The 134,568-nt window shown below is 39.9% G+C and overlaps 13 protein-coding genes, 2 long non-coding RNA genes, 1 other non-coding gene and 4 pseudogenes across 26 annotated transcripts; 12 read left to right on the top strand and 8 right to left on the bottom strand.

Annotated features, from left to right (window-relative positions):
• The first annotated feature begins 14,884 nt into the window (after positions 1-14,884).
• LOC116919349 lies at positions 14,885-29,427 on the top strand. The gene is given in 4 exon segments (XM_045171249.1): positions 14,885-14,949; positions 14,951-15,026; positions 15,028-16,368; positions 28,393-29,427. Coding segments are annotated over 4 exon segments (2,517 nt in total).
• On the bottom strand, positions 23,586-24,980 carry LOC123470383. Of its 2 annotated transcripts, XR_006644054.1 has the most exons (3): positions 24,354-24,883; positions 24,065-24,293; positions 23,586-24,001 (listed from the first exon to the last, which is right to left on the bottom strand). It is a non-coding gene; the product is annotated as an uncharacterized LOC123470383 (long non-coding RNA). The 2 variants fall into 2 exon arrangements; XR_006644053.1 differs by having other exon boundaries at positions 24,065-24,980.
• A 972-nt stretch (positions 29,428-30,399) lies between the features above and the next one.
• LOC116919348 lies at positions 30,400-33,981 on the top strand (annotated as a pseudogene).
• A 948-nt stretch (positions 33,982-34,929) lies between these two features.
• Positions 34,930-36,588, top strand: LOC123470384. Its single transcript, XM_045170625.1, is given in 5 exon segments — positions 34,930-35,381; positions 35,445-36,154; positions 36,157-36,246; positions 36,310-36,420; positions 36,482-36,588. Coding segments are annotated over 5 exon segments (1,449 nt in total). The 5' UTR covers positions 34,930-34,944; the 3' UTR covers positions 36,583-36,588.
• On the bottom strand, positions 36,586-40,990 carry LOC123470693. Its single transcript, XM_045171248.1, has 3 exons — positions 40,985-40,990; positions 39,357-39,858; positions 36,586-36,785 (listed from the first exon to the last, which is right to left on the bottom strand). Exons 1-3 carry the CDS (start codon positions 40,988-40,990, stop codon positions 36,646-36,648), a joined length of 648 nt encoding a protein of 215 aa, XP_045027183.1. The 3' UTR covers positions 36,586-36,645.
• Positions 40,991-47,652: 6,662 nt separating this feature from the next.
• On the top strand, positions 47,653-62,302 carry LOC116919823. Its single transcript, XM_045171247.1, has 4 exons — positions 47,653-48,035; positions 48,097-48,216; positions 61,817-61,972; positions 62,031-62,302. The coding sequence occupies exons 1-4, from the start codon at positions 47,855-47,857 to the stop codon at positions 62,300-62,302; spliced, it is 729 nt and encodes a 242-aa protein (XP_045027182.1). The 5' UTR covers positions 47,653-47,854.
• Positions 48,964-51,744, bottom strand: LOC116919818 (endochitinase A1-like). The gene is given in 7 exon segments (XM_045170681.1): positions 48,964-49,005; positions 49,067-49,793; positions 49,992-50,115; positions 50,118-50,156; positions 50,221-50,315; positions 51,654-51,662; positions 51,701-51,744. Coding segments are annotated over 7 exon segments (1,080 nt in total).
• LOC116919345 lies at positions 53,433-56,368 on the bottom strand (annotated as a pseudogene).
• A 4,208-nt stretch (positions 62,303-66,510) lies between the features above and the next one.
• On the top strand, positions 66,511-67,108 carry LOC123470417 (annotated as a pseudogene).
• Positions 67,109-69,067: 1,959 nt separating this feature from the next.
• Positions 69,068-72,781, top strand: LOC116919344 (annotated as a pseudogene).
• On the top strand, positions 70,098-71,817 carry LOC116919819. Its single transcript, XM_032925873.2, has 7 exons — positions 70,098-70,282; positions 70,381-70,573; positions 70,637-70,915; positions 70,974-71,126; positions 71,194-71,323; positions 71,387-71,561; positions 71,633-71,817. The coding sequence occupies exons 1-5, from the start codon at positions 70,268-70,270 to the stop codon at positions 71,310-71,312; spliced, it is 759 nt and encodes a 252-aa protein (XP_032781764.2). The 5' UTR covers positions 70,098-70,267; the 3' UTR covers positions 71,313-71,323; positions 71,387-71,561; positions 71,633-71,817.
• Positions 72,782-77,328: 4,547 nt separating the features above from the next.
• Positions 77,329-79,482, bottom strand: LOC116918672. The gene is made up of 3 exons (XR_004391620.2): positions 79,102-79,482; positions 78,102-78,306; positions 77,329-77,896 (listed from the first exon to the last, which is right to left on the bottom strand). It is a non-coding gene; the product is annotated as an uncharacterized LOC116918672 (long non-coding RNA).
• A 109-nt stretch (positions 79,483-79,591) lies between these two features.
• Positions 79,592-84,747, top strand: LOC116919385 (mucolipin-3). Of its 3 annotated transcripts, XM_032925354.2 has the most exons (13): positions 79,592-79,746; positions 80,316-80,439; positions 80,533-80,686; positions 80,877-80,992; positions 81,053-81,154; positions 82,250-82,467; positions 82,538-82,729; positions 82,793-82,943; positions 83,005-83,408; positions 83,487-83,636; positions 83,740-83,970; positions 84,038-84,244; positions 84,330-84,747. In XM_032925354.2, the coding sequence occupies exons 2-13, from the start codon at positions 80,388-80,390 to the stop codon at positions 84,534-84,536; spliced, it is 2,184 nt and encodes a 727-aa protein (XP_032781245.2). In that variant the 5' UTR covers positions 79,592-79,746; positions 80,316-80,387; the 3' UTR covers positions 84,537-84,747. The 3 variants fall into 3 exon arrangements, with proteins under 3 accessions (XP_032781245.2, XP_032781246.2, XP_032781247.2); XM_032925355.2 differs by lacking the exons at positions 79,592-79,746; positions 80,316-80,439; positions 80,533-80,686; positions 80,877-80,992; positions 81,053-81,154 and adding an exon at positions 81,507-82,184; XM_032925356.2 differs by lacking the exons at positions 79,592-79,746; positions 80,316-80,439; positions 80,533-80,686; positions 80,877-80,992; positions 81,053-81,154 and adding an exon at positions 81,510-82,124.
• A 758-nt stretch (positions 84,748-85,505) lies between these two features.
• Positions 85,506-101,703, top strand: LOC116919384 (TBC1 domain family member 30). Of its 3 annotated transcripts, none has more exons than XM_032925352.2 (11): positions 85,506-86,984; positions 89,448-89,612; positions 94,518-94,729; positions 96,135-96,260; positions 96,417-96,473; positions 96,584-96,712; positions 97,271-97,617; positions 97,706-97,811; positions 97,940-98,001; positions 98,072-98,687; positions 98,951-99,798. In XM_032925352.2, the coding sequence occupies exons 1-11, from the start codon at positions 86,351-86,353 to the stop codon at positions 98,990-98,992; spliced, it is 2,496 nt and encodes an 831-aa protein (XP_032781243.1). In that variant the 5' UTR covers positions 85,506-86,350; the 3' UTR covers positions 98,993-99,798. The 3 variants fall into 3 exon arrangements, with proteins under 3 accessions (XP_032781243.1, XP_032781241.1, XP_032781244.1); XM_032925350.2 differs by lacking the exon at positions 98,951-99,798 and adding an exon at positions 100,925-101,703 and having other exon boundaries at positions 85,517-86,984; XM_032925353.2 differs by lacking the exons at positions 85,506-86,984; positions 89,448-89,612; positions 98,951-99,798 and adding exons at positions 89,696-91,912; positions 100,925-101,703.
• Positions 101,704-101,991: 288 nt separating this feature from the next.
• On the bottom strand, positions 101,992-106,389 carry LOC116919387. 4 transcript variants are annotated; one of them, XM_045171508.1, is made up of 4 exons: positions 104,569-104,793; positions 104,390-104,501; positions 103,442-103,716; positions 101,992-103,368 (listed from the first exon to the last, which is right to left on the bottom strand). In XM_045171508.1, exons 3-4 carry the CDS (start codon positions 103,679-103,681, stop codon positions 102,847-102,849), a joined length of 762 nt encoding a protein of 253 aa, XP_045027443.1. In that variant the 5' UTR covers positions 103,682-103,716; positions 104,390-104,501; positions 104,569-104,793; the 3' UTR covers positions 101,992-102,846. The 4 variants fall into 4 exon arrangements, with proteins under 4 accessions (XP_045027443.1, XP_032781251.1, XP_032781249.1 ...); XM_032925360.2 differs by having other exon boundaries at positions 103,442-103,713; positions 104,569-104,791; XM_032925358.2 differs by lacking the exons at positions 104,390-104,501; positions 104,569-104,793 and adding an exon at positions 105,937-106,389.
• A 2,942-nt stretch (positions 106,390-109,331) lies between these two features.
• Positions 109,332-111,271, top strand: LOC116919879 (protein aurora borealis). 2 transcript variants are annotated; one of them, XM_032925939.2, is made up of 5 exons: positions 109,332-109,783; positions 109,856-110,299; positions 110,371-110,456; positions 110,535-110,660; positions 110,733-111,271. In XM_032925939.2, exons 1-5 carry the CDS (start codon positions 109,633-109,635, stop codon positions 111,108-111,110), a joined length of 1,185 nt encoding a protein of 394 aa, XP_032781830.1. In that variant the 5' UTR covers positions 109,332-109,632; the 3' UTR covers positions 111,111-111,271. The 2 variants fall into 2 exon arrangements, with proteins under 2 accessions (XP_032781830.1, XP_032781829.1); XM_032925938.2 differs by having other exon boundaries at positions 109,359-109,783; positions 110,535-110,669.
• On the bottom strand, positions 111,155-112,740 carry LOC116919880 (frataxin, mitochondrial). 2 transcript variants are annotated; one of them, XM_045170565.1, is made up of 4 exons: positions 112,453-112,740; positions 112,267-112,387; positions 112,083-112,197; positions 111,155-111,499 (listed from the first exon to the last, which is right to left on the bottom strand). In XM_045170565.1, the coding sequence occupies exons 1-4, from the start codon at positions 112,508-112,510 to the stop codon at positions 111,272-111,274; spliced, it is 522 nt and encodes a 173-aa protein (XP_045026500.1). In that variant the 5' UTR covers positions 112,511-112,740; the 3' UTR covers positions 111,155-111,271. The 2 variants fall into 2 exon arrangements, with proteins under 2 accessions (XP_045026500.1, XP_045026499.1); XM_045170564.1 differs by having other exon boundaries at positions 112,267-112,734.
• A 710-nt stretch (positions 112,741-113,450) lies between these two features.
• Positions 113,451-114,271, top strand: LOC116919343 (salivary glue protein Sgs-3-like). Its single transcript, XM_045171246.1, has 2 exons — positions 113,451-114,191; positions 114,233-114,271. The coding sequence occupies exons 1-2, from the start codon at positions 113,451-113,453 to the stop codon at positions 114,269-114,271; spliced, it is 780 nt and encodes a 259-aa protein (XP_045027181.1).
• LOC123470352 (mucin-19-like) lies at positions 114,263-116,554 on the top strand. The gene has a single exon (XM_045170563.1). It carries the CDS (start codon positions 114,282-114,284, stop codon positions 116,148-116,150), a length of 1,869 nt encoding a protein of 622 aa, XP_045026498.1. The 5' UTR covers positions 114,263-114,281; the 3' UTR covers positions 116,151-116,554.
• A 3,648-nt stretch (positions 116,555-120,202) lies between these two features.
• LOC116919381 lies at positions 120,203-133,951 on the bottom strand. The gene is made up of 7 exons (XR_006644535.1): positions 133,230-133,951; positions 126,144-126,315; positions 123,019-123,131; positions 122,370-122,534; positions 122,152-122,286; positions 120,607-120,861; positions 120,203-120,500 (listed from the first exon to the last, which is right to left on the bottom strand). It is a non-coding gene; the product is annotated as an uncharacterized LOC116919381 (transcript).
• Positions 133,952-134,568: the final 617 nt, after the last annotated feature.

Below are 134,568 nucleotides of genomic sequence, written 5' to 3'. Positions count from 1 at the left end.
CCACCTTTTGACAATTCGTCGGAAAATGGTGGTGTCTATTGGACCAAAGTAATCTACACCAGTGTGCGTGAATGCGGGATATCCTGTCTTCAAGCGGAAACTGGGTAAACCGGCCATTTTTGGTCTCAAGCCCTTTGCAAACTTCCTCTTGCAAGGGCAGCACATGCTGAATACCCGTTGGGCAGTAATTCTACCTTTAGGGATCCAATATTGGCTTCGTGCTTCGTGATGTAGTTGCTCTGCCGACAAATGGGCGCGATCAAGGTGCATTTGGAAGAGAATTAGCTCTGTTAGACGTTGTTGACGCGGAAGAATGATCGGGTGGCGAGTGTCGATTGGAAGAGGCGCTTTGTCGATACGACCTCCCACGCACAACAGACCTCGATGATCCAAATACGGCGACAGTTTGATGAGGCTGGAGCTGCTTTCGATTTGACGGCCGGCCCGTAAATCATCCACCTCGTCACGGTAAACGTTGGACTGAGCGTATCGAAGGAGAACGTTGCGAGCTGAACTTATTTCTTCGGCAGAAAGACCATCCAGCTTCCGCTGCTCCGGGTTCTGGCGTGCGTTGGCAATGAACCGAAACATATAGGCGACAGTACGAACGATGATGTGGATCCTCGACTTCCTTTCAATTAATTTGTTGAGCTCGTTATCGACCAATTGGACTTGGCCAACCCACGTAGTCTCACGGATCTCCGGGTCATTTGACTCCAACGGTGGAAAACGACGGATTACATGGCCAGTCGGTAGAAATTTTGAGAAAGTCTGGTCCAGAGAACCAATGATGTTCCAAGTTGAATTCAACTGCGTCGAGTCCTCGACTTGCATCATCAGCAGGATTGGCGGTGCTCGGGACATAATTCCACTCGTTGGGTGAAGAAGTCTCGAGGATTTCTCCTATTCGGTTGCCGACATATGTGTGGAAGCGGCAAGAGCTGGATTTGATCCAGCTGAGGACGGTAGTCGAGTCGGACCAATAAGTGGTTGTTTCAAATATGAGATCGTGTTCTTCTCGCACCTGAGCAGCCAAGCGAGCAGCTAATACGGCTGCGTTCAACTCAAGACGCGGAATGGTCATGAATTTCAATGGTGCGACTCTCGATTTGGAGATGAGAAGGCGGGTATCTGCTGTTCCGTTACGGTAGACGAAACGGGCGTAACAGACGGCCCCATATCCCATCTCAGACGCGTCACCAAAGGCATGGAGTTCCGTCACCACGACATCGTTACTAGTCGGTGTAATACAGCGATCTAAAACGAGGCCATTGAGTGAAGGTAATGGGCGCGCCCACTGGATCCAGCGATCGATTAAATCTTGGTCCAATTCTTCGTCCCAATCGAATTTCCGTCGCCAAATATCTTGCATCAGGAACTTTGCCTGAAACACTATCGGAACTAAGAAACCGAGTGGGTCAAAGATGCTGAAGATGGCTTTCAGAAGATCACGTTTCGTCCGACCGTCAATGCTAACAGAAGCTCCTAAGATGAAGGCGTCGAGGCGGAAATTCCATACAAGGCCGAGAGTTCTCTCGATGGGTTCAGCGTCAAGATCCATGTTAATGACTGTCCCTTCGAGTTGTTGGCCTGGCAGAGATTTACGAACGATGGCATTGGATGTTGCCCATTGGGTGAGCGGGAAACCACCCTTTATCAACGTCTCGGTTAGACGATGAGCGGTAGAGATGGCTTCTGCCTCCGTAGGAAAGGACACCAACCAATTGTCCATGTAGAAGTGCCGAGTGATGTGCCGGAGGAGGTTATCGTTGCCGTAGTCCTTAACTGTTTGTTGTAAAGCGTTCGAGCAAACAGCTGGAGAGGAAACAGCGCCGAAAAGGTGCACATCCATCTGGTAAACATCTACTGGTTTGGTCGAACCAGGATCACGCCAGAGGAAACGGAACGCCGGCCCGTCGATAGGCCGCACTCTGACTTGATGAAACATTTTCTCTATGTCACCGACTACCGGAACCGCATATTGTCGAAAGCGGAGAAGTATTCCGACAAGGTTTGTGAGAAGATCCGGACCTCGCAGTAGAACGTCATTTAGACATGTTCCATGACACTTTGCGGATAGGTCGAATACAACACGGCACTTTCCTGGTTTGTTCGGATTGAATACCGGATGATGTGGGTTGTACCATGTCCGATTAGAAGGCCCAGCGTCGATTTCGGCCTTAGTTAATTTATGAGCATGCTTCAGCTGGACGTAAGTGTTTATGACACCTTTATAAGTTTCAGCCAGCTTGTTATCCCTCGAAAATTTCCTTTCGAGGCTGGAGAAACGTCGTTGGGCTGCGAAAAAGTTGTTGGGTAAAGCTGGGTCATCCAACTTCCACAATAGGCCGGACTCGTAGCGCTCGCCATTGTGTTTTGTAGTCTCCCTCAAGATTTTCCAGGCTTTCGCTTCGTCTTGGCTGATTGGCTTCGCGACGTTAGGTTTGGTGCCAAAGGTGTCGAATTCGATGAACTGTTGTAGTAAGGTGTCGCATCGGTTCTCGGCTAGGCTGAGATGGAAGCAGTTCCGACTCTTGTCCTCAGCTCGTGCAGCGGGACCGGCAACGCACCAACCAAATGCAGTGAGGTGAGCACGAGGCGCCCGTTGATCGTACGGATCTTTGCGGGTTTCAAAGATCTCGATCGCAGCAGGATGATCCTGTCCGATCAGGATAGCGACGTCTTCGTCAAGCACCGAGTGGATTGGCACATGAGCGAGGTGTGGCCATTTCTTTGAAAGACCCGTGAGATCAATGGAATTCTTGCTCAAACGGAAGGTATCCATCACGTGCACGTCCATGATATTGAAGGTGAAGCGACCGTCCAGAGAAGTAATGTCGAATTTAACTATCATGTGGGAGGTCGGTCGGCTTTCTCGATCAACTGTTCTTGTGACGACTTGTTCCACTCGACCTTCCAACCCGAGAAGCGTTGCTACACCTCGTTTGATGACCGATATTTCACTACCGCTATCGAGCAGAGCGAACAGTTGAGTCTCCTTCCCGTTGGCGCGCAGGATTACCGGAACGATAGGAAGAAGAGTACGCTTGGTCGATCCGGTGGCTACCGATCCGGAAAAACCAGATGTCTTCGGGTCTCCCTTTTTGGGGTATAGTCGCGGAGCCCCGTGTAGCAGAGGGTGGTGGACACCGTCGCAATTTTGCTGGTTACACCTCTCTGTTCGGCGGCATTCTTTGCTGAGATGGTCACGGCCTAGGCAACGAAGACAAGCGTTGCACTCCTTTACGATAGCGGCTCTTTTTTCAACTGGGACCGCTTTAAACTGCCTGCAATCCTTTAGGTGGTGGGAGTGTGTGGACTTACACCCCGGGCATCTTGATTGGTCAGATTTGTCGGTCTTGTCGGTGGTGGTGTTGAAGACGTTGTGGCTAGGAGTACCATGCTGTTTCCCGTCGGTAGGCTTCTTGAAAGGTTTCGGATGGGGTGTCTCTATGAATCCAGCGCGGATGGAATACTCGGCCATAGAGACTCCGTCTAGCCATTTGTCCAGGTCCTCTACCGTAGATAAGTGAGGCTGCATGGACCAGCTTTTCTCTCCCCACCGGCTTCGTAACGCGGGCGGAAGCTTGGAGACAAGTTGGGAAAGTGTTGCGTGGCTGTGGAGCTCCAATCCGTAACCGCCGAGCTGTAAAGTTGCCACAACGGAGTGGAGATCGGACGAGAAAGCCCGCAGAGCTTTGTAGTCGTTATCTCGGAAAGGCTGAAGTTTTAACAGAGATGACGTGCAAGCCTGAGAGACGATTTGGGCGTTCCCATATCGCTTGTGAAGTTCACTGAGGGCGTGCTGGTAAAGTCCCGGGTTCAGCAATGCTCCGCCAATGTCCTTCCGGATAGCAGGTGTGAGTGCATCATAGAGATGGGCGATGCGTTCGGCGTCGGAACCTACGGCGTCATGGACAAAGACTTTAAACATCTGGATGAACATGGGCCAATGCCGTGGATCCCCATCAAAACTTGGCGCCTTCATCCGTGGTGGTTTGACACCGGAACGTCCTAAGGTAGCATTTGATTCTTCAAGGGTATGGATCCATGCATCCGGCGTGTAAACCCGCGAGCGGTTGACGAATGTTTGCGGAGGGACCGAGTGACTCGATGGACCCGATGGAAAAGGCGGCGGTGCCATACCGTTACTAGGGAACGGTTCGGACGTAGGTAGCGGCGTGTCGTGATTTGGAGCAGGGATGAACGACGGCGGTGCGTTATTTGGGGGGCAGCTGGCGGAGGTGGCTCCCAGTGAGGAGCCTGCTGGTGATGGTATTGCGGGGGTGGCACGAAACCGCTCGCAAATGCCGGTGGCGGGGCTTGTTGTCGAGAGCCAGCGTGCGTTTGTTGATAGGCGGATTGCGGAGCACTAGATGTCGTAGTTGGTACGTAAGGAGCCGGATTTGGCGCTGGGTTCGAAACAGACTTAGGGGGTTGAACGGAGACTCCTCTCGTCGTCTGACTTATCGCTCCATTAACCGATTGTGTTGGAGGTGAAACGAAAGCTGGGTTCGGAGCAGGCGTCTGGGCAGAGGCCGCAGGTACGTTTCTTTGCCTGTCTGAGATTGGAACCGGATGATTTGAGGGTCTTCTTGGGGTAACAGCTTCGTATGCCCTCGAAGCGAACCCGAAAACTTGATTTAAAAATCCAGTGGAGCCTGTGGACGAAGCGATTGGTTTCGGCGTTGTAGTCGGTACCGAAACCGGCGGTGTGAAGAGCCTAGTGGGTGTCAACGACTTCGGATGATGTGATCCAATCGCTGGCGTCGCGCTCATCGACGCATCAGGATTGTTCGATGTTGTTGTCAATCTGATTGCGCTGGGTGTCGCGACTTGAATCGGGTTTTGTGTGTTGATCGCCTGATAACTGGAAGACGTTACGGTGGTTGTCGGTGGTAGACATGTACCCGACGATACGTTTGACGGAACACTCGTAGTGATCTGCGTCTGCTGAGGCGGTTCTGGATCGTCTCCGGTCATCTCGTTAATTTGCCTTTTTAAGATGGCGCCGGAAAGACGTTGGAGTTCTATTTGCGCTTTGAGCTCTCTCTGCTGACGATCGGCTGTTACTGCCCGTTGATAATCTTCGGCTTGGCGTAAGGCCGCATCTTCGGCTGCTCTACAGACCGCTTCGTCTTGAGCTTGTTGGAGCTTAAGTTCGGCTTCTTGCTGCAATCGTTCCGCTTCTTGAATCTTAACGCGGGCAGAAGATACGCTGGATGCGCGTGAGGAATGCCTGGATGAAATTGACTCCGACCTACGGTTTGTGAATTTGGTCAGATGATCGTCACAAACGGCTAAAACCGCTTTGTGCTCGTAGATAACCGCTTGTAACCAGTCTGTCTCACCTTTGATAGCTTTATCCGAAAGGTTTGGGGCGGAGAGTCGTACGAATCGGTCGTGTATTGCTTCTAGCTCATCGTAATCACGAACGTAAATGGCCCTTAACGGTCGGATGATGTCACAATCATCACCTACTCGGATTGCTCTCTGTAGCCTATTTCCCGATCTGGTATGAGCCGATTTACTAGTCGTTCGGGATCGTTTAAGACGTACAAGATCGTTAGTAGTTTTCCAATCATACTCTTCGTTATCTTCGATGATCGTAGGAAGCGGAAAAGGTGGTTGAGACATGATGAGGTTTATTTGTGAACGAAACGGTAGAGACAAACGATGATTTTTACAATGAACGGACGGGTTACGTTGCCCTCCTACAAAGGAGTGGACAGACTGAAACGGGGGAAGAGATTAATAGAATTTATGACGAACGATCCGGTCTTGAGGGCTCGGGCGGAAGAGTTCGCTAAGACCGACGAAGCGCGTTTCGTTAGTCTTGGTATTCCGCAACCGTACTAATCTCTTAGGTGGTGACGATGGCACCTGCCCAGGTGAAGGAGCTTCGTCTTCTGAAGAAGGACCGACTTCGTCCATGACTTCGCAATCGGACAGGTTTGGAATGAAGTCGCGTTCTTCAGGTTCCGGTGAACCAGGTGGAGTGGGTTGTTCAACCACCGTTGAACAAGGCCACGGTTCGTATGGATGGAAGGAATCCTTTCTGGGATTTGGCGGTGGCACGAAATCCGAAAGACGTGGCCGCGGTGTACGTTGTTGCTCTTGATCAGCGAATGTAACAGCAGAAGCGTCGGTGATAGCAACAGCGTTCCTTGCCGCTTGATGTGACTCGAAACGGTTAAGGGCTTCCGATTTCCTTCTCTCGCTGCGTAAAAGCTTGTCCGCCTTCTTCTTCTTAGCGCTGTTAAACTTGCGCGGAATGATGCCGGCTGGAGGAACTGGGCAGTGGAAGGTTAAGGATCTAGCGTACGGGACGGTAAGGCTAGAATAAACCGGATGGATGCTAGTTTACACTCCAGCTGACGGGACGGTAGAGCTGGGCAAACTAGAAGCGGAAAGGTCGGAAGATCCAGCTGACAAAGCCGTAAGGCTGGACAAACTGGATAGCTGCTGGAGTAAAAGTCCAGCTGACGAAACGGTAAGGCTGGACCAGCTGGGCAGCTTGCGTTGAAAAAGTCCAGCTGACAAAGCCGTAAGGCTGGACAAACTGGACAAAGACTGTTAGGGTGGAGTCAAGCTGATGGAACGGTAGGGCTTGACAGACCGGGCAGCTTTCGGTTGAAAGTCCAGCTGACAAAGCCGTAAGGCTGGACAAACTGGGTGGCTGCTAGTGTGAAAGTCCAGCTGACGGAACAATAAGGCTGGACAAACTGGGCAGCTTGTGCTGCAAGGTCCAGCTGACAAAGCCGTAAAGGCTGTACAAACTGGGCAGCTGGTAGAGTTGAAATCCAGCTGACAAAAGCCGTAAGGCTGGACAAACTGGACGCGTGACGGAAATGACTGAGCTAAGTAAACCACCTACCGAGGTTGGAATAACTTAGCTGTCTTGTCACGGTGCAAAATAAACCCACGAAAATGATTCGCGGACGCTCTCGCGAGAGCCGACCAACGTAATCAGCGGAAACGGAAGTGAACAAAAATAACGAAATGATTCGCGGACGCTCTCGCGAGAGCCGACCAACGTAATCAGCGGGAACGGAAGTGAACAAAAATAACGAAATGATTCGCGGACGCTCTCGCGAGAGCCGACCAACGTAATCAGCGGGGCGGAAATGAACCCGTGGACGCTCTCACGAGAGCCGACCAACGAGCTAGAGCGGGGGGGGGACACGGCAATTATGTTTTATATTACACACAAACAAAATTTTAAATGCAATGCAAATTAAACATAAATGAAACGAAATAAGTGTTCGGGTCGCTTGGTCTGCTGTGCTGGAATCAGGTCAGCTGGCCAAAATCTCGTTGAACCGGAACAATTTAGTGGTCGGGATCGGAATGCCTGCCACGCGGGACTTCGGAAATGGCTGGATGAAAATACAGCACAATAAGGGAATCCGAAAGCTGAGAGGAGGCCAGGTGAGTAGGATAAACTCGCTGCAGCTCCATGACGATTTCTGATAGCGTGCGTAATGGCCGCCGTGCCGGGTTTCGGCTTCCCGGTCGATGCACCAATTTTGTTGCCTTACGCACGTGAGCAGAAATGAAACGGGAAAGAAAAACGGGTTACACAAGTAAATTTATTTGTGGGACAAAAACGAGTGTGGCGTTGGAGTACCTACTCCACAACCACCAGTTTTACAAACCGAAAAGACAGACGGGATTTTTTGGGAAACACTGGTACGACTTGCCATGAGCACGTTGCCACACGTGCTCCTCAAGCCTCCAGTTAAACACGGGAAAAAAGATAATTTGTACGGGGTACGGGAGGAAAATACTGGTTGCCTGCCAGTATCGCGAAGAGAAAACACATGTAAATTCCGGAGGGACACTGTAGAAAAAACACTACGGGAAAAACGGACGGAAAAGAGCCGGAAAAAACTGGAGAGCAAAACTAGTGAGCTGCAACATGTGCTCCGGTGGGCTCGTTGTTCTGTAATGTCGGGTCGTCGGTAGCTCCGCCCTTCGTTACCGATTTCCCTGACCCTATTTCAGGCGTTGCCAGTTCGGGTTCGGTACTTTCGGCGAACTTAACGGTTTTGGCAACCGCTGAGTTGCCAACAGCTCCTTTGACTGCTTTCGAACACCCTTCAGAGACTGTTCCCTTTTACATCCCTCAAACAACCACAAATTCACTGTCTTCTCAACAGCTCCATTGACTGAGTTCCAACACCCTTAAGAGACCATTCTCTTTTGAATCCCTCAAACAACCACCAATTCATTCGGGTTTCAACAGCTCATTTGACTGCGTTCCAACACCATTGAGAGACCTTTTCCTTTTGCATCCCTCAAACAACCACCAATTCTTTGTCCTCAAGAGCTCCGTTGACTGCATTTCAACACCATTGAGAGACTGTTCCCTTTTGTATACCTCAAACAATAACCAATTCATTGGGTTTCCAACAGCCCCATTGGCTGCGTTCCAGAAGTTTTCAGAGACCGTTCCTTTTTTCATCCCTCAAACAACCACCAATTCATTGTGTTGTTCACAGCTCCTTTGACAGTGTTCCAACACCCTCAAGTGACCGTTCTCTTTTTCATCACTCAAACAATCACACATTCATTGTGGTCTTTACAGCTCCATTTTCTGAGTTCCAACACACTTAAGAGACCGGTCCCTTTTGCTTCCCTCACTCAACCACCAATTCATTGTGTTCTGGCCAACATTGTCTTTTCAACATTGGTATTTTTGTGCATAGGAGAACTGTTCTTTGAAAAATATTTAACAAACAAACAATTTCAATGTTGAAGATGGAACGGTGCCTAAAATTTGAAGTGCTTTCCTTTGCCAATTTCAGGACATAACAGAAGCAGAGACTGGAGCTAACACTGGGTTCTTTAAGGTATAGCCAACATTAATATTGTTATCTTATTTATTACTTCTTGCATGGTTTGACATATGTAAGTTATGTTAATTTTTTCCATTTTTAGTTTATTTCCCTCCTTTTTCTGTTTGCATTTTCTTTCTGCTCCACGTCTTCCTCCTCTTCCACTTCATTTTACACCTCTTCCTACACCTTTTCCTACACCTCTTCCTACACATCTTCCTTCACCTCTTCCTTCACCTCTTGCTTTACCTCTTCCTACACCTCTTCCTACACATCTTCCTACACATCTTCCTTCACCTCTTCCTATACCGCTTTTACAGTATGAAATATTATCAAACGGAATAAAGGAATTTTACTCGAGTTATCCAAATCAGTTGTTATTGTTTTAGGCAATACATTGAATGTCGAAGATAGTAAAAAGACTTGTGGTTACACTTTCTACAGTAGCCTTTTTCAATCTTCACATCTTGTTTTTCGATTTCAGTCCTCCTGCATTTGAGCAAATGGACGTGCTGCCGGAATGTACACACCGCATTTTCCATTGCTGACACCATTTTTCTCATTGCAGATGCATGCGCTTGGGCCCTTCAACATTGAGTAAAATTTCAAACGTATTTCATAGTGTATAAGCTTAAAAAAAAATTCTTTTGAATGTTTCAACATGTGCTTGAATAGATCTAAATTTGGAACGGACCCATCAAATTTTGGAAGGCAGTCAAGCCTCATGCTATCTAATGGTTTCAAATTTGGAACGGTTTCTGTAAAACCTTGGAACGCAGTCAATGCCTCTTTCAAAGATAGTTTTCTCAAAAAGACTGCATTCCAAGATTTAAGTAACTGCTCAACATTTGAAACATTAAATGTCATGCTCAAAAAGACTGCGTTCCAAGAATTTGAGAAATTGTTCAAAATTGATATTTCTAACCAACCTTTGAAGGTTAATGTGTTATTGAAATCTTGGAACGTCTTGGTAAAAAAAAATGAACATTCACAATTCATGGTAAGTAATCACAATTAATGGTAAAAAATATTTCAATTCCTGTGCAGCGTTGTTTTTGTCTCCAGCAATCTTTTTTCGAGGTCATGTAAAAGATTTATGGCCTGATTTTCAGGATATCTTCGGTACCTAATCAGCGCCGCAGCTTCTTTTTTCTTAATTCCTTCAAAGTTTCTATTTCTTTTCATTTCTTTTAGTTTCTCTTCTATTTCTCTTGCTTCCATTTCAATTCTTTTCTTTTTTTCAATTAACTCTATCTCTACTTGCTTTTCATCCTCTTTCTTTGTTTTCGTTTCATTTCCTTGTCCTCTATCTAAATTTTTTTCTCTTCCACCATCACTTTTCCCTTCTCTTTCCTCTTCCAATTATGTTTCATTTATCGAATCAACCACTTCGTAAATACCTTCTTCTCCAAATAGAGGCATTTGTGAAAGAATTTCATCGAACGGAAGATGTTCTTCTTGACATCCTGACGCCATCATTACAAGTGGTTTTACCAAATTGAAAATTACACGCCTACGTCGAAAATAGAGAATATATAAATGTGGATATATACAGTAGGTGCCAAAAGTATCCGAACACTTCGAGTTTTCGGACCATTTTAGCATGGGTTCAAATGACGGAGGGCGCTACGCGCGATTGCGAAAAAAAGGGATAAAAAACCCGTCTAAGTGCATGAAAATAATTTTGTGACCTAATAATAAACTAAGTTATCTAAAGAAATTTTTTTTTTATTTTTTTGACTTGTAGCCGCTAGCCGGCATATCAGTGCACAATTATCCGAACGCGGGGTTTTCCGCCGTGCTTCCTTATGGCACTACGTGTCTTCTTTATTATTTTTTTAAGTATACCAAATATAAGACTATCAAAGACTAACTAGGCTTATTATGTGTACAAATACGTAATCTACTCATTCCGGCCATTTGTTATACTTAAACTTAAATTTATTTTTGGTAATTAATTTTTCCGTGGCCGGTTATGTGTCATTTTCAAATTTTTTACCGTCAGAAAAATAGATATACATACTGCAACTAGGGGCGCGCGGGTATGCGCTCCTTTGTGGGATTTCGCGCATTCAAGAAAAAGCGGAAAGCAAAATTAAATGATAAAACAAGTGCGAAATGATATAAAACGTTTAATCAGATGTTTACATTTACAAAAATGGCGTCGTCAGTAGCGAGTATGGCCACCTTTTGCATCAATTACGGCCTGGCAACGTCTAGGCATACTAAATATATTTTTTAAATACATTATTTGTTATTCCATGCCATGCATTTTCAAGACTCTTGAAAACATTTGCGGCCGACGTTTTGGGATTTTTTGGCAGCATACAGTCCAAATGATCCCAGATTTGCTCTATTGGGTTTAGATCGGGGCTCTGGGGCGGCCATATCATTCGTTTTAAGATGCCAATAAGTATTAATTTTTTATACCCTGGTATTTTGCTAAATATTAAAACTTTAAGAAAAAACCTACCTTTCGATTCCTTACGCTCAAGATACCCCCTACATATCTTTGATGAATGCTTAGGATCGTTGTCCTCCTGATACACGAAACCCTCCCCCAATAGTGATAAGCCACCAGGAATAGCCTGGCGGACAAGGATATTATGATAAACTTTTTTATCCATAGTTCCTTCAATTCTTTTCAGGCTTGTTACGCCATTTGCAGAAATGCCGCCCCAGACCATCACTGACCCGCCACCGTGTTTTACGGTGGGAATGATACAATATTTTCGGTACCTTTCGCCGGGCATGCGGCGAAAAAAAACCCGGCGGTTATTACCGAATAAACAAAATTTGCTTTCATCAGTAAATAATACCTAAGAAAAACAAATTGTAATAATATCTTGGTAGTTAGATAATATAACGAAAATACCTTTGACCATTGCGCACTAGTCCATTTAATATGTTCCTTCGCAAAAGCTAAGCGCTTATCCATATTTATTTTTCTTAGTAGAGGTTTTTTTGCTCCTACTCTCCCATTCATGTTACACTCTTTAAGCGCTCTCCTAACAGTTGTTTTTCTTACAGTAATTTTTCGAGTAATATTAAATTCCTGGGCTATTACACCTGCTGTTTTTCGCCTATCCGTTTTCGAAATATTGCAAATATACAGTTTATCACGGTCGCTCAGTTTACTTTTCCGCCCACGACCTGATCGATTGGTATTACTTCCCGTTTCATTAAAGCGATCAATAGTATCTTTAACTGTACTCACTCCACAATTAACTAATAAAGCTATCGCCCTAAACGATGTTCCACTTTTACGCAACCTTCCAATTTCTTCTCTCTGATGCACACTTAATTCCCTTCGCTTAGGCATTTTAGGTTACGCGAACACAAAAGTTAGTGCCAGACTGACCTTTTTCCATGATTTAAAAAAACCTTTTTTGTTTTTCTACTTGAAAATCATGCAAATTTCGGTTGCATTTGTCTCCAAATGCGCGAAATCTGACAAACAATGACGCATACCCGCGCGCCCCTAGTTGCAGTATGTATAACTATTTTTCTGACGGTAAAAAATCAGAAAATGACACATAGCCGGCCACGCAAAAATTAATTACCAAAAATGGATTTAAGTTTAAGTATAACAAATGGCCGGAATAAGTAGATTACGTATTTGTTCACATAATAAGCCTAGTTAGTCTTTGATAGTCTTATATTTGGTATACTTAAAAAAATAATAAAGAAGACACGTAGTGCCACAAGGAAGCACGGAGGAAAACCCCGCGTTCGGATAATTGTGCACTGATATGCCGGCTAGCGGCTACAAGTAAAAAAAATAAAAAAAAAATTTCTTTAGATACTTAAGTTTATTATTAGGTCACAAAATTATTTTCATGCACTTAGACGGGTTTTTTATCCCTTTGTTTCGTAATCGCGCTAAGCGCCCTCCGTCATTTGAACCCATGCTAAAATGGTCCGAAAACTCGAAGTGTTCGGATACTTTTGGCACCTACTGTATAAATGTGAATAATGAATTGTAACAGTTGAGGACGTTTAAAAATGTACGCTGAGATTGCGGTTGACGACGGCCATGTTGGCGATGACGTGTAGATAAATTGCGGAGAATATTCTCTATTTTCCACGTAGCAAAACCCATCTAAAGATCATTTCAAATCAAACGTCTTTCATACGCTCTTTTAGCTACATAAATACACTACACTACCACCATTGTTTTCCGTGAACAACCCCAGCAAAAACTCATTAAAAGAAAGACATTGTTTGTTAAAAGTAAGTAAAGTTTCCAACAGATAATTTGGTGCATAAGAGATTTATTTTTGAATTATACAAAAATCGTATCAAAAAAGACCTTATTTCTTGCTTGCATATTATAATCGTTTATCTTTACCATATAAGGTACCATTTGTGGCTGGCATTATAATTTGAAAGACTGACTGCGTTCCAAGGTTATGAGAAAAGGTTACTATGTTCTAGCTTTGAACATGATTATTGAAGCGAGCAAAATTTGGGTTTATTCAGTTTTATTCTACATTCCCTCTTCAAAATTGGAATTAATGTAGATAAGATAACTGTTCTTTACATATCTAAAATAATCCACCAATTCCCATGTTGAAGAGGGAACGGTGCCTAAAATGATAAATATGCAGCCCCATAAAAATTGCAGGCAACAACACAAGCAAAGACTGTGTTAATTATATTTCACCCAACTTTTCCTCTTCAACATTGAAATTGATTGTGTATAATAATAGTTCTTTGAAAATCTGTTAAAAAAAAACAATTCTAATGTTGAAGAGGGAACGGTGCCTAAAATTGTGGAAACGCACCCCTTTGCCAGTTGCAGGCTATAACTGAAGCATACATTGTGTTTATTAAGTTTTAGCTAACATTCAACTCTTCAACATTAGAATTCATTGTGTATAGGAGAACTGTTCTTTCAAAATCTGTTAAAACCCACCAATACCAATCTTGAAAAGAGAACGGTTCTTAAAATTCAGAAAAAGCACTCCTTTGCCAACGCAGTTATTCTATGATTGTTATTTTTGACTGAGAGATTGCTTGCATTCCATGTTTCACCAATCTAATAATAAGTAAAGGTTTATTAAAAGAAATGATTGATTACAATCTTTTAAAGTAAACTATTTTGGGATAAGATTTGTAATTGAATGATTAACTGCGTTCCAACTTTTTGCTAGAACCTTTTATGTTTGATCTTTCAAATAATCAATTAAGATTTAAAAATAAAAAAAGATCACCATAACGTGGGAACGCAGTTTTATTTAGATTTGAATTAATTTTGTTAAAGAAATACTTATTGTATTAAGACTTCTCGAAATGGAATGTTATTTAAAATATTGGAACGCAGTCAATTCTAAAATACATTTATGGATAAGCATTTTGTAAAGCTGAAATGTAAAAGAAAAAAAACTATTGCTATGCTTATTTCAAAATTTTCACAACAGAAAGTTGTTACAATAAATTTGGTATTTGGTTTTTCTTCACATCTATATCTATTTTGACAGCAAATTTTCTTTTTTATGATAAATTTATAGTTCATAAAGGATTCCAGAGCAAGATTCTACCCGGACGCTTTAATTGCCACACCATCGCGGGAAATCACACTCCTGGTCTTCAGTTTTCAAGTAAAGTATTCCCCAACCTCATCCTTCCCTCACCAAAGAGTTGTTGGATCAAACCAGGCACTGAAAAACTAACTTCCTTTGAGGGTCCTTCTCAAGTCACTGTGGAACACAGGTTCCTGTGCGGGTGATGATTTGTTGTCAGGCACGCTCCGAGGCCAAAGACTATGGTAAGGCCGGGAGAATGCAGAGCTGGTGACTTGAGAACAGTCCTTTAATACCGGAGATATAGTGATAGGTGTTTTGGCCAGCAACTTTATAAGTTTTTAAGCACTCGGAAACCACATTGAGCAACTGCCTGGGACGGTGTCGATTGGTGGAAGGTTTAAACTCATTAATCATTGTAGCAATTGTTTGTACTTTTTTTTGTGTTGCAATCCAAAAACCCTTCAAAAACCCTCCCATCTCATCTTCACAAATCAACGAATTTTTGAGTGACTTGAGATGCCACCACGTCGTCAACTGACTAATGCCGAAAAAGAGGAGAAAAATCTGAAGCTAAGAGAAAAAAGCGAAAGAGGCTACAGAGGTTAAGGCAAAGCGCTTAGAAGAGAATAGATCCAGAGGTAAATACGTCCACGATGAAAAAAAAACGGCGACTCAATGAAGAACTCAAACAACAAACCAAAAATGACATAAATAAGCAATCGCGTCTAGACGTTGAGGCAGAGGGACGGAGGGTGAAGCGAGTGCAAGAGCAAGAAGAAACGAAGCAGAATAGGCTACGAGAGCAAGCACTACGGCAGCAAGCTCTGCGTGAGGAAGAGAATGAAGAAGAAAGACGTGTAAGGCTACAAGAGAAAGCAAGGCGACAGCAAGCTCTGTGCGCAGTAGAAACTTACGAAGAGAGGAGAGATAGACTTATGGAAGACAAAATGCGACATCCAACCCATTGCAAACAGGAGACGGTAGAAGGAAGGATGTCGCGTGCATCGGTGGATAGATTGCGTCATCAAATGTATCTCATTGTAGAAAATCACGAAGAGGCTGAGGTACGCCGGGAATTAAACAGAGAACAAATGACCACCAACAGAGCTGCAGAGATAAAAAAAGAGACAGAACAAAGAAGGGAAGAGAGTCAACTTCGAATGGAGCGACTGCGACAAGAGAGACAGCAGGACGAGGAATTACTTCGTGCCATGAATGCAATGGAACAAGCAGAAATTATACCTCTGGAAACCGAAAAAGATCGCACTTTCCGCGAAGAGTTGTTGGCTGCCCGCAACCGTGTGGGAGTGCCGAGAACTCATCGAGCGGCTTGCAAAGTCTTGGCTTCCGAAGACCACCTTGCAATGCTTGATTGCGGAGAAATGAACGTCACTTGCGGCGAACGTAATGCCAGGCATTTCAAGGGTGAGCGAGCAGCCGATAAGAAATTCACTCAATGCTGCGGAAAAGGCAAGGTGATTCTCCACCCTCCCAAGCAGTGCCCTCAACCACTAGCTAAAGTGTTGCAGAACAACCATTCAAAAGCAAAGGTGTTCATGACCATGATCCGCAACTATAACAGCGCTCACGATTTTGATTCTTTAAGAGCCAATATCTCTTCGCCACCAGGGCGTGGAACTTATTGCTTCAGGATCCACGGTCAAGTGTACCACAGCACTACACCTGTCGACGCAAACACAACCAATCCCAAGTACACAGATCTGTATTTCATGGACGCTGCACAGGCCAGCGAGTTTAGAGGCAATTTCTCTTCCAATGGAGGGTGTTACAGGAACTTGATGGAGGAATTGGACACAATGCTACAAGAAAAGAATCCCTACGCAGCCGTTTACAAGATGATGCGGCAAGTGCTTGAAGAAGAACACCACCGAGCCCAAGAGGAGAATCTACCGCACCAAACAGTGGGTATAATTATCAGCAGTGATCAAAGAAATCTCGACCAAAGACGGTACAACAGCCCAACGACAAACGAGATTGATGTGATTTTTAAAGCACCAACCCCGGGTACGAAACAATACTGACCATTCTTAATCCGATGTTGATTTTAGGTCGGTTCACGTCGTAAATGCGTTATAAGTTACATGAGATTGGTCCATGGTTGGAAAAATATTGGAATGTGGTTTTTCAAAAACCAACTCAATTCCATCCTGGGCCATTCTTAGAAAGTTGATTTTTAACGATGCATGTGTCCCCCTACTAAACCAATGTAGATACAATTTCGAACCTTTGCTGTTGTTCGATATCGACTAGCCAATAATAACCCAATGTCCAAAACACAAATTTCAACGATGTATATATCCCAATATTTATCCAATGTCAATACAATTTCGAATTTTTGCTGCTGTTCGATATCGAAATGCCAATAGTACCCCAAAAACAGAAACCCAAGTTTAAACGATACATATATCCATATACTAATCCAATGTTGGTACAATTTCGAATTTTTGCTGCTGTTTGATATCTAAATGCCACTAGTACCCCAAAGTTAGAAACTCAAGTTTAAACGATATATATATCCATATAGTAATCCAATGTTGGTACAATATCAAATTTTTGCTGCTGTTTGATATCGAAATGCCACTAGTACCCCAAAGTCAGAAACCGAAGCTTAAACGATACATATATCCATATACTAATCCAATGTTGGTACAATTTTGAAGTTTTGCTGCTGTTCGATATCAAAATGCCACTATTACCCCATAGTTAGAAACTCAAGTTTAAATGATATATATATCCATATACTAATCCAATGCTGGTACAATTTCGAATTTTTGCTGCTGTTCGATATCGAAATGCCACTAGTACCACAAAGTCAGAAACCGAAGTTTAAACGATTCATATATCCCTATACAAATCCAATGTTGGTACAATTTCAAATTTTTGCTCTTGTTCGATATCGAAATGCCAATATAGTATCCCAAAGTCAGAAACCGAAGTTTAAACGATTTATATATCCATATTGTAGCGTTCACGCATCGTTGTAAGAGAACTCTCGCCATCCGTTATAACTGTAACGGATAGACAAACGACCGACGGAAGTGTCATTCGAGTGTCATCCGATTGCTGATGCATTTGGATTCACCGACTGACCCTTTCCCACGCCTGTAAGACTATAAATGGGACTGTAGTGTGGACCCGCGTGGCCAGTAGTTAGATAGAACAGTTATGTTTACTTTGTGTAGTGCTTAAGTGTTGAAGTGACTGAATACACCGATATCGATTCACCGAACCCATCGGCGATAACTCGTTACATGGTGGAGATGCAGGGTAGACCTTCCTGGTAAAATAAGGTAAGATCATTGGGCTTGATTCTGAGTTGTTAGGGGACGAAGTGAGAGAGTAAGAAACTAGGAGGCAGGTGCTGTTGAGAGGTCCTTGGAAGGTGTGACCAGCGGGTATTGGTACCTTAAATTGCTTGGGTATAGGACCACAGGCCTGGCCGAGCTTCTTATTCGTTTGAGCGTCCACAACTCGGGTAAGAGAGCAGATCTTGTCTTGTTTTACGCGGGTTAAAATAGGTCTACCGGGGGGTTCGTCGATCCTGAATGATCGGGTGTAGATGAGTACTGGTCCACTGCGGCAAAGTAAACGGTTAAGGAGGATTGCAGCGTCACCCGAGGGCGAAGTAAGGGAACGTAGGGGGGCCAACGTAACGGAAGCTCAAACGGAAGTTACGACCAAAGTTTGTGTTAGTACTGGGACGCAAACCTCTCTAGCGATTAGTCAACCCGCCCCGAGCCTCGGAGCTGAATCAGGGAATCTGGTTGGGAGTTCTGGAGAGAGGTCGAATCGGGGGTGCAATTATCGGAAGTTCTTGCTACAGCGGAGACCGAGAGACAGCGGTCTAGGAGAACGGACGGTCGTAGATCCAGACGACTCAGGAGAAGAGGCGGGCGCAAGGGAGCGATCCGCTACCTATCCACCCCTGCCAGGAAGTAGGGCCGAGAGTAGGCTTAACTTGGTGGAAGCGGGGATAGAAGGGGCCTATTACACGGAGTCACTGCAGTGGGATTCCGGCGACCTACAAGAGGACGCGGTAGAGCTCAGAGCGACTTCCGAGCCGGAAGAGGGCACCAGTCAGGAGGGCTCGGATTGGCACGGTTGGAGAAGCCAACCCATATCCTCGAGAGAGTCATCACTTGCGAGTGAGTCGGTAGACGAAGAGGAGCTTGCGAGTGAGTCGTCAGGCAGTTCAGCCGGTTCTCGGGCCGCGTCACCAGTAGTCATGGCCCAACGACCACCTGCCCCCCAATTGAAGTACCGGGCTCCTCCGATCTTCTACGGGAGGAAGGATGAGGATGCAGTGGATTGGCTAGAGCGTTATGAGAGTACGGCTCTCTATAACCGTTGGGGAGCAGCTGAAATGGCCGAGAATTTTGGGATGCAGCTGGATGGAGCAGCTAGTAAATGGTTTCTCTGCTTGGGAGCGCCGGCGGTGTGGCGGGATACACCGGCAGTGGCAGCAGCACCGGGGGTGGTGGCTGTGCCTGGGGTGGACGGACTACGAACGAGATTTCTTCGCGCCTTTCAGCCACAACATTATGGCCGCTATCAAGAGGCAAAGTTACGACAGCGGAAGCAGGGGATAGACGAATCAGGGGTAGAATACTTCTACGACGTCATTGATTTGTGTCGGAGGGTAGACCCAGGGATGTTGGAAGAGGCAAAAGTGGATTATCTGTTTCGTGGTTTGAAGCCTACCCTTGTCGAGAAGATCTGGGTGACTAGCCCGAGAACTACGGCGGAATTCTTGACTGCGGTGCAGCTGCACACGGAAGCGTCGGAGTTAGCTATTCGACCAGAATGGGCTGTGAGCGTGTTAGGACCAATGAAGGGGTTACCTCCTCCAAAGGAGGAAGCTGGGACCGAATTGAGAGACCTGGTGTTAGAATTGAAAGCCGAGATCGCCGAGTTAAAGCGCGTGTCAAAATCTCCCAGGCCGGAGGGCGGACGGGGAAACTCGGGGCGACCTCAAAATAATGTGTCGTTCGCATCTCGGACTTCGGATGGGAAGCCTATCTGTCATAATTGTGCCAAAGCGGGGCACATTGCTCGTTTCTGTAGAGCGGAGAAGGGCCAAGACCAGAAAAGTACGGCCCCGAAAGAAGAGGGGAGGGGCGGTCAGCGGAGTGATCGTCGAGACGAGGGAGAGAACAGATGGAGAAACGATCGGCGCAAGGAAGAGGGAAGGGCTTTGCAGACTAGGCGACGGGACTCCGAAGAAGATGACCGGAATACCGTGGGCATGGTGTCGGCCGACGAAGACGACTCAGGAGAGACGGCTGTACTGCTTATCGACTCTTCCCGCCTGATAACTGAAGAGGTAGTGTGCCGAGGAATAAGGATCAAGGCCGTGATTGACACCGGAGCGGTGGTATCGGTGGCGTCTCCGAGCTTGCAAGGGAAATTAGGAGCTCGTCGAATGGGATGGGACGGACCGTCTGTTGTCATGGTAAACGGCCAGAGAGCTCCCCCGCTAGGAGCCCTCGAGCTAGAAATCGAGCATAGAGGAATGAAGGCCAGTGGAAAAGTAATTCTATTGGAAATGAGAGGGATCGAGTTACTGCTGGGCAACGATTTTTTGAGCCAGTTCAAGCGGCTTCAAATAAATTACGTCCCAAATGGCGCTGAATTATTACTCGGAGAGTTACCCGTGAACGTAATCGAAGAACAGGAGGCCGTGAAAGCACCTAGATTGGTCACAAAGACGGGTAGAATGCTTCCGCCCAGAGCCATTGTTCCGGTGGAGATAGAAGCCACGACTCTCAATGAAGCAACGTGGATGATTGAACCTTCGGAACATCTGGCTCAAACCAAGGGGTTGACGGCGGGTAAAGTGCTGGTGTCTTCGGATCAACCGTTAGGACAAGTGTTGATGGTTAATTTAACCAATCGGCGCGCCTATCTAAGAGAGGGAACCGTTTTGGGGCAGATGGAGGCTGTGGAACCATCCATTGTCGCAGTGGATGAGGGGGAAACGCCAGATTCACTGGGCGACGATGTTGGGGAGGACTCAGCTGAGTCAATAAGCGACTCAGATTCTATGCCGAGAATGACCTCTATTCCGAGTCAAGCTTTTCGGGCTCAAGTAGCATCGACGCTTCCCCCTGCTGATGTGGAGAAGATGGTTGAGCTACTCGAGGAATTTGACACTAGTTTTGTGTTGAAGGAGGGAGAACTGGGGGTGTGCAAGATTGCAGAGCATCGCATAAATACTGGTACTGCTACGCCGGTACATCAGTCTCCCTACAAGAGTGCTTGGAAAGAGAGGGCTATTGTGCAGAAACAAGTGGACGAAATGCTGAGCAGAAGTGTAATTGAACGTTCAACTAGCCCGTGGGCATCACCTGTGGTCTTAGTGAAGAAAAAGGATGGAAGTTGGCGTTTTTGTGTGGACTATCGCCGCCTCAACGCCATATCCGTAAAAGATGTTTACCCGTTGCCGAGGATCGAAGAGACGCTGTCTCGGATGGGGAACGCTAGCATCTTCTCGACGCTGGATCTGGAGAGTGGGTACTGGCAGGTACCACTAAACGAAGAGGATAAAGTCAAGACGGCGTTTGTCACCCCCGACGAACTTTATCAGTTTCTTGTTATGCCTTTCGGGTTGGCCTCCGCACCGGGGACATTCCAACGCATGATGGATTTGGTTTTAACTGGTCTGAGATGGACGATTTCTCTCGTTTACCTGGACGACATCATCATCTACGCGGCTGATGCAGAGGAACACTTGGTGCGAGTGCGACAAGTGTTGACCGCCCTGCGGAAGGCCGGGTTGAAAATTAAGTTGGTGAAGTGTCAGTTTGGAGCCAGCGAAGTAAAGGCTTTAGGCCACGTCATTAGTGGGGATGGAGTTAGGCCTGACCCAGAAAAACTTAATGCGGTCGCAAACTTCCCTTCTCCGTCGACCCTGTGTAAGCCAAGTGAACAGTTGAAGTGCGTACGTAGCTTTGTGGGGCTTTGCTCGTATTATCGCCGGTTCATTCCTCAGTTTGCACACACAGCCAAACCCCTGACGGACATGTTTAAAAAGGGTGGTTGCTTCGTGTGGGAAGAGTCTCAAGAAGTCAGCTTTGAGCTGATGAAGCAGGCGCTAGTGAGTGCGGCCACTTTGGCCTATCCCGATTTTACAAGGCCGTTCGAGATACACCCTGACGCCTGTGACTACGGTTTAGGAGCGGTGTTACTACAACGCGTAAATAACATTGAGAGGCCCCTGGCCTACGCGAGTCGCCTCTTGTCTCCAAGTGAGTCGAATTACTCGATCACGGAGAAAGAGTGTCTCGCTTTGGTTTGGGCCGTGAAGAAGTTTCGGTCTTACATATGGGGAATGGATACTTTGGTGGTGACTGATCATCACGCTCTGTGTTGGCTACTCACCAAGAAGGATCTAGCCGGACGTTTAGCTCGCTGGAGTCTACAGCTACAGGAATTCCTACTACGGATCATACACCGAAATGGAAGACTTCATACGGATGCAGATGCGTTTTCCCGCTATCCGGTCGACGCACCACAGGAGCTCGACGAACAGCTGTATTGTACTCTAGCTGTCTTCAGTATTGACACTGAAAGTAAGAGTGAGTTTCAGCAAGCGCAGCAAGTGGAGTGGGACCAAGTCTTCGCGGGTCTGGAGAAAGGAAGAAAATACAGCCAGTATCGCCTTAAGGACGGTCTGCTGTTCCAGACCAAGGTCGTTGACGACGGCCTCCTACTAAGGCTATGTGTGCCTCAATCCTTTAAAAACGAGGTAATGCGCTCTTGCCATCATGACATTACCGCCGGCCACCTAGGTGTCACTCGTACTCTTGACAAAGTGAGGGGTAGATACTACTGGTGGGCCTTGGCCGAGGATGTGCGTAATTTTGTGCGGGCGTGTCGGGAGTGCCAGTCCCGAAAACCAGTCTACCAGCGACCAGCGGGGTTTATGGAAATTCAAAGAAGTGAACGTCCATTCGAGAGACTGGGAATGGATATTCTGGGACCTTTTCCACTGTCCAAGAGTGGGAATAAAAGTATTGTGGTAGCCGTAGATTACGTCACCAAGTGGGCGGAGACTCGAGCTCTACCTTCAGCAGATGCGTCGGAGGTAGCAGATTTCTTGGTGAAATTTGTGTTGTTAAGACATGGAGCTCCACGCCAGTTGACGACCGACCAGGGACGTTGCTTCACCGCTGAGGTAACTCAAAAGGTATTGCAGGCCCTGGAGACGAACCATCGTACGACAACGGCTTATCGTCCCCAGGCAAATGGTTTGGTGGAAAGGTTGAACCACACCCTAGCTGACATGCTGTCCATGTATGTCAGCTCCGACCATAAGGATTGGGACGAGTCGTTACCTTTCGTAACGTTCGCTTACAACACCAGCCGTCATGAAAGTACGGGACGAACTCCATTCTACCTGGTGTACGGAAGAGAAGCTGTTCTCCCCATCGATGGCGCTCTGAACGCGGATCCGAATTTGGTACCTCCACCTAACCGGGATCCGTCCGAGTGGGCGGTGGAACGGCTTCAACAGGCCCGATTGGAAGTGCAGGCTCGCGCTGCTGCTGTGCAGCGGAAGCAGAAAAAGGTTTACGACGAGGGCCGGAGGGAGGCTACGACATATCTACCTGGAGAAGAGGTACTGATCTACAAGCCTATCAGAAAGGTAGGAAAATCTGAGAAGCTTTTGCATCGTTGGTTGGGACCGTACATGGTCGTACGACAGACCACTCCTAGTAACTACGAGCTGCGGCTGGGACGAACGGTTAAAACTGAAATCGTTCATGTGGAACGTATGAAACCGTTCGTCGATTGCGTTAGCATTCCGCCGCCGGAACGAGGAGCTGCCGTTGGGAGCTCATCAGGAGTCCGTGGACCTGAACCGAGAGGAGTAAACCGGAACTCTCCGGCTGACACTCCAGCTGCACGTGATGGGCCGTCACATGCTACAGCCATCGCGCCCGAATGCGTCGGCCTTCGACGCTCTACGAGAATACGGGCACCGAGGAAAACATTCTTACTTGCTTTCCCGTTGATGTTTTTGCTTACCGTAATGTCTGGTCCGGGTCCGGTAGCTGCCAGCGAGATCGTCGCCTATCAAGGGGTGATCTTCAAGTCGGAAGGAGACTTAGCCTTTTCCGACTCGGAGTGGGTCGTAGTGACAGATTTTACGTTTGATCCAGTGGACCAAGTGGTAAAATCGTTATACGAGTGGTTAGACATTCGAGTGAATACCATGTCCGATCACTACGCCGGAGTTAAATCACAGTTTAAACAGGCATTGCAACAACATGTGAAAGAACGGGCACAAGAAGAATTGTTGAAATTGCGGAAGGTTCATCAGCGCTGGAATGAACTAAAAACAGCCGTCGGTGTGCAAGACTCCAGAGTGAAACGTGGCCTAGTGGATGGAGGAGGTCGACTTCTTAACTGGCTTTTTGGGGTCTCTACCCAAGAAGATCTCGAACACGTGAACGGCCGGATCAATAAGCTTTCGACGGAGACAACATCCATTGTGCATGCCCTGGAAGTTCATGCTTCTCTCATTAACGAGACGCTGTGGGAGACTAAGGCAAGTGGCGACGCCGTAGCCGAGCTACAGATTGCTTTTGCAAAAATTGAACGAGAGGCCTGGAAAATGGACAACAAAATGGACGGGGTGGTGAAAGAGATCGAAAGGCAATGGATTGCTACCACGAAAGTTGGAGATGCGTTCCGTCAAATTGGGTCCGCCGTGGGATGGATCGAAGAGGTGTTGGATAACTTTGCCGTTGGATTGGCTGTTATGGCTATGGAACGTCTACCAGCTACCCTTTTTCTCCCGCTGCAAGTTCAAGCCGCCCTGAAAGAAATTAAATCTGTGCTGCCGTCAGGATGGTCCTTGAGTCCATCCATCCAGAAGGGCGATGTTGGAAAGTGTACACTGAAGCTAAAGTAGTCGTGGCTGCGGTTAATAATGGTCTTAGAATTTTTATTCATTTACCTGTTTTTGAGTTTCCTTTTCGTTTTACACTCTATAAAGTAATCAGTTTGCCGCGCCCTATAGAAAATGCCACACAAGGTGCACAATTTTATCCTCTTCCACCATTTCTTGTCGTAGCAACTGATAGACAAGCCTTTGTAGAGTTATCAGCAGACGATGCATTTCGTTGTTTAATGTCACCGGCTTTAATTTGTCCGATAAGTAGCGCTATTAATCGGAAACACAGGGAACCCGGGTGTGCAATGTCTTTGTTTGTTAAGGACGAGGCCCGTAGTCGCACCCAGTGCACGACTCATGTGTCACCTTGGCTTGGCCAACAAACTGTATATCTAGGCCATAGGAGGTGGGGTTATTCAACTACTGAAGATACAACAATAACAATAACTTGCCCGCAAAGTCGTGAAAAGGTTAACACTTTAATTAGAAGAAAACCTTTTGATGTCTTTGAAGTCCCAATGTCGTGTACTGCACACCTGGATAATTGGATTTTTCAGGCAAGCTTCAGGAAGAATGTCAAGTATACAGTGAACAACGCGTCACTGCCGTCACTCACTGAGCTTGAAAAAGTAGGGCAAGTTTTAAAAGCGCCCGAGGCTAGTGAGACTATACTAGAAAGGGAGGGGGGGACAAGAACCCAGAAAAGCCAGCCGATACTGACGCGCCGTGCGATGATTCAAGGTCGCGTAGCCCTCATGGGGGAGCATCTGCGTATCATTGAGGAAGAAGAGAAAGCTAGACGGGGCGCGGGGCAACCCGAAACAGTTCGGTACCCGTTTGAATTGGTAGCAGTTATAGCGATTTTATTCTTTGGTTTGGGAGCAAGTCTGTTCGTTTATTTGCGTCAAACCGGGGCAACCATAAAAGCCTTGACTCAACGCATAGTCGAATTGGAAGGTCGATTGACTATTCATGAGGCCGAGGTGGAAGAGCGTTTATAACCGTTACCCGACCCGTTGTATTTGTTTTTGTTTTTCTCTCTCTCTCTCCCCTATTCTGTTAGGAGTTATTCGAATTGCTGAAATTATTTTGGTGTTTCTTGTGTAACTTTTTTTTTTTTTTCCTCTCAATAGCTATTTGTAGCTGTTATTTTGTTTCATGCTTGTTTTCTTGGTAATTTGGTTTTTTTTTAATGTTTTGCATTAATGTCCATTGGTTCTACCAGTAACCCTTCTAGCATTTGTTGTGACATTTGTTTACATTGAATTTTGCATTCATTTGTTTTCATTAACTTTTGGCTAAAAATTGTTTCTTTGCACTGATTTTTTTTTTTTTTTGGCCGAAAATTGCTCGTGTCTCTTATGTTTTCGGGTTTATGTTTATTTTTCTCCTTGTTCTTCGTCGTCATAGTGCGATCGGGACGAGTCGCAGGCTGAAGGGGGGGATGTAGCGTTCACGCATCGTTGTAAGAGAACTCTCGCCATCCGTTATAACTGTAACGGATAGACAAACGACCGACGGAAGTGTCATTCGAGTGTCATCCGATTGCTGATGCATTTGGATTCACCGACTGACCCTTTCCCACGCCTGTAAGACTATAAATGGGACTGTAGTGTAGACCCGCGTGGCCAGTAGTTAGATAGAACAGTTATGTTTACTTTGTGTAGTGCTTAAGTGTTGAAGTGACTGAATACACCGATATCGATTCACCGAACCCATTGGCGATAACTCGTTACAATATACTAATCCAATGTTGGTATAATTTCAATTTTTTGCTCTTGATCGATATCGATTAGCCAATTATAAGCCAATATTGAACAAAAAAGATTAAACGATCTTTATACCACGATACCAACCAAATGTCGATGCGATACGAATTTTTGTTGTTGTTTAACGATAATATTATTGGTATGTATGTATATATGTATAGTTTTGGGGTAAAAGTCGGGGAACGGTAAACACCCTGTGTTTGGAACTGGTTTTTGGAACCGGGTTTAATTTTAGCGAGGAATTTTTAACATAGGTCCTACGATGTTACCTAGTCTCGTCATTCGATAACTGATATAAGTGCAGAATTCCATCATTGCCCGAGCATTGGCTTGCCAATAGAAAGTTTGTATTTTTGTGCATCAATCCAAGCCTATACGAACATCGGATTAGTTTTGGCGAATGTTGTTTCCTGCCCGGGTATATATCGAACAATAACATAAATTCGAAATTGTATCGACATTGGATTAGTATCGGAATATATAGATCATTTAATCTTTTTTTCCTAATTTTGGTTTAGTATTGTCAAATTGATATCGATCAACAGCAAAAATTCGAAATTGTTTCAACATTAGATTAGTATCGGGAGATAAACATCGATTTCTGACACTGGTTTACTGTTGGCTAATCAATATCGAACAAGAGCAAAAATTTGAAATTGTACCAAAATTGGATTAGTATATGGATATATAAATATCGTTTAAACTTGGGTTTCTGACTTTGGGGTACTATTGGCATTTCGATATCGAACAAGAGCAAAAATTTGAAATTGTACCAACATTGTATTTGTACATGGATATATATATCGTTTAACCTTGGGTTTCTGACTTTGGGGTACTATTGGCATTTCAATATCGAACAAGAGCAAAATTTTGAAATTGTACCAACATTGGATTAGTAGATAGATATATACATCGTTTGAACTTGGGTTTTTTACTTTGGGGTACTATTGGCATTTTGATATCGAACAGCAGCTAAAATTTGGAATGGTACCAATATTGGATTAGTATATGGATATATATATCGTTTAAACTTGAATTTCTGACTTTGGGGTACTATTGGCATTTCGATATCAAACAGCATAAAAAATTCGAAATTGTATTGACATTGGATAAATATTGGGATATATAAATCGTTGAAATTTGGGTTTTGGACATTGGATTATTATAGGCTAGTCGATATCGAACAACAGCAAAGGTTCGAAATTGTATCGACATTGGTTTAGTAGCGGGATACATGCATCGTTAAAACTCAACTTTCTAAGAATGGCCCAGGATGGAATTGATTTGGTTTTTGGAAAACCACATTCCAATATTTTTCCAACCATGGACCAATCTCATGTAACTGATAACGCATTTACGATGTGAACCGACCTAAAATCAACATCGGATGAAGAAAACAGAATGGTCAGTATTGTTTCCTACCCGGGTGTGCTTTTTAAATTTGTTATTTTTAATTACATTTTTTGTTGTATTTTTGAAATGTTTGGTCTAAATTAACGATTAAACATGAAAATCAAATGATTGTTGTGTAAATTAGTATCTATAATCAGTAAAAATAATAAAACTGTTACCACGTACTAAATTTAAACTAACTTTGGTTTTCACTGGGAAATTTTTTCTAAGTTTTTAAACAAATTCCGAAATTACTCCGGAAAACATATTATTTGACATGTAAAGAAATAGCTAAGTGAATAAAGCGTCTGAAAGATGAAGTTGTTGTACAATGGTCTAGGGTTCAAATCCGGCAAATACGGCTAGGTCTGTGTTTGCTTTATGTTACGATGAATAAAGCTATTGTTTTGTTTTAGGCTACTATTTAATTTTTGATGTTGGAATGTTGAATGTTGGTCCAATGTTGTTTTGCGCCATTATTGGCTGCATATCGAAATCGCACATCGGCCCGGGTCATTTCCAACTTGAGTCGCCAAACCTTGTCCATTTCTGTTATGCCACTACTGATAAAATTATCCCGGATAAATACTGCTCGCCAATGTTCTACCAAAATAAATTTATAACATTGGTTAGGTGTTCAATTTTTAACATTGATACAATGTTGTTTTGCGCCATTATTGGCTGCATATCGAAATCGCACATCGGTCCGGGTAATTTTCAACTTGAGTCGCCAAACCTTGTCCATTTCTGTTATGCCAATATTGATAAATTAATCCCGGATCAACACTGCTTGCCGGTGTTCTACCAAAATACATGTGTAATATTGGCATAGCAGAAATGGACAAGGTTTGGCGACTCAAGTTGGAAATGACCCGGGCCGATGTGCGATTCTGATCCTGAACCAATGGCCGATTCTGTATCGGCAACAACATTGGACCTAGATAAAATTCCTACCCGGGAACGGTGAGCCACCAGCTAAGAGAGATATCCGCGGCCATCTCTTCATCCCAGTCAGAGGGAGAAAATTCATTCAGATCGACACGCAACAACCCATGTGCGATCCCATGACCTACCCCCTGCTCTTCCCCAACGGCGACGATGGATGGCATGTAAACATGCCTTACACCATCAGTACACGGCGCGAAAGAGAGCAAGGAGCAGCGCGGGAAATGGATGTGGATGAAGAAAAAGAGATCACTATCACAAGGCGGAACGAAATACTGCGGCTGGAAAATCCACCAAAAGAAACCTTAGGTGGTGATGATGAGCCGGTAGAACAACCCGAACCGGAACCCGAGGAGCAATTTTATGACGACGAAAACTATCCACAGCGACTGAATCGTGGCGGAGGAAAAAGGAAGTGGGTAACGCAGTGCGAATTTTACAGCTTTCTCGTGTCAATTCGGGATTACTTTAACATCGTATTGGCCGGAGGACCACTCACTCAGCAATGGATTGTAGACTCTTACGTCGAGATGGAAGCCAACCGCGTCAAGTACATTCGCGAACATCAGGCGGAACTTCACGTGGCTCAATTGGACCGTCTCTTGGACTACATCAATAATCGTGCCGAAAGAGAAAACTTGATGTTCGGATCATTTCACGTCCTCCCCTCGAGTTTCATCGAAAGTCCAAGAGCGATGAAGCAAGCGTACCAAGATGCGATGGCCATCTGCGGAAAATTCGGCAAACCCGTCTTTTTCTTAACGTTCACCTGCAACCCCAAGTGGAGAGAAATCACAGCCAACACTCCCAGTCATCTCTCGGCGTCAGATCGACCCGATATAGTAGCAAGAGTCTTCCAACAAAAGAAAAATGAGTTAGTAAACGATATTGAAAAACGCCAGGTGCTTGGATTTGCAACTGCACGGATACACGTCATAGAATTTCAAAAGCGTGGATTGCGGAGATTGTGGAGCGTTGTGAGATTGTGGAGCGTGACGCTCCACGTACAGTGGAAGACGTGGATGCAATGATATGCGCTGAAATTCCATATAGAACAACGTATCCGAGACTGTACAAGATCGTCATGGCCCATATGATTCATGGTCCATGTCGGCTAATCAACAAAAAGTCCCCTTGCATGGACGGCGACAGGTGCTCAAAGTCTTTTTCGAAGCAATACAGCCAAGAAACCATCGTCAATGACAACGGCTACCCCACTTACAGACGAAGAGATAACGGAATTGTACATCGTTTGAAACGAGGACAAACGGATTTCCAAGTGGACAACAGGTGGGTTGTTCCTTATAACCCTTGGTTATCCCTCAAGTTTGATTCACACATCAACCTCGAATACTGAGCTTCAATCGTCAGCGTCAAGTACATCTTCAAGTACGTCTACAAAGGGAATGACTGCCTGAAAATGGATCAAAAAGTGGGAACATTTTAGCTTGAAGAAGGCGACGTACAGAGGGTGGAGTGGGACGAAATCACGTGCCATCTTGATGCGCGGTACGTCAGGGCGCAAGAAGCCTGTTGGAGAATCTTCAAGTTTCCTCTTTCCGACCGTTCACATGCCATCTATCGCCTTGCCGTCCATTTGCTGCGAGAACAGTTCGTCTTTTTCAAACCGGGAAACGAAATTCAAGCCGTCATCAATGTTGCCTCGAAAGACACTAACCTGATTGCTTATTTCAAGTTGAATCGGGTCGACGAAGATGCGCGTCATTTACTACAGAGAAATACCTCACCACTACTTTTTCGTTAAGAAAACCAATTCGTGGAAACATCGATTAAAAAGGGCAAAGATCATCGGTCGCCTTTACACGGTTGGCGTCCGGCAAGTGGAACGGAATCGCCTTCGATTGCTTCTCATCAACCTGAAGGGGGCGACGAGCTTCGAAGATCTCCGAATGGTCAACCAAGTTGTTCATCCCACTTTCAAAGCGGCAGCAATAGCACTGAATTTGCTGGAAGACGACACTGCCTAGGCGAGAGCTTTGGAAGAAGCGGCATCATTTGAAATGCCTCTTCAGCTTAGGCAGCTCTTTGTTGACATTTGTCTCTTCTGCAATCCCTCCGACTCTCTACATCTCTTTGAAGTCAACCTGAACCATCTGATGGAAGACTACATAAGAAGCGGACACGAAGCAAATGTGGCAAAGAATTTGACGTTGAAATGGATTCAGGACAAGCTACCAGACGATGGAAGATCTCTCCTTGCCGGTCCCTGATTTCTATTTGATAAACCAACTGGTTGAAGCTCAAATGGAAGAAAACAACGAATATACTCAAAGAGAAAAGAGGTTGATGGGTGAAATGATGCTGGCCCAACTCAACGTCGGTCAACGCGCAGCCTTCGATCAAATAATGGCTGCTGTCAACGTTACCAACAACTTACATCCGCGACAATACTTCCTGGATGGTCCTGGAGGAACGGGAAAGCCTTTTCTCTACAACACCCTCATCACCGTCCTCCAAGGCAAAGGCAAACAAGTCATCGCAGTGGCTTCCACGGGGATCGCGTCGACTTTCTTACTGGACGGCACGACTTACCATTCACAGTTCAAGATTTACCCTCCCATAACAGAGACGACAAGATCGAAAATCGAAGAATGAAGCTACAATGCGCATATCATCAGAAACGCCAGTCTCATCATTTCCGATGAAGCAACTATGAAGACGAACCACGCTCTGGATGCGATCAATCATCTCTTCCAAACCGTCATAAAAAACCGAGTCAATCCCTTCGGTGGCAAAGTGCTCTTGCTCGGCGGCGATTTGAGACAGTGCTTGCCCGTTGTGAGACACGGAAACAGGGTCAAAGTCATCGAAGCAACCATCACCAAAAACGCGACTCGGCCTCTTTTTCGACAGCTTCGATTGGTGCAAAACATGGCCGATGGTAGTCAAGATTTCGCCGATCGGCTCATTCAACTGGGAAACGGATCTTTGGCACCAACACCGCGACTCAATGACCCAGATCTTATCAAAATCCCACAAGACCTTCTCAACATTCGAACTAACTTAATTGAAAACGTCTTTGGCGATCCAACGGATCTCTTAAACGAAGGCGTCAAAGAACAAGTTTGTAACCGGACTATTCTATGTCCCAAGAATGAAGACTGTTAAAGGATCAACAACAAGATCATTGGCGAGATACCTAGCGCGTTGAAAGTCTGCAAAAGTATCGACACCATCGATTCAGAGGACCCAGAGGAAATTTCCAACTACCCTCCGGAAATTTTAAATACCTTCAACGTCTCCGGGCTACCTCCGCACCAACTCAAACTGAAAATAGGAGCCATCGTCATTCTTCTCAAGAACATTGACTCACGACAGGGACTTTGCAACGGCACGAGGCTCATCATCAAGGCGCTCAGCGGTAACCTGATTGTGGCAGAGATCACGGCCGGGAAACACAAAGGACACAACGTATTCCTTCCGAGGATGTCCATGCCTCCCACCGACTCTGACTTGCCCTTCAAACTCAAAAGATTGCAGTTTCCTGTGCTTGTGGCTTTCGCTATGACCATCAACAAGTCACATGGACAGACTTTTGAGCGAGTAGGCATCTACCTTCCGGAATCCGTTTTCAGCCACGGCCAACTATACGTCGCATTCTCGCGTGCAACATCAAGAGAAGGTGTCAAGGTTCAGTGCGAAGAAACAGAGAAACAAGTCAAGCTACTTAGGAATATTCCACAAATCACGGAACAAGATAAGAACAAGGTATTCACGAAAAACATTGTTTTCAGGGAAGTTCTCCTACAAGAACAGCTAGAGCCGAAGAAAAAACCCCTAAAAATCACAGCCCATGTGATAACTACAACCACAAAAAAAAGAGGAACTAAATTCCGCCTCGGTCTACGGACCAAATAAGGAGCACGGGCATGGCTTTGGGGGCAGTTCCCAAGTGCGCTCAACCGTGATTTGTTTTTCTTCCATTGTTTGTTAAGTGTAGGAGAGGTATGACTTGACAATACGTGGATTAAGGGGCTTTAAGTGGATTAATAAGTTGTAAGTAGATTAAGGGGCTTTACGTGGATTCAGCGGCTTAACATGGATTAAGAAGCTTAAGGTGGATTAAGGGTCTTTAAGTGGATTAAGGGTCTTTAAGTGGATTAAGGGGCTTAAGGACAGGTCCGACTAAAAACTAGACTTCACTTATTACCGTCCTGGGACGGGCCGCCGTATACTAGTCTATACTCGTGGGAAGTCTATAAATGTGGGAGGAGTTTTGAGTCTTTTGCAATGAACGCATCCTGTGATTGGTTGGCGTTGGAAGGAATTAGTGGGATAGGACTTTGGAAGACTAGATGCGTAAAAGGTGGATGAAACGGTGGAAATTGACCATTTTTCAGTCCATGGGCATTTAATAGGACGGGTGGACGAGACAGCCTGTGAGCCGACGGACAGGGGCAATAAATAGGTTGACGGCCAACTGAAACAGACATTTTGGTGGGCAGTAATTGGGTTGACGGGCAGAGACTGTGAGTGATTCGACGGGCAAATACAGCGGAAATTTTGGCCGGCAGTGATTGGGTCGACGGGTAGAGACTGAGTGAGTCTACGAGCAGTTACAGGGATTGGGTTGACGGGCACAGACTATGAGGGGCGGACGGGCAAACACAACGATAGGGTCAACGGGCAACTACAGCGGACGTTTTGTCGAACAGAGAGTGCGTCGACGGGCAGAGAGGGTGTTGACGGACAGAGGCTGTGAGTGATGTGACGGGAAAAGGCAGCAAGTGGATCGACGGGCAGAGGCAAAGAGTGAGTTGACGGACAACTACAGCGGGCAATTTGGCGGGCAGTAAGTGGGTCGACGGGCAGATACTCAGAGGGGAGAAATGAACAGAGGCAACAAAAGGATTGACGGGTCACTATACTGGGCGTTTTTGCGGATCCATTGTTGATTGACGGGCAGAGAGGAGCTTGACGGCCAGAGACTGTTAGGGAGCTGACGGGCAACTACAGTGGTTTTTTTGTTGGCAGCGAGTGGGTCGACGAGCAGAAACTGTGATGGAGAGGGTGGGCAAGGACAAGGACAGGGCAGACGGTCCACTACTACAGCGGGCGTTTTAGTGGACAGAGATTTGGCCGATGGGCAGAGACTGTGAGGTATTAGACGGGCAGATACAGGTAGCGATTTGACCGGCTGAGACTGTGAGGGTTTAAACGGGCAGGGCCCCCGATTGGGTCGACGGGCACCTTCAGCGGTCTTTTTGGCAGGCAAAATAGGTTGACGTGCAGACTATGAGGGAGAGGACGGGAAACTAGGTGGACACCTTGGCGGGTAGAGACAGGGAACGGGTCGGCGGGCCAAAAATGGGAACTCAGAAAGCTTAAAGAGTAGACGGGCAAAAATTTAACGTTAACAGTTTGGCAGAATTAAATGGCGAATAAAACGTTAAAAATACGCTAGCGCCACCTATCTCCCGGCCCTGGACGGGCCCAATATTACTAGTAATATGTATTAATAACTTAACGTTATCTATAAAAATATAAATATGGAATAGACAAATTTTACTGAAATGGATAGCCCTCATCAAAACGTATCCATTTATGTTAAATTATCGCTTTAAAAGGATCTACTTGAGCAGTAAACCGATTCGCTATTTTTTGTGTAGGTCGGTGTGGTTTGACGGGTCTCAGGGAAATTCCTGCCTCAATAAAAGTAATATTCTGGAAAACTATTAGTTAAATTTTTTAAAAAAATTGCGAAATGGATAGCTCTTGCTAATTTCTATCCAATTCTGTAAAAATATTGCTTAAAAGTAATTACTCGAATGGTAAAACGGTTTGCCAGTTTTAGGGCAGGTCGGTGCGGATTAACGGGTAGTGAGTAATCCCCTCCTCCCAGTCATATATGAAATTAAAATATTTATTATCGGGGAAACTAAAAGCCCGAAATAAATTAATTTTTCAGATATGGATAGCTCTGGGTGAGGGCTATCCACTTCTGTAAAAATGTACATTTTTAATTATTTAAGGGTAAATAGAGTTTTTTTGTAAGAAAGCATGAAAAACATGTTTTAAAATTAGATCTAAAAAATTGTCATCAAATTTAGCAAATCTGGAAAATATGAAAAAATATGAGAAAATATGAAAAATACGATAAAAATACGAAAGAATATGAAAATATGTTAAAATATGAAAAAATATATATATGTAAAAATATAAATTTTATTCATAAATTTGTACACCCAAATTACGAGTCGACAACCCCCCGATTTTTTTTTTGTATCTTTTGTGGCTCTGTCTTGCATTTCAAACTATTCTTTAAATAATAAATGAAATTTAGCCACAAGGCACACTTAAATTTTTTTTTATTAGTGCAGCCCAGAGATAAGGAGATGGCTCACTCCACGTAAAGCCCAGCAGTAGACATTTTCCCCCCTCCCCCTCTCCAGCAGACGAATTCGACTGCGCTGCTCCTTTCGGCCAGCTCCGGAATCATGGCCGTACTTGGCGGTAAGGATTTCCCAGTAGCGCTCCCCCTTCACGATTTAAACCATACCGTCCTTACCACCAAGTACAGCGAATGAATGAATGAAGATTTTAATCAGTGTAACGCAGAATTGGCTCTATTACCTTTTCTTCCTGTAACCTTGTCAACTATTGACCACTACGCTTCTTCTTTTACACCACCCACAGTGGCAAACAAAGTCCCAAAATATCTAACAACGTTTTTTTATTGCAACCTAGAGGGGAAACCTTTTAATGTAGTGGAAGAAGAATGCGAACGTGTGTTGCAATTAGTAACCCTAACTCGTGATGAGCAAGATGCAGTTGAACTGGTAACAAGAAATCAAAGTTCCTGCGAAGAATGGGGCAATCAACGAGGTGGACGTATAACAGGAACTAAGATCTTCCGTGTCACAAAATTCGATTTTTCAAAACAATTAACTCCTGGAAGCACACAATTCATTTTAGAAATATGCTACCCAGAGATTAGTAAGTTCAATGGTAACAAGTATACCAGGTAACTTAAAGCAAATTACTATTCAGAATTGGTACCGCTCAACTAATTCTTCTTTTTTTAAAGGTACGGAATCAAAAATGAGCCACTTGCAGCCAAAAAGTTTTCAAGTCATGTTAAAGAAAACAATCTACATTCTAATTTTGATTGCAAATGTGTTGGATTAATTATATCCATCACTCACCCTTTTCTGGCAGCGTCACCTGACCGTATCTGTCACTGCGAATGTCATGGGAAATTCGTACTGGAAATTAAATGCCCTTTCCGCGTAAGCGGTTTGAAGATCAAAGAATACTCTCTTAAAAACAAAGATTTCTTTCTAAAAGTGAATCATTCCACAGACAATATGTATCTAGAGAAAGATCACGAATACTATTACCAGATACAACTTCAAATATTCGTAGCAGAATGCAGAGAAGCGGTACTTGCTGTTTTCAACGGTTACCAGGATATGGAATATGTAACGATCAAACGTGATGAAGAATTAATTGAAAAGATGATTTCCAAAGGAAAGTTGTTTTTTCTTAGGTACTTACTGCCTGAGGCAAAAATTCTTCCAAACAGCGTTTTATCTTCAACTGCAAGCACACATCCAACTCTAAATCAGTTTATTTTCTCTTGCCAAGATAACACCAAAACTGATGAAACAGTTTCTTGTTCAAGTGAATTGTGCGTAATCAAAATTTACCACAAAAAATGTACGAAATCAATTAGGTTCCCAACAAACTGGATGTGTGTTTCTTGTAAAAAAGAAACTGCCAAATTGAAAAGATTGGAATTAAAAAAAACCGTGAAAAAGCTACATCTACTACTTCATTGAACAATGAAACTCAACAACCACTTCCTACTACAGTTGTTATTAGTAATGGTAAGCGTTACAGTTTTCCTCTTATTAAAAATTTCATACATAATGAAAATTTATTTTTAATAGCCAAAGATGACCAACAGCTGCAGAACACACCTGAACTAATAAACATTGATAAGCCTACCTCCGATGACTCAAACAAAGAGAATACTGATCCCTCCGCCTTAATTGTTTCCGGTAATAATTAGTAATATTCCTATTTCAGGGAATAAAAATATAATAAGAATATTGCTTTTAGGTAAAAAAACACGTGGCCGTCCAAAGAAAAAGCTCTCACAAACAACGTTAAATAATCCTGTAAATAAAACATTGAAAGTGTTGGGGACAATAAATATTTAATTATTCTGTGAAAGATTTTTGTATTGTCTCATTGGTCAATAGATGTAAGACTGTTAGCAATAGTTACCGTATCGGTACAACGCTGGGGTTTGCATTACTTAGGCAACAACAAACAAAAGCAATTTTATCAAAATGAGAAATGTTGTCTTCGTCGCGTGATATTAACGGAACTGGTACTCTATCTCTTAAAATTCTAAAAGTTTGTCGCAATTTTCCAATTACTCTCTCGACGTGAATTCGTACATTAGAAACTTTTCTTGAATAGACTACTTCATGACGTGTAAGGCGCGGTCTTTTACCGAGAAATGCAGGAGTACGCAAACTTGCACCTCTCTTTTTCACTTCTGATTCGATTAGGAAGCCTCGGTCAGCTAATACAACGTCACCTTTTTGAAGCTTATCAAGGAAATTCTCATCGTCAACCACAGCTACATTTTTTCTATCTAAAGTTATGTGAACATCAGAACATCTACCGCCATCCCAGCACGAGTGCTGGATCTCAAGGTAGCGAATAGACTTTTTAAACATTATATACTTTTATTCACTTTAATATTTTCTTTAATTAAGAGATATCATTCATTGTATTCATTTCAAATATTTAATTTGTTATACTTAATTCATTTGCCTTTTTTTTTATTCGATATAACAGGTGATTCTAATTTATCAAGTCGCAAACTTGATAACTCAAAATATGTCATGCCCACCAGCTTTGGTCTGGTTTTGGACGAAAAGCTTGCCAAGCGTCAAGCCTTTTCCTTTCAGGATTTAAGCCGTTTATCAAGAATTCTCACTCACTCACTCGAGGCTGTAGGAGCGGTAAGCGCCGACACTCAATCGCGTAAGGCCGTCGTTGAAAAGTTTTTCAACAAATATCCTCAAGTCTTGGCACAAGGAACAGATCCAGATGCTTTTATGGTAAGTTGTGTTTAAATATTTCCGCTGTTAATCTAATACAGTTAAATTTCTATTACAGATGTTGATGGTAGAAAAAATTGGAAACTGTCTCAGCCGACAACGAAGATCAGCTGGCAAGCAAATGTCCACAAAGGGAGGCCGGCCGCCTAAACTAAAAGACCCATTGGTTATTCTACGACCTGGCAACAAAAATGGAAGCGGAAAGGATTGGCCATTGAATGGTAAGTTTGCTTCTAATTTCAAATCCTTTTTTAAATTAAAATACTTTTTTTCTTATTATAGGTGATAAAGTGTCGTATGATGCCAACATAAAGAAGTTGTTTGAAGTTTATTCCAAAAGGACGTCATCGGCCAGCATCCGAACGCTATGGAGAGAAACCTACACTGGGAGACGTTTTGAAATTGAAAGCGGCCGGGTGACTTCAGTAGCTGCAATTTTGGAGAAAGTTTGCCCTGTATTAAATGAAGAATCATTTGTAAGTTAATTTTATCCGGTTATTTTCAGCCATTAGGTATAATGTTTTTTTTAGCTCAAAGAGGAGCTTGATTTAATCTTAGGCGAAAATGCTGGCCGTCGGATTCAAGAGAGATGGCTTCAAGCAGTCCCAGGAATCATCAAAGTGGCATTTGAGACTAACTCCAAGAATGTAAAAGCCATCCTTAGCAAATACAGTTCCGTGGATCAACTAGAAAATTTTGGTAAGTAACTTTCTATTACATCTATTACATTGCCTATCGTTCCTTTCTTAACTCGCTTTTTGCATATTATATAGAGCATATGTCTTGCGCTGCCATGGAACTCCTTCCGTTTTTGATTCCGGGTAAAAGGAAGTCAGCTGCTGCGTCCAAGTATCTGCTTGAAGTCTGTCAGGCAAGTTGTCTCCCCATCGTAATATTTTAATAAATATCTTTAAAACTTATTGACTTTGTTACAGGACTCAAGTGATCTCACTGCTGTCATTAGAGACCTTGAACGGCCAAGCCCGTTCCTTATTCAGTGCGGAACAACATACCATCTCGTTGTGGACGGACAGCCTCTAATTTCTCTGTCTGCCAATACATCATCGTCGATGGATGCACTGCTGACCCTTATAGCGGCGTATTATGTCTTTGACATACACTGGTGCCAGGACATTGCGCCTGCCTATTTGTTCATCCAGCACTACCTGATGGAGCGCGAATATGAAGAGAGTAAGAAATGCTCATCCCTTGTAGTGTTTTTAAATCTGTTAAAAGCTGCTATGGCAAATGGCCGCAAGGGCTCTGATTCTGAATAAGATTATAGCTTTACTCTTAAGTTCTGTGCCTGTTTCCATCGTTTCCCGCTTCAATTTTTCCAACCTGTTCTATCCTATTCGTACTATAGGTTATGCCTATTGCTTGCTTTTATGCTTTTTTGTCACTGTTTATTAAAAGGGAAAAACAAAGATTAAAAATACAGGCTGTTTGATCATTCGTAAAGAATGGAATTTAAATCAATTGTTTCCTTTTAATTATTTATTTTATTTAAATTTTAATTAGATTAAGAGTTTTTATTTGTGAATTATGAGGGTTTAAAACCAGAAATTTCGAGGGGTTTAATACCAGGAATTTCGAGGGTTTTAATCCTCGACCACCGTCAGCTTAATCAGCTGACATAATCGAGGGTTAAAAACCCTCGAAGTGGACGAATTGTTTTTCGAGGGTTTTTCCTCTCGAAAAACGATATCTTTTTTTAACAGTGCTTGGAGTAACTGAAATTAAAAATTTTACGGTGTTTTTTCCCTTGTAAAATGAAAAAGTTGAAGATCTAGCTAACAAGTTTTTGAAACGTTCTAACTGAATTTCGAAACAATCAATAATGCTTACACATCCAGGAATTTTTTTTTTGAAAAATGTTGGTGTTGATTTCAACAAAGCTTCCTTTGTGGGCCAAATCATAAAGTTCCGGGATAGACGAATATACATTACGTCAATCCATTTCACTAAATACGATGAAACTGACTTTTGAGAAATATGAAAGCGGTAAGCTAAATCTTGTTCACATAAATTTAGTCGCAACCTCATTAGAACTAGAAGGAATTGCTCTTTTGTTGGAAGTGATCGTTTAGTAAACGAACTTGAATCATGAATTCCAGGCAAAATTAATTGATAAATAATTTCAAAAAGTTTCCATGACTTCAGCCCAGTATAAAACTTAGTCATTCTATCATTATCTGTTAGCCTGTTAATTAACTTTTCTTTCTTGACTAACTCTCTTAAAGAAAAAATTGTTTCCTTCAGGTTTGTCGACTCTACCATCATTGCTTGAAGCTGTTCATCAACTGAATTCCTACCCAAGTTAATGACTTTAGGAGAAACTTGTGTCTGTGAATGTAACGCCTAATGTCTTTTCAAGATTAGAGGTCCAATACATGTCATATTTATAGCCAAATGAAAGCCCGTCCTTTTTTTATAACAAAAAAAAAATACATCCATAGAACATCCAAATCGGATATCAGGCTGTCCGGAGGATATTAAAAAAATGTACTCAGCATCCGACCCCGACATCTGTCGGACATCCGATGGACTGCATTGTGTTATGTGGGTAGGAATGTAATCTGTCATTAACTTTGAAGTTTCCATCAGGCAACGAGGCTGTACTAAACAGTAACCTTAATGTTCTGATACTAGGTTAAAGTCTATTTTACCCGACCAAAGTAACTGTTAGTTAAGTTAAGTTAAGTTTAAACATTACTTAACTTTCATTAACTTCAAATATACTGAATTGTATATACCGTATCGTTTTCTATTTATTGTCAAACGTATAAAAGTTGCTTTAGACTGACAATGTTGCCAAACGTATTAGTGAGGCGATGTTGCCGTCATTAAAGTGTAGTATTTACTAAATTGTTCGTTTAACATGAATATAATTATAATAAAAAAGTATGTCAGGTAGCTGAGTGGTAAAGCATTGGATTACTATGCAATATGTCATAGGTTCAAATCTTGCGTTTTCATTAAATTTTAATTTGGTTTACTGAACTAGCTTGTATGATGTAAATATTTAAATATTCGACATTCTGCTATGGGTTTTCTATATTGTTTATTGTTGTTTTGTTATATTTAGTACTAAATCTATTTAGTATAGTAAACTATACTGTACTAGTTTACTATACTTTAGTATACTACACACTATACATTGTAGTATATTTTCTTTATTTTACTTTACTTCACCTTACTTTACTATATTGTTGTATTTGATTGTTTATTATTGGTTTGTTATATTTAGTAATATATCTATATATAGTATAATAAACTGTACTTTACTATTCTACTATACTTTTGTATACTACACACTATACATTGTAGTAAATATACTTTACTATACTATACTGCATTAAAAAATCTAGTGTTAAATTGAATTTAAATATACAAATGCAGTAAATGAGGTAGGTTAATGGTAAAGCACTGGATTTCTGTGAGAGAGATCTTAGGTTCAAATCTAATATTATCATTTTTATCATACATCCATTTTTATTTAAGGTAAGTAAATACATTAATTAAGTAATTGAGTTTTCATTTGATGTTGTATACGTTCATAATAACAGTCTCTTTTCAAGTATGGATAGCAACGGATCTATTTTTCTATCTTCGTCAAGTGGAATTATCAAAAGTAATAGTGAAATGTTGGAAAAGTTTTATTTGAAATGTAAAAATAAAAAATCTAGTGTTAAAGCGCAAGTTCCTTTTGATGAACTAAGTTGGACATCTTTTACTATAACCATGATCTGTTCGGTGTTAACGTCAATGGATTTGTATAGTTACCTGGTTGAAATCGGTTTCATTAATAACAGTACGTGTATCTTCTTTTTGTCTGAAGTGTTCCAGTCAACTTACATTGGTAACTTTTTACATTACGATATTTGTAACGTTATGTATCTCATTGATTACAATATATGTAACATTAGGTTCCTTGCACTTCCGCTATTGACGGTTGTCAATTTAAATGCAATAATAGAATTGCAATTGATAGTAGCAATTTAAAAAAAATATATGTGGTCAAAAATATACCATAAGAAGATATTCATGGTTCCATAAGTCGCATTTAACTATTCATCAAATTTTAACTTTAACTTAGTATTGGTGGAATGAAATGCCACAGAAATATGTTGAAAATGATTTGGATTTAGGTATGTTTATACTTTTGTAACTATACTTTATTTTACCTTATTATATTATTATTTTATGTTTCAGTATAGTATTTAAAATTTTATTTAATTGTTGATGTTTTGTTTATATTTATTATTATTGTTTAGTGTGATATAGTAAACTTAACTATACTATACTGAAGTATGATACTTATACTATATCATACTCAGAGTTGGGGGGAGCGCGCTCTTTTCGAGAGCGATGAGCAAACTGGAAAAACGTGAGCGGGATCGCGAGTGAAGACCTGAGCGGAAGCTCAATGACTGCAACGCCATCTAGCGGTAAATATTTAAAACTAATTTGATGACGGAATATTTCCAAATGCATACTCTCACTCAGACGACGCTTCAATACTGGGCTCAGCAATTCAGCATGTGGCATTTTTTGTACGTGAGCGAAGAGCGCAAGCGCGAGCGAGAGCGCGCTCACTTTTTCTTTTGGCGAGCGAGAGCTGAGCTATGCTCACTTTTCAGCACTGAGCGGATAGCTCTGAGCGCACTCTCAAATTAGTGAGCTACTCCCAACTCTGATTCATACTATACTGAATTATATATTTTAATTGTTATTAAATAGCTCATGGTACACCAATAGATTGGTATAATTTTTGCCGAGAAGTATCAGAAGATATTGTAATAAATAATTCAGAAAAGATAGTTGGCTTTGGTATAACAGTAGAAATTGATGAATCCAAATTCGGAAAAAGTATTTAATTACGGTATATTTGTAGTCGAGTTATTTATTGGAATAGAAAATTTTACAGGGAAATACAATCGAGGAAAACGAGTAGATGGTGTATGGGTATTTGGTGGGGTTGAAAGAATATCAGGAAAAGGCTTCCTCGTTGCTGTCCCAGATAGATCTCCTGATACCCTACTGGATATAATCAAAGAATGGATATTGCCTGGATCTATAATAATATCGGATTGCTGGAAAGCATATGATAAGATAGAGTAATTAATCATTTTTTTTTTTTCATTTTAACCATTTCTGTGCAAAAAATTATTTTACGTAAGGAACATAATGAATATATCCATTTAAAAGTTAACCATAGTTTACATTTTAAGGATCCCGAAACTGGAGCGCATACTAATCAAATAAAGGGTAAATCACCTTAGTATATAATATTATTATTTTACTTAACTGCTTTTGTGATAGGATTGTGGAATTTAGCAAAAAAAAAGTCTTCCGAACACAAAAAGGAGTAAAAAATTTTTTGCGGGTAATTTAGCATCTTTTATGTTGCGCACGAAATGGAAGGGCAAAGATGGTTTTAAATTATTCATGCAATATGCGGCAAAACTATATTCTGAACATTCTGTTAGAGAAGAAACTGATGCAAAGCAAATGAAGGTAAGGTACTAGTTAGATTACTTTACTTTATATTATTTTACTTATATTTTTAAAACATTTCATTAATTTCTTATAATTCATCTATTGGGATAAAAATAGGATTTGGAATAGGAGTTTCATCTACTATCCATGTAGAATCGAAAAGATTTGGTGAATCAATTGTGAAGGTAAATTCAGCTTGCTATAATTTAATGGTGCTAAACTTAAAAATTTTGTATCGTAGAATAATTTAGTACCTCATTTTTTGCTGGGGTGGAATAAAGTGGATGATGTGATGGTATTTCAGTTGATACATTAGTTATTTCTGTACAGTTTACTATTGTGTTTGCTATCAGTTCCTTCAATTAGTTTAGATAAATTTTAGAGTATATGAATGTTAAAATAATACAATAGTTATATTTACACCGGTTAGATTAGAAACAAAAAGATTGGGTGAATCAATTATGAAGGTACATTCAACTTGCTATAATTTAATGGTGCTAAACTTAAAAATTGTGTATTGTAGAATAATTTAGTACCTCATTTTTTGCTGGTGTGGAATACAGTGGATGATGTAATGGTATTTCAGTTGATACATTAGTTGGTATTTCAGTTGATACATTAGTTATTTCTGTACAGTGTAATATTGTGTTTGCTATCTGTTCCTTAAATTAGTTTAGATAATATTTATTGTTAATGAATGTTAAAATAATACAATAGTTATATTTATATCGACAAGATTAGAATTGAAAAGATTTGGTGAATCAATTGTGAAGGTAAATTCAGCTTGCTATCATTTTATGATGTTAAACTTTAAAATTTTGTATCGTAGAATAGTTTAGTACCTAATTTTTTGTTGGGGTGGAATAAATTGGATGATGTGATGGTATTTCAGTTGATACATTAGTTATTTCTGTACAGTTTACTTTTGTGTTTTCTATGAATTCCTTCAATTAGTTTAGATTAATTTTACAGTTAATGAATGTTATTAATACAATAGTTATATTTACATCGGTCAATATAAATAGTTTCTCCATAGTTGTTTTGAGATAAAAAATAGATGTATTTGGTAGATTTTTGCCTAAAGCTAATATTATTTTCTATAATTCAAATTGCAAATCAAAAGATTTAAGTAAAAATTTATTTGGTTTGAAGAAAAGTTACCGTTTGTAGTTTTTCTTTTTCTTCTTCTACGTACTTTAGTTTAGAATTTGATTGTTCCAGAGATAAATTTAAGTTTTCATTTTCATTTTGTAATTTGCCTACATGGTTTTTCAATATTTTGGACCAGTGAATTTTTTTTTAGACATTTTTTAAAACGATTAATAGATGAAAACTATCAATGTTGCGAAATTGTTGTATTTTATGATATATATGTTGGCATGGTCATTAGGGCTCGGCCCCGATTACACACCGAACTACCTTAAAAATGGCCGTTTGGTTTCAACTCGGGTAGTTACTTTTCAAGCGGTTGGGAACGGTTGCGCGGGGCGCGGGGCAGATCCCAAATAGTCATAGACCCCTGGTTCATAATTATGGCTATTTTATTGTTATAAATTTGTATTCATTTATGTTTCTCATATAAGAGAAAGTAAAATATTTATTTATTTAATTTTCTTCCCATATTGTTTAAGAACTTGCCTAAGTTCTTCAAGATGGCCTTGCGCATTAGTTTCGGTGTGGTACCTTTAAGGTCCTTCCATGTTTGTGTAATGTAAACTAATCAAAATGTAAATATGTGAATTAATGATATTGATCAAAATCATAATTTTTTATTACTACCGACTATTTCTTCTATTATTTTAGGTTCCATGGGTTCCCGCTTTACCGTACCAGTTTTTCCACCTTTACCAGATTTCTTGTGTGCTAAATTGTGATTTTCATATTACATTGTTATGAGTTGATATTTTTATACATATATATATATTACTTTTAAGATATTTCTCAGTAAATGATGATGTCATCAATTCACTGAGAAATCTATATAATGTATATCCCGAATTTTTCAATGTATCTAATGTCCAATCTTCTGGTTTAATGTTTTTTACTTTTGTCTCCAGAAGAGTTTTAATTTCAGCTGGTATTTTAAATGGTGCTACGTTAGGAAACTTCTAAACAAACAAAATTATTATATGTATTTTATGAAATGTAAATTGTTATAAAGTTGTGTAATAAGTTAATATATATTTTAATCGTGAAGTGTATAGTTTTAATTTAATGTATATAGTTTAAAAATAGTTGATATAAAGAATTGTTTACATGTTATCTACTTCTTAGAACTTAAAAATAATTTGTGTATAGTATTTAACCCTTGGAGTTTTTGTTTTTTATATAGATTTACCTTTAAGTCATTGTTAACCATATTCATGTCATGCTCGTCCTCTAAATCCTCATTGTGTTGTTTTACTGTTTCAACTGTCACATTGTTGTTAATCTCTATATCAGAAATTATAATATTATCTATTTGTAGTTGTCGTTCTTTTCATTCTTTTATTTCTATAATGTCCAAAATAATTGTAAAAACTTTAGAAATTTATGTCGTACAAATTTTTTTACCTTTTTCCATTTTTTCTAATTTCTCGAGTAGAGTCAATTCACATCGCGGTTTCGCGTGTCAATTGTTTTGATGCCCGCCATTTTCTCTGGTTGTTTATGTCATGTTTTGCGTTGTCTGTATTGGCTGAAAGTGTTATTTTCCAATACAAAGTGGATTTTGTGAATCAGTGTTAAATTTTTTTTTTTGTGTGTCAGTTAATTGCTACGTATCTTGGTTAGAATGTGTAGCAATTTCTGTTTCCAGATTATATTTATTGTATTTTTTAAAAAATCTTTTCTGTAGGGCTGTCATGGGTTTTCAATATTGTTGTGCCCCGGGTTGCAAAAGATCAAGCAGGGATAAAAGTGTGCGTTTCTTTTCTATACCTTGCATTCGTAAAAATCAAGGGAAACTGGAATCGGATGTTGTGAAACGCAGAAGAGAAGTCTGGTTGAAAACACTTCATCTTGTTGTCCAAAAAATTACGAATAACATTAGAGTTTGTAATGCACATTTTGTTCTAGGTAAGTCTCGACAAATTTATTAATAGTGAATGTGTCGATCTAATTCTTCTATTTGAAATCACACAGGAAAACCTTTTTACTACACTGGAGAAACACACCCAGACTGGGACCCATCCCTGAATCTTGACAAAGTATATGTTAACGCTAAGTCAGACATGGATAGAGAGTCAAGAAGAGTAATTTTGTGTAGTGTTCAAAGAGGTAATACAAATTATGAAGTATAATTTATTCATATGTTATAACAACAAAAAGTTATATGTTATAGTAATGTTACAAATAAACAAATGAAGAGTAATAACCTTCGCTTTCATCAACAGATTTTTGTTTAAAAGACTGATTGCACACAATGATCCAATTCCCCCATCGATAAATCTCTTGTAGGCCTCAAGGCCCTTGTAAGCCTTTAAATCTTCATGCGTGTATGGAGACTTGGAACATAGCAGGTAATTTACCAAATCAAGATTGGTTAACAGTGGCATTTTTTCTGCGATGCTAAGTCCATTGTACCAATACTCTTCGTGAATTGTATAGGGGCAATCACAACCTACTATTAATAGTTTTGCTGCATACCTACGTTTATCTTCCTGATTTAATGTCGAAACATAAAGAGACAAGTAAAATAATTCTATAATTTGACCGTCACTAGTAACAGAAGAGTCTTGATCTGATAATGGCTACAGAATATCTATTTCAAATAGTACTGTGTAATCCATGACAGCCCTAAAGAAAAGATTTTTTTTTAAATACAAGAAATGTGATCTGGAAACAGAAATTGCTACACATACTAACCAAGATACGTAGCAATTAACTGACACAAAAAAATAAACAAAAATAAAACACTGATTCACAAAATCCACTTTGTATTGGAAAATAACCCTTTCAGCCAATACAGACAACGCAAAACATGACATAAACAACCAGAGAAAATGGCGGACATCGAAGCAATTGACACGCGAAACCGCGATGTGAATTGCCACTGTAGGACAATTTTTTCATTTTGTAACATTGTCATTTGTTCTATCTGTATTAAATATTATTAATTATGTAAATAATTGTAATATTGTATATGAACAAAAATAATAAGACTCCCAAATTAGTTTCAGTTTCCTCATATAAAGTTTTATACCGTACACTCTCATTCTGTAATCAGATGAATACATATAAATATATTTTCATGCAACTATAGTAATATATTACCTTATATTCTTCCTTGTACTCATTAGATTCGTTTAATTCATTTTGTAACTGAATTATTTTATCTACAAGGGTAGTTTTCAATTCAGTCATTAACGGTTTTTTTTGGACCGATGTCATTTTTGAATTTTTAAATGTACTCTTACTATACTTTTCTCATATGACTGAAATATAAATAGCAGAAGTAATTGAAATCAGCATTGTCATTTTTGTAAATAAATTTTAAAATAAATAGTAATATATATAAGAAGGATTTTCCACTCCATGGGACTGCCATCTAGCGATTTACAGGCCTGGAGGAAAACTACACACCCGCAAGAGGCTCTCCCATCGGGTGGGAAAAAACATCATGATTATAACAACTTGGTCTCCGTCACCTAGGCTAACCTTTTGGCTCTGAGAACTAGGTAAAAGGGTTGGCCTAGGACAACCCTTTTACAAGCCTGCTTTTACATGGGATCACGGAATACAACCGTCTTTTGTTTTCTCGTAGAGACTTTTAAGGTGCACTTTCATCGTCTAATTTGAAAGATCCATTTTTTAGCAGTTGATTTCCCTAGCTTATTGTTCACATTTCTGAATCAAAATCTGATCAAAATTCATTATGGAATTGAAAAAGAGTAGGAAAAAAACGATTGTGTGGAAGGAGGAGGAATCGGCTCCCAAAAGATCTAGGAAGAAAGCTCCGGAAAGTGTAATGTCTGAATCAACAAAAACTAGGGTTAAAAAGACAACTTATATTGATGGAATTCAGTCAAAACCCGCCTTAAAAAGCAACAAGTCAGGTTAGTATGGATTCTATACATCAAATTTATCTCAATTAAAACCATCTGCTACACATATTAGGTAACTTGGCTGAAGCTGTTGAAAACCTAAGCGACCAAAGCATCTCAAATTATCTTGAGCCCGTTGCTGGACCTTCATTGTCTGCTGAAGACCCATGCCATAATGCTCAGACTCAAGACTGTAAGTAGAAAGCTTCTTTAATGCTATCACTATATTGTTTCTTACATTGAACTAATCTTTATCGTATACATTTATTCAGATATTCCAATTCCTCTTTACGAGCCTCCCTGCTGCAATTCTTGTTTTTCTTTGGGTTCTATTAGGTTAAGCTGTGCTGGTCCTACAAATATTGGCCTGGATCGCAATTCTAACTTTATGGAAGAAGATTTGCTCAGTTTTTGGCATCAACTCAGGCCTAAAACACCAGGAACATGTGAACGAAAATTTGTTGAAACTCTAGAGTAAATCTCATTGGATAATGACAGGGTTAACTTAATATTCCTGAATTAAAAATAAAATAGTTTTCGTTTAATTTGAGTTTTCTTATCAGGTTAATATCCTAAACAGAACGCTTTTCAACCGTTCTTGGAGAGAATTTGAATTTTATCAGTTCCATACAGGAGCGATCATATAAACGAGTATTATCAATTCTATCAATATAGTGTTACTTTCATAGAACTAATCTTTACCAATCGTATATATTTATGCTGGTATTCCATCCACATTCCGTTATCTGCTTAGACATGGAGTTTGCTTTTTGCTTATCACTGTGTTCCCTGCTTTCTGTGCTTTTTGTTTACTGTTCCCTTCTTATTTCTTGTCGAGAATGATAATATCGTAATAATAAGTAATTCTTTAAAACGTTTCTGTATTGAAAAATCACAATTTAGTGAAGGAATAATTTTAAAACCCCATCCTTGTTTGAAACTACTTGAATGGCTCTTTCAAAATAGTAGTGATAGCAATCATCTAAAAAATGAGATTGATATTAATTTTGATTTTCACTTTAAAATCAAAATAATTCTGATACCTTTCCATCACTCATTTTCAAAAACATTCCTTCTGGACGTTTTACTATATTCCCCTTGAGTGGAGCTTTGACTACTTTCTCTTTGAGTTTCTGCGGAGTTGAAGGCGTGATAGGTGAACTTAGAATTGTGGGGCGAATATCTGGACTGAAAATGGCAGGATTCGCATTCACATTCAAAGTGGTTGGATTCTGACTTGACACACTCGATGAAGGACTGGTTGGATTAAAAGGGGCAGGAGTAATCGTCATGCTACTTGCAGATTGCATAACGGGACTTGAAATTTGAGTCGTTACCACACTCGAACGGGCTCGTTTTTGATTGGACGGACTCTGACTTGACTTTCTCGGTGTAGGAGTGATGGCTTGACTAATAGTGGCAGGAGGATTCGCCATGGTACTTGTTGCAGGTTGCATAACGGGACTTGAAATTGGAGTCGTTACCACACTCGAACCGGCTCGTTTTCGATTGGACGGACTCTGACTTGACTTTCTCGGTGTAGGAGTGATGGCTTGACTAATAGTGGCAGGAGGATTCGCCATGGTACTTGTTGCAGGTTGCATAACGGGACTTGAAATTGGAGTCGTTACCACACTCGAACCGGCTCGTTTTCGATTGGACGGACTCTGAATTGACTTTCTCGGTGTAGGAGTGATGGCTTGACTAATAGTGGCAGGAGGATTCGCCATGGTACTTGTTGCAGGTTGCATAACGGGACTTGAAATTGGAGTCGTTACCACACTCGAACCGGCTCTTTTTTTATTGGACGGACTCTAACTTGACGTACTCGGTGAAGGAGTGATGGCTTGACTAATAGTGGCAGGAGGATTCGCCATGGTACTTGTTGCAGGTTGCATAACGGGACTTGAAATTTGAGTCGTTACCACACTCGAACCGGCTCGTTTTCGATTGGACGGACTCTGACATGACTTTTTCGGTGTAGGAGTGATGGCTTGACTAATAGTGGCAGGAGGATTCGCCATGGTACTTGTTGCAGGTTGCATAACGGGACTTGAAATCGAATAAGACGTATCTGTAATCGAAGTGTTAGCTTTGAATTTGCTAGATCCTTACTAGGGCGCTTTATTCGCTCTGTAGAAATTAAGTCAAATATATGGTAATCAGAGGGATTTGATAGATTTTTTTTTATGATTACCTTTTTGTTTATCATCAAACAGGTGGTGCCAATGATCAGTCAAGCATTTGCCAGTTCTATTTTCCAAGAATTCTGAGGCTATGGATCCGTAAGCTCTAATTGTTGAAGACCAAACAGTATCGTTTGGGCTCGCTGCCAACAAGATATACTCCCCTTTGAATTCTTCTGTTAGGGAATTGAGTTGGATATGTTAAATATTTGAAACAATTATTGTTAAACACTGTAATTTTGTAAAAATTTCTAAATCCTATCTCACCTTGATATTTATTTGTTGAAACCTGTTGTTTTTTGTACGGTTGTGTACTGATGTTACTGGTTGTTTACTTTTCTTGATACGCTGACCAGGCCTGGGGTAGATAGCCTAATAAATGAGAAATGTTAAAGATCAGTTTAAAATTTTAGTTATACTTATTTACCTTTACAAATTCCAGTCTTTTGAAAGCTTTAGTTTGCATCGAATTTTTCGTTTGCAGGATTTTATTTGCGATTGCAGTTTCTGAAATCAACAAAACATTCTCTAATTCTGTGTTTGCTGTGTCATCCTCCTGTTCTGGAGATTCCTCTGTTATCTGTTCTACCATATCAAAATTGCAATCCAAATCAGCATTTTCTATATCTATATCAATATCCATTTCATCCATTACAAACTAACTTATTTCGAAAAAACTCTGTAGCAGACCGTCCACTGAGTCGGTTTGGTTTGGTTTGGTTCCGTTCGGTTCGTTGCAGGTGTTTGATCACGTGGTAGGCTTACGCCCCTCTCATTGGTCATCATGCGTCAAGTAGCCTTAGGCATTATCGAGGTACCATGAACAATTTCAGTTTGAAGCTTTCGTTTGATGCGCCATGTTTTCCTTTAATCGATGGATTTCTAGGAATATACATTCGTTAAAATTATGATCTATGCTTAAGAACCTTCACACATACAAGAGCTTTCACTATTTCGTAAAATAAATTATGTTTCTTTATGAGAAGTGGTCAAACATAAGGCCTAAGTATCGCTATTCATGAATTAAGCCGCCGTCATCAAAGCATTTCATTTTTAATATGATTATTTCGTCACGAATTCAAAATACCCGTAATAGTTAATGGAAAACAGCGTTTTTTTCTGGCGGGGAATTTGTTAACTGTATTCAAGAATATTTTTCCAGACCGTTCTTACGCTCTAACTTACCCCGGCTCTGAGAGCCCAGGCGCGCACGGACTCGGTCAGTTTGAGCGCGCCTCGGCTTTTAGGTTAGTGAACGCGAAAGACCGTCGGGTCCTATGCGCGTTTTGTCCGTTTGCTTCTACAACGCATTTTTTTTATGTCGGACAAAACGTGAACAACGACGATGTTTTAAGCAAAAATGGTCCGCATGCCATTATCGCTGTGCATCGTTTCTTGACATATTCATTCACTAGCCAGGATTAGCCAGGAAAATTGGAAATGCTGTTCCAATCTAATCCCAACAAAGAAAAATTTTTTTTCATTATTTACTTCATATTTCTTGTTCTTTCTCCTCCGTCATCGTTTCCGTACATTTTTCAAATGACTATTGTAATATGTAGAAAAATTCGATCGCTTTATTCTACAACTATAATAGAATAATTTTGAAACCAAGCAAGTGTCACCATCCCATATATGAACTCTACAAGTTTTTTTACTCCACCTTATTCACCTTATTCTTTTATTAGTATAGGATGATCGTATCGTATGAATGTTAAAAGCAGCTGCGTGTCACAAATATGTTGTCGTCAGTTAAGTAAGGGAATCAGTCACGTATTCGATCCCCGTTTTATCTTAAGAGAACAACAGGCGCACGGCACACAATTCAGCATTAAGAGTTTAAGACCCAGGCAGGGACTATTATGGCTTTTTTGTAATTCGGACGCAAGAAGAGATGAGCCCCGATGATGACAGATTAACGTACATAATAGAGAAAACAATCTGAGTATGATTGGGTGTTGTGGCTGCGCAGCTATTATAGACTTATTCGATTTGTTTTTTTGTTTTGTAAAGTCGAATGTTTTTGCTGGAAATAGAATCCACAGCAGTTGACGAGAGTTGCCAATTGATTGATTATTTAGTTTGATATCCTATTTTTAAAAAAATTAAAAATACAATTGTCTCGTTCGTTTTTTTTTTGTGAGATTTCTCTCGTCTGCCGTCGTCGTTCTGAGATGTAAGTCACATTACAATAAAAGAGAAAACGAATCAAAAATTCCTTTTTTTACGAGGCCATTACCAGAGTTTCTCTGTCATGAACCGTTGTCGTAGGCGGGGGATGATATCGACCACGACGATAGAGTATCTCTCTTTCTTCTATAAAGAGAAAGGATTGAGGGAGGAACCAATTTTATCCTATTGGGTAATGACATCCATTCGGATGATTTAGAAGGCCATCATTGGCATCAAAGCAGTGTAGACGTTCCGACGCTCTAACTTCTTCTTCCTTCCTCTTTTCCAACAACATTCATCGATTGTTGTTAAAAAATACGTAAAAAATTACAAAAATACGAATAGAAATACACTGACAAGAAAGCGGATTATTGAATGAATTCAAATAAAATTAACATCAGCAGATAACTTTATTTTTACGTTCTTTTTCCCAAATTTTACAAACATATTTGATTTGTGTAAAAAGAGAAACAATGCCTATTCTTTTTCAGATTCGTCACCGTCTTCCACTTCACTGTATGCATCACTTTCATCATCGGTCAGTTCTTGGAGAGCTTCTAAGAAATATTCCTCTTGTTCGACTCTTTCGAGAAAGTCGTCCGGCTCAATCTGCAGATCCTCCGAAAAGTTAAGGTTGAGAACGTCTGTGAATGCATGCACTGCTTTATCGATTACTTCCAAGATACGGGCAATTTCTGTCTTGGCCAAGACCGACCGGCTATAGTCAAGAAGGGTAACAGGCCTAATTTCTGTTGAAATAAAGTGCTGTAATGTAGTTAAGAGGGTTCACATAATAAGAAAGTTTACTCGTGTAGTTAGTAATATCGTTCTCAAGATCTTTGCATAGCGAGATGAGCGACCGGACGAATTCCCCCATTTCTTTTTTAGTTTGGACAATGGCTTCACTATAACGGAGCGAAAGCATCCATGTGTCGATGAGGTCATAGTCTTCTCCTACAGACACTACAAAGAACAATTGTAATAATTAATGGATTCAAAAAAATGAACATCATATAGAATCAAACATTGTTTAGTGTCATGCCACGGGAAGATTCCTGTATCCAAATTCTGCTGAGATACTTGTATTCCCTTTTTGCCTAATATATCAACGATTGTATCAAGTCTTTTCTTTTTTTTTTGACATTATTTTTCTGTTTGCAGTACGAGCTTTGCATGTATCTAAATATGTAAAAAAGGGGATGCTATAAGAAATGGAGAAAAAACGTTCTTGAAAGAATTTACCAAAAAAATTTGCATTGCGAGCGTGAAGCACTTTCAGCATGTGGCACTCTCCTTCAAGTTCTTTTTGCAGTAGTTGCTCGTCCCAGTCATTAGTAAGATTTTTGCTATTGACCAGTTTTGCCTGTTTCTTCAATCTTTCAAGAATAGAAGAGAGTTCCTCTTCCTTCACGTCACGATGTTCAAGAGTATTTTGCAGTTTTTTTCTATATAAAAGCGATCTTTTCTTGGCCTAAAAGTAAAACCATTCATTCAGTATGTAAAAAATAACTTTTACCTTAAATATCACCCTATTCATCCATAAACAGAGAGCAGTAACCATACGTTTAATTATAATAATCATAAACATAATAATAATAATAACCATAAAATTATAATAATCACATCAAACGTAATTAAAGGCGACCAACAACCAGTAACTTACTTGCTTTGCTTTGGTGTTTAGTAGTTGCCCCTAGGCGCGCCATGTAAGAAAAGACTTGTTCTTGCTCTTCTCCTAGCATATCAGCTCCACCCTTCTCCCAATGTCCATTGTACAGAACCTAAGGTAAACCCCATTGTATGTAACAGTTTACCGAACACAAAAATATAAATGTTTATATACCCTGCAAGCCCATGAAACCGAGAGAGAAATGGTGTCACGTCCTTTGTCAGTTGTTGGTATTCTGGGAACAGATGGCCAACTTTGATGGCAAAAGGCCAATACTTGCACACAACGTCATTGCAGAAAAATTTTGTCCCCATTTCTCTCGATTTAAGATGCTGGAGATGAGTGTGCTTAAAGGTTTCTCCTTTGAACAAATTGGCAGAATATACAACTGTGCCATGAGTACAACTCATCATTTCTAGGCCAGTAATATCAAGATTCCTTTTACTGGAAGTTTCACCCTTGGCCGCCTTCCATGTTGAAGAGCCGCACAGATCATCTCCTTTGGCCTTGTAGACAATGATAACATTATACGTAAGAACAATTTTCACAAATAAAGGTCCATTTACCTTTGGGATCTTCTTTTCGATTTTTGAGATGTGTTTCAGCTGTGTATCGTCGTAAGCCATTCTAACATCTCCATACAAGGATACTCCCAGACGACTGAAACGAGAAGATAAGATTTTAACAACCAGTTCATCAATTAGAAGGATCCTACTCACTCGGATGCTTCCGCAAAGCGATATAGTTTCCTGATGGCGTCTGCATGCATACCATGAGGATGAGGCCCACAAATTTTACATTTACCATGGCGTCGGAAAATCGTCTTTTCTAAAAGGTACTGATAAAATTCAAATTTTCTTCGAGAATGGTTGAAAAGCGTTCTATTTATGATATTCACCTGATAAGAAAAGTAAAATTAAACAAAAACTATTTAATTTTTAAGTCCGGAATATTAAGTTCACCCTGTCGTTATCCAATGAGATTTCCTCTAAAGTTTCAACATATTTTCGTTCAGATGTTCCTGGTGTTTTATGCCTGAGATGATGCCAAAAACTGAGCAAATCTTCTTCAATAAAGTAAGAATTGTGAGATAACGATCCAAGCCAATATCCGGAGAACATGTATTCTTCGTTAGTGGCCAAACGGGATTCCTTGCACACAGAGCACACAAATTGCGTGGAGGTCAAATCGAATCTCCCTTCTTTTGTTATGACAGCTACTTTTGTAGGACCATAGCTTAACCTCATAGAACCCGAAGAAAAACAAGAATTGCAGCAGGAAGGCTCGTAAAGAGGAATTGAAATATCTGAATAAATGTATACGATAAAGATTAGTTCAATGCAAGAAACAATAAAGTTATAGTATTGATATTACTAATTATAATGATCGCTCCTGCATGGTCTACGAACTCGCATGGCCCAAGAGTTAACAGTTGATCGTCAAGTACATAAGTTCTTTTATGCGCGAAAAGTGTGCGATGCTTTTCCAAGTCGCATTTCGCACACAAATGTTGTCGACATTTGCCACAACGAACAACATAGAGAGGTGATGAATGTCAAGAAGCACAACAGAAGGTGCCTCCACTGCAGATTTGCTCTTGGATTTTTTCAAAAAGAGAATCACGTTGCTGTCCGAATTCTTTCGTCTTCGTTTCCATTCGAGTTTTCCAAATCGTTTCAGATTCTTTATATTCTTTACTTGTTCTTGAGTAGCCTGATGTTTTTTTATGAGATTGTCTTGGAGTTCAGCTTCGGCTTCTTGTAGTATTTTGAGTAATTCTGAATCACCTAAATTTGGGGAAAAAAATATTCCGATTCAATGAAAGAAGAAACTCTTGATATTAAAGAAGCTTTCTACTTACAGTCTTGAGTCTGAGCATTATGGCATGGGTCTTCAGCAGACAATGAAGGTCCAGCAACGGGTTCAAGATAATTTGAGATGCTTTGGTCGCTTAGGTTTTCAACAGCTTCAGCCAAGTTACCTAATATGTGTACAGATGGTTTTAATTGAGATAAATTTGATGTATAGAATCCATACTAACCTGACTTGTTGCTTTTTAAGGAGGGTTTTGACTTAATTCCATCAATATAAGTTGTCTTTATCACCCTAGTTTTTGTTGATTCAGACATTACACTTTCGGGAGCTTTCTTCCTAGATCTTTTGGGAGCCGATTCTTCCTCCTTCCACACAATCGTTTTTTTCCTACTCTTTTTAAATTCCATAATGAATTTTGATCAGATTTTGATTCAGAAATGTGAACAATAAGCTAGGGAAATCAACTGCTAAGAAATGGATCTTTCAAATTAGACGACGAAAGTGAACCTTAAAAGTCTCTACGAGAAAACAAAAGACGGTTGTATTCCGTGATCCAATGTAAAAGCAGGCTTGTAAAAGGGTTGTCCTAAGCCAACCCTTTTACCTAGTTCTCAGAGCCAAAGGGTTGGCCTAGGTGACGGAGACCAAGTTGGATTATAACGCCCTGTCATTTGGTTGTTAGACTTTATGGTGTGTAGTTTTCATTTTTTAATACGGATAACTTTTATTGATAAATATTTTATTTTCACTGTACTTAATTTACCTAACCAAATTTCCTGTCTTCTTCGCTTCGCTTAGTTTCTTTAGTAGTTTAATTATAAATTTAGTATTTTAAGTTTAAGTTAACTTAAGTTAGTAAAGTAAAATTATTAAGTAAACTATATATACTTTCATTCACTGTACTTTACTAATTTATTATATTACTATACTATGATATACTTTACTTTACCAACCGAAATCCTTATTTTTCTCGATTTATTCGGGCTTCGTCCCCTTTAGTATCTTTTCTAGTAAAATTATAAGTTAAGTTTATTAAGTTTAAGTTAACATAGGTTAGTTAAATAATTTTATTATGTATAATTTATAGAAAATCATTCACTGTACCATTTATTTAATTACTTTATTATACTATACTTTACTTTACCCACCCAAATCCCCTATTTTCCTCGCTGTGCTCGGGCTTCGTCCCGTTTAGTTTCTTCAGTAGTATAATTATAAGTTAAGTTAATTAAGATTAAGTTTAGTTTAGTTAGTTAAGTTAAAATATTAAGTATACTTTGGTCGGTACTTTAACCATAATGTATAACAACAAAATTATAATATTCATAAATTTTCGTTTCGTCAGTTTTGAACCTGTCTTTAATTTTAATTTTAGAGTGCGTTGTGTTTAGGGATTCAAACGACGAACCAGGAAGGCCATACAGACAAGAGAAATTTGGTCGTTGAAAGCAAGGGTGCTTGTTCACGTGTTTGCTGACAACTGAAACTAATAGTATAACTATTACTGTTTGCTTTTTGTTTACATTAGCAAGTGCAATTCGATTTTCATCATAATTTACTGTGTGCGTTACTTTGTTTTCGTGTAGGGGAGAACGGGGTCAACTTTGACACGGGTCATATTGGACAAAGACCCTAAGTGCTACATGTTATGGAAAATTTTTTTTTTATATATTTTTGTATAGACTGCAATGTTTAACGTTCTAGAAAAAATATTGATTAAAATCGAATCATTATTGTTCTTGTTATGGCAGAATTAAAAAATGGCCCTGTTTGATGTAATATTCTTCCCTATTACTGTAAGCATTTTTAAAGTGAAAAACACTGCAAATGAATAAAATAATTATATGTGAAATAGCCAATTCATTTCTTTAATGATTGATAAAAAACTTAAATTTTAATGCTTTTCCAGTGTTCAGTTATTAACGAAATACTAAATAGCACCGGGTTGGGTCATTTAGGACACACAGTTTTGGGGTCATATCTAGCGCTTGGCCCCGCGCTAATCGGGGAGTTTTTTAGTCGATCCGGTGCGGGGATAATCTTAATCGCGGAAGAGATTTCGGTGCTCGGTGTGGTGATATCGGTGATCGGTGCCTTCCCCGATTATCAATGAATAGTGATCTAAATTGGCAGTTGCCCTACGGCCAACAAGAAAAAAATGTGACCCAAGTCACGTGATTCTCGTTGGCCTATCAGAACTCAAGGTCACTGGTAAGACTAACCCCCTATGGCTGTAGCGGTGCTATCGGTGCAGCACCGATTATAGCACCGTTCCGCACCGAAAAAAGAAATCCCCGCACCGAACTTCCCCGATTCATTTTAATCGGGGAAGCTTAGCGGTGTCCCCGATTAGAATGTGATCGGGGCCGAGCCCTAGTCATATCGGACAACGTCGATATTGGAATGGGAGGTGCTTGTGGAGAAGCCATATACGCCCTTTTGTTTATATAAAACGGTTGTTTAGTACTACCCTCTTTGTTTTCAAAACAAATGGCTGAGATTTGAATATTTTCCTGTGTAATCGTCGAATAGTCATTATGTAAGTTTGCCTTATTTAAGTTTGCCTTTATTTAAAAAATGCTGCGTTAATTGTTAGCTTGTCACACGTAAAAATTCTACACACTTCTAGACCGTAAATAGTGTTTTTCTAACAATATGGAACTTAATTTTTTTAGTAAAATTGGTTAAACTTTGATAAACTAAAAAATAGATTACCAGAGTTAGGTTCAATTGTGACGAAAGGAATTTCTCCCAAAAACTGTGCACTTGGAACGAAAAATGTGGGAACAGCATCGCCCATTTTATTCAACGAAACATTCTGCTAAAAATAAGATATCGATTACAAATCGATACTCGATACTCTGTTAAGCCCTCCCATTTTACTCTACCCGCCTACAAATTTTCCATTTCAGGTTTCAGCCCCCTATTTCGTAAAAATGACATAACTCTCTATTTTTCATTTCTATTGCAAATATTTCAATATGAATGAATAAAATATTGAATAAGCAGTCTACCCATATTTTTTTTTAATTTATTTTGTGTCTCCTTATAAGGAAAACTGGCAGTGTCCAATCTCACACCGTCCCTGTCCAGTTTCGCCCCGCCGTTTAAATAAAAACTAAAAAAACCCGACTTCATTAAAATCCTTATAACTCGTTTATTTTAAGACTTAAAAATTACAAAAAAATTTTGGAGTTACCCAAGAAGGTGCTGCACCATAACTAAAAATAAATATTAGAAAAATAACATAGAAGTCTAAATAAAGAGGAAAGAAATTTTTGGTCCAGTTTGACCCCGTTCTCCCCTACTGTGTGCTGATGCTTCCAAAGAATTACATTCTCAAACCAATTGCATGGCGAACTTTCAATGTTAGAATGTTTGAATTAACATGTACATAACTTGTATTGTAAATAACTTAACATTTTTCCTTCCTATTTCTATTCACAGGTTACCTTCTGTTGGTTTTTCAGAAACCATATTTAGCATATCCATGGCTTCTTCGACTGTGAGTATCACATCGCGATGCAATTTACTTTTTTATTTCTAATGTATTACATGTTTTCTTATTTCTTATTTAGGTTTCTGTATGGAAATTCTTGATGGTTGATTTGTTAACTTCCACTGGGCCTTACGTTGCAACAGTGCCTGATTCCTGGCTCGTTGAGGGAAACAAATGTTACTATCCTAGGTCAACTTGGTCTCCGTCACCTAGGCCAACCCTTTTGCTCTGAGAACTAGGTAAAAGGGTTGGCCTAAAAGTGGAAAAGCATCGCACACTTTTCGCGCATAAAAGAACTTATGTACTTGACGATCAACTGTTAACTCTTGGGCCATGCGAGTTCGTAGACCATGCAGGAGCGATCATTATAATTAGTAATATCAATACTATAACTTTATTGTTTCTTGCATTGAACTAATCTTTATCGTATACATTTATTCAGATATTTCAATTCCTCTTTACGAGCCTTCCTGCTGCAATTCTTGTTTTTCTTCGGGTTCTATGAGGTTAAGCTATGGTCCTACAAAAGTAGCTGTCATAACAAAAGAAGGGAGATTCGATTTGACCTCCACGCAATTTGTGTGCTCTGTGTGCAAGGAATCCCATTTGGCCACTAACGAAGAATACATGTTCTCCGGATATTGGCTTGGATCGTTATCTCACAATTCTTACTTTATTGAAGAAGATTTGCTCAGTTTTTGGCATCATCTCAGGCATAAAACACCAGGAACATCTGAACGAAAATATGTTGAAACTTTAGAGGAAATCTCATTGGATAACGACAGGGTGAACTTAATATTCCGGACTTAAAAATTAAATAGTTTTTGTTTAATTTTACTTTTCTTATCAGGTGAATATCATAAATAGAACGCTTTTCAACCATTCTCGAAGAAAATTTGAATTTTATCAGTACCTTTTAGAAAAGACGATTTTCCGACGCCATGGTAAATGTAAAATTTGTGGGCCTCATCCTCATGGTATGCATGCAGACGCCATCAGGAAACTATATCGCTTTGCGGAAGCATCCGAGTGAGTAGGATCCTTCTAATTGATGAACTGGTTGTTAAAATCTTATCTTCTCGTTTCAGTCGTCTGGGAGTATCCTTGTATGGAGATGTTAGAATGGCTTACGACGATACACAGCTGAAACACATCTCAAAAATCGAAAAGAAGATCCCAAAGGTAAATGGACCTTTATTTGTGAAAATTGTTCTTACGTATAATGTTATCATTGTCTACAAGGCCAAAGGAGATGATCTGTGCGGCTCTTCAACATGGAAGGCGGCCAAGGGTGAAACTTCCAGTAAAAGGAATCTTGATATTACTGGCCTAGAAATGATGAGTTGTACTCATGGCACAGTTGTATATTCTGCCAATTTGTTCAAAGGAGAAACCTTTAAGCACACTCATCTCCAGCATCTTAAATCGAGAGAAATGGGGACAAAATTTTTCTGCAATGACGTTGTGTGCAAGTATTGGCCTTTTGCCATCAAAGTTGGCCATCTGTTCCCAGAATACCAACAACTGACAAAGGACGTGACACCATTTCTCTCTCGGTTTCATGGGCTTGCAGGGTATATAAACATTTATATTTTTGTGTTCGGTAAACTGTTACATACAATGGGGTTTACCTTAGGTTCTGTACAATGGACATTGGGAGAAGGGTGGAGCTGATATGCTAGGAGAAGAGCAAGAACAAGTCTTTTCTTACATGGCGCGCCTAGGGGCAACTACTAAACACCAAAGCAAAGCAAGTAAGTTACTGGTTGTTGGTCGCCTTTAATTACGTTTGATGTGATTATTATAATTTTATGGTTATTATTATTATTATGTTTATGATTATTATAATTAAACGTATGGTTACTGCTCTCTGTTTATGGATGAATAGGGTGATATTTAAGGTAAAAGTTATTTTTTACATACTGAATGAATGGTTTTACTTTTAGGCCAAGAAAAGATCGCTTTTATATAGAAAAAAACTGCAAAATACTCTTGAACATCGTGACGTGAAGGAAGAGGAACTCTCTTCTATTCTTGAAAGATTGAAGAAACAGGCAAAACTGGTCAATAGCAAAAATCTTACTAATGACTGGGACGAGCAACTACTGCAAAAAGAACTTGAAGGAGAGTGCCACATGCTGAAAGTGCTTCACGCTCGCAATGCAAATTTTTTTGGTAAATTCTTTCAAGAACGTTTTTTCTCCATTTCTTATAGCATCCCCTTTTTACATATTTAGATACATGCAAAGCTCGTACTGCAAACAGAAAAATAATGTCAAAAAAAAAGAAAAGACTTGATACAATCGTTGATATATTAGGCAAAAAGGGAATACAAGTATCTCAGCAGAATTTGGATACAGGAATCTTCCCGTGGCATGACACTAAACAATGTTTGATTCTATATGATGTTCATTTTTTTGAATCCATTAATTATTACAATTGTTCTTTGTAGTGTCTGTAGGAGAAGACTATGACCTCATCGACACATGGATGCTTTCGCTCCGTTATAGTGAAGCCATTGTCCAAACTAAAAAAGAAATGGGGGAATTCGTCCGGTCGCTCATCTCGCTATGCAAAGATCTTGAGAACGATATTACTAACTACACGAGTAAACTTTCTTATTGTGTGAACCCTCTTAACTACATTACAGCACTTTATTTCAACAGAAATTAGGCCTGTTACCCTTCTTGACTATAGCCGGTCGGTCTTGGCCAAGACAGAAATTGCCCGTATCTTGGAAGTAATCGATAAAGCAGTGCATGCATTCACAGACGTTCTCAACCTTAACTTTTCGGAGGATCTGCAGATTGAGCCGGACGACTTTCTCGAAAGAGTCGAACAAGAGGAATATTTCTTAGAAGCTCTCCAAGAACTGACCGATGATGAAAGTGATGCATACAGGGAAGTGGAAGACGGTGACGAATCTGAAAAAGAATAGGCGTTGTTTCTCTTTTTACACAAATCAAATATGTTTGTAAAATTTGGGAAAAAGAACGTAAAAATAAAGTTATCTGCTGATGTTAATTTTATTTGAATTCATTCAATAATCCGCTTTCTTGTCAGTGTATTTCTATTCGTATTTTTGTAATTTTTTACGTATTTTTTAACAACCATCGATGAATGTTGTTGGAAAAGAGGAAGGAAGAAGAAGTTAGAGTGTCGGAACGTCTACACTGCTGTGAGGCCAATGATGGCCTTCTAAATCATTCGAATGGATGTCATTACCCAATAGGATAAAATTGGTTCCTCCCTCAATCCTTTCTCTTTATAGAAGAAAGAGAGATACTCTATCGTCGTTGTCGATATCGTCCCCCGCCTACGACAACGGTTCATGACAGAAGAACTCTGGTAATGGCCTCGTAAAAAAATGAATTTTTGATTCGTTTCCTCTTTTATTGTAGTGTGACTTACATCTCAGAACGACGACGGCAGAAGAGAGAAATCTCACAAAAAAAACGAACGAGACAATTGTATTTTTAATTTTTTTTTAAAATAGGATATCAAACTAAATAATCAATCCATTGGCAACTCTCGTCAATTGCTGTGGATTCTATTTCTAGCAAAAACATTCGACTTTACAAAACAAAAAAAAAAAAATCGAATAAGTCTATAATAGCTGCGCAGCCACAACACCCAATCATACTCAGATTGTTTTCTCTATTATGTACGTTAATCTGTCATCATCGGGGCTCGTCTCTTCTTGCGTCCGAATTACAAAAAAGCCATAATAGTCCCTGCCTGGGTCTTTAACTCTTAATGCTGAATTGTGTGCCGTGCGCCTGTTGTTCTCTTAAGATAAAATGGGGGTCGAATACGTGACTGATTCCCTTACTTAACTGACGACAACATATTTGTGACACGCAGCTGCTTTAAACATTCATACGATACGATCATCCTATACTAATAAAAGAATAAGGTGAATAAGGTGGAGTAAAAAAACTTGTAGAGTTCATATATGGGATGGAGACACTTGATTGGTTTCAAAATTATTCTATTATAGTTGTAGAATAAAGCGATCGAATTTTTCTACATATTACAATAGTCATTTGAAAAATGTACGGAAACGATGACGGAGGAGAAAGAACAAGAAATATGAAGTAAATAACGAAAAAAAATTTTCTTTGTTGGTATTAGATTGGAACAGCATTTCCAATTTTCCTGGCTAATCCTGGCTAGTGAATGAATATGTCAAGAAACGATGCACAGCGATAATGGCATGCGGACCATTTTTGCTTAAAACATCGTCGTTGTTCACGTTTTGTCCGACATAAAAAAAAAATGCGTTGTAGAAGCAAACAGACAAAACGCGCATAGGACCCGATGGTCTTTCGCGTTCCCTAACCTAAGAGCCGAGGCGCGCTCAAACTGACCGAGTCCGTGCGCGCCTGGGCTCTCAGAGCCGGGGTAAGTTAGAGCGTAAGAACGGTCTGGAAAAATATTCTTGAATACAGTTAACAAATTCCCCGCCAGAAAAAAACGCTGTTTTCCATTAACTATTACGGGTATTTTGAATTCGTGACGAAATAATCATATTAAAAATGAAATGCTTTGATGACGGTGGCTTAATTCATGAATAGCGATACTTAGGCCTTATGTTTGACCACTTCTCATAAAGATACATAATTTATTTTACGAAATAGTGAAAGCTCTTGTATGTGTGAAGGTTCTTAAGCATAGATCATAATTTTAACGGATGTATATTCCTAGAAATCTATCGATTAAAGGAAAACATTGCGCATCAAACGAAAGCTTCAAACTGAAATTGTTCATGGTAGGGGAGACTGGAGTATGCCGGGACACCGGGTCAAGAGGGACAGTAGGGGGAAAAATAGTAGATTTTAATAAAATTAAAAAATTTTTTAGTATGTTATTTAGATACATACAATCTACTTTGGCATGAAATTTGGTTGAGTTTTGTCAATAACTGTATCAGTTATTAACAAAACTAAAAAAACGGTTATTTTTTAGTTAATTTTGTCTCCGCAAAGAATGTTTCTAGAAAAAAATAATCGCAAATGGCATGTAAATTTAATATGGAAATGAAGCTTAATCATTTCTTTATTGTTAAAAACAAAAATTATAATTTTTTATCAATTACTGTAGATAATATTACCGTTTTAAAAAAATAGTCTTTATCGGGAAATCGGGACAGCTGTTTTTGACTAAAATGGGACATTAGTGGGCGGGTTTGGCCTTCAAGCCCATCAATCATCACCGAGCTCATGACGCCATTACTGTTCCTTACAATGATAACAAGCAATCGATTATTCAGTATAATAATCGATTACAATAAGCCCAACCCCCACCTATCTTGTAATAAGGGTTTTTTATCATATAAGAACAAATTTTTATTAACACAATAATCAAATTGAAACATTTATTAACTTATAGAGTCTATGCAGTGGGACGCTATTTCAATTTTTACAATTTTTTTAATGAATTTTAAGGCGAAAACGGAGGACGTCCCTCACCACCCACCCTAGTGTCCTCACTTACCCCTCAAAATAGGCTCCTCCCACAAATCTAAGAAAACTTTAAAGGTCTTATATGGGAAAATGGTTTATTATTAAATTATATAAAAAATATGGGGGGTACATTACCGTATGGAATACATAAAAACAAAATAATAAATTAATTTAAAGATTAGTTTGGGAGATATAGGGGGAAAACGAAAACCGTCCCGGCTTACTCCAGTCTCCCCTACCTCGATAATGCTTAAGGCTACTTGACGCATGATGACCAATGAGAGGGGCGTAAGCCTACCACGTGATCAAACACCTGCAACGAACCGAACTGAACCAAAACAAACCGAACCGACTCAGTGGACGGTCTGCTACAGAGTTTTTTCGAAATAAGTTAGTTTGTAATGGATGAAATGGATATTGATATAGATATAGAAAATGCTGATTTGAATTGCAATTTTGATATGGCAGAACAGATAACAGAGGAATCTCCAGAACAGGAGGATGACACAGCAAACACAGAATTAGAGAATGTTTTGTTGATTTCAGAAACTGCAATCGCAAATAAAATCCTGCAAACGAAAAATTCGATGCAAACTAAAGCTTTCAAAAGACTGGAATTTGTAAAGGTAAATAAGTATAACTAAAATTTTAAACTGATCTTTAACATTTCTCATTTATTAGGCTATCTACCCCAGGCCTGGTCAGCGTATCAAGAAAAGTAAACAACCAGTAACATCAGTACACAACCGTACAAAAAACAACAGGTTTCAACAAATAAATATCAAGGTGAGATAGGATTTAGAAATTTTTACAAAATTACAGTGTTTAACAATAATTGTTTCAAATATTTAACATATCCAACTCAATTCCCTAACAGAAGAATTCAAAGGGGAGTATATCTTGTTGGCAGCGAGCCCAAACGATACTGTTTGGTCTTCAACAATTAGAGCTTACGGATCCATAGCCTCAGAATTCTTGGAAAATAGATCTGGCAAATGCTTGACTGATCATTGGCACTACCTGTTTGATGATAAACAAAAAGGTAATCATTAAAAAAAATCTATCAAATCCCTCTGATTACCATATATTTGGCTTAATTTCTACAGAGCGAATAAAGCGCCCTAGTAAAGATCTAGCAAATTCAAAGCTAACTCATGCTCCATCTGAGGATCCAACGACTTCGATTAAAGATACGTCTTATTCGATTTCAAGTCCCGTTATGCAACCTGCAACAAGTACCATGGCGAATCCTCCTGCCACTATTAGTCAAGCCATCACTCCTACACCGAGTACGTCAAGTCAGAGTCCGCCCAATCAAAAAAGAGTCGGTTCGAGTGTGGTAACGACTCCAATTTCAAGTCCCGTTATGCAACCTGCAACAAGTACCATGGCGAATCCTCCTGCCACTATTAGTCAAGCCATCACTCCTACACCGAGAAAGTCAAGTCAGAGTCCGTCCAATCGAAAACGAGTCGGTTCGAGTGTGGTAACGACTCCAATTTCAAGTCCCGTTATGCAACCTACAACAAGTACCATGGCGAATCCTCCTGCCACAATTAGTCAAGCCATCACTCCTACACCGAGTACGTCAAGTCAGAGTCCGTCCAATCAAAAAAGAGCCGGTTCGAGTGTGGTAACGACTCCAATTTCAAGTCCCGTTATGCAACCTGCAACAAGTACCATGGCGAATCCTACTGCCACTATTAGTCAAGCCATCACTCCTACACCGAGAAAGTCAAGTCAGAGTCCGTCCAATCGAAAACGAGTTGGTTCGAGTGTGGTAACGACTCCAATTTCAAGTCCCGTTATGCAACCTGCAACAAGTACCATGGCGAATCCTCCTGCCACTATTAGTCAAGCCATCACTCCTACACCGAGAACTGGTAACGACTCCAATTTCAAGTCCCGTTATGCAATCTGCAAGTAGCATGGCGATTACTCCTGCCCCTTTTAATCCAATCAGTCCTTCATCGAGTGTGTCAAGTCAGAATCCAACCACTTTGAATGTGAATGCGAATCCTGCCATTTTCAGTCCAGATATTCGCCCCACAATTCTAAGTTCACCTATCACGCCTTCAATTCCGCAGAATCTCAAAGAGAAAGTAGTCAAAGCTCCACTCAAGGGGAATATAGTAAAACTCCAGAAGGAATGTTTTTGAAAATGAGTGATGGAAAGGTATCGGAATTATTTTGATTTTAAAGTGAAAATTAAAATTAATATCAATCTCATTTTTTAGATGATTGCTATCACTACTATTTTGAAAGAGCCATTCAAGTAGTTTCAAACAAGGATGGGGTTTTAAAATTATTCCTTCACTAAATTGTGATTTTTCAATACAGAAACTTTTTAAAGAATTACTTATTATTACGATATTATCATTCTCGACAAGAAATAAGAAGGGAACAGTAAACAAAAAGCACAGAAAGCAGGGAACACAGTGATAAGCAAAAAGCAAACTCCATGTCTAAGCAGATGACGGAATGTGGATGGAATACCTGCATAAATATATACGATTGGTAAAGATTAGTTCTATGAAAGTAACACTATATTGATAGAATTGATAATACACGTTTATATGATCGCTCCTGTATGGAACTGATAAAATTCCAAATTCTCTCCAAGAACGGTTGAAAAGCGTTCTGTTTAGGATATTAACCTGATAAGAAAACTAAAATTAAACGAAAACTATTTAATTTTTAATTCAGGAATATTAAGTTAACCCTGTCATTATCCAATGAGATTTACTCTAGAGTTTCAACAAATTTTCGTTCACATGTTCCTGGTGTTTTAGGCCTGAGTTGATGCCAAAAACTGAGCAAATCTTCATCCATCAAGTTAGAATTGCGATCCAGGCCAATATTTGTAGGACCAGCACAGCTTAACCTAATAGAACCCAAAGAAAAACAAGAATTGCAGCAAGGAGGCTCGTAAAGAGGAATTGGAATATCTGAATAAATGTATACGATAAAGATTAGTTCAATGTAAGAAACAATAAAGTGATAGCATTAAAGAAGCTTTCTATTACAGTCTTGAGTCTGAGCATTATGGCATGGGTCTTCAGCAGACAATGAAGGTCCAGCAACGGGCTCAAGATAATTTGAGATGCTTTGGTCGCTTAGGTTTTCAACAGCTTCATCCAAGTTACCTAATATGTGTAGCAGATGGTTTTAATTGAGATAAATTTGATGTATAGAATCCATACTAACCTGACTTGTTGCTTTTTAAGGATGGTTTTTACTGAATTGCATCAATATAAGTTGTCTTTTTCACCCTAGATTTTGTTGATTCAGACATTACACTTTCCGGAGCTTTCTTCCTAGATCTTTTGGGAGCCGATTCCTCCTCCTTCCACACAATCGTTTTTTTCCTACTCTTTTTAAATTCCATAATGAATTTTGATCAGATTTTGATTCAGAAATGTGAAGAATAAGCTAGGGAAATCAACTGCTAAAAAATGGATCTTTCAAATTAGACGACGAAAGTGCACCTTAAAAGTCTCTACGAGAAAACAAAAGACGGTTGTATTCCGTGATCCCATGTAAAAGCAGGCTTGTAAAAGCAGGCTTGTAAAAGGGTTGTCCTAGGCCAACCCTTTTACCTAGTTCTCAGGGCCAAAGGGTTGGCCTAGGTGACGGAGACCAAGTTGTCCTAGGTCGAGGGGTGATGTTGCTACGATGAAGAGAGAACCCATAAAACCAAATTGGGAGATTTATTCCTGTACAGTTCGCAAAGCTTTCAGTAAGTTGTTCAATTAAAATGTGTTTTCAGTTTGGTTTAGTAATTGATTTCTTTTGTTTTTCAGATTCTTATTCTTATTCGATCAAAGGAAAATCAGGCTACCCTGCAATCAGATATAAATTCTGAGTCTGATCAGCACGCAGTGATGGGAAGGGGCAAGAGAAACAAAAGGGCTCCTGGCAGATATTTGCTTACAGAGACCGTCCAAGATGCGCGTTGTTCAAGCGATGACAGTAATGAAAGTGTTGGAATGTATGGGCCCACTCAACCCTCAGTTCAGCAGGCAATAACTCCTGCAATTCCGCATGGGCTGGTTTCCAATGCTATTTCCCAACAAACAACTGATTTCGCTGCGTGGCATCAACCGTTTCCCTTTGAACAGACGCCTTCTCTGCAGCAAGGCAATCGTCGTTTCCTTTTCATCCAAATCGTGATGGGCAGGTTAATAAACCGTTTTCCGGTTCTTCCAATTTTGCTGGGCCATCAATTTTGAGTGCTAATGGTTCTCAGAATCAAACAAGGAGAATTGTGTCCTTCATCATCCCAATTTGATGGTGCCTTCGAACGGGTTCAACCCGTTCCAGTCATTACTGCTGGTCTAGCTGATCAAGCAAACGAATTACCTGAAGGTAAAAATGTAAATTATGTTGGTTAAAAAATATACATATTTATGAATTGAATGTTTAGGTTTAAAAGCAGTCTTAGCAAAACTAGTAAAAGAGGTGCTATAACTTCAAGAAAACATCTCAAACGTCATGGCAAAAATGATAGTCATCGAAGGCAAAATGGATATCATGGCGAACCCAATTGAAAATCAAGCCACTGAGCAACCCCTACTAGCACAAAAACAACAAACATCAAATAAACGTAAATGGCAACGTGAAATTGATGTCACCATTTGAAACCAATATAAAATATTAATTGGATATCATTTTTAAACCTACAGTTAACAAAGAAAAGTTGACATTCTATAAATGTTACTGTAAAATCCAAAGGTGTATGTCAGGTTTGAAACTAAGTTAATATGCTCATTGGATGTAAGTTTTCAAACGTTTATAGGAGGTTAGTTTATAGAAATCCTATTGATGATAATTCAAGATCCGGAGTAAATGTCTTTTTTGGAACCAAAGAGAGGAGGCCCAATGGATGTAAATGTCTAAACGTTTATGGGTGGTGGGTTTGTAGACATCCTATGGATGACAGCTCCAGATCCGGAGTTAATGTCTATTTTGGAACCAAGACAGGATGTCACATTGATTTGAGTTTTATAACGTCCTTATAACGTCCCAAAAGCAGACGATGTAAATATTTCAGGACAACATGAAATAACTGAATATCGACGAGGTAAGATAATCGATAATGATTCTTTTCAATACTTAACAGTGTCAAAATTAATACTCAAAGCCTAATAATGTCATTACTTTTAAGAAATTAAGGGAAACTTTGAATCACATCATTTTAAAAAATTTTAAAGCTTATTTACAATTGTCTAAGATGGTTATTAATTTTATTCTGATATATTGATTAAGATCTTAGGCTAATGCAACGGTGTGTTGTTTCCGTGACGCGTTATTGTCGTCAAGGGCTTCGGTCTTTACTTGTTCATTGTTTTAGGCGTCTAATTGCTTGTCCAACATCTAAAAAGTGATTGATACATTATCCTTACAAGCGATTGTGAAACCTGTTTCATATTTGGAATATGGAATTACAAAAGGTATTTTTTTTTACAAATCTACAAATAAGTGTTTCGTTACCGTTTGATGACAATTTTCGAAATGTTACGATTTCCATGTTTTTGATATTTCGATGCAGCATGCTTTTGCCATAGTGGATTTATTTGCTACGAACGGCACGTATGTTCATGTTGTCCGTACAACCTGGATTATAACTGGAAACACACAGTGCTTGGTTCCTAAACATCACACTTATGAGGCACACATCAGAAAGACTGAGAAACCAGAATCTGATTGGATTTTATACCCGTGCCATGTTCGCAAAGGATATGGTAAGTTTCTAGATAAATTGTTTAAATGTGTAACGTTAATAATAAAACTATATTCTTTTTCAGATTCCTATGAGACAGCAAGGAGACACCTTGCTGAAGCAACTGTGAATTCCGAAATAAATTCAACTGATGTCGAAGTAAATGCAATGGGAAGAGGCCATCGAAAGAAAATTGGAAACAAGAGGTACTCACCTTATGAGGAGAAGAGACCGTCAATAGAAATAGATGGAGAAGATTCAGAAGATAGCAGTGTTGGGTTTTATGGTCCCACGCAAAGTTTACTTCCTACCATTCCTATTCCTCGACATTTGATGGCAAGTACAAGCAACCCAATGGAAGAAGGTATATATCTTTAGTACTGTAAAAGCATGCGATTCATTTACATGTTACTTATCTGCAGGGATGATGTCCACTAACAGCAGGCAGGATCCTACCCTGATTAGTGAAGGAAATTTAGATTCTTGGGACATGACTGAAGAACAGAGTGCCATCTCAAACATCACTATTCAGCCTAAAGATTTGACGCAATCAACGAGCAACTCAATTCAAGAAAGTATGAAGATACTAGATAGTATAAAAGCATAAATGAATTTTACCTCTTTTTATTTTTATTTTTTTAGGTCGTAAAAAGATCTTGGGCCGCATTCATCTCATTGAAAGTAAAGGCCTCTTGCAATTGGGAGGGGAAACCTCGAAAGGGTATCCAAAAGCACGGTCTACAAAAATCCTTGCTAACTGAAGCCATTTTCAGTAATTTATTTAGCTAATTAAAAAAAAAATGTTAAGTAATCGTAATTTTGTTTGCAATCTTAGAAGGAATTACTATTTCGAAGCCTTTTAAAGGCGCAAACCAAATTTGATTTGGAGTTTGAAACCAAAAAAATTATGAAAAGTGCTCCAGAATTATTCCAACGAGTCCAGCAGAGCCTTGGGAAAGACAACAGCATACCACGGGATATCAGTGAAGACAGTGGATAACTCCCTATTAGTAAGTTATAAAACCAGTTTCCGGAACATGGGAGGCACCTGATTTATTTTTTAAATTATGTTTCATTCCAGGTTCATTGAACGGGTATGGAGTCGGAGTCATGTTCCTCACTCAATTTCGTGATTGTTTCGTCTTGTGTTTCTCAATTTAGTCAGCACGTGTCCGTGCACATGGACCAAATTAAAACTGATATATGTTAAATCTACTGTATCGTTTTTGAAATTTCTGCTGTGAATACATGATATTCAGCTCCCTACGTGTATTTAATTTCGCTTTCTTATTTACTCCATTGAACGTTAAGCTAAGAAGTCAATTGGACGTTACAATTACCATATCGTATGAACATCAAAATCAGGATGTCATATAAACAATGAAAATGGATAGACATAGGATGTAAAAAAATGATATTACATGGAGGTAACATATCGATAGACAATAAACGTATCATTTTTCTATCCCATTGACGTTCAAATTGTACATTTATTGGACGTTAACATTTTACGTTCGGTAAATGAGACATTAAGACATCCACTCTACGTTGCATAAAGGTTACTGTGGATATCCACGCCATCCACTTGAAACCAGCCAGAGATGTTTACTGGATGAAACTGTGCTAGTAGGGACGAGGAATTGATCCTGATTTTCTGTCGGAGCCCCTAAAGGAAAATGAGGAAATAATATTGCTGGAGAACACTCTATTGGATGATGACAAGTACTATCAACTGGTAAGAAGAGCAAAAGTTATTTAAAGTTATTTTTTTAAATTACGTATTCTAACCAAATTTACGACTCATATGTAGTTGACGATGCTTCGTAACTTAGGAGGTGGATCGATCACTAGCGCAGTTAAACGCGCATGGTATCGAGTGTTTTCCATCAAGGTTAGGGCTCTTGTTAATTGGAAGGGAATGGCCACGAAGAAGTATCAGAAGAAAGGACTGAAAGAATCCATTATTACCAAAGCTGTCTTTGGTAAGTATGATTGAAGACAATTGCATATGTCAATATAAGCATCATTATAATAAAAGGTGTTTTTATTTGTAGAAGCTGTGCGCAACACAGGAGGCCGGAGGGCCAAAGATTATGAGATGGAGAAACTAACAAAGGGAATCATGAGAGGGATGCCAGAGAAGTACCGCAACTCATTGAAAGCGTCGGCTGAAATGGAAATAGACATTGAAGACGATCTGTCACCTCCAACTAGGGGCCGCAGTTTGTAGGACGTGCAGAAGTAAGAAAACAAACATAATTTAAAAAAATTGATACTGAGTATTTATTCTGTAATGTCATAACTATCCTTACAGTACGGAGAGAACAGGCAGTGGGGTAAAATCGGCTCTCACTGACATTTGACTTTGATCATCATCAAAGTCTTTAAATTGAACTAATGAAATCGAAATATCGTAAATCCAGATTTATCTTAAACATGTGAAGTTGCGAACCATAAACTTTACGGGACGGTCGTCAAGGATCTTTACAAGATTCTTTGTATGTGGCGAAAGACTTTTTTCACTTCTTTACTGGAATTTCAGAAAAATTTGATCTGGCAGCAAGTAAGCAAAGGTTTTGGTTATTCAACTGTGCTAATATAACTGCTAATATAATCTGTTTACCCCCATCAGTAACATCGCGTCACCTTGCAAAATGTCCACCGACGAGCGGAGCATTTGAAGAGAATGATTTCGTAAAAACAGGAGACAATTATAACCCGAGAAGCCACTCCAGGTGAGAATAGTTGCAGTTGCATTTTCTCTGTCTTTGTTTCTGTAACTTCATCCTAAATTGTCGATAAGTTCTCGTTAGGTGTAAGTTCCTGTTACAATCAATGCGTCATGCCAGTCATATGGTCCAATCATCTCTTAGAAAAATGTTTGCTGTGCACGTATATGTTCACAATCAAACGTGAATACTCTTCTAAGAGAGAAGATCTTCCCGTCTTGTTTGTGGTCGACTATGGAACCCTGTCGTCAATTTCGTGGATGATTCTAGTGCCGGAATTCAGATTTTTGGTATAACCGTCTGCGATTTGATCAAGACCAAGACGAACGGGCAATTTTTTCGAGCGTTCTGTGCACAAGTAGGGGAGACTGGAGTAAGCCAGGACGGTTTTCGTTTTCCCCCTATATCTCCCAAACTAATCATTAAATTAATTTATTATTTTGTTTTTATGTGTTCCATACGGTAATGTACCCCCCTTATTTTTTATATAATTTAATAATAAACCATTTTCCCACATAAGACCTTTAAAGTTTTCTTAGATTTGTGGGAGGAGCCTATTTTGAGGGGTAAGTGAGGACACTAGGGTGGGTGGTGAGGGACGTCCTCCGTTTTCGCCTTAAAATTCATTAAAAAAATTTGTAAAAATTGAAATAGCGTCCCACTGCATAGACTCTATAAGTTAATAAATGTTTCAATTTGATTATAAAAAAATTTTCTTATATGATAAAAAACACTTATTACAAGATAGGTGGGGGTTGGGCTTATTGTAATCGATTAATATGCTGAATAATCGATTGCTTGTGATCATTGTAAGGAACAGTAATGGCGTCATGAGCTCGGTGATGATTGATGGGCTTGAAGGCCAAACCCGCCCACTAATGTCCCATTTTAGTCAAAAACAGCTGTCCCGATTTCCCGATAAAGACTATTTTTTTAAAACGTTAATATTATCTACAGTAATTGATCGAAAATTTTAATTTTTGTTTTTAACAATAAAGAAATGATTAAGCTTCATTTCCATATTAAATTTACATGCCATTTGCGATTATTTTTTTCTAGAAACATTAATTGGCGGAGACAAAATTAACTAAAAAAAACCCGTTTTTTTAGTTTTGTTAATAACTGATACAGTTATTGACAAAACTCAACCAAATTTCATGCCAAAGTAGATTGTATGTATCTAAATAACATACTAAAAAAAATAATAATTTTTTTAAAATCTACTATTTTTCCCCCTACTGTCCCTCTTGACCCGGTGTCCCGGCATACTCCAGTCTCCCCTATTGATTGTGAATTGTATTCTCTTTTGTATTGCCAATTAATAAATTGAAATTGAAAATTGATATCATGAAATTATGCTAATTTGTTTTCTTTGTATGTTACGGGTCGACCCATAATCGGATAACCAGTGGACGTCCGTATGGACCAATATAGGATAGGCGTACGATCAATCTGAAACGTACTATGGACGTTCGTTGAAGCAGAGTCGGGTGGAGCGCGCTTTGAGCTTGAGCGAAAAAGGAGCGCGCTCGCAATTTTCACTTAGCGACGAGCGCGAGCCGCTCAATTAAAAAAAAAGCGAGCTTGAGCTTAAGCGAAGACCTGCTGAGCGACTCGCTTGAACGCGAACGCCATCTATCAGTCAGCAATAAAAACATTTGGTCCAAACTTAGTGCGCTATCTATGAACACAATTTTTTTTGTGTGTGAAAAAGTACGCAACTATACAGACGACACCCAAAATCGTCTTTTCAGCACTTCGGGACTCATTTTTGTTCCAAAACGTTCAAATTTATCGGACAGTAATTTTGACAAACTTGTGTTTTTGAAACAAAATGGAATATCTTTTCGAAACTGGCAACTTTGCCAATCAAAAACTAGCTAATAGCTAGCAAGTTGAACTCTTTTAACTTTTTTAAGTGTAGGAATTAGGAAATTGTAATACCTATAACCTACTGTGATCGCTTTTAGGAGGAGTAAGAGGAGAAAATACAAGTTTTTGACAGAGATTTTTTGTGTGAAGAGCGAGAGCGGAAAACGAGTGCGAGCGCGCTCATTTTTTTTTTTTTTTTTTGCGAGCTAGAGCGAAAATCCGCTCATTTTGAGGCACTGAGCGGAAAGCTCAGAGCGCGCTCGTGTTTCAGTGATCGATGCCCGACTCTGCGTTGAATACATTCTATGAACGTTACTTCCGGACGTCTTATGAATATCCAAGTTTGACGTCCACAGGAGAGGACATTAGTACATCCTGTGGACATCCCAAGGACGTTCAACTTGGATATCCAATTTGACCGGAGTTGACTTCAATAGGATATCCTATGTACAGTATCCTCCACAAAAGACAGGCAACCCCCCCCCCTTCCCCCGGTAGCCCAAAAAATAAAAATTCCTTATGAGCACTAGATGGCATAGTTTTTTTTAAATTGCAAAATAAAAACAAAAACAAAGAGTGCAACTTTTTTTGTTTGTTTTGACTGCAAAAACGAGACGGTTGCCATGATTTCAGTATTTTTGCTGCGAGCAAAATTTGGAAAACGGAGAATTTGAGAAAAAAGTCGGGAGGCTAACCTCTGAATTGTTACCTTTCCCCCACCCCGACTTTTTTCTCAAGTTTTCCGTTTTCCATATTTTCTCGTGACATGAAAACTTATTGGAAACCATAGCAACCATTAGAAGCTGTGTGATTTCGACGGACGCAAAAGATTCCCGAAAGAAAGAAGAAGATTTTGCCCATGCACAGACCGCTTGGCAAAATCTTACTGAAAAAGACGCTTATCGTAAAAAATTAGCGAATGACAAAAAGACTTCAATTATGCTTTGAAGCTAACGGGTGGTAGAAGAAATATTAAACATTTTTCATTTATCAGTTTGTTTAAATTAAATAAATCCTCTTTAAAAAAAAAATTTTTTTATGTTTTCTTAATTTTTTTTCTAAATGCTATAATTTTATCCGTCTTTTAAAATCGTCTGTAACCAATAAGTTTTGATGTCTGTAATTCTCAATCGTCTGATCACTCTGATGTCTCGCACACGTTGTAAGTAACAAAATAACGTTGGTTTTAATATTTATGTACAGTATCCTGCACAAAAATCCGAACACCGATTTAATTTTTAAAAGCCACCTATTGGTGGGGTAAAGGGTTTTTTTTGGTTTGTTTTTCTTTAAGAGGGAGGGTAGACGGGGTGACGGACACATAGGGCAGGGTTGGGTAAGTCTAGACATTTTTTTTATGCCTTAAGGTATTACGCTTTAAGGCAAGTAACAGGTCGGGACATTTTTGCAACCCCCAGGGTGGTGTGTTTTTTTAAACGACAGTTGGAAATGTTGGACTTAGGCTGTGTTATATTCTATACCCAAATAAATTAGATAGCTGCCTGTGCACAATGTTGTCAATACCGATGGCATATGTGTAGAGGCTCTGATTGCGGCGCCGTAGATCAGTGTTCGATTCCCGATACGGAATTGCGAAAATATTTGGTATCGTTACAACATTCTTCATTCGAATTTACTGGGAATATTTAGTATTTCAAAACGAAGGGGTTTATTATTTTTTAAATTATAAAATAAAAAAAAGCACATATTGCTCGATAAAAATTTGTTTCATATATAATCGAGAATTTATCGTAAGGTAACCACAATTATTTAACACCTCATCTGGAATCGAACACCAATCTCCAGCTTCACAATCAAAAACGCTACACCTACGCCATTAACAACGACGTAAATGTTCACAGGCAGCTGAAACATAAGCTAAATTGTTTCGGTAAGAAACATTACTAAGCCCAAGCCCTAAATTTCCAACTGTCGTTTAAAAAAAAACACCACCCTGGGGGTTGCAAAAATGTCCCGACCTGTAACTTGCCTTAAAGCGTAATACCTTAAGGCACTATTTTTTAATGTCTAGACTTACCCAACCCTGCCCTGACGTGTCCATCACCCCGTCTACCCTCCCCCTTAAAGAAAAACAAACAAAAAACCCACTACCTTGCCAATAGGTGGCTTTAAAAAATTAAATCGGTGTTCGGATTTTTGTGCAGGATACTGTACTGTCAGTTAAAGGACAGCACTTTTGACAAATTAGTTTTTTTGAAAAAAACCGGGAATTCCAGTAAGAACCCGTAGGATTCATCTTCTAAGTAAGTTGTAATGCAGTTGTAATGCCAAAATGAAGACGGAAATATACAGATTTCATATGGAATTTTTTGTACGTGAGCGAAGAGCGCGAGCGCGAGCGAGAGCGCGCTCACTTTTTTTTTTTGCGAGCGAGAGCTGAGCTACGCTCACTTTTCAGCACTGAGCGGAAAGCTCTGAGCGCGCTCTCAAATCAGTGAGCTACTCCCAACTCTGATCTTAGACAGTTTTCGCAGCTTATGCTGCTCTTCTTTTAATTTCTGGCTAACCTCGTTCGTTGTCTTTGTTTGATGCCCTGTGCTTGTCTACGAGTTTGGATAAAATTGGACTTCCTGCTTTGATCTTCTTTCCGGGTTCGGTCTCTCGAAAAACTTCCTTCCTATTACGGGTTTTGGTACTTATACCATTGGCCATAGTAGGCATTCTCTGCTCTGGTTTATCTTCTTGTCTTTTGCTCTGCATTCTGTGTTTAATTTTCGATTCATCTATAAGATAGCAATGGGGCCGAGTAAGAAAATAAACGTTAAATGTAAACTCATTGTGGAATAGAAATGACATGCAAGGATTTCCACAGTTATTTTTACGCGAGTTCGAAAATTTTTAAAGTTACTCTTAGAAAGTCATTTTTTTTTTACACCGATTTCATCATAAATGGTCAACATTCATAAAGCCATACAATGAAAAAATTACGTTTTAAACTAGGGTCTGGTCAACTTTCCGAGTTGCTCGATGCATGATGTGGAATAGTTACGCAACGTAGTTACCAATCAACATATGGCCAAGATCCCGGACTGGAGTGGGAAAATTTTCAAATATCCCAGTACGTCTCTCCAGCGTTGCCTATATTTCCGAGACCGGCTTACTACCAGAACCAGAAAATACTACTTTCGCGAAGCTAAAAAAAAAAACATTATTTATTTAAAAAAAAAAACATGTTATTTTATGGACTTATTCACTGACGCATCAAGTCCATAGCATACACCAAGGCATGCACTCCCATCCAACCCCTCCCCCCTATTTATGCAACTATTTACGCAACTACACTCCGTACAGCTCTTTAACGCTGGCCCACTTGTTTTGACGGTCTGGTGAAACCTTTTCTTTCAGATGAATTTGTCGAAACAACGTAGCTTTCCGCCCTTCCCTTCGCCTCGTTTTTGTGCAGAGCTCAGGACTCAGGTGTTATAAAATTGTATAGATTTTTTACTCTCGGACAAACCTACATTTAACAAACCATCAAATTCGAAATATCATAAGTATCGAACGATATAGTCGTTTTCCTTTTAATGTAAGGGCAATTTTTTTTTATTGAAATTTTATCGAAATTCAGTTTAAATGTCTTCTTCATCCTTTATGTTAAACTTTCTTCACATTAAAATTTATTGTGATGCTGATTTAAATAAAATATTGAAAATACAAAACACTTATAAACGCAGTCATCGGTAGTCATTAACCCACATTCGGTCACAAGCAAAATGAGACTACATTGCTCATTTCCTCTGTTGAAACAAATGAAATCCACTCTGTTGCTTATTAGCGCTAACACAACCATCTTTTTCTAGATTGCCCGAGTATATTGTCGGTCTACAAACTGTAACACTATCTTTGAAATTCCTTGATTTTTAAGAAGCAAAGTTCTCTGAACAATTAACAGAGTCTTATCTAAAGACGTGACAGTCGGTAATCATACTTTGTTAATGACATCAGCGATGTGGTGTTACTCAAAGAAGCACATGTGATTTCAACGTGTTGTGGAAGGCCAAGAAGGCACACACGATAGGCGTTCGACATTTATTACTTTAAACTCCTACAAAATTGTGCGTGACCGCCAACAGCAAACACAGTGCAGCTAGAACAACGGATGATGTTATGACTTGTAACTTACTGCACTCTTGGTACTGTGGAGATTGTACATCCTCTTTATACAAAACAAGTGTCACTCTGTCTACTTGAATACACGCTGCAGTGTACTATGCCTCATGAGCTTCGAGATAAAATAGGGGGGGGGGGGAAATGGAGGAATGTCATCGTATCATAAAAAGAAGAAGATTAACTTTTTTATATTTTTCTTTAGGGGGGAGGAGGGAGAGGGTGAGTATCTTCGTTCGTAGGTTAAACTATGATGTCCAAAGTTCAAGGAGAAACTGGTTCAAGGCAGTTCATTGGTATTAGAATAGGGCTTCATCCACCACAAGTCTCTGGAGAGAAGTTCCGCAAATTCTTTCTCAACCTTCCTTAAGTCGTCAGTCACATTCGAACCTAGCAAAGAAGAGGGAGCCAGACAACTAATACTCGCGCAACGAACCTTCCAAAGTGACAGTCTTCTCAACATCAGGTAGGGTGTTCAATGCTTACCTTATTTCTTATTAGTCTGTGACATTTGTTCTATCAGAGAAAACTGAATCTACGGCCCTCCTTGACGCTTGCAAATCTTTGTGTTATTATCTCTCTCAGCTGTTGTGATCCTTCCAAACTGAGAAGGCAATTTCTCGAATTCATGCCATGCAATATCCGAATTGATAGACAATTTCATCACTAAGTGTGTGTGCTCGTTTCTTCGGTAGATTTTAAATGAAGGTCATTGATATTTTCGTGGGTAATGGCCGCCAAAAAGTGGGCCATTTGTTTTACACAGTTGCTTAACTAAAAAAAAAAATAGTTATTTTTGAGAGACACACGTTTTCTGAGATCAGTACAAGAGAGACGATTGTCACAGTCGCAGGCATCTTTTTCTTTGTGCCCATGGTCTTTCACCGTGATTAAGTGTTCAAAATCTTTCGATGGCATATCGTGTTAAAATCAAGACTAGCGTCCATCAAAAGCATTAACAACTATTAACAAGGCTAATTTTTCAGTGACCTGTTAGCTTGTTCTTGCTTGAACATATACAAATGTTTCTATTAGATCTGAGCCAGCCAATCAAGGCCAAGAACGAGAGGGGTGGAAGGAAACGCGAGAGGGTTTGATTGAAAGTTGATGGGGGTATGTTGTACGTCGGTTGTAGCTGCAGCTACATTTCATACCAAAGGTAACAATCAAAGGATTGGACGTTTTCTTCATTCTCTGTTGTTCTCTTTTAAATTGTGTGCTAAGCTATTTATTTTCTATTGAATGTAAACAGCACGTCGGAGCCGATCTTTGGGTCAAGAGCAGTCGAATCGTTCCAGCGCTCCGTCCGGTCCATCAGCTATCACCGGATCACACAATCAACAACAACGGCAACACCAACACCAGTGCCCACACGGCGGCCCCGCCCCTTCGCAACAGTCTCACAGGTTCGTCTAGAGCTATTTGGCTAGCTACTCGCAAACGTATCCATGATGTAGCTTGATGAAGGGGCGTTAGGCTCGTTTTTAATACGCCTTTCGTCGTACGTGGCTAAAATAGTACGTTGACGAAAGATAAAAAGATATTAAAGTTTTGATTTCCACTCGATAAATAAAATAAATTGTTAAAATTTAACAGGTTATTCCGCCATCGATGGCGACGCATATTGCGATTTTCGGCTCTTGCCCCGAATCTTGCAGCGGTGCCCTTCCGCAGCGAACTGATTCCAGAGGATATCAACTTTGGCCGTGATTGTAAATCCATTAGCTAATTGTAAATATTAAGACAATCAACAGTTTTATATTGTTTTCCAGTGTATCAGCTACCACAGCCGCTGCCTTCGCCGGATCACCATTACTTTAATCTTAAACCAACGGGGTTTTCGAAGTTTCATCCGAGCATTTTTCTGCCGCATAGTACGTATCGAATTCCAGTTGTATTCGTTCTTTACAAGCCCGCTATATCGGATAATTAAACACAAAATGAGTCACCAGACAACTGTCCCTTATAAATGTTAGGGGTTCGACAAAAAGCCTACGGAATAGAAAGGCTTTGTGACGTAATCGGAATTGAGTCAAGTTTTTCGGCTGCAGGGACTGGGCGGATTTCGTCAGTGAAACAGTTTGGGGATGCGATAAAATCAGAAATACCAGAAAAAAAAATTACGTGTCGTAGTCTGAAATTGTTCCGACGAGTTTTTCGTAGTGTCCTGCATTTTTTAATACCCCTTTTTAGTTCCGAGAAAATCTCAAAAATACTTTTAATGTTGTGGCACCGTTGGGAAAAAGTAAAAGGTCTCGGCTCTCGGGTGTTTCACATTGAACAGACCATGTTACGGGGCGTTAAAAAATAAATTCTGAGCTTGCTATAAGTTACTGGAAATTGACTGTGGTAAAATTTGCCATGTATCTTGCTTTGGAAGGAATTTTGTTTTCGTGCGCAAACCTTGAATGCCCCTATAAATGACATTTTAAATACTGTTACAAACGTCTACGGTCTACGTAAACAAGTGATGAAGCAGACGAAACGTAACCAGCTGTGAGAAGAAAATAACTTTAAGAGCAGTGAAAACAGCAGTGCTCTTTCTTAGTTTAAAGGTTTCGAGAATGAGATGAGTTTAGGGATTAATTTGTATAGTATTGTTTATATCATCCAAAGTGGTCAAAAACTACAGTGTACATAATAGTATGGCTACTCTTGTAGCTTCAGCCTCCGCCGTTTCGAGTCATGCTTCTGCTCAACCAGAGGAAAACAATGTGTATAATGACTCACTGTCTTTCTCTAATAATCAAGTTATTGGGAAACGAAGAGTCAGCCAAGACCTCAAAGGCATTTCCACAATCAATTCTACGGTTTCTTCACCCCCTCATAGCTTCCCTGTGTTAGGTAATGAAGTTGGTGAATGGGTATCTGATCAGAACAATCAATTAATTATTGAATATAATGGTTGGTGTGCTAAGGAGTTTGTTTGAAATGGAATATATGGTTCATTTGTTTTGTCTTTCTATTAGGTGAAATGTTTACAGCAACAAGTACAAACAGCACAGCTGAGTATGGGGTGACAATGGATTCTCCTTTGTTTACTCAGAGACACTCTCCAGCAGAGGAGAGGCTGAAGCGCAGGCTGAGGTTCTTTTTTCTCAACCCAGTGCAAAAATGGGCAGCCACCAGAAGGTTTCCATTCAAATTATTCACACAAATTATCAAAATTATCTTTGTTACTGTGCAGGTAATCATGTACCATTATTATTTGTTCCAGATAGATTATCAATACTTAATTTTTTTTTTTATGTGCCCAGTTATGTTTATTTGCATCTTTTCGCGATAGCCATGTCTTTTATGCCAGAAACACAGAGGTAGTGTTTTCACACTTATTCTTGCAAGAGTGGGATGTGACAAGGGAAGCCCCCCCTTATCCTCCCGCCGCTGGACCATTAGCAGTGTATTCGAAAAAACAATTTCATGAATACTTGGACTTCGCGATAGTAAATGTGAGTTAGCATTGATAAAACATTGCCATTAACAAACCAGCAAATTTTCCTTCTTTTATCAAGTATGTTAATTTGGAAACCAGTTCAATGGGGGCCTATTTTCGCCTTAAGAATTCCAAAGGTTCTTGGATAACCTACTGTCAAACAAATTACATGCACAGCCAATTTGAGCCTCAGAGCAATGAGTTCAATTTTGATAGCCATACTAAGCAAGGTAATATTTGAAAAGCTGTTTCGTCGCTACATGTCCTCATTTTTTCCCGTTATCTTTGAAGAATGCGTGGAAATACCGATCGATGCAGACATGTCCGCTTTCAGCAGCGAAGATTTCTTGCGACAAAAGAACATAACTGTCAACGGCATCTCGTTGGTGGAAGCTACTTTGTTGTTCTCCATTAAATCAATCCATTTTAAACCCAATGGTCCACTTAATGGTCCGGACTGCTATTCTTTCGATCTTGCGCTGTTGTTCAACAACCAAGGTGAAGACGGACAACTATTGGTTAGCCTGACTACCTCTGCGCAACACGTTGATTGTCATGGAAAAGTAAATCCTCCCGTCACTGATGGACCTTCCAAGTCTTTCCGCAGCACTGTGAACATCTTCGTCATCTTCACCTGTGCCGCCTCCTTTTTTCTGTGTGCAAGGGCTGTCATAAAGGCCCAGTTGTTGAAATGGGTATATTTAATTTGTTTAAACTTGCTGTAAAATCAAACAATTTACCTCATTAAAACAACTTTTTTTTTTGTTCTTTAGGAAACAAATGACTTTTTCCGACGCCATTTTAGCCGCTGCCTAAGCAAGCATGATCGGCTAGAGTTTCTCAACTTGTGGTATGTGCTAATTATAGTCAATGACGTGTTACTGGTTGCTGGATCCATCATCAAAGAACTCATGGAAAACCAGGTAGAATGAAGTTTCTTTGTCACATAATATTTTTTATCATTTAGCGTGTGTGTGTGTTTTCTAATCTGAATGTGTTACCTCTTTTCTTACGAATACCTTACAGCATATAGATGCTGACATGTGGGATGTATGCAGCGTCTTACTAGGAACTGGCAACCTGTTTGTGTGGTTTGGAGTTTTACGCTATTTGGGTTTCTTCCGAACGTATAACATGTTAATTGTGACACTGAAGAAAGCCTTCCCTTCGGTACTCCGGTTTCTGCTTTGCGCAATGTTGATCTATGCCGGATTCACGTTTTGCGGATGGCTGATTTTCGGCCCGTATCATTTCAAGGTTTTAAATGATTGTCTTTTCTTCAATAGGGTCACGTATTCATTTTTTGTTTTTTTTTGTTTTACAGTTTCAAACTATTTCTTCTACATCCGAATGTCTGTTCTCGCTGGTAAACGGTGATGACATGTTTGCGACTTTTGCTGGCATGTCCGATAGATCGGCGTTAGTCTGGTGGTTCTCACGACTCTACCTTTATTCTTTCATCTCGCTCTTTATCTACGTGGTGCTGTCGCTATTCATCGCTCTTATCATGGATACGTATGAGACCATTAAGGTACGTCTAGTTTTTAATTGAGTCTCTTAATTCATTTCGTACCTGAATAGATGGTAGTGAAATAATGGTTTCTCTTGAACTGTAGATGTACTACACGGATGGATTCCCAAAGTCGGACCTTCGTCAGTTTATCGCAAATGACGACTGCGTCGACAATTTGCCGGTTTACGAATCGCAAGCCTGCTTTCCTCAACTCTGGCTAATGCTGACCCGACGAAGATCCGGCTATGAGGTGATCAGCGATGGTCAAAAAGACGAAGAAGCGGAAGAACGGCAACCGATTTTAGCTTAAGAGCATTGTAATTTGATTGATCAGATTGCTAGATTGATTCATATTCTTCAGGGCTACAAGGAAAAAAAGCGGTGGAAGCAAAAGATTAAATGTCTATTTAAAGAACACGTATCCACATAAATGGAAAATTCTAATTTCGAAATTTTTTTCCCGGGGGACCAATAATTGAAAGCTGTATGACAAGCAAGATTCTATACACAATTTGCATTTATGTTTTGTTTGGTTTTTTTCTTTTCTTTTCTTTTCTTATTTATTGTTATTGTTTTTCCCCCCAGCCGTTTCAACTATGCTTTAAGAAACACAGAAAATATGTACGTAGATACAACATTTAATGTTTGCATCAGCTCTGTATTGCCCTACAACGATTCTCGCAAGTAAAATGCATGCAAGCGGGAAACACGACACTGACGACAGTAGGCTATTCTGAAGAATAAGGAACAACGAAAACCGGTAATATATGAAATATATGAAATTTCAAGTCGTTCTTTATGAACATTGTTGATTTCATGGAAACAAAGTTTTAGGCGGAAGTGTTCAGCGATCTAAACGTGCGGAGAACAAAAGCAATTTAGTTGAAGGAACTGCTGCGGTACATTCCGATCTGACTCTGAAGGCGAGTGAATCGTCTCCATCCCAGAGGGATGGGTGATATATCTGTTTCCGTTGAACACTCGGGCGAGTCGTGATTGCGTCCGTCGGTGACACCAGCCGCCGTCGTCTCGTTGTCGGTCCTTGTTGCCGTCACTTCATCTCTCTTTATCAGCGATAAGTGTCGTCCGTATTCTCCAGCGGTAGTCGAGTAGCGCAACGGCTCGTTCGTGACAGTTTTCCCACCTGACAGATGTGTCTTAATATCCGATGTCTGCGTGGTTGTGAAACGGTTAGGCAAGAGATGACCAGTGTCCGATTTCGTTGCCTGCATTCTTTTCAAATTTCTCTTCAAATTGGCGTAGCGATTCAACAACTTAGGAGGTGCCAGTCCGTTGTCATGGAGCTTATAGCGCTGTATTTCAGCTCGTTTCCATGGCAACCGTCACCCACATCAATATGTACTGTACGCACAGTTTGATACAAACACCATCTGATTTCAGTCCAAAAGTGGTGTGGCTCAGTTATAAAGCCAACAATGCGATTGATAGATAACAGGAAAAGCCCCATACAAAGGACATTCTACTGTGCGTGATGGCAGCTGAAGCGACATCCACCTGCTCCAACCTCTTCAACTGTCATTTCTCTGCTTTGCCACTGTATATCTTAGCGTGTGTCAGGGTAGAAAGAAGGGCAAATAAGGGGAAACTTTCCGCCCGCTAGGAACTAGTTTTAGTTCCTCCCCTTAATCAGTCGTCGGCGCACCGCACGTATCAACAAAACTCCAAAAGTGAGATAAGCGAACCGCATCGTCAACGTAGCGCAAGCATTCAGTGCATCAGACCGTTCTCTAGTTGTATCGCAAAGCGAGCCTAAAGTGACCTACTCCGTATTTCCATTCCTGCAAACTTGACGTTACACGCCGAACGTCGGCCAACGTGTCCGTGCGCCGCGTGCAATTCTTTCTGACGCGTTTCTTTCTTTTTTCCTTTTTTCTTTTTTCTTTTCAAAATCACCTTGACAAAATTCTAGTGCCACATTTTCTTTTTTTTTAACGTAAAACTTCGTAGGTGTACGTCAGTAAGTATTAACGAGGACGAGCGTTTGTGTATTTAAAACTGTTTCAACTGGTGCCAGTTGACGCACCAGCTGTCGATTTGGACCATACTCGCCAGGTGCATGACGTAGGGTGTGTATGTGTGTGTGTGTGTTAGCGCTCCGCGGCCATGATGTATTCCACCTTGAAAAAACTACCCGATTTATCCTACCGAAGCCATAAATTGCAAATGGCCACTGACGGAGACGCAAGGAGCTTCGATTCGTTCGACATACGGCCAGCGTATCTCGACAGAGGTCGATTTGTCGATCCGTTCAAGTGGGTGGCGACACCAATGCAGACCAGCAACTCGGCAACGACCATTTCGGCGAACAACAGCAACAAAAATAGCCGGGCAATGACGTCGTCGCCGGCCCATGGAGAATCAGGTGTGAGTGGAGTGACGGGAGTGACGGGAATTCCAAATCTGGTCGAGTTGGACGACGCGTTTAATACGCTAGATCCTGGTCAATTGTTGAGACTGTCCGCCTTTCTGTCGGAGACACCGAGAACGGTAGAAACTATGCCGTCTGCGCAACCCGTCCGCCTGCTGGAACGACGTCGTAAATCTTCCAGCATGTTGGTGGACGATCTGCTACATGAAATCTATCGTCAGCCGAGCAGAAAATACAGCGGGGATGACGACGAAGCCTTTTCCAGTAGCGAAGACGTGTCCAACAGCGAGTCGACCAACAATGGAATAGGCGAAGTGATACAAGGCTCGCGTTTCTCATCCAAGTGTGCCGAGCCCCTCAAAAAGAAAGGTGGTAACTCGAATCATGTTTCTCTTCTTGTTGCCATGTATACCTATAACCTAATCCAAGGGTATCGACCATGACGCATTTCATCGGCCAACCGTAGCTCCCCTCCCACCGCGTATTGATAATAGATATATGTACTAGTGGGTGGCACCCATTGGACTCCTTTAGAACTCCTATCCGAAGCAACGTGGGTGCAACTTTTCCATTTATTTGGCCTTTTTTTTGTTGATTCTTGTCAACTGAGAAAAGTTTATTCATTTTTTTTTCGCGTTGATTTTGGCTATAACCATAAGTTTCCAATCCCAACTCGCGTTGGCTATATACACACACGCCTATACATGAATTACGATGCATTATCACAGGATATAGTGCATAATGCGTTCGTGTACGATGCAAAAGTTCGTTTTAGAATCCTTGAATTGCATCGGTTGTTCAGCGAGCACCAAATAAAAATCCAGGCTGGCCCAAAACTAAATTCCAAAATCAATTTGGTTGACACGCGATAACAATTTTCGGCCAAGGCTCAAATTACCAGTCAACGTTATCTTTAGACTTTCTGGCAAAAAGTAGGATATGTAATTACGAAGGACAAAGGCCTGAAGGCTGAAACGCGAGTGACTTCCTTTATTTTGTTTTATTTTTTGACTTGCGTCAGCAAAATACTTCCCGTAGTCTAGGCCAAAGGGCACCCTTTTCCTGTACGGGAAAAATGTTTAAGTACATTCATTTAAAAAAAAAAAAAAATGGACCAACAAGAGAAAAAAACTTATTCGCCTTTTACCATTTTCCCGAGAAATGCATTAGATAAGATTCAACGATATAGGTGTAAAACCTATATAAGCTGGTTTCATAAGTAGTGATTTCAATTCCTAATTATCTCTAGAATCAAAAACATTACTAGTACTTTAAGCCTATAAAATGCTGCTTATTTTCGCCTACCAGTATGTTAAACAAGTACTTTGTTCAGTAACTAATTGAATATTTGTGCTCAACTGCGAAAGTGTCCTCCTTGCGCACTATGTCTTCATTTACGCTATGCCCAGATCGCGGGGAGCCCACACTTATGCCAAGTTAGCACGAAATTGCGTTTCCTTCCCACGCGCTTTATACGCCGCTTTCTCTTTTCTCTACCCACTTAATAGGTGAACGCTAGATGGGAATTTTCCAATATATACACAACAGCTTTCGCCATGTTGTCGCCTTTTAAATAAACCAATTTTTTTTATTTTTATTATTTCTAGCTATTTTTATTTTTTCTTCTTTACGAGAAGCTGGCAGCCCTGACATTTAAGTCACAAACAACGTTTTATCAGATTACACAACACAACCAGACGGAGAGAGAGAGAGAGAGAGAGAGGGAGGGAGGGACAAAGTCGAAAAGGCAAAGAGGCCGATATTGATTCGTTCTTTCCTCATGGAATATCGTCGCAAGTTTCAACCGATAGCGAATAAGAACTTTCAGGAGATGACGAAATTGCCTGAGACAAACACTTGCGCCCATTAAAAGTGGAAACAGCGCTTCAGTTTCGCAAAGAAATCGAGCCAATGTCCTATATATAGCTATCTTCTTGTTAGTTTACCTTTCGTGTACGGCATGCCTGATGCTTGCCACATACACGCGATTCCCGAAATTCGTGTTCCATCTTGTATTTGCTTTCTCTAATCTATTGCGTTTCTTTACGTTTCTAATTAAAATCACAACCAACAGACATGATGACCTTTACCACGACACTGTCCATACAAGACCAGGATCCCGATTCGTTTAGATTAGGGAAACACGTACATCGAATGCGGCGCTTCGGTAGGCCCGTGACTGAAATACAGGCGCTCGCTGATGTACATCATATACGCCTGGGCAGCAAGAATCAATTTCCCCTCGTATTTATATGTATAGCAAAACAGCGGGTCTTGAGAAGAAAGAAAAAAGAAAAAGAGAGGAAAAAAAAAGAAAGAAAATAAAGAGGTAGGAAATTGCGCGAAAACTAATAGAATTCAACCAACATAATTGGAAAGAACGCATTTGCCCAAAGCGACGACTGTATGAATGATTATTCTTCTAGACGTCTCAGAAGAAAAATACTTTTGCATATATCGATTCCAATTTGTGAGTAAACGATTCCTTCGAAACGAAGTAGATGGGCAATGCATGTAGCCTAGATACTAGAGAACTATTGATATCTCGTTTGTAATGACGAAAGACGACCGTAATTGTTCGAATAAGTCATGCGCATTCCGACACTTTATTTTTCGCACTTTCATTACTGGTGTTACCCGTTTCGTACCACATTAATCTCGTAATATGTTTTTAAAACACGACCACTGTTCAAACTATTCTTTTTTATTCACTGCCGGTTAACTATTTCATTTCAAGAATTCTTTATTGGCAAATGATTTTAAAAAATCGAATCCGTATCTTTTTTTTTTTTTTTACCATCGTCGCTGAAGTTTAATGTTATACATTTACAGATACCTCAGAGTTGGTGGTGGTGCGCGATCATTTACGTGAAGCTCTTTCGCGTGTAACGACGTCACTGATTCAACAGCTGACCAAGCGCGACCGCCTAGCCCTAGAGCGTGAACGTCACTGCGATGTCATCACGGCCATTCTCCAAGCCGCCTCACCAAAGAGAAGTAAGCCACTGTCAATGAATATTTAACGTTATTTATATATAAGTATATAAATATAAAAGAGATGCATTATGGGGTTAGGTATGAAATTCCGGTGTTTTGTTTGTTGCGTAAAAGTGGGATAGAGAAAAAAACAAGTTTTAACAATTGCGTGGCACATCGTGCTAGACCTTCATTGTGGCTCAAAACAAAAAGGAGAAATGATATTTAAAAGTGCTAATGAAAAATGATGTTGTGAGTCACTCTTAATGCACTGCATAAACAGCTCGTTTGGTGCTTCACAACTCGTTTCCGATTATAAGAAACGCAATTAAGCGGCTAATGCGTCGAGGCACTGAAGAGCGTTCATCTGCACATTTTCTTGGCTTAACGAAGAAAAGAAAAATGCCATCCGAAAGAAAACAATTCTCCTCCTTTCCCCTTAAAAAAAAAGGCGAACAAAAAAAAAAATAATGCTGGCATCAATACAGCCATTGCACATCTTGTCTATAGGCAACCAATTACTGGTGACATAACAAGCAGCAAAAACAATGCTAATGTGCAATCAACATTTGCATCATAAGAAAAGAAAAAAGAAAATAAAGTCAAAGATTTAGGCTAAAACTGGAATCGGTAAGCCCTTCAAGATCGCTCGTTCGATATGCAGATTTATAGAGCTTCGCTTTCTTCCGAAGCTATACACGCCATCCTATATATGTGGCCTCTCTTCAATTCTCGACAATAAATTCATGTCAAAATGGCAAGAAAAGAGAGGAAGCAGGAAAATAAAGGAGGGAAGAAAGAAACAGCCAGAAGAAAAAGATTAACAAGAGGCAAGAAAAAAAAAAAAAAGACCGAAGGCGTAAGAAAAGAAAAAAGGATGGTCAGAAGAAATCGAATATGGAGCACCATCGAGCACGGGGAAGATAAGGTTTCTTTCTGTTCACAGCGATTATGTCCTATAGTATTCTAGCATAATCTCTATACATGGCCTCTATCTTTAAATGTACTAAGTATTATTACAAATCGTAAAAAGCCATTCTTACCTTCACGTTAGCGACAAAAAGCCCTTCACCGTGCACAAAAAAGAAACAGCCATCAGCTGTGGATAGAAAGCGAAGACGAACCGATTGATAGAAAAACCAGTACATCATAAACGAACAATAAATACATAAAACCTGACGTAGAGAAGGCAATCGATGGGACAAAAAATGGCGTGGGCCTAATGCATTATTAAAGGAGTGCTACCATCTTTACAATTGCGTGGGTGAACGATCGTGGACAGGTCATTTAAGCAGAACCTTTACGTCACAGCGGCAGCAACAAAGAACCGGCTGATCTGATTTGTTCTCATGTTAAATGGCAGCCGATAAAACTCTATTAAGACAAAGGGCGTATGCTTAGAAGGACATACTTATACAAGTGCATGTTTCGTAACTATAGGGGATTGGGAAACAAAAATAATAATAGGACGCCATCGAAAATTCACGTATAAAAGGTAAGTAAAGAAAGAAAAAAGAGCAGAAAAAAAAGGAAACAAAAAATGACCGTTCGTTCGAAGGCAAAGATTTTATATGACGCTTTAGAGAATAGCATGTGCGTGAGTTATAAGCGTAGCCCATCGATGAGACGAAATGGTGGGCGGACAAGGATGCTGGATCTATATGGCGGAAAAACAGTCAAGTGGGGAAGGCTCCTCTGCGTGTGTGTGGATCGATTGGGACGTTTCAGTGCGCGTGCGCTGTGTTTGCCAAAACGCGTGTATAGGGAAAAGGCTCGTTTCGTTCGTCCGCCCACAACCGGCGCATACACACACACACAATGATCGTATCGCTCGTGCGGTGCCTAATATCTTCAGCCTTTTGTAAATGCCCAACGACGAGCCAGTACACGGCTCCTCTCCATCGCGGTAGGGTTTTTTTTTTGGAAACTCCCTGCGTCCGTCCATATTTTAATCGAGTATACATAAACAACTAAAAGTCCCCCCTACCCTCCCCCACAAAAAAGAAAAACAAAAAAACAAACCAAGACACTCACTGCCATCGGTCTTACGCCGATACAGTTTCTGTATGACGGATCGCTAAAGTGCGTGTTCAATTATCGTCGACTAGCGTGTTTTATTCTCTTGCTTTGGTTCGATGTTTGTTTGTTTTTTTTTGCCAGCAGCATAACAAAGTGTGTTTCACGAAGCTGGAGTGGTATACCTTTTTGTTTACGGCTGATTTTTGTGCGGCTACCAACATTTGGTGATCTCTTTTCTTTTGGCCGCTGATTCCTGATGAACGAATTCTTCAATTCGCTTCGCCGTGTACCGTCGACCAAAGGTTTAATTCTGGATATTTTGTTTTTTTAAATTTTCCTGCTTGTAGACGTTTCTCTGCCAGAATTTAGTCTCCGTGACTCATCTCAAATTTTTTTTTTTCTTCTCCCTCTCCCTCCTTTCTTCGTTCCATAAACATTGGTGACACGTACCCCGACGTGGAGCCCATATCTTCTTCCTTTACTTTTGTTTGGCCATAAATTTCCCTGATACTTCACACTTTTGCACTCGCAATCATCGGGAAATGCTAAGTGTGGAAACGTCGATGTCGGTCGCTCACGCACGTTGCATCAACAGCTCTTGGAAAAGATGAAGTAGATGAGCTTCTAGCAGGCGGTCGTTTATTTAGATGTCATGTACACCAATGAAATACCTGTCGCCGGCACATGTCGTAAAAATGCCTCTTTCAAATCTCCCACTGAGGACTTTATCTCTTTCCGTTCCGGAAAAGGAGGGTAAAGGAAGCGCGGTTGGCCGTCGAAAGACGGGGAAATTGAGTCATTCCTCTTCATTTACATTCGTCTCTTCTTCTAACTGCCTGCTTTGAAAAATGCCGCAATTAATTCCGTAAGTATCGATCCGCGTGAATCAAAGTCACGACTGGGGAATAAAAGTCTATCGACGCAACTGATTCATGTGCAATAATTGTACACGAAGTCAAATCGAAAAACGATTTTGACGTTTGGCCTAATCAAATGGCGACACGAGAAACACGTGTTGCTCAATGCACGTGTATTGGCAGTTATGGCACAAGCGTGCTTGAATGTGTTTTGCTTGAAATATAGCTAATAATACTGTAAGAATCGAACGTGCTGTAGATTTCTGTGATAAAAAAAAAAAGTAGAGCTGGACCCGTAATTTAAAAAATCAAAGCATCGCGAGTTAGATCATAATCAAGAGGATGTAATTATCTGTCCTTCTCAAAAGAATTTGAAATGCTGTAAGAAATCAAACGCAGTTTGGCTTCTTTGTCGCGTTCAGCTCCATTTGGAACTGCTGGCGCATTATCGACTTTCACCTTTGTGCTGTTTTGTTTTGTTTTTGTTTTTCTTTTTTGCATGAAAGGTCACTCGTCTTATGTTCTTTTCTGCTCCTCTTTACTGTTTCGTTATTTCGTCACCCATTCGCTTCGTTATTATCCATTCTCTCTCCTCCTCCCTGTTTTTATGCGCTTCGACACGTCAACAGCGGAAATTGGTTCTGTACACGACAATCGCGCAGGAATCGCGCTCCCTAACAAGATTATCTTTTCTCATTAAATTATCTGTCATTCGAGTTGGATGACGCCGTGCGAAGGTTTTAGTACAATAATCTACGGTTAGGAAAGAAAGAAATTAAAAAAAACAAAAGCAAAAATCAAGTAGGAAATGGGGGAGGGTTAAATCGACAAAACAACGCCGGAATTTTATCGGAATTTTCAATAAAAGGACTTTTGTTTTGCTACATCCACGACGAATGCGTGGTTGCTTATGGGAATCTATCCATCATAGTCCAACGTATGGGATGATGATGTACGACGACAGGGCAAATGTAGCGTTGCTTTGGGCTGGGCAGAAAACTGTTAAAACTAATCATCAATTTTCTTTTTTCCTGGTGGTTTCTAACTACTTCATCCCGTCTCATCGCATTGCTCGCAAGCCCCGAGGACTGCATCACATAACGTTCGTCAAGGATCGTAATCCTCAACGAAAATGGGTGCCAACTAAAGTTTGTTTTTTTGCTGCGTCAGAGGATAACAAAAGAAGAACCGGATACCACGAAAAAAACCAAAAAAAAAAACAGGGGGGAATTTAAACAAAAAAAAAGAAGAGTTGGAGCAACGAAAGGTAACCGGAAATGTATAGCTCACGGCGCAATAAGAACCCAAAACCAATAAGTGAAACTGATACTGATCCACCTCAATAAAGAACGGGTGATTAGGTTTCATTTATACCAGTCGCCAAACTTATACGTCCGGTTGAATAATACGAGCACAGCGGAACCTTATTTTATAATCGGAAATAACTGAATGGGTTTTAGATTAGGCCAACGCATCAGGGTTTTTTTTTATTAACTTGGCATCGCTAAAACGTTTCAACTAGAACAGCAACCGAGGCATCCATTTTGATAAAGTGTAAACAAACATTTTATTTCATTCAAATTGAGAGAAAGGAAGAAAATAATGTTGTTTTTCAAACCATAACGGGAACCGACTTCCCGCGCCAGGAGGCCGGTCGGCTGACTTCATTATGCCACTCCTGCATAATGCAGTAAGCACAAAGTATGCGTGTTGTTGTGTCTCATGTTGTTATGAAAATATACCAAGAAGCTTGCAACAGGATATTGGCGTTCGCCATGTTCCCCTGTCAGTTCCAGTTTAGCAATGCACATGCAACTGTAGTTCAATATTATTAAAGCCAACAACAATTTCATCGTTGGGAAATTCTTTTGTGCTGAACCAAAAAGGTGTATCGGAAAAGTGGAATTTGAGCTCTGCTATAACATGTCAATAGTCTAATGATTAGCATTTTCGACATATAGTGGTTCGACTTCGATTGGCTTTTGACTAATGTCTCGTCCGTGATTTATCCGTGTAATAATTTACACGCGAGTTGTTTATTTTCGATTAGGTCAAGATACCAAAATGCGATTCAGCATTGATCCACCAGCGAACAGCATCGGTTCCTCGACTTCCTCTCTTCAATCGCCTTGTTCCAGCTCGCCACAACAGAAACCAGCCCAACACCAGCTGTCCGAGTCGTCCGGGTTTCAGCAATGGCACGACGCTATGCGGATGGTCGCTCGGCTTCCGGGAGGTGTTCCACCTGAGTTTCGTCGCAAGGTAATGTTGTCCCATTGGCTAAATGCAAAGAAGAAAAATGTTTTCTTTTATTATTGTTTTATTTTACCCGACTTTATCTCTGTTCACGTACATCACGTTACGTTACACCAAACTATGTACACATTCTCTGCTATAATTTAGCAATTAAAGCAGCTGAAGCCAAATTTCGTTATTTAGCGTAGCTTTTTCGAAAAGAATGAAATTGTCGAAAGAAATCGGTTATATGTCTTGCAGGCTCCTCGTCATGTTTAATGAGAATGTCTCACTATTTTCAATTTTTTTTTTTAAGGAATGCTCGGATTTCATGGTATTTTTCGTAAATACGTACTTATCGATAGGTTTTCCGTCGGGTGAACAGGAATGTTCGTGTCGGTATGCTAGGCCTATAGTAAGCCTATATACGTATAACCAGTTGGTCCCCTTTTTTTCCTTTTCGTCGCTGAAAGCCGAAAGCTGTATACAATTATACATACTTGGCATTTGTGTTTGCTTTTGTATTTCTTATGCGAAACTATAAGCCAGAAATAAGAATCAAAGTAAACACAAGTTTACTGAATAAAATTTATTCATTTATTGATGAGGATATCGTCAAACAGATCTGATTTCCATAACATTTGCAGATGTATAAAACTGTGGGAAAAAGGAAAAAAAAATCTATTGGATTGGGTTGTTTGCCAATACGATACCTCGCAACTGGACTCTCCATATAGCGATTTCAATAACTGAGCTTTGCATAATGTACAACAAAAGTGAACTATACAGTATAGTTATCAAAAAGCCGCACAAGGAAGAGGAAAACTGAATGGAGGAAAGAGAATAGGTTGATTCTTATACCAGATCTATACCGGTAACGGCGAAGAGTAGCAGCCAAAAGTAAAGTTGTTTTAACTGCGACTCACTGCAAAATGCGTAACTAGTTCATTGCAATTGCAGCAGTCGATGCTTTTATCGATAGGATTGCGTTGGGAAGAGGAGGGCATCGCCAAAAGTTGCTTCCTTCCTTACAGGCATGATGGTTTAACGGAAGACGTATCTTCTTCTCAATGTACAGTTATATTGCAGGGTAAAAGCTATAGTTTTATAGGTCTGCATTTCCGCATTTCGTTTATTGCACAAGAGGGAGTAAAAGTGTATCAACAAATTAATACATGCGAAAAGTTAAACTATGGGGTTTCTGAATTGCAATAATACTCAGATACGCCTATGATATATATTGCATGATAAAATGATGGCATTCATATACGGTTGTGAAAAGCCATTATTTACTTTCTTTTATTTCTTTATTTTTCCTCGGTCAATCTCAACAATTGACTATTAAACTTGCTTTTCTTTTTTCTCTCTCTTCTTTTAAACAAAATAATCTGGTCACGTCCGGCTTCTTTTATGTCGACATTGTCACGATCAGCTGTGGCTGGCGCTGGCTGAACAACATCTTTTACGGATTGGAGTTGATTGGTCGGACGTCGAACGAAATTGTTTCAATGATCGGATCAACCCAGATGACGAGGATCTCGGCGCTCAAATAGTTCGGGTAAAGAGACTGGATTTTTAAAGCGCGAAGATGTTCTTGCCAGCAATGGCGTATTCAATATTACACCCTGAAATAATTGAAGATTTCCACGAAAAACTAATCCTACAACGTTGTTTTAAATTGGCTGTAATAATTAATCGGTTTGATTTTATGCAGGATCTCCATCGGACGGGATGTAGTCTATTCTGCGGAGAAGATGCCTTACCTAATCAGGTAGCTATACTGAAAGAAACCCTTAAAAAATTCTCCCGCGAATCATTCTGAAATTGAGAAAATGTATAAAATCTTATTATACACACATGATGGGTATTCATTATTTACAGGCGCTACTCAAGCGGGTATTACTGGCCTACGCCCGTTGGAACAAAGAAGTTGGCTACTGTCAAGGGCTTAATGTTCTGGCCGCCCTGTTGCTTGAAGTTATGAACCGTTCCGAAGTCGAAAGCCTTAAAGTACGTAAGCAGTTCAATGCATTCATTATACCTCTTCAATACGGTTTGTCTCGTAATGCGATAGATTTTCTAGTCATACGTGTATTAGCATTTGAAAGTAAGAAGAGCGCAAACTGGGAAGATCGTGTTTACCGCTATATACACTTAAGATAGAACAAGAGTGGCAAAAAAAATCTGTCGTAAAGCAAAGATCTAAACACATATTTACGGTTCGTGTTTCTGCATAAATATTGAGAGGACTTGGCACGAACAGGAGAGCTTTACCACGCAGGGTGTTAACAACTTGAAAGAGGAAAACAACAGAAACAATGGGATTATACGTGTATGCAGAGGTTATACCATTTATTATTCCCGACGGATTTTCGGTAAGAAGAAACTCAACGGCGACCTTTCTGCTGAATGTTAAGCCTTTATGCCTAGCAACCATAAATCAGAACGACTTTGAAGTTCACTTTTCTGATTGGCAATCATGATTTATGATTCATGTTTCTTCCACAAACTATTCAACACATCCCTCGCGTCAATGACCTTTTTTTTTTTTTTTTTTCAAAACTATAGGTGATGATCTATTTGATCGAAGGTGTACTTCCGACAGGCTACTTTGCTAACAACCTACGTGGCTTGTCCATCGATATGGCTGTGTTCCGAGATCTTCTGCGCCAGCGGCTTCCTGCCCTGTCGCGCCATTTCGAAATGCTCCAACAATCCGAGTCGAGCACCGGTTCATCGTCATCGTACTGCATTGAGCCGCCACTAACCAACGTCTTCACGATGCAGTGGTTTCTCACCCTTTTCGCCACTTGCCTACCAAAGGCTGCTGTCCTTCGTGTATGGGATCTTATCTTTCTCGAAGGCAACGATATCCTCCTGCGCACCGCTCTAGCCATCTGGCAAACACTTGCAGAGTGAGTTTTCTGTCTATTTTGTTGCTCTACCTTCTGTAAATTCCAATTTGAATTGTTAATGTTTTGATTGATTTCTTGAATTGTATAGGCGCATTCTGACGGTGAGGACGTGCGATGATTTCTATTCAATCATGGCTGTTTTGGCTCGTGAGATGCTCGAATTCGGATTGATGGAGCCTAACCACCTGGTCCAGGTTTGATTTTCCTTATAAACCACGAACTGCTTTAATATTTTTAATAACATTTGAATATTAAATCGCAAAAACTATAAGCAACGAGTTTATGCAAAATACGTCATCATCTCTCGTTTGAATGTTTGCAGACAATCGTCAGCATGGCACCTTTCCCTTTTCCCGGACTGAATGAACTCCGCGATAAATACCGGTACGTGTCGTATATTATTCATCGCTAAAGTTACTGCGTTATTCTAAACAATTCCGTCTCTCGTTTCCAGATACAACATCACGCCATGGAGCGGTGGAAGTGGTCGCGTTCGTTTGTTTTACAGTGACGACGATCCGGATATGGAAGCGGAAGAGGACGAAGACGAGGAAAAAACGAAAGCCATGAACGCCGTGGCCACCGTTTTCGGCGGTCTGATGACTTCATCTTCCCTTTTCCGTCACACTGGCCGACGCATCACAGACATTACATTCCGGAAATCGAACAATCTAAAGCACACATCTTCATCAGCCTCACCTATAGGCTCGTCCAGCAACGAGAAAGAGAAGCTCCAACTGGACATAGCTGCCTTGAGAAAACAATACGCCAAACTTCGCGAGAGGCAAAAACAAGCGCACGTCATGTTCTGGACAGTGGCGTCCGGTGCGTCCAGCAGCGCCCGGCGTGGTTCCTCAGACGGCACTACCGTTTTTTCGTCTTCTTCCGCCTCGTCTAGCACCAACCCTGTCAACCACTTGTTAGCGGGTAGGAAGCCTTTGCTAGCTCGTAGGCCTTCGGTATCGTCGTCGCCTTCAACTTCGTCCAATCCTTCGCAGCAAGGGCCAAAATTAAGACTGCCGCCTCCGCGGATTCCTCCGGCACTGGGAACGAACAGCAACGATGACAAGGTACGAAATATTTTACCATTCGACTTGAGGCTAAAAGGGATTGAATATAAGGTCAGCTTCTTGCCTTTGCCAGCGTGTCAAACGCACAGACTTTCTGCTGTTTGATTGTCGCACCCAGTTCACAGTTCACTCTGCTATTGCACACTCTGATCTATTCGTTTTCAATGGGCAAACTGATGAAGCGTTCGCGTGTTTCTTTAAAGCAATTTGATAATCCTTGTCACGGTGTAAGACGTTGACATTTAAAAATTCTGATTTTCCAGGTTAGGCCTTTTGCACTGGAACACGATGGTTATGCTTTTTGAATATGCCCTTTCCGTACGAGTTTTCGGAACTGCCACGAAGAAAAATGATATTGGCCTAATATATCAAATCGTGTTCACCATGAAAAATGGAAGAAAAATGTGTCTATATGTTAGGTTTAAAGGTAGAAAGCAGGATACATCTAGAGCGAATATTTAGAGAGAACCCTTAATTTTCAAAGCAGTCCTCGCGGCTCTTTGTGGCGACGTGAAAATCTATTTTTAGGGCCTATTCGACAAATCTATTTATTTAAGATTTTGGACTGCTGGCGGGAAATTTTTAAATGGTCTTATATATATGGTATCAGCTAGTTTGTTAGTGCGCAAATCAAACTATATTTTGAACGGGAGGCAACTCGCCAATAAGCGTACCCTTTATCTAATGTTTATCAAAGATTTTCATTTTTAGTTCTCTTCGCGTACCCTTGTTTTTTTTGTTTTATTTAGTTTCCCCTGTTTGTGCAATTCAAAACGGTTTAAAATGTTTTTCAAGTTTTTTTGTTTCTCTTTTTTCCCCCACTCATTCGACTTCCGACGATATAAGACGGTGTAATTAGGACTGAAGGAAGCGCCGGTTTTCTTATTGATATTATTATATATATGTCCTTGCTTCTTGTCACTGACTGCTTGTTCGTCAGCCGGATTGTCTTTCGCTGTTGTTCTTTTCGAACCACTGTCAACCGATCTACCCTAAACAGTCATCCTATTTTCTGAAACGTCGTCTTGTTAATAACTTGTCGTTGTGCTTGTTTTTGCTTTTCTCTGTACTCTTTTGAACTGTGTACGGAATAATATGCGCGTACATGTGACCTTAGACGTCTGCAAGCGCTATCGCAAAGTCATATATTTTTGGTCGTTATAACATAGAGTTGGAACAAAGAACAAGGTTCGCAATTTGGGTACGGTAGACTATACCTTCCTTCCATATATCTGATACAGTAATCATATAGTGAAACTATCGCTACAGTGCGCGGGTAGGTTTATGAGTGGTGGTTAAAACAACTATTTGTTAAGGAAAGTTCAAATGTGTCAGGCATTTTAGAAACGCTACGCCATCGCGATGGAATCTTAAAAAAAGGAATCCAGGAAAAACGTATATTTCATAACCCTAACCTTTTGATTCACGGATAAGCCTTGCATGATGATGGTATAGTATCAAATTTTAGCAATGAAGACTTTGAGTCTGAATTGGGACCAAATGAAGAAGGTTATAATTTTTAACTTCAAGTTTGGATGAACTGAAAATGTAGCAGACTAATGTATCTAATTTTTAAGTTATCTGTTATCATGAATTCTGTTGTTCAAGATTTCTAAATTTATTTACCACCGTAAAGCAAAGTTCTTGGGTCCTATACTGCTATAGATAACGAATCCAAAACGTTGTATTGGTAATGGCATATGAACACTCCAAAATGAATGTATTCGCCCATTGAAGCTATAGCACGAGCCCTTCTAATTTCCCTTGAATTTCTGTTCTTATCTTACCGCTTGCAGCTTCATTGTGCATTTTATGTTTGCCGCATGGTTTCCTCTAAAAACTTCTTAACTCTCGGCGATAGTCTAGATATTGAATGAGAAAACAGTCTTTTCAGCACAAATCGTTTGCAATGGATTCACAGCTAATGAGAAAAGAAAACATTGGGTTGAGATTTTACTTAGGGTTGAAGTATTTGAATAAAACAGCGAGTTGGGATAGAGAATTCTTTTTTGCTTTTGATTTGAGTCCCCCATGTAGCGCACCTTTTTTTTATTCACCGCACGGATCAGTAGGCCACACCCAGTTTTCTCCGTCCCACAATATTTCCTTTTCCACTATATTTGGCTATCATTTTAAAACACGCTTGTAGTTTGTATTATATCGTTTGGTTTTAGTTGATTACATTTTGTATTTATTTTGTATTCTTGAACGTCCGTGAACGTGTATAACGTATATAGGCTTATTTTTCGGCACCGTCGACGCCTTCTGACAAACCCGACGGCCAACCTGCGTTTGGCAACATGACAGCTGATGTAGCGTATCCGTCCAAAGATCCCAATCAACGGCAGCACAATAAACAGCATCAACAGCAGCGTCGCAACAGCGGAAGCGCCACGTCGTCCACCATCGAACAGCAACAAAGGGTGACGCCGTCATCGTGTCAATCAGCAACATCACTGCCAATGATGGCGACCACGACCCGAACGCCGCCAATAACCGTTAACCGTTCGCGCTTGGTTCAAGAACTGCTGGAGCAGAATTCCGCCATGTTATTGAAACTAAAGGACCGCCCTAAAGTAACGACCTCGGCTGGGTTGTCGTCCCTTTCGTTAGACAACGACAACGAACCAGATCTTGGTGACGGTCATGACCAACAAAGAACCTCGTTAAACAATAGCAACAGCGCAAATAGTCCCGTCCATCACCATCCCTTCCCAAGACAAGGGACCAGAACACCAAAAGACGTCACCATCAAATTAGGACTATACAGCCCTACTCAGAAATTTTGATTATGTCTACAACCACCTAGTTATTGCAAACTCTGCTGGCTACGAGAAAAGGATCGTTCTATTATCCCTAACTTCTATATTGAAGCTTGTATTCCGATGTTTGCTGACGGTCGTGATTGATGCTTTTTGCTTGAGTTGCTTCTTCACTTGTACACAGCAGAAAAACAATGCTCCATGGACGAAGAAAAAAAAATAGCGAATATACAATAAATTGGTTGTCTAGTTGACTTGTGAATTACACGTCTCACTGTGGGTGATTGGAACGGATTGAATTATAGCGCGCAGAAAAGTAATATAAATCAAATATTTATAGTTACCTTAGTGAGCAGCACGCGAAAAACGAAGGTTTTTGGCACCAGTTTGAATTTTGAGCGCCCGAGGAACTTCTAAAATGATCCTTTCAAGTGGACGTCGTTGACTATAAAACATAACGAACAATCCGCCATCCTAGTTTTTCTCTAGGTATAGAAGAAAACGCCCGGGGTAACGTTGAAAAAATTGGTAAAACAAAAGGATCATTATTTTTACGTGTATTGGATATGCTGCCGTACATAAAATACGATTAAATGGAAACATACGAAAATATCCATTAAAAACAGCAAAAAAGCGCTTACTTTTATAAAGCCATTAAATAGAAAAAATGCCAAAATACCATATGCGTCACAGTCGAAAACAAATGCTGTAGGTATTTTTTCAATATTTGATTTACTTCATCATTATGTAATTTTAATGTAAAAAATCCCTTTGTCTTATAAAACGTCTGCTCTTAAAAAACACAAATTCCAAACTGTTTTAATCAGGTATTAGAGCTTTTTCTATGATTCCGTCTTTTCTACCCAGAAAATTCCAGAAAAGGAAAAATCGGAATGATATGGGCCTATACTATAATATGGGCCATGCTTACGTATTTGATGCACATGTTTTTTTATCTGGATCACTGGTATCGAAAAAATAATGGCCAATCAATAGCTTAGACCGGTGATTCCAAAGAGCTCTATGTTGCGCAGTTTGCTTACAGATATAATGACCGATAATGACTGCTGATTGCTCTACTATCAGGAATTTTAAAAAAGTCTCTTATATGGCTATCGAATGTTTTTCTCAAGCGGTTTAGATAGTTTCAATACTAACATTTTAAATATTCATTATAGTCGGAACTCACGGCTTGCTAGCGCACGTTTACCGTAACATATAGCTACTGTACCTTCCCGACCACTTTGCCAATTGATTTTTTCTTAACAGTTGAGGGGGAGGGGAAGCGAAGAAAACCAATGGAAATGATTCTTACAATGAAAGCACCAAAAAAAACAGACACAGAAAAAGTAACACACATAAAAAGATGCAGCCATAACGAAATCATTTCGTTACAACTACTTGATGTATTTAACCATGAGTCGGGCGGTCTTGTGGACGCTGGTGGACGCGAGTTGGCGGAACGGCTGTTCGCCATCGTCGAATGCGAACGTGTCGTACGGCAGCGTCTTTTGGCAATGAAAGCCAGCTTTGAGGAAAGCCCGAGCCGAGAATTCACTTGTCGCTTCCGAGATGATCAAAGAGTAGTCCATTGTTCTCGTCAAGTCCTCGGTCAATCGGATTAGTTTTTGAGCCAGACCGCGGCCCCCGAAACGCGGATCGACGCACAGCATCTGACACGAGACCAGGGCTTCGATTTGATAACAGTTGAATAGGTCCGCCTCGGCCACAAGTTCATCCAGTACGCGAGTGATCTTCCACATATTTGGCTGCGAATCACGAGTGACGAACGAAAAGATGTTCACATCTTCTGCATCGCTTACTGTACGCTCAACGTCATTTAGGCAAACGGCAACTACTTCGCCAACGTCTTCGCTCGTCGATTCTTCGCCGCTGGCAGACCGACGTCGAACAACAATCTAACCACAATCGTTAAGTTAAAAACGAATTGCCGTGCTGTTATAAGAACATCGAAGCGAATAGAATTCGAACCGATAATCCTTCACGTATCTCGTGTTCCAGCATTTTGGGCAGCCACGGACGAACTTCCTCATTTGGGTCAAGTTTCAGCGACTGGCCGAGTGGCTCTTCGGGAAAGAAGTATTTGAGCAGAAAATCAGAAACTTGGCTCACGTCTTCCTGCTGTATTGTGTGGAAGCAGAAATCAGGCAAATCAGAGTCATGGTGCGTCCAATTCAGAGTCAAGTCCCCTCTCGTCATCGTTCCTTTCATCTTGACGACCGGATCGTTTGGCTGTGATTTTACTACTTCAAGAAAACAAACACCTTCTCCATTATACACTGGCGAAGTTTACACACGTTTTGTAACCTATTGATGTCTGTTTAGAGGTCGATTACGAAAACAATAAATACTATTTACAGTAATAAATACAAGATGATAACAAGTATCAAATTGCCATCATCATTGGCTGACGATAATCTCCCCCTAAAAAATCTCGCAGACCAGTTTTCAAAGTTCTGATTTACTCATTTCCTAATATGGAAAATATCCGTATAGTCATCCACCAATTACTAATTATTTGTAGCCCTACACTTAAAGCTAATTGACTTGAACAGGGTAGGCCTTGTCATTCACTCGAAAAGTATTTTGCTAGTTGAATATCTTCGAAATTTTCGAGTTTTCGTTCACTATATTGAGGATCGTCCGTCCTGGAACGACGTTGATTTGGATTGGATAGCCGCATCTCTGTCTGTGATGGTGCGAATTATTATTATCATTTTTTTAGTATTATTTTTAGTCTTTCTAATGGAAGTAGGATTCGAAACGACATGCATGCTCCATATTCTCTGTTAACCAACACAGTGGTTCTTGATGTAGGCAAATAATCAGCAGGACTGTTCAAATATTCCTGATTTTCTTTTCTCAGTCTTTGTAGGCCTACATGCATATCCTGATGACACCATGCACATTGCTACCCACCTTGATCTTTGCAGCGAGTAATTTATTGATCTCCTCTCTCGGTTCACTCCCAGTAATGGTTTTAACAGTTAGCAGACCTTATCCTCATTATCCTCGTTTGATCAAAAAAACCCTTGATAATCACCAAATTAGTTAAATGTCTTCATTTGAATCCGCGTAGTAACGGCTGTATTTCGCACCTTTATCCGATGGTTTACGAGTCTACACCGTCTGTACGATAGGGCTAAAGTACCGAACAATTCAGGACCGAATCTCGTGATACTACTCGGTTTCCAGACAGAGACTATACTGCCGACTTACTCGGTCGGCGGAGAACTGGGAACTTGCTCGGTTTTTTGGAGAACGCAACGTCTTTATCACCAACTACCAGGGGAGGATGAAGCTTCGAGATTCTCGGTTGAGAGGTCTTGGTCTACTTCTGCGTGCGTTTACTTTGTTGCGCAGAGAACAACCTAATAACGACTTTGCATGTCCAAACCCCCCCCCCCTCCTCCCGTTCCCCGATAGACTGTATTCCTGAATCTGCCACATAGTTCGCAGCTCTTTTCCTTTCGATGTATTCTTCTTTCCTTGCATTTTTTTATATCGCATTGTAAGGCATGCAAATATCCATTACAATACAATTGGCAAATTGAATTTCAAATCCTTGAAAAAAAAAAAAAAAAACAGGTTTAGATGAACAGTATTAGGTCTATTCTGAAATTGATTTTTTCAATTTGCTGCTTTTGCGACAAAAGCTATTCAATTGGCGTATGCCATGCATCATATCCGATATTAGCCTTACAGATATGCAAGGCGTCGGTAGACCGAAAGGAGATGACTGTTATTCCGTGTTCTAGGAATCTCCCTTGAGCTATTCATTATCAGCGGTAGTGGTGCAAAGCAGTCAACATTAAGCAAAACTCTTGACGCAATACGGCGAGCAAGCGAGCCGAAAGGACTGCGGGGCGTAGAAGTTTACGTCCAATATCTCTTTGACTTCATCAAAAGCGAAAAGGAGAAAGTCTTCCCTGTCCGTTACCGACAGCATCCTCATTATCGCAATGGGAAGGAACTGATAAATTTAACTGACAATATAGACAAAAGGCTAGCGAGGAATAGACGTATAGGATAAAAGAGATGAATTGGTACACTTTATTCACGAACTTGCGGTTGGAAGAATGACTTCGGTATTTTTTTTCCCTTTCATTTCCTAGCAGTGTGTTACAGCATGTAATAGAAAACGACCATTCGAGTCATTTCTCGATTCTACTTGAACCGTTGAATATGTATTCGCATGTGACTATTGATTATTGATTTCTTCTCGCCTCCTATGTGTTTTCTTTTCACAGTCTCCCATCGACTCTATTGCTGTTTTATTGGTTGTTCCTCTTTTCATTCCTGCTCCTTCCTGTTCGCTCAACTTTCCCTCTTACTCCTCTTTCCTTTGTCCTTTCCTCCTTCCTGGTTCTTCAAGGCGATCGACATTGCTTTTTTCTCCACTCTATTTGCTTGATTGCCCGTTCTTCCGTTTATTGAATAATGGACAAGATACCACTTGGACCTACCATCTACCGATGTGGATGTTCTGGGTGGTGTTGCCGACCGCGACGGGAGGAACCATGGACAAAAGTAGGAAGTAAATAGACTGCTGATCCATTTACCAGCATCCATCAAAGCTAAACACTGTTTATCACCTCTTTTCATGATCTCAGATGATATAGCGTCAAATATGGCTGAAGAAAGACACGAGTTTAAAACCTCTGAGTCATGACAGCGCTTAGTATCGTCTGAAGGCAGGTGGCACACGATTAAGATTAAATCGAAAGCACTATCCACTTCTTGAGATGTGTGCACAGCAATGCGTTTCCCGTAACGACAGGCAGAGAACGCTTCTTTGATGCATTGTTCTACCACGTCGATGTCCTGCTTGGCAAAGCGGAGCGAACTTTCCGTAGAGCCACTAAACCTGGATCTCTCCGTTGTGTGATGACTATCGTATCGAGTCTCCGTCACGTGATGACTATCGTATCGACTTTATTCGAAAGACGGTTGGTACATTTTCCGCCACTGCTGCTGGAGGCCACCGCCGCACTTGCGCACTGCCGAGCACGGACGTCGTTCAAAGAAAAATCAAAGAAAAATGTAATTTACAGAGCTCAGCCTGCAACTCCTGCTCTTGTCGTTGTGTATATAGGCGTATAAGATTATTTTATTATCAATGTTCACCACCATTGACCATTTAGCTTTTTTATTGTGAAATTTGGAAACATGTTTTTGGCATAGTAGAAAGATTATTTACACTGATGAAGGTTGTCATAAGCGGATTTTCAGTCAAGAAATAAATAGGCCTATTACAGCTATATCCTAAAAATTATAGTTAACTAGTTAATTAGAAGCGTTAAACAAGATAACTCAAACGCGCAAGTATTAGATTGAAGCCGTTGTGTTTATCAACGGTCATAAGATTTTGATTGCTCTATTGCCCTGTGTAGAGTGTGAAGAATACACGTACTAGAAATTCACAAAGATTCTTAATTGGGTTATAGAAGGACATGAATCATGCTCTGGATGTTGAACTAAAAAGGGCTGTATTGGGAACATTGTTGAGTATTCGACAAAGCAGTCGAATAAAATATTTTTTAAAAAGCGTAAATTATTTCACGATGAGTTGAAGCAACTTTGCTTCTGATAAAAATGTAAGATTAGTGCAGAACACGCACGCATCTACCTTTTCAAAGCCGTTTGGAAGTGTTTTTACCTCGATAAGTAATCCCGGTCAACAGAATAAGCGAGAAGTGTAGAGTATCTGTCAGATTACAGCTCTTTTCCACGTATGAGACTATACATATAACGTTTAACGTTTGTCCTTTGTAAATTTTAATTCGTAAAAAACTAAGCAAAATCAATATGTTTGTAGCCTGTTCAGACCACAATATTTAACTTACTTATAAAAGTAGACTTTTCGTCCCTCAAAGCGTCGACTATTTAATCATAGATGTAGCGTTTGTACATTTTTTTAGCAGTCAAACGATTGTTTGATAGTTATCATTTGTTGTTCAGTGATTAAAGACATGGATGATTATTCTGAATACCAAATTTCTATAAAAAGTGACGAGGATAAGGAATAAACAGGGAAAAACCGGAATAAAACATAAGAATGACGAGAAACGTATTGAAAATTGACTATGTACAACATTCTACGTTCGAAATACGGAGAGTTTGTACGTACACGCTCAGTTTCGACTCTGTTTTGACTTCGTTTTGTGTTTAGACTACGTATTACGTACTACAGAGAGCGTTGTGTCTGAATACGGCCCCGTTTCCAGACCGTAACTCAGAGCGTAGAAACGTTGTACGTATTACTTAAAACGCTCAAAAACGCTCAAAAACCCTATAGTTTGAATAGCGAGCCTATAAGCTAGTGTGAACCGAGGGGTTCGCAACTGGGGTGGTACAGAGAGTTCGAGACTGCAGAATCTGAGGGCAATTCTCGTATGATATCCTGGATTCTAGCTTCAATCCGTGATTCTAGAATCACATATTTGATTCTGGCTTCAATACATTTAATTGACTCTGGATTCAAATCACGAGATTTTGCCGTAAAATCTTATGATTCTGGAAGAAAATCGCGTGACTCTGGCCTTATTGATTGGCTTATTAAACTGAGCCAACTATCGTGTTGTCCCCGAGGAATCTGTTGAAGCTGATGCAATGGTAAAAGACTGATTTTCGAAAAAACGATAACGCTTTTGGGGAAACTTTTCTTTTCTTTCTGCAAGGCGTTTCGATGAGATGTGTGGATCGAGTATCAAAACAGAAACGTCTAAAAGTTTTTCCCCTCTGTGTTAGGTAGCAAACATAGTCTTTGGAAATTCTCTTTTATAACCGTTCGTTATCTTATGCTAAAGAAGATGAGCTTGATCACGCCAAGCAGTGATCGGCCGAATCAATGTGAAAAGTGATTGGAATCAAATCAGAATAGAATAACACAATCAAAGAATCAAAAATCCGAATAACTCAAAGATGTTTTATTCAGAATAAAAATCCAGAATCGTAATCAAGAATAAAAAATAAAAAATCTGAATCAATAGTTAGGCTATCTGTTATCAAGAAATGGTCTAGTTTATTAATATGTGTAAGATTGCAGAAAATAATTTTAAAAGTTGATTTTTATTTAGAGAATCATTGATTCGAATAAATTTAATTGAAAAATGGTGAAATCAAAAATCAAATCAAATTTCGGTTAAAATCAAAAATTAGAAAATCAACAAAATTGATTCGAATCAGTGATTCGAATCAAATTTTGATTGAATAAAAACTGATTCGACCGATCACTGACGCCAAGTGCATGTCGTTTGTTTAAATTTGTTATAAAGGCAGATATTTCATTTTTATTTCGCCGGGTACATTGAATACGTGTGAGGCACAAAATAAATAACAAACTTCGCTAGTTTTGTTGCCAACAAACTGCCTTAGCTTTGTTTTACGCTAAGGCATTATTGAAATCACAATAGACTGGCATCAGTGGCTTCAGCCGATCCGAGTATTGATAAATTAATCAAAATTTATTCTTGTCTCATAATAGCAACAAATCATTTTTTAAATGCCCACCATAAATATATTTATCTAAAAATAAGCTACTGCACTACATATAACTTTATTGACAAGGTTTGATTGATAAATAACGTTTTTCCAGTGTAAAAATTTGTTTTGGTTCGTTTGTCGTTTCATTGTGTATTTGCAAACTGTTTGTTGGTTGACTACAATTTTTTAGTCAACCGTCGCCAGATGGTTGTATCTGAGGTCTGTCGAACTTCAGTCTTCTCTCAAGCCTAAATCTCAGTTGATAAAAGTCCAACTTGCACTACCTTGACTTTCCGCTCAACTACAACTTCTTCTTTTTAAAATTATGTAGTAAAACTATCGCTCGAAATCCGCTTTGCTGTGAATTCCTTACGAACACCTCTGCTTTCAGGTGGCGCTCATGTCGTTTTCAGAATAAAAAGGAGGGTTTCCAATCTCTGGAGTTTTGACTGACTTGGCATTTTCCGTGGGCGGAGTTACTTTCAAATTCAGCTGCTGTAGCAATTAAACGAACTTCGAAATTATCCTTAAACTTGGCACTTAGCAATAGTTTGTTTTTACAACGCCTTTTTTTTATAAACTGCATTTCAACGTAGTTTTTCTGTTTTTGTCTACACACACGAAGAAGCAACCCAAGTTACTTTGAAAAAGTCTTACAAGTTCTAACGTGAAGAAAAATGACTGACAATACCCGAAGAACTCCTCTGCACGACCAGTTTCTGAAATCAGATGCCTATCGAAGCCCAAATCGCATTCTCCAAACAAAGTATGCAGAGTCGTTCAGTCATTTTCTGGAACAAGTGCAATACCACACTCCCATGAAAGCAGGTTGCTACTTATAATTTGTCTTTTAGGCTTATGTATATTCTATATCTTGAAACATTTTTTACCTGTCTGTAGAGCCAAATAAAGAAAATATTGGTTCAAGTCCTATGCAGTGGAACTCCCCTTCAATGACTCCACCACCATCTTTTACATCTATAAAGACACCAATAAAAAATAACCAGAAGAATCCCTTTGATGCAAACCTGACGGAGCATCTGCACCTTGAAACATTTTCACCTTCTGTTTTTTCACGTGTCCTCAGCCCATCAGAAGACCAAGATTCCAATTGGCAAATTGAACATGTTGCTCTTCTTAACCCAACTGATTTCTCCCCAAATTTTAACAACCATTTGACCGATCCTAAAACTGAAGCAGAAGCTCAAGAGAAAATTTTGCAGTTTTTCAGTCAGAAACAAATTGCACCTTCTCCATGGAGCCATCCTCGTACCAGAGTTCTTGCTAGATCTAAGAACAAAACACCTGGAGAAATTTCACCATCCCAAGCTACCTGCAAAAATGGTAATGTTGTACAGATTTGGAGGCAGTTTGGTGAATATTTTACTTAACATCTTGAATGTTGTTTTGTGCAGTATGGACTCAAACTAGCTTGTCATTTCCTCCTGTCCTACCACTAGAAGTTGAAGAAATACTCAATCAGTACATGAATGATCCCGAGGTAATGCCATAGCTCACATATTGTTAAAGTACTGAATATTTCAAAAATTCAAATTCAAATTGCTTTCATTGAATCTAGGACCATGCTGCTGCTCAGTCATCAACCTCATCTAACAGTGAATGCGAAGATTCCAGCCTTAACGCTTCAAGCCTTAGGCGAAAGCTCTTTTCTCAGATGAATACCACACCACAAGCTGAAGATGCAGTAACATATGCATGTCACACATGGACATATTTCTCTTCTGCCATATTAATATTTATTTTTTTAAATCTATAGGCAAGGAGTCGCGAGCAGTCTTCGAGCCCGATTTTAACTACTGGTCCTCATAGTTCACGCTTTTCTTTCAGTCCTTCCTCCCATCCGGTTTCACCACCTATTCTATCACCTATAAATTCGCATCTCGAAGAAAGTGCTGCTATGGATGAAGCGACAAGCCAGAACTGGGGAACCATTGATTCACGGCCATCTAGTTTTCCTGACAGAACAGTTCTAATGGAAACGTATGAAGCTGTTTACTTTGGTGGTTCTCCAAATGTGATCAAATCTCGGGATCCGAACTTCATTGATGAAATCAAACCCGAGACGCTGCATTTTGGTGCTGACAAAGTGGGCCAGCCAAAAGAATGTTCCACACCCACAAAAATCCTCTTTTAATCATTTTTTTTCAACAGCCTGATAAACAAATTGTATGTCTGATATTTCAACTAAATGTGATTCTTTTATTAACATGATTTTAAGAATTTTGTGCCAAATCAGTTACTCTTGTGATTTAGGTAATAAAATGATGAAATTTAATAAACTGCTCAGGAATCATACTAAGAAAGTGATACAATTTTTACACTTTGTTTTAGAATATCACTGAACTCCCTATTCAGTAAATCATCAAGAGAGGTCTTGTCATGATAGTATATCCAATGACCATTGAAACAGTCATAACGTTTGGGACCTGATGTGGGACTTGATAACCAAATTTGACGGTTTGGGGTTTGCTTGTTAATGACATATGTGCCATGCTTCTCAAGCTGGACTGTGAGTACTCCATTCTATTCAAAGCAAATAAGTGTGATATAAAAATGGTAATGCATAACACATAGGAATGTTTAATTAAGTGACTTACTGAAAGCATAGACAACGAAGTGGAAGACCACGAAGGGGGCCATAAGGCTGAGAGGACGGTAGGTAGCGATGCGCGTGAGATGCCGCATAGTGGCGCTGAGTCCGCTAAGATAATAATTTTGTTCCTACTGATCCAATGCTTCACACACCGTAATTTTTAATTAAACATGCATATCATATAAAACACACAAAATTCAGCATATCGTGTGAATTATTTCATATTTTTAGTGGTTGGAATACTTTCATAAAATGTTTTATTTTCCCCCATTTTCCCTATCTCGAAAATTCGAAAAAAAAAATTTGTCTCGGGAAATGGGAAAAATAAAACATTTTATGAAAGTGTCCCAACCACTAAAAATATGAAATAATTCACACGATATGCTGAATTTATGTGCTTTTTTTATATGTGCACACATCGGTAATCTGCAATTTTTTTTTAAAAAAATATTTTTTTCCTCCCCCCACCCGAGGGATATAGGGGTTAGCGGTCTTCCACTTCGTTGTCTATGCTGAAAGGGAAACATCAAACTCATTTGGGTACTTATCTTCAAGCAACTGGTCTATTATTTCACATAAATTCTCAAGAGTTTCTTCACTAATTTTTTCATAGTGTTGCAGAGATATCCTAAGAAAGAAAAAAAAAAGAAAGAAAAAAAAAGCATGAGAGTTATCTCGTTATAATAAAAGTAAGTACTCTTCGGGAATATGGTTGTTATCTGCAGCGCGATTTCCCTCGGAGAACAACATCCAACCAATTCTCCTAGACGGAGGTGACCATACTGGTCGATAAGTAGATTTTCCGAAATTGCTTAGAACTAAGATTTTGGAAGAGGAATAATCATGGTTGGATGTGAAATAACAAGAAATTTTTGGTAACAACCGCTGGGCGCTTCTTCGCAAAAGCCTGATTTGAAACATTTTCTATCGGATCGGGTCATGGAACTAAAGTGAAAATGTGAAATCGTCTGCTTCGATATAAAAGCCAGACAACATGGTCGCGCACATCTAGATGATGCTGATGGCAAAGCTGCACCAGTAATCCTATAAAGCCGCGTATATTTATCGTCTAGCTGACAGTTATCGTCTAGTTATTGTCTAGATGACTTTACTAATTAAGAGCGAACTATGGTCGCCTAGCAAACAGTTCAGACGAAAGTTCGCATATTATGAAAAATGGCCTCCTTAGCAGAGGTCTGCACAAACAACGATTGTTTGATTAATTGTCAATTAATCAAACAATAATTTAATATACAATAACTTAATTTTATAGTAAATAAATCCTTTTTAAACAAATTGTTTATTCTTATTTCCTTTCACTTTTATTATTTGGTACCTCAGACAATAAAAATTTTAATGGATGCCATATTTCATTACATGCTAACTTTGGTCTGATACTGTTGCTGGGAGATCTTAATAGTTTTAACATCTAGACGATAACTGTAACCTAGATGATAACTGTCAGCTAGATGATATACGTGGCCCTATAGGAAAAAGTACCGGTGCAGCTTTATGTGCACGACCAACCTGAATGTTAAGCTCGAACGAAGCGCCACCTGTGGCCGACCATGAAACTTGCAGGATTTTAAACTTCCTTTTCAATTCGTCGCGTTCATAGAGGAATCGACATAATAAAACAAAGATTTATTAAATTTTTTTAGTTTTTGCAAAAAAAAATTTTGATGAACAATATGTGAAAACATTAGATGTAGCTCGAATAATCGGAAACTGCCAAAAACGTTAATGTTCAACAACTTATTTTTTTAAAGAAATGGGAAATTTTTGTTTCTGAGTTGTCATTCCTATGTAACAATCTATATAGCAAAAATAATTTTTTTTTGTAAACTCGAAACTCTGCAAGCAACTTTTCAATCACATAAAATGAAACTTAGTAGAGAATTAAAGCTTTCGTTGGCAATAGTTTTGACATTGGTGGTCATTGGATGCATGGTTGGTTTGATATATATGGCGTTGACAATGTACCAATACCCACCACCAACTGAAGGGTATTCTCCAGGACTCAGTACACCAAGTAACCAGACTATCACCACCATAAACTATGCCGTGGGAGAAATAGTTTATACTTCTCCCAGCCTACTAACACAGAGACCAACAACAGTTGGAGGAGCTATCTTTACTTCTCCTAACCCACTCAGTTCCAGATCAACAACCGTGGGAGGAGCTTTTTTTACTTCTGCTAATCTACTAACAACGAGACCAACCACGACACCAGCCTCCTCTGGCCCAAATAGACCCAGCACTGTGGCCTCTGGCCCAACTAGTCCCACTGCTATGGCCTCTGGCACAACTAGACGCAGTACTGTGGCCGCTGACACACTTAGACCCAGCACTCTCGTCTCTGGCCCAAATAGACTCAGCACCCTGGCCTACGGCACAACTAGACCTAGCACCATGACATCTGGCACAAATAGACTAAGCACTGTAGCCTCTAGCACAACTAGACGCAGTACTGTGCCATCTGTCCCAACTAGAGCCACGACTATGACCTCTGGCACAACTAGACCCAGTACTGTGGCCTCTGGTACAACTAGACCTAGTACTCTGGCCTATGGCTCAAATAGACCCAGCGCTGTGGCCTTTGGCACAACTAGACCCACTACTGTGGCCTCTAGCACAACTAGACTCACTACTGTGGCCTCTAGCACAAGTACACCACCTACTGTTGCCTCTGGCACAACTAGACCCACTACTATGGCCTCTGGTACAACTAGACCTAGTACTCTGGCCTCTGGCTCAAATATACCCAGCGCTGTGGCCTCTGGCACAACTAGACCCACTACTGTGGCCTCTAGCACAACTAGACCCACTACTATGGCCTCTGGCACAACTATACCCACTACTGTGGCCTTTGGTACAACTAGACCCACTACTATGGCCTCTGGTACAACTAGACCTAGTACTCTGGCCTCTGGCTCAAATATACCCAGCGCTGTGGCCTCTGGCACAACTAGACCCACTACTGTGGCCTCTAGCACAACTAGACCCACTACTATGGCCTCTGGCACAACTATACCCACTACTGTGGCCTTTGGTACAACTAGACCCACTACTATGGCCTCTGGTACAACTAGACCTAGTACTCTGGCCTCTGGCTCAAATATACCCAGCGCTGTGGCCTCTGGCACAACTAGACCCACTACTGTGGCCTCTAGCACAACTAGACCCACTACTATGGCCTCTGGCACAACTATACCCACTACTGTGGCCTTTGGTACAACTAGACCCACTACTATGGCCTCTGGTACAACTAGACCTAGTACTCTGGCCTCTGGCTCAAATATACCCAGCGCTGTGGCCTCTGGCACAACTAGACCCACTACTGTGGCCTCTAGCACAACTAGACCCACTACTATGGCCTCTGGCACAACTATACCTAGTACTCTGGCCTCTGGCTCAAATATACCCAGCGCTGTGGCCTCTGGCACAACTAGACCCACTACTGTGGCCTCTAGCACAACTAGACCCACTACTATGGCCTCTGGCACAACTATACCCACTACTGTGGCCTTTGGTACAACTAGACCCACTACTATGGCCTCTGGTACAACTAGACCTAGTACTCTGGCCTCTGGCTCAAATATACCCAGCGCTGTGGCCTCTGGCACAACTAGACCCACTACTGTGGCCTCTAGCACAACTAGACCCACTACTATGGCCTCTGGCACAACTATACCCACTACTGTGGCCTTTGGTACAACTAGACCCACTACTATGGCCTCTGGTACAACTAGACCTAGTACTCTGGCCTCTGGCTCAAATATACCCAGCGCTGTGGCCTCTGGCACAACTAGACCCACTACTGTGGCCTCTAGCACAACTAGACCCACTACTATGGCCTCTGGCACAACTATACCCACTACTGTGGCCTTTGGTACAACTAGACCCACTACTATGGCCTCTGGTACAACTAGACCTAGTACTCTGGCCTCTGGCTCAAATATACCCAGCGCTGTGGCCTCTGGCACAACTAGACCCACTACTGTGGCCTCTAGCACAACTAGACCCACTACTATGGCCTCTGGCACAACTATACCCACTACTGTGGCCTTTGGTACAACTAGACCCACTACTATGGCCTCTGGTACAACTAGACCTAGTACTCTGGCCTCTGGCTCAAATATACCCAGCGCTGTGGCCTCTGGCACAACTAGACCCACTACTGTGGCCTCTAGCACAACTAGACCCACTACTATGGCCTCTGGCACAACTATACCTAGTACTCTGGCCTCTGGCTCAAATATACCCAGCGCTGTGGCCTCTGGCACAACTAGACCCACTACTGTGGCCTCTAGCACAACTAGACCCACTACTATGGCCTCTGGCACAACTATACCCACTACTGTGGCCTTTGGTACAACTAGACCCACTACTATGGCCTCTGGTACAACTAGACCTAGTACTCTGGCCTCTGGCTCAAATATACCCAGCGCTGTGGCCTCTGGCACAACTAGACCCACTACTGTGGCCTCTAGCACAACTAGACCCACTACTATGGCCTCTCGCACAACTATACCCACTACTGTGGGTATAGTTTTGCCAGAAAGCTTCTGGCACAACTAGACCTAGCACTCTGGCCTCTAGCACAACAAGAACTCAATCTACGCTGCCTTCTACAACCACGACAGTTCTCACCACATTTTTATCTTTAGTTACTAACTAGACCAACGACGGGTCCCGTAATAACCATTTCGGAACTTGCTGGAGAAGTAACTTTTAAGCCAAGCGATAGAAACCCAGTTGAGCTGTCAGTGGATTCATTGTCAAACTCCAACATGATTTAAACGTACAGAAAAAATCTCTCCAATCCACAAAGAACACCAAATGGAAAAAAAATTAGAACATCTGAAGATGAGTCGGGTCACGATCTACCATGTGACGGTTGCTAGCAACGTGGTCTTGTGGTTCGATCTTCCCTGGAGTCGATTGTTCTTCATTGTTTTACACGCGAAGAAACGTTTTTTTTTTATTGTAATGAAATGCAGTTGAATAAATCTACAAATGTCTGCCACCATCTTACATTTTTTTCATTTCAAATCGAGTATAGGCTATGCCCTGATGAAGATTGCGAATTTCATTAAGTTGTGTATCATCTCCCATTTGGAATTTTGAAGTGATCAGCGATAGGACTTACTGATAGATTTTTAGACTGGCATGAAAAATCTATTGGCATTTCGGGTAATCGGGGCGAGGCTCGGGGGGAAATTTGTCGATACAAAACCTATCGGGGTACGTAATCGGGGATGCAACCCCGATTGCAACCAATCGATTTACGCAAAAAATAGTCGGTCGAGTTTCTCGCCCTTGTTACTCCGATTACAACCCGATACTGGCTCATTTTACCCGCCTGCCCCAATTTTTACGTTACAGCTGACATTTTTTTATGACATCAAAGCAATCGGGACCTCTGTTTTTTTAGATGCCTCGCCTAGGTCGACGAAGTGGTCCCACGATATTGTGCCTCAATTGGCTTTTTCCGGGGTGAGTCGGCGACCCCGATTAGATCCAATGGCGACCGATGCACCGATCCCTAGTTCCACTCCTAGTTCTTTTGCGATAGCAGACCATGATAAAAAAAGCTGGGATTATCAAACGATACGATAAGTGCAAAATACTGTAAAAAGTGACTAGAACTACACTGTTAAAAAGGTTACAAGTTTTCGGGGGTTTTAACCAAGAAAAAATTTTCAATCCGCTACGAAGAATTCGTAGCGGATACGAAATAACTGGGATTTAAAATACATTTTTTTTGTAACACGAAATTTTTGGGGCTTAAACCCTATAAATTAGAACCTAAAAAATCAGTGTTTAAAAATGTATTACAAATAGAGAGAAAAGAAACTAATAGTACATAAAAATATCGTAAAATATAATTTTTGCTTATAATTTTATTGTGTTCACGGACTTTCAAATAATAACAGCAAAAGGTTTTCACCCCAAAAAATTTTTAAACCCTTCGAATTAGTCGTAAATTGAAAATTTTAAATTTTACAATATAAAATTTTTTCCATCTGTGATGTTCGAAAACAAAATTTTAGGACGTAATATCAAATGTTTCAAAATCTTTTAAACTTTTCGCAAAATTTTTTCTACCATCCACGTACTTAAATTTTAGTTTAGAAGATATATGGAACTCACTATGTATTGAACATAGCTCAGTGGTAAGACACTGGGCTGGACATCCAATTGTTAGTTCCAAGGCTCAGTGGTTCGAATCTGACTACTATATGTTGAAAAGCATTGCCCAAATGTTAGTTTATTCCTCAAATATTAGGTAGAAGACCCGTGTTTATTGTTGTGGACATCGCCTAAATTTTTCGGGGTTTTAACCACAAAACTGGTAGAACGAAATATTTGGGGTTTTTCGCACGGAAAAAGTGTTGTGATTTTTAACAGTGTACCAATTTTAGTTATAAAGTAAGATACCGAAATAATCAAATGCTGAAACAAAATAGCTATTGTCTGGCAAACTATATCTGATGAGAACATCGGAAAAACATGGCCGAAAGACAAAAAAATTTCGAATAGATCCAAAAGAACCCATTTACAAGACATTTGAACAAAAGCTTAACCCCATCGCAGCAACGACCACTTTAGATAATCCCCAGTAAAGGCATTTTTTCTCGCTCCGAAGATCTATCTATAACCTACATTTACACACATTGCATATAGTAATTTTGTGGTTTCCAAATCGAAATTACCGTTCTCCCACGAAACTCTACCGCGACCTTTTTTTGCTCATCAAAGATGTGACGCAAAGGCTATATAAGTTAGGAGCGGTATAGACGTGCATTTGAAAGTTTTAAGACGGGAAAAAGTCATTGGTGAATAATAAACCGCAATAGGTTTTAAAACGATGCTAAAATATTATATGAACGCTGTTTTTGCACCTCCCGTGTACTTCATCGGCTTCTCGCATTTTTTAAGAGTGATTCTCTTACGGCCATTTCCCGCATCTCACAAAATAATTCATAACAAAGATTGGGTGTAGTAATGATTAAGTAAGCCCACCTGGAGGCAGTTTTTGAGACGTGACTAATGGCGTCTGTTCGGCTCGTCGTGATGGCCGGCGTCACTTGCCTGATAGCGCGATGCGTCTGAATGTGAAGTTTCCGCAGTCAGCGCTCCATTTCTTGGCTGTTCCGTTCGGTAATAACTTCTGGTTCGCTTTCCAATATGGCCAGCTGATTACGGAAGACAAACCTGTCGTCATCTTCATCGTCTCCCTCCTCACCAAACTCGTGCGCAATTTGCTTTTTGCGATAGAGTAAATGTTCGCTCACATTTTCCATGCTGAACATTTTGACTGTTGTATAGGTACGGTTACGGTTCGATAAACCGTCGGTTTTTGCGAACCGTTGGCACCCTTGTCGTCAGACCCGAATGCCTTATCAGAAACACACTCGTCTAGTCTTTCCCTTCTAGCCCATCTATACAATTCATATTTATAAACTCTTACCTTAATTTGCACAAATGAATAATTACCAATCTTACAACTTGGAGGAAATTTTATTTTTGAATTTAGTAGCAATCTTGACGTGTGAAGATCATTGACAACAGTTTTTTCGTATGTGAAGGATACTTAAACTATAATAGACTACCTCTTTTGGCCTGTGACAATAGATTTCTTAAGGAAAACTTCTAGTTTAACGTCAAAAACTTAACTAGCTCGATGGTAACCTATTCTTGTAGGGGTCTTCCTTTTTTGGGTTGCTATACAAACGTATATCGTAAGTAACGCAGTGAAAACACACTATAAAGCTTTAACAACTACCATGTAAGAAATCTCCCAGTTATAACAAAATACCAAAATACGTAGCTTCGTCCATCACCTACATGGATGCTTGTTCTTTACGTGGCCCTAATTTTATATTTCGAACAATTACTAGTTAACACCTTTTGTATTTAGGTAATACCTCTCAACCTCAAGGGAAGAGGAAGGTAAATTTGATGGGGCAAAGCTGAGTAATAGGTTAATAATCCGACAAACGCTGAAAGCTGCCAGTTTTAAATTTTTCAGACTAAAGTCATTACTTTATTGTAACCTTTTTACCCTTTATAAAAGGCATAGATAAATGTTATTCGTTGAAATGAAGCTTTCTGTGCTAATTTGACCTCTCTATCTAATATTCGGGGTATTTGGTAATTTTCGATCTTTTTTGGCTATTTAAATTCAATATTGCTCATTACACTCAAGAAAATATAGCTTACGCTCGGTTATGTATATCGTAAAAGATAGATAGAATCAGGATTCATTTTCGTTTTCAAACTATATCTTGTAAAGACCTACTGTATGTCATTGCAATAACGCCAGATTCCTTTAGTTCAAAATCTGCTTTATCGGGAATTAAAAAACTGGTTACGATTACGTCGATGGTCATGCTTTTCTGGGGTTTGGCTCCGAAATTGCTGTAAGCTGTTCGATTTCGTTTACGCTTCATAAGATTGCATGAAAACACTTTATTCAAACAGTTCAATGTAATTCAATTCCAGAAGGAGGAACTTATTTATCGCTTGCATTGGGATTGTTAACAGGCGGTTTATAAATTTAGAACCCCATAACAAGATCATCGATTTCAACGTTACCAATTGTAAGAATTCCAGATATGCGAACACGTATTTCACAAATTGTATTAGTTAATATAACTTTAGCAATCTATTTATGTTATCATTTTTGGTCCCAATAATACAACGCCATGCTAAAATTTTTTATTAGATTTGGATCATAATTACCTGACATCAACGTAAAGAAAACGTCTAAATAGATACGTGATTTTTTGTACAACTGGCTCTGATGCTACAACATAAGGCCAAAACATAAAGGAAATAATACCGAAACTGTTAACATAACCAAGAGAAAATTTCCGTTCCTGCAAGCTGTATCGGTCGCCTGGATAGCAGCCATTTCATTACCTAATAAAGAGAAGACAAAAAATTAAAACGCATCACTAAAAGGCAGTCTACCATTAATATCGAAACTAGCACTTCGAACTCCATCATTTTACCACATGTATTTTACCTAGTGCAACATGAACGTTTGTAGATGCTGAAAGTCCACTGGAGGGCTGGCAGGTATAACGACCTGAATCAGAAGTGTTGGCACTATTCACAAGTAATCGACTAACGGATGGAGGCCCAGGATCAAATGTTATTGTATGACCTGCTCTGTTCCATTTTTTTGTAAATTGGATGGCTGCTGGAATTGCTCATGACTTCCAAAATTTAGAGATTTGGAGTCAAAGTTCCATGAGACATACTCCGGCGGTTTCAAGGTCTGTCAATGAAATAGGGGAAGCATCTTTATTAGTAATTCATAAGACTATAAAAGAATGGATTAGGAGAGGCACTAAAGAACGCCATCTAATTTTGCAAGTTCTCAGTTCTGATTTCATTGTGCCCTTCTACTTCGCTCTAAATGTCCAACCAAATGGATAATATATAGGCTTTCTTTTGCTGGGAAACGTCTACTGATTACCTAAGTTATAATCTAAACTTGGCGAGAAATGCTGTTGTTTCTTTCTCGTAAGTCTAAAAGGAACTTGCCCGAATAATATGGGTCATTAGACGACCAGCAGTTTATGACCTAATTTTCATTTGATAAACAAACAAAAAATCAAGGTAACTGAGAAAGAATTCAATTTTTTTAAAACAAATCTTTAACGCGTAAATCTTACGTTTTCACAATTTTTTTCTGTGATTCAAATTACTGATTAATCAGGTAACTTACTGTATTTTTTCTGGCGCTTTCTGCTTTCTTTTAAACTTTGTCACAGTATGACACACACATTTTTTTTTTTTTTTTTTTCAGCTTTGCGCCAGCTTCTTCCAGTAGTGAGCCTGGTTTAGGGTAACCCGGGGCTGAGCCCTATCTGTTACCTATCCAGTGTAACTAGATGCCAACTTGGTTCATTCTTGGATATGTGAACAGAACAGACAAGAAGGACACTCGATCGTTCGAGTGCTGATACTTTGCTGTTACTAATAAACTTTTAGCATATGCCAATAAACGATATCACTCACGAGTATTTTTTGTAACGCAGCAGATAGTTAAATTAAGTTGTTACAGGTTTTTAAGGAGAAAAGCTTACTAATTGCACTACAAAATTTCGTTTTTTACATGAAATGCACAACAGTTACGCTACATGAGTCGTTTCGTAAACTATCCGATTTAGATGTTATCAATGTCTGTAAAGTAGTTTTTTCGCGTTCCTAATAACTTTAATCATTTGATAGGCCTATATACGTACAACAACTGCCCCTTCATTCCGAACACCAACTCTTTTAGCTTTTTGTTCTGTTTCATGAATTTTATTAACGGTTGCGGGTACCTCATGGAGGTGTTTTGGGAAACTAATGGCGAGTACTGAACAACTAAATTAAATTCGAAATTAAGGACTTCTTAACCCTATACACTTCCTTAATGCTATAACTATTTATACTTGTAACAGAAAACCTAGAAAACTAGGCTATATCTATGACGTGCTTGCGTATCCTCAACGTCTTCTTAATCTTCTGTAAAATTATGGCGATTAACGTTGATTTAACAATAAGCGAGTTTGCTTACATTCGTAATAACGCACGTGACTGTAAAAGGACTCCCGACACCAACATATATATCTTCAGACCCGACTAGCACAGCTTGTGGTTCAACAATTCGTAATTCGACAGACTGGGTCCATGCGGATTTCCTAGTCGTGATCTGTAAGTATAAAACTCAGTTTTATAAGAAGCAGAAGAAGCCATTATTCTTTTCATCTAAAAATAAAATTTAGCTGTTACAACCTGACAATCATAGATACCCTCGTCGTCTTTTCTTATGTATTTTATGAGCAACGTCCAAGTGTTTTCGGTATTGTCCACCGAAGTAACGCGAATTCTCTCGTCTCTTGAATATACTTTAGAGTCTGCACTCAAAATATACCAATCCCGCCGACGTACCCAAGATACCTACAAAGTTATAACGTTCGGAGTTAGGACGATTCTGACATAAGACGAGAAAAACAATTCAAGTCGTCAAATGCCTACAACGAACAAAGGAATGAAAACAAGTTTTATTGATAAAATGTGAATCATTCGTTGAAGTAAATCGTCACATATATACGTATAGGCCTATCCTAAACGAATTTATGCAGCTGGTTTTTGTTGTGGCGTTTTGGCGTCTAAAAATAAATACAAATTACCAGAAAGGGTTTTATTTATTAGCAACTTTATTTCTCTACTATCATTCAAGGAAAACAATTTTTTAAACTAGTCGTTTTAGCAATTTTTTAGTTGGTTACGCTTGCTTTTCGGTTACTAAAACAGAACTGTGTTATTTTAGTTTAGTTATTTTCAATGTAGGCCAATTTACGTGTGCAAACGCGAGAAATTTTGGGACGACTAATGTTTTTACAATCAAATTTTATATCTTTGGTTCATCCGTGAAACTTACACCATGATCCTCTCTTAGCGCCACATGACAAGGAAGAAAAGCTGTATCTCCCGATTGGGCGGTGATGACGGTGTTAATCTTTGGTTCTGTTTCGTTTGAATCCCATCGCCGTCCTGAAATGTAAATGGATTTATACATTATAGCCTATACGCTAGTTTAGCACTCACATCAACTATAACAAGAAATTAGTTTGACGGAGACTGGCACCTCTGCGTTTCCTATAAATAAGGTTTGAGGAACAGCTATATGTATAACCCAAACGTTTGATGAAGAGAATAGTTTTAGAACAGAGATTTTTCTCCAACAGTCTTTAAGACAGCACAAACTAGCCTATATATATACTCACTGACACATGAGCATACTCGTATTTTGGTTTTAAGAGCAGCTCTTATGCTGCCATTACATCCTCCCACAAATAACATTCTTCAATTAGGCAACTGATCTTTATTTTAAAAATTATAGTTTGTAGTTACAACTAAATGTAGTAATATGCTGACAATTTAAAAAAGGCCGTATAGCCTACGTACCGGCTGTAAGCATAGAAAAGGACAAAATATTTACGTTTTTCTCTCTTGCCCCTACTGTTCTCACAACATTAATATAGAAGAAAAATTTTACTTCTTAAAAAATCATTTTCGTAGACAAATAGATCAAGATCTGCCGACCGTAGATTTTTAAAAGGAATTAGGCTATTCGAAAAACCGTAAAGAGACTTAGCGGTTCCTATAAAATATTATAATCCATTGTTCCGGCTCACTAAAGGCAATACTTCTCGACAGCCCCCTCGTTTTTCTTCTGTTCACGTCCCCGAAAGGATTTGCGTCTGCTCCGCTCCGAAGCAGAACATTTAGATTGAAAAAGTAGGCTATATTAGGTTTCCCTAATTACTGGTCCCTATAATTGACGTTCTGTTTCAGATTGATTTATTAGTAACTACCATTTGATTGACATCAATGAAATTTGGATGTCACTAATCAAGAGTGAAAGTACAAAACAAATACTAGGTCTACGTAGAATAGAAATCCAGGAAGTTTTCCTTCAACTTGTGGTTCCACCACGAATGCATTCCGTGTTCTGATGCGCATTTCGGGAGGCCTTTTTGTTGTCCTTGGACCATGCAAAATGTTGATATTTTCGAAAACGTGGATTTTTACATGCTAAGACTGAATTGTCGACCATAGACGCTCGACATAAATTGATTTTGCAAAGTTGGATTTATGTATTTAATCGGAGTTTGGAAAACAAGAAGCTATACACTACACTAGGGTTAGTGTCGCCCAATGCGGTAATCCATGGTTTCACTCCTTACCGACTTCCCTTATGAAATCCTTTTAATTTCTTCTGTATCTGACCATTAAAACATTCTACATTTTGGCAATCGCGGTAAAAATGACTCTCGGTGCAATAAAGTCGCTAAATAAAGCAAGGTATTTAGAAATCTCAAAAGAACATAATTTAAACGCACAAGTCACAGAATGGCAAAAGAATTTCTATCATTGTCTCTTAATCAACTCTTTTTGCCTAAATCTTCCAGTCGTGAGTTTCAAACTTGCTGATTAGGAAGCCATTTATTGGCGTGTCGTAACAATGTAGACGCGTCTCGTCCTGGCGAAAAACCTTATCACGCCCCTTAAACCTAACAGCAATATTCCATAAATGTTCAAATGCCAGGAAAATGTCATCGAGTCATGTTTATGGAAGTTTCCAACGCACATACGGTTGCATTGCCATTTGAATTAATTTGATGTCTTCTTTTCCTATCTAGAAAAGTAGCCAAGGTCATTCTTTGGTCTTTCCAGAGAAAGACCTTGACTACCCTTACGATTAAGTTTGCAATAAACCAACGTTTTAGCTTTTCAGCATCCGAGCCCCAACCCTACTTACAAGAGAAAAGTGAGTTTTTGAAGAGTCTAACTCTGATCTGGAAGTAAGCAAGTCTTCTTCTCTTGTCTTGTCTTGTTCTATCTTAGAGTAACTTAAATGGTTGTTTTAGTGAATCAGTTAGATCCACTTTTTGTCGTGTTTTAGCCAATAAGTGGAGGCTGAGCGAGTTGATTGTCTCGCGTTTGCAAGCACCGACGAGTTTAGTCTTCACTTCTGGTAAAAGTGTACCAGATCCGTTAACTCTATTGACTCTGTGCCTTTTATGCTAGAAATTCCGTGACAATATTCGGACCATCTTTGCCAGACTAGGAAGTATGAAATATTGAGCAGCACTGCATGCGTGTAAAACCATTTGGAAAAAAAGTATAATGATGTAAACAAATGGTAGTCATCAAATGACTTTTACCATTCCAAATATGTTTGCCTCTTTACAATTTACAACGTAGTCTACAGCATCTATGTTTTATTTTTCCTAATCTAACCAAGAGTTTGCTTCACAAATTTAATCCAAGATGTTTTTAAATTAGAACCTGATAAGGCCAACAACGTAAAGGGAAAATATTAAATAGCACAAGAACGTAGAATGTGAAGCTAAATTGAGCGGTTTTTCTTTTTACTTGGTTAGTTACAACCGTGCTACCACCTTTGTAGCCAAAATTAAAAACTTAATGTAAAATGAGAAAAGAGGGTATAGTCTAATACGAAGTTGGGTACCAGACAGCAATCGCTATTACCGGAGTATCGGAGGGAAAACGTTAAGTTAAGCAACACGTATAATAAAAAAATTACAATTCACATTTGGTCTTATGACTAGATTTTCATTTGATTTTTTTTGCGCTTTTCGTTCACGATTTCACATAGTTAAAGCCGTAGAATAGGCGGTTGCCTTCCACCCTTACGAATATTATTTACGAAGGAACAAGAGCAATCTAAATATTGCCGTTGAACATAAAAGGCGAATTCTAAGCTTATTGCATATGCGCAAAACTGACTTGTTCGGAATTTGTTTTTAATAATCGATAACACCAATCGTTTTCCAAACACTGCTTTATATTTTTTCCCCGAAATAGAAATCATCGTCGTTTTCAAGCAAGTCCTCACCATATAGAATTGTCTTTTAGTGGATTAGAATAGTCTGTCATTTTTAAAGGCAAGAACAGGTTTTTGTTTCTGTGCCAAATTCTAATTTTTGTCAGTGTACATATTTAAGCTTGCAAAAATTAAAGAAAAGTTCTTCTTACCCGAGGCGACGAAATTTGATTTGGTTTGTGTTGCGTTGAAATTGTGCATGTTGCTTCCGCTATTACCACTGCCAACCATAACAATACTTCCCAAAGTCGTCCACGAAGTTGAGCTCTGCAGACTTGTCCAGATCAACCACCATATCGTGGGCGTGATCCAACTGGTCCTCTTCTTTGCAAAGAACAAACAATGCCAGTGATTAAATGTGAAAGTCACACCAAAAGCTCACAGGCTTAACACCAACCACTTTTTTAAAACACTTTATAGATAAGCCCTTTTCTCTAAGACACGAAAATCACCTTACATTTTGCACTAAGATGCGCACCATATGCACACAGTAAGGTTTTGAAAAGGAAAAAAACATAAACAAACAAACATACATTTACGATGGAAAGAAAGCCCGACTGAGGCAGAGCTGATCCATAACCCTCTCTGAAGTCTGAACCTGGTTTTTTTTTCTACACCTTACCAACAGTCATATTGAAAATTTGTGCTATGAACGAGCCGCAAAGATAAAATTATAAGTAGAGACGACAACGAGCTTTTCCGTGTGAAGACACTTTTTTTTGGAAAGAAAGTCGGTAGATGGCGGGTGACTACATTAGCTCTAAATTTGTTTCATCCACGCTTGATAACCAATGCTAACCTATTGCTAACCAACCAAGCTTTTTACAGTAATCGTAGTGGAAGGTATATTCACACTCAATTAGTAGGATTTTATCTAATTATTATTAGATTCCATATTAATCTTTCTGTTGCTTTCGTAATTAACGGTAAGTTCAATCTATCAGCATTGTGCGTTAGTTACAGCATTACAGTCTTGAAAAACATTTGGTTCTTGCAAACTAATGCCATCTAGTGGCGTAAACCATGCATTACATTTTCCTCGCATTCCGAATTTTTTATAAATCCGGTATGGACCAATGTGGTCTATTTTCACCTGTTTTCCAACAGCTGATTTAGTAAAGTTGGTTTCGTTAGCAAATACCAAATAGTAAATAATGTAAGATTCGTTCATTTGTAAGACATGTGATTTAGATATTCAACTCAAATTAGCAGCCTTATCTTTGTTTCATTACAATTTACTTTTCAATTCAATTTAAATTTAAGTGCCTATCTTTAAAAACAAATAATTGGCTTTTTTATTTTAGGTTAGGTAATAGTATTTACTGGAATACCTTTAACTACCTATTCAAATTTCATCATTTTTGTTTAGTCGTGTATATTGCACGAGCTTTTTTGCGGAGAAACCAGGCTTCAATTGACCCGATGCCCTTTTTCCAAGAACCCGTCGTCTGGACAATCGAAACTATGATGAAGTGTCCGAAGTATCCGAAGTGTCCTATGAAATTTTAGATCTATTCAGCTTTACGTCGTCCTCAAAACAAATACGCTCCAGTATTACGGTAGCTGAAACATCAGCAATTAGACCTACTACTTACAAAACTTCGTACTTTTTATAATCAATTTTGGTGATGATTTTTTTTTTTTTCTTTTAGCTAAATGGAAAAATATCACTTTAAGTGTTTTAATCAGCTTAACTATCTTTCGTCATTAATTTTTTTTTCTATAGGCTACTGTCTATGTTAGGCGGTAAGTAGGCCTAAGGAAAGGTAAAAACGAAAAGGTGACAGTATAGTTTTTGTTTCTGTATAGGTCTAGGGGGAAAAAAATATCCCGAGGACGCAAACAGTTTTATAAAATGGGGAAGGCAACGAAAATAAACCCATTAACGCTCGGTAATCATGCACTGACAGGTTATTTGCTTGGCACTTGGTAGCTGGGTCAAGAGTGTCCCTACTCGCAATATTTCCTCTTTCTCGAGATTTTATGCACCCGTGATACCGAGCGCTTCCTTTCTTAATTTCCCTAGTGAGCGCACCAAGCTGGCCGTTGGACTATGAAGTGCGTCACAGGTTATTAGAAAAAAAGAAGCCGGCTTTGGGAACACAGCGAGATTCTCCCTTTATATTCCTTATACGAAAAGCTTGGCCGTCGAATGGGTCTTCAAATTCTGGAAGCAAATGCGATGCTCTTTTGCTGGTTGGAGAAGACACTATAAAGCATTCCTCCTCTCGTAATTTTTCAATCGGATATATGGCATGGTCTGTTCTAATTTTCCGCCGTGATCCTTATAGACGAATAGCATAGACAAAGCGAATCCTTAACCTCTGGGCTCTTTCCAATATTGTGGCATTAAGTATTATAACAAGCTTTTCTTTCCAAGCTTGCCTACATCGCTAAAGGCAGCGTCGAGATGGCGCGTATGCTGAAACTGGACAAATCGATAATTTTTTTATTTGTTGTCTTACTTCGATCGAGTTTCAAGCCGACATCTACAGCAGCAATGCCTCACAAAGTCAAAACTAAACAAGTGATACATTTATGGGAGCAATAGATTTTTTTTAAATCAGTCAAAACTATCTGATGGAGTTTCAGCGCACCAATGCCTGAATATACATTTCAGGAAAAAAAATTAGCGAAGAAAGAGCTCAAAAATGGCTTCAACCAAATGTACACAGCTCGAATAAACAATAACCTTGCGTTAACGTTTAGAGATCTATTCAAAAGCAAATGCAATTCTGGGGTTTTCTAGTGTTATATAGATGCGTACGCATGGAACTATATCAATTCGCACGCGAATAGTTTTATTGGAGATCACAAATTTAGGCTATATCGCTTTTTAAAGAAAAATGTTGATAAAAAAAACCGTAAAACAAAACAGTCAAATGTCATCAAAGGAGGCGGCGATGTTATTGCTGATGTGACCCTGGCAAAGAGTTGAAAAGCAACAGGGAATTCGATCGCTCAGCAATCAGCAATATGATTCCGTATCATTCCCAGCACATTGCAATCAAATCAAGAGAATTGCCAGCTTCGTGGAATGGCGTTTATCCATAATAATTTCAATTACTCGCGATGCCAGTAAATCACAAGGTGGCCTGCTTTCGACGAAACTGAGTCGGTCAGTTGGACAAATTTTTGTCCCTATTAGGAAATGCTTTGGGGTTAAATTATCGTCAAATTTTTTTTCTGAGGCCGTTTTGACTGCCAAGTTGTTGTTTGTTTTCATGGCAAATGTGTGGAAATGATTTGAGTAAGCAACATACAAATTATGAAAAGTCGTCCTATATTAGGATAGAAATGAAAAATGAACCGTTATGCACTATAGGTTCCCCAATAAAAGAAGAAACAAAATTGAACCTTTAGCTCAATACGCTTCGGCTTACACAACTACTCATGGTATATAGTGTTTTCAGGTGTCAGATGGATATGTGGTAGCGCCAAGTAATGTTTGACCACATTTGCAATACCAAAATGCATGTGGCAAACAATGACTCGGTGCCGTTCTATACATATAGATATGAACATCCATTATACAGTATAGGCTACGGCTATATGGTTAGAAAAACTTTCAATTGTGACAAATCAATATCGGCGCGGTGTAGTCTACATTGGTCTATTTCTGGACACACATAGCTGCTGCTAAAATATGAAGAATAACGTATGTCGAGCGAGTTCGCTCCCATTGTTTTTCAATATTTACCGTATATTCTCGGGGCGTGCATTTTCAATGAGCCATACTTTCCCGTCGTTGGAAAAAAAAATCGTGGTCGGTGAGCGAGAAACACACATACAATGCATACAATATGCAGTGTGCAGTCTACTGCTGTAATATTTTTATAACGCAAGGTTTTGGGCATGGAAAACAGAAGGCAGAGTGTGACGCACGAGGCCGTTCTTCAACCAGCCCACGTATTAGAGCATCTAGGTCTACTCAGTAGGGAGTCGGAGATCAACAACTTTCCATTGAGGAGAAACCTGCGCAGAACTCGCCATTCGGACAAAGCCCATTTGATCAGTTCTCTCCTTGTATAGAATACATGTATAGTTTCGTCACACAGCTGGTGCAGCTACTCAACTTAGAGTACATATGTGCCTATAATCCCAGCCCGCTCGCTATTCAGTTCTATACAGATAGAGAGCACAAGTTAAATTTACGGACCGTTGTATAGATTAAAAACAAGCAGCAGAAACCTTTTCAGACTGATGCGTTTGTCCATCAAACACACACACATAGCCAAAGCTTGTTCGTTGCCCGGTCGAAAAGTCAAGCGGACTGCTATTGTTGTGTACAGTATATACTGTACCGTATATATATATAACGACACGCGCAAACCAAAGTCTTTTTTAGCCACGTACGTTGCAGCCATGGCCTAATGTACAGTGTACACACGCAGTACAATCATACGCTACGCCTAGTCTATTTACGATTTCCCAACAAGACCTCGACAAAGAAAAAGGGAGAAAAAAAAGAAAAGAAAAAAAAAACAAAAATCTTTTGTCATCAGCAGATCCCCGTCTTGGCAAGTACAGAACAAGCTCACCATCTAATACGGCTATATACTATACTGTGTGCACATATATATCCCACATCCGTTAAGTATGACAAGTGCATTAAATCCTCCTTGTTGCCTTATACTTCGATTTGTATCCGACAACAAATAACCAGTTCTCTTAAACATCTCTCTGCAGCAAATAGTGATGGGCTTTCTGAGAAAATAAAATATAGATGAGCAGGCCATGCTCAAATTCAATCAGGATTATACTGATTGTTGTCAGGGAAGACATGCGAAGGTTTTCTGTGCAAAATTTGAAAATAGGAAGGTTCTAAATCCGTTCTAAATCGAAGATTTTCCAGAGAGACTGCTGGATATATTCGCACTGAAAGATTATACGTCTCTCGTCATAGACAAAACATTCATTCAACCATTTAATCCCCATTCACAGTTCACAATTGAAATCGATAAATTACATCAATAACGGGCGCCAAATATGGGCCTATATATCAGTGCGGTGTATCATATATATCGTGTAAAGCACGAAAAGTGGAGTCAGCTTCAACTTAGACAATTCAGCGCCGGCGTTACAGACGTACAGTAGGTCTAAGTCATTTTTTCCGGAAGAGCTGCCGACAGTGTGACTATTGGCATAGGCAGGATTCTGTTTATTGCGCACTATACACTTGAATGTGTCTGCTGAAGCTGCCCCAGTTATTGATATTGGTCTTAAATGATTTACAAGTTTAGGCCATTTGCCAGGAAAGACGAACATTCATCTCTAATATACACGACCGAGACCTTATTTAATTACTTTATTCGTCTTCAGCAACTCGTCTGCCTTTCCGAGAAAGTTGGCGGTGAATGCTAAATCGCCTATGAATATCTGATTGACCAGCTGACACACTTCTGCAGATGCACACAGTACATAACCATTGACATTTTTGTCATTTCTCCTTTTATTTTTGTCTTGCATTGGTTACGCCCAGAGCCTATACATTTCGCTTAATCTTCTTTATGAGGTTGTGTGTTGCTATTCAACTAGAGGTGATTCACACACGTGGATGCAGCTTGTATATACAGTATTTCTCGAGATTTGGGGTAGCGCGTTGGGTGTGTTTGATGGCACACCCGACGCAACGCAGAAATGAGATTGCGGCCGCCAGCCAAATAGAAACAAAAAACTGGAAAAGACGAGAGATAGGCATCCGAGCCTGCTGGGGCAGAGTCATAAGTAAATCCCGTGTCTGCTGTGCGAGCCACCGCAATACGTGATACATGAGCAGGACGAAGAAAAAATCAAGGGTGCTGCGAGGAAAGAGACGAGAGTGACGAGAATCTTTAGAAAAGATTAAACTGTTGTAGGTTGTCTGGTGTCGGATTTCTTCTTGACAAGGCAATTTTAAAAAGAAGGAAAGAAGAGACAAAAAAAAAAAGGAAAAAAGAAAAGAAACGGAAAAGAAAGGAAAGGAAGAAGAAAAAATAAAACGTCTTTTGCAGAAAGGAGTCGTGCTACATGGAAGAGCCTATACATCGTTGTTACAGTCGTGACGATCTCGCCCAAGCTAACAGTATCTTACAGTTTACTTTCGGCTGCACTGTCAACCGTTTTCGGGGGGCTGCAGAAAGTTCTCTCCGGTGGCCCTATGGCTGCACTTTAAAAAAAGGGCGACAGCTTTTTTGCATGCACCCGCATCTATAGCGCCAGTTCATTAAAAAGCCTGCCAACCAAATGCGCCTATCTGACAGCTAACTAAGAAAAAGAAATCATCTAATTATATACGAGACAAATTCGCTGGCGGAAAATATTCACGAGCTCCGAAAACTTTAAATAGTCGTCCTCAAAAAGCAATTATTATGATGTGCAACAAAAAACATTTCAACTTGAAAATGTCAAAAAACTTAATCCTCGGGACGCAAAACTTTCCTTATTTACTGCCTCGCAAAACGCATTTTGTTTTTGGTTTTTTTTTTCAGGCAACCGTCAACGCGTCTTAAACTATTCCAACGTCATATCCCATTTTAATTCAATGTTTTGCATTATCACTTGCATTGAAATTCAAAACGGGTTCCCTTTTGAGCAAACATTTTTTTTTTTATATCTCAATCCCTCTCTGTTGTATAGTCCAAACGTTTGTTGTATTGTCGTTGAAATCAGCTTATTCCTTTACGATCGTGCTGTCAAACACAATACGTATACGGAGAAGCGAGTCAAGTAACGCCGAACAATGACCAGGACTAAATCGAAAAAAAAATAAAAAATGGTTTGATTATAATTTCACGCAAAATAAAAGTAAAAAAAAAAAAAAAAGGAAAAGACATCTGTTTCTCAAAGACACATATTATTAATACATAAAGGCCTTTAAGTTGTCAGATTATTTCAAGCGCGTAGGTTTTGTCCCGAGTTTGAAAATTCTTCGACAGTATGATGATCAACAACGAAAGGTATACAAATCCTGATGTTCATGATTTATAAATTATAATCAAACAACTACCTCCACGATGAGGAAGGAAAGGCGCTCGTTCGACTGCAACCCTTCCGCTTTTTGGTTCGGAATTCGGGATTCATAATTAAATTATTGCAGCAGACCAAAGTTGGGAAACAAAAGCGAAAGCTCATTAAGACACGCTATAGACGTTGGCTGCGCCACATATACTGTATGTTTTATGTTTTATGATCTCAGATATACCATATGCCGCATTCAGATAAACAAATGTCTAATTACATCAAATGAATGCACTTACCGCAATAGGCAACCACCTTCGGTCGGATTTCATCACGTTCTGCCTCATTTTCTTTTGAGCCCACATATATAAGAACTAAAGGTCAGCACTGACGACTATACTCGCTAAATAACTTCAACAGTCATTGGATTCCGAAGAGTTGCCAATATAGTTCCACTCAATTGTTTACAGTGTCTATATACTTTTTGAAAGCTCTTCTTTTTAATTCGGTTGTCAGTTGTTTTGTTTGTTTTTTCAACGAAAAGTTCCAAAGCCACCGTTGAATCAACGAATTTCCAGAGGGCACTATTACGTCAAAAAGCGGAGGGAGTATACGTAACAATCGAACCAGTTTTATCCTTAGGCTCTATTAGGTCACACCCAATCGTCCGACGCGATCAGACTGCACTAGCAAAATGAAAATGATACAAATAACAAATAACGCGTAATTTACATTCAACAGACACGACGAGGCAGCGAACTGTAAAGCGAAACACAAAAGTCAGGACAGCGAGTCGCCGCGTCACTATAGTATAGCAGGGTCAGTAGATGCTACACAGAAGAGATGCTGGAGTCCAAGAGGGAAGCAAGGAACGTTTGCTAACTAGCTGTGCGGAGCACGGCACGACGTGCCTCTTCAAGAGCTGTACAGATATAGTGACTCGCAGAGTGTCAAGTTGTTCTTCTTGGCTTCTCCGGGAGAGAACGAACGCGCACCGAGGTGACATGTGGAGCTCGTTCTTCAATATATCTGTACATTATATCCCCTTTTTTTTCCTTTTTTTTCTTTTTTTCCGGCACGTGCTACGCGTGCGCGCTCGCACCGGTACATCCTTCCGCTTTCTTTCGCTCTATATGTATCCCGTAAAGCGGATAGACTGTATATAGCTACATCAGTCGATACATGGCGTCGATAGTACAGCGCATATACAGAGTTGGATTGCAGAATTTCGCAGCAGCACTTATTTCTTCTTCGTCTGGCATACAGCAATATCTTTTGAGAAGCGAAAATGTATATTGGCGTTTTCGACGTTATTCGTTCGAGCAGCGAATTCAACTTTGGCGTGAAAAATGCGCTGGCGGATGCAATAACTGCCGTTTAGGATGGAGCCCATTCATATAATGGCGCAAAAAAAACTTGTTGAAAACGGATTCGAAAATTCAAGAAGGTTTCTAATCTAATCTGCTGTATTGGCAATATGGCGCGCTGAGATGCGCGATGATCTCATTCCTCACTATCAAATTGTCCTTTCTTACATTTTACAGCATATATATCATTTGGACGATTCGAGAAAGCTTTGTTGGCAGGGGTGCCGTTTGTCACTTATTTGAAGGTCAACCATTTCATAGTGGTGTATGA

This window comes from Daphnia magna, linkage group LG3 (genome assembly GCF_020631705.1).
Source record: "Daphnia magna isolate NIES linkage group LG3, ASM2063170v1.1, whole genome shotgun sequence".
Lineage (NCBI taxonomy): Eukaryota > Metazoa > Arthropoda > Branchiopoda > Diplostraca > Daphniidae > Daphnia > Daphnia magna.
The sequence above is the reverse complement of the archived record's forward strand: the minus strand, read 5'-3'. Positions and strand labels throughout refer to the sequence as shown.

What these genes read in the sequence shown, in the direction of transcription:
- LOC123470693 (XM_045171248.1), bottom strand. An exon ending in AACATTTTTCAAAAAAAAAA is followed by an intron (nt 36,786 to 39,356) that starts TTCCTGGATGTG and finishes GAAAATTGCGAC; the next exon opens with AAACTTTTAGAATTTTAAGA.
- LOC116919823 (XM_045171247.1), top strand. Translation starts at nt 47,855, where the DNA reads ATGGAATTGAAAAAGAGTAGGAAAAAAACGATTGTGTGGAAGGAGGAG. An exon ending in CTTAAAAAGCAACAAGTCAG is followed by an intron (nt 48,036 to 48,096) that starts GTTAGTATGGAT and finishes TACACATATTAG; the next exon opens with GTAACTTGGCTGAAGCTGTT. An exon ending in TAATGCTCAGACTCAAGACT is followed by an intron (nt 48,217 to 61,816) that starts GTAAGTAGAAAG and finishes TGTTCTTTGTAG; the next exon opens with TGTCTGTAGGAGAAGACTAT.
- LOC116919819 (XM_032925873.2), top strand. An exon ending in CCATGTTCGCAAAGGATATG is followed by an intron (nt 70,574 to 70,636) that starts GTAAGTTTCTAG and finishes ATTCTTTTTCAG; the next exon opens with ATTCCTATGAGACAGCAAGG. An exon ending in AAGCAACCCAATGGAAGAAG is followed by an intron (nt 70,916 to 70,973) that starts GTATATATCTTT and finishes ACTTATCTGCAG; the next exon opens with GGATGATGTCCACTAACAGC.
- LOC116919385 (XM_032925354.2), top strand. Translation starts at nt 80,388, where the DNA reads ATGGGGGTATGTTGTACGTCGGTTGTAGCTGCAGCTACATTTCATACC. An exon ending in CCTTCGCAACAGTCTCACAG is followed by an intron (nt 80,687 to 80,876) that starts GTTCGTCTAGAG and finishes AAAATTTAACAG; the next exon opens with GTTATTCCGCCATCGATGGC. An exon ending in TCGGCCCGTATCATTTCAAG is followed by an intron (nt 83,971 to 84,037) that starts GTTTTAAATGAT and finishes TTTGTTTTACAG; the next exon opens with TTTCAAACTATTTCTTCTAC.
- LOC116919384 (XM_032925350.2), top strand. Translation starts at nt 86,351, where the DNA reads ATGATGTATTCCACCTTGAAAAAACTACCCGATTTATCCTACCGAAGC. An exon ending in AGCCGCCTCACCAAAGAGAA is followed by an intron (nt 89,613 to 94,517) that starts GTAAGCCACTGT and finishes ATTTTCGATTAG; the next exon opens with GTCAAGATACCAAAATGCGA. An exon ending in CGAACAGCAACGATGACAAG is followed by an intron (nt 98,688 to 100,924) that starts GTACGAAATATT and finishes TAACGTATATAG; the next exon opens with GCTTATTTTTCGGCACCGTC.
- LOC116919387 (XM_032925358.2), bottom strand. Translation starts at nt 106,075, where the DNA reads ATGAAAAGAGGTGATAAACAGTGTTTAGCTTTGATGGATGCTGGTAAA. An exon ending in AACATCCACATCGGTAGATG is followed by an intron (nt 103,717 to 105,936) that starts GTAGGTCCAAGT and finishes GTTTTCTTGAAG; the next exon opens with TAGTAAAATCACAGCCAAAC. An exon ending in AGATACGTGAAGGATTATCG is followed by an intron (nt 103,369 to 103,441) that starts GTTCGAATTCTA and finishes GATTGTGGTTAG; the next exon opens with ATTGTTGTTCGACGTCGGTC.
- LOC116919879 (XM_032925938.2), top strand. Translation starts at nt 109,633, where the DNA reads ATGACTGACAATACCCGAAGAACTCCTCTGCACGACCAGTTTCTGAAA. An exon ending in CCACACTCCCATGAAAGCAG is followed by an intron (nt 109,784 to 109,855) that starts GTTGCTACTTAT and finishes ACCTGTCTGTAG; the next exon opens with AGCCAAATAAAGAAAATATT. An exon ending in CTGAAGATGCAGTAACATAT is followed by an intron (nt 110,670 to 110,732) that starts GCATGTCACACA and finishes TTAAATCTATAG; the next exon opens with GCAAGGAGTCGCGAGCAGTC.
- LOC116919880 (XM_045170564.1), bottom strand. Translation starts at nt 112,490, where the DNA reads ATGTTTCAAATCAGGCTTTTGCGAAGAAGCGCCCAGCGGTTGTTACCA. An exon ending in AACAACCATATTCCCGAAGA is followed by an intron (nt 112,198 to 112,266) that starts GTACTTACTTTT and finishes TTTCTTTCTTAG; the next exon opens with GATATCTCTGCAACACTATG. An exon ending in AGTTTGATGTTTCCCTTTCA is followed by an intron (nt 111,500 to 112,082) that starts GCATAGACAACG and finishes TGCTTTGAATAG; the next exon opens with AATGGAGTACTCACAGTCCA.
- LOC116919343 (XM_045171246.1), top strand. Translation starts at nt 113,451, where the DNA reads ATGAAACTTAGTAGAGAATTAAAGCTTTCGTTGGCAATAGTTTTGACA. An exon ending in GCACAACTAGACCCACTACT is followed by an intron (nt 114,192 to 114,232) that starts GTGGCCTCTAGC and finishes TGTGGCCTCTAG; the next exon opens with CACAAGTACACCACCTACTG.
- LOC123470352 (XM_045170563.1), top strand. Translation starts at nt 114,282, where the DNA reads ATGGCCTCTGGTACAACTAGACCTAGTACTCTGGCCTCTGGCTCAAAT.